The following is a 144179-nucleotide window of genomic DNA, read 5'->3' on the forward strand; positions in this document are numbered from 1 at the left end:
TTTAAACGGAGGACAGGGGTAGACAGAAACGTCTTGAAAGTTGCTATGAGCAGTGGATCCTCGCTCCTGGAGGAAGTGCATCTTTGCTTAACCACCGCAGGGGGAATCAGCTGACATTGAATTCTTAGTCCCCATAGCACATCTTTTATTAAAGAGCTCTTGGTTCTAGTCATCAAGGCAAAGACAGAAAAAGTGAAAAACCTACCTTCTGAATTTGCCATCTTAATGATTTTAAGTATTCTTCTCATTGCCTTATTTTAATTTATACTTTCGATTTTTATTTTTACAAAATCCTATTCTTTAAACCTCTAATTCGCATTAAAACAGTTCAGCCACATGATTTTTTTAAAAAAGTCATAGTACAGAAGGGCATCTAATAAAAGGAATACTTTTATGTCACATCTCCTTTACTCCCAAAGGCAACCATTTGAAACCATTTTATTTCTAGTTCTTCTAGTGATTACTACCACATAATTTGCTAATTTTTCTTCATTCCCTTTATATAGACATTTTTTTCTCATCTTGAGGCATAAAAAGAAATGCACACATTCAAGTAGAACATGGCCTTAAATTTTTTAAGAATATCATTTCCATAATATCAGCAAAATTCTCTGATCACTTAAAATTTAAAGGCACACAAGAAAGTAACTTTAGTTATCCTTTCTTTTGATTTTAAAGTAAAATATTTAAAAGGCAGCATTCGGGCACTCAAAATATATTTTCCTATGTTCCCAGTGGCAGAGTAACTACCTGTCCAATATCCATTCTCCCCTCCTCCCTTCGTTTGTTTTAGCTCACCATATGGCCACCTGCCCCAGGACTATTATCTCCCAGCATCTCTTGCAGTTTTATGTAGTCATGTGACTTTCTGTCAAATGTGAAGGGAAATTCTGTATGCCAATGCAAATCAGATTTTTAAAATATATGAATGAAGCTTTCATAGTCATTTCCTTCTTCCTGTTGGTTAGGATGCAGATGAGATGGCAGGAGCAAGAGCAGCCATTCTGAATTATAGACAGAAAAGTATAGTAAGTGTGATGGAGCCTCCCTACTTGCCCTGAGACACCCAGAGACTGCCCCTTGAAAGACAAACTTTCTCCTGTTTAGGCCTCTTTGATATGATAACTTAAACACAGCCTAGCGGACATTCTCAAATTAAAACCAAAATAAAAGCGCTCAGATCCTCTTCATCCATTAGCAGTTATCTGGGTGCCTACTATGTGGCAAACCTTGTTCTAGGTAGTTGGGATGAGAGAGAAAGAGAAAGAGGCAGCGGGTGGTGGAGAGAGGGAGAGAATAGGAATCCTTGCCCCAAGGTAGGAGATAGTTTGCGGGGTGGGGTGGGCGTAAGTCAGCCAGGGCCGCCATAACAAACATCACAGATTGCGAGGCTTAAACAACAGAATATCTCCCCCACAGTTCTGAAGGCTGGAATTCAAGATCACAGTGTCAGCCACATTGATTTCTTCAGAAGCCTCTCTCATTGGTTTACAGATAGCCACCTTCTCACTGTGCCCTCCCACTACCACCACCTGGGGTAATCGCATCTTCTTTCAAGGGCCCCACTCACAGGGGATGAAGGCCCTCCCTAATGACCTCATTTTACTTCAGTTATCTCTTTAAAGGCCCTCTCTGGAAATACAAACACATTCTGAGGTACTGGGGGTTAGGGCTTCCACACGGGAATTGGGGGTACGCACAATTCAGCCCCTAACGGGACAACGGGGAGGAGCAGCAGACAAATGGACAGGGCTGATTTAAAATAGAGAAACGTCATACCCTGGGAAATCTACTAAAGTTGCCAGTAGAAAATCAGTAAGCCTCAGTATGGTAAGAAACTATAAAAACAAAAACCAGGATTAAAAAGCAAAAAGCCAACTCGGAAAGCAATGCTTACAAGTTCTGTTACCAACAAAGTCTGCGCTCTTTCACGTGGTGAGAGCCTTTGAAATCAATTAAAAGGCCAAAGACCTTGTAAGAAAATGCTAGAAGAGTTGAACAGGCCAATCCAGAAGAATACAAAAGACAAACATCATAGTGCATAATCACGGATTATTAAAGACACACAAATTCATACAAAGTGTATCACTTATCAGACCGACATGTGTTAAAAAGACTGGTCTGTACGGCGGGATTATGGACGATAGGCAGAAAACACAGAGATGATCACACAACTTGGTTCGAACAGATAAACCAGCATTACCCACTGCTGAATGTGTAGAATCTATTAGCCGGCAATTCCGCTTCCAGTGCACATGTAAATTCATCGCAGAATTGCTCATACTCGCCCCGAATTTGAAACCACTTAAATACTTATTGTTACGGACTACATTGGGTCCTCTGCACTAAGTTAACATGCTGAAGCCTAACCCCCTCCCCCATGTGACTATTTGGAGACAGAGCCTCTCCCCTGTCCCAGGGGTTTTGGTTTTTGTTTGTGGGTATTGATTTAGTTCCTGCCAAATGCAGTTTACAAAGGGAAAGTACAAGTATCTTTGTAGAGACATCAGATCGGGGGGCCCAGGGAGGGGTGGAGGAGGGGACACATTTCCATGGGAACAGCTGCTCTTATCTCAGGAATGGTGGCAGAAGGCTGGGCAGCCAGAAGCATCCTCCTCCAGTGCCAGTCTCCACCACTGTTTCTGCTAGGTTCCCATTATCTCTGCCTCCTCCTTCTCCCAGCTCCTTACACGGAGCCCCAGGAGTGAGGGCTGTGTTGAGGACCATGCTCCTTGGGGCGTGTGCCCCAAATCTGGGAAAACAAATACGCACCATTGAACACCAAGCTCGTGACAGAGGGAGAGGCAGGCACCCCAAGAATGGATGAGCCGAGCCCCCCAGCCAGCCCTAAGGAGCCACTGCTTCCAGATGTTCTTTTAAGAAGGAGAAAACCATACAACCAAAGGGGAAGGGGTAAGATGGAGGCCAGGGAGTTGTCCCATTTATACAGAAAAAGGTAAAAATGTTAAGTGATGTCACAAGAGTGGTCATAAGAGGTCAATCCTACAGGCTGGCTTCCTTAGAGGGAGATAAAGAGACACCAGAGATCTCTCCCTCCACCTAAGCACAGAGGAAAGGCCATGAGAGGACCCTAAGAAGGCAGCCGTTCACAAGCCAGGGGGAGAATCCTCACCAGAAAATCAACCTGCCAGCCCCTTGATCTTGGACTTCCAGAACTCTGAGAAAATAAACGTCAGCTGTTTACCACCCAGTCCTAATACCTGGCCAACTAAAACACCAATCAAAACTTGGTTTCATAAATTACAGCATATTCACCCAAATGGAGTACTATACAGCCTTTAAGAAGACACAGAAGCAGATTCACAAGTGAAAGATGCCCCACCCCACCTTTATTGTGCCGAGGCATTAAACACCCCGAGTCTGCCTATAAAACAGGACTTTGGTGCTAAAACTTATTCTATTCCTAGAGGCTTGGCTTCATCTGAGTGAGAATCATACATGATAGAATCCTCTCCTTTTCCCCTCCTATATGTATATTTCCCCTCCTATAATATAATAACATTTTATTATAAAAATTTTCATACATGCACAGACGTTGAATTTTACAGGGAATTTCTCCATGCCCACCACGAAGATTCTACAATTAATATATTAGTATCTTGCTTTCTCAGATATCTATCCACTGTTTTACCCATCCATCAATCCATCTTATTTTATGGATTTCAAAGTAAGTTGCAGATATGAGTGCACTTTCCCCTAAATATTTCCATATGCATGGCATGTAGACTGCTGTTAGATACATAAATAAATACATAAATATATTAAAAATGTTACATGCCAGAAGAGTCCACAGACCACACAATGTTAGACCATCAAAGGGAGGGGCTTGGAGACAAATAGAGCGGCGGGGGGGCTACTTCAAAAGAACTAATTAGATTTTGTTTGCTACCCTGGTCCAGCCTTCACTGAGAGCAGAGAAGCACCCACACCCCATAAGCCAAACATCAATATGTTTGTCATTAATCAAAACTCCAGTTAAAAAAAAAAATCAAAGGGAAAATAAGGGTCTGGATATATTTGTTGCTGTGTGCATTTTCCAAGAGGAGTTGGTGTCTCAGACTAGGGGGTTCTGCCTTGATTGGCTCTAAGCCTTTACCTTCTGGGAAGACACCACCAGCCAAACATCCTCTTAAGTCCTTGAAGATATGGTCTGTTGCTGTTTTCCTACAAATATTTGCATGTTGATATCACTGAATGTTCTCGATTTTTTCCAAGGGTTGTTTTCGCTACAGAAACATCAAACTCCAAACAGCTCTCCATGACTTTCATGTAACATACAGTGTATCGACTTTTCCACCCTGACCTAAGAGGTTTATTTATTCATTTTCAAGGTAGTTCCAGGTCTCTTAATTTCTAATTAGCAAGAAATCCAGTAAGATTAAAAAGCCATGTGAACCACCTTCCCTTTGAGAGATGGGTCTTCCCCACCAGCCTCGTTCACAGTAAAGCAAAGTCAAGCCATTTTTTTCCTAAACCAGAGATAACGTTTCCTCGTGCTTTGACGAAGGTACCCAGCACGGCATGGCCCATAAACGTACTTAGGCACTCATAACACAATTCAGAATCTTTGCTAGAGTGATGCCATGCCAGGGTTCCCACCAGAATTAGAATTGCCCAACGTCCCAGCCCCACTCAGGAGCGTGACACTTACATGAAATGGCGCAGACCTTTTTGCACAGCAGGGGATGTCTCCTAGCATCATGAGAACACCCAAAATTCCAAAGCTTAAGAATGCCAAAAAAATTCTGGGATAAAGTACTATTTAGTAGAATAAAAATACCACTGGAACATCTGCCATGGAGATTAGAAAATCATTAGATTTAATTATTCCCCTGCTATCGACGGTACATAGAAGCACAGTCACGCAGGATTCTGGGGCACCCGTATGGCACGCTCGGGCAACAGAGATGAGAACCAACGGGCGAAAAGCAGCTTATATGCCTTTTAAAACATATCCGTTCTAACTTACACTCTCATTTTTTCCCCCTATTTAAGAATTCAAGAATAAATTAAAAAGCTAAACCCACTAAGACTTTCAATGGCCTTCATGGAGAGGAATAAATGACATTACGTTTATCTGTTGAGAACATCAATGGAAAACTAATTTGAAAAAGAAAAGACTAATTAATAAAAGCAGAAATGACTACTTCACTTCCTTTGATCTTAGAAATTATTAAATAGTAAAATAAGCACTGCGTTGTATTAGGCACAATAAAATGGAGAAGGCAAAGGGGAGAGAACAAATAAAGGTACTAACCTTTAAACACACGGGCAAGTTCTCTGCCGTAGGAAATCCACCCCACTGGGGTTTCCGAGTAGAACTCAGGGCCCCTGGTGCAGCTGAACAACTTTGGGGGAATCCATTTCCAGGCTTCTCTCTCAGTAAGAAGGTATGGAAGCCGTGTGCTCTGAGAATCCTAGCTGGCCCCAGGAATCGGTCCAGCTGTGAAGGGATTGCACATAAAACACTGGCCTAAGACCTGTGTGCAGATCCTACAAGCAGCCATCATCCCTGATCTCAGATCCCTTATAATCAGGTGGAAAGACGAAATACACTCACATATAAACCAAAGACGCACTCTTGGAAAACAGGAGTGCAGGACAGAGGGAAGCAGTGAGAAAGCCAGGAAGTCGTAGAACTCTATGGAAGAGGGAATCTTTGTCTCTGGACTCTCAGAAGACTGAGAAATTCAGGGTCCAGGTCAAGCTCAGAGAGCCAAGGATCTCCCGGTCAACATCTGGATTGCACATACAACGGGCCCGCTGACTCAAAATCAGTTTACCTATCCTTATATAAATGAGACCAAACAAAAGAATCACAGCATCAGACTATCCACATTTCTACCCCCAAAGAGCATGTTATTTGCATACTATACAGCTGCTTTGTAAAGAGAAGGGCATGCATACAATGTCTTAACCATTTGTTGTTGTTGTTTTGGTTTTTGTACCCAAATCTTAAGAAAATGCCTGGTACTTGGTAAGTGTCAAATTAAGAAGGCCTAAATCATTGCTTTTTAGACGGTAAAAGCTGTCTATAATTGACTTACTATCACAGAAAGGAACCAACGATTTTATATACTTTAGTTATATTTCTACGGTTATTTCGTTTTGTTGATTTAAAAAGAAAAGAAAGAAAAACTGTACAAGAGATATTTTACTGAACTGAAATTGCTTTGGCCCTTAGAGAATTAGCTACATGGAGTTTCCATAACTCAAAATAACAAGAAGAGGAACAGCGGGAATCAGGCGCTATATCATTATCCCCACTTTAGAGACACACTTCCAAGTCCGTGCTTTAAACGCTCACACTACATTACCTATAACCTTGTCCCATGCAAACCCTCACCTGTAACTTGAACCGCAGCATGTTTTCCAAGTCTGGCCTTAAAAAGGTCCTTTCTGAGAATTATAATTCTCCTGTTCTTATATTAGGTGGGATTCCATTCAGCTGAGAGATCAAATCCAAAATAACAGTGGCTAATTCACATAAATGAAGTCCAGAGGTGGTCAGTGCAGGGCTGGTAAGGCAGCTTTAGAAAAGTACTCAGGGTCCCTCTTCTAGCTGTGCTACCAATTTCACAGCCTAAGATGGCTGCTGAACTCCAGTCATCACACCCACAGTCCCTCAGCAGGAAGACAGTAATATGATAATCCCGGGAAATCACAAATGCCTCCATTTGTATCCATCATATGACCATGCCTAGGTGCCAGGGAACCTGGGAAACGTAGCCTTTACTATAGGTTGCCATGTGTCCATGTAAAAACTGGAGACTCTACTGCTAAGTGATAAGGGAAGAAACACTTCAGAGAAATAGCTAACATTTTCGTTCACGGGCATATGATTAACTTAGTGGCTGTGAGGACAATGGGGCTAACAAAGCTTGGTACTCCGTCCAGCAACTGAATTGAAATAAATATGCAGGATTGTCATTTTGGTCTTGATAGCTTGTTCTGCTGGTAAAAGTAAAAAAAATTTTGTGAATCCAATCAATAGATTTCTTTGAAGTTTTGTCTTTCTTTATCTTTGGATCAAGGCCCAATAAAATTATTTAGAAGGATGTGTCTGCTGGTAGCGTGCACATCCGTCCACATACGTACTGAGTGCTCCTAACGTACCACGCGCAGGCCCAGCCCTGAGCACCACTAAGGGCCACAGAGTCCCAGGCCTGCCCCTCCCCAAGCTTCCGTCCCAACGTTAAGCAGGGATGAGTCAGCACGGGGGCCCTAGGAACAGAGACAAGTGGCCCAGATTCACTCCTCCGGAGTAGTGTGAGAGGGATTCCCCGAGGCCAGGTTTCCAGGTCAAGCTCTGGATAATAAGGAGGCTTCACTAGGCCCAGAGTCACCAAGAAGGTTCATCTGGAACGTTTCCTCAAACTGGATTCCAGGGCAAAAAGCACACACAAATGCACACGTCTCCCTCCACCGATGGTCTTCACACTGCCAAGCACTCCGGAGTCCATTCCCCTTAAAAGGTCTCTGACAAAACCGATGTCATCTCCATTTCCCAGGCTGAAAAAAATGCAGGAAGAAGAGTTCCATCATCAGACATGAGTGCATAACCGAGCAAGCACAACCCCACCTCAGGGCAATATCTGGAGCCCCCATTAAGCTTCATCCTGGGAGAAGTTCAAGCATCTGCATAAAGCCACGGAGAGGGAAAACCTGTATCAGAACCGACATCTTTGAAGTGGGTGACTTGATTCACAGGCTACACACTGACATCAATTTAAAAGGCAGGACCCTTAAGCAACATTTTCAGGCAGACTCTTTTCCCCTTAATGACAAAATAAAGCAGAGGTGGTCTCTGCTCTCCTGAGGCTCCCCCTGAACTGCGGGAAGTTGGCTGTTTCCCACTCGATGCGAACCCCACCGCACCAGATCAATAGGCCCTTTGGTGAGTGATGTAATTGTCTGCCTTCCTCCACCGCAGAGCCGGGCCTCCCTGCCGGGGGTCTCAGGCTTCCTTCACCTACAAAAATAAAATAAACTCAGAGGACTCCTGAGTCAGTGGTATGACACTCAGCTTGGGCAGACCATGCCACAGACCTCAGTTCCACTGACATAGAGACTCTCCGGTGGAGAGTCTCAGGCCCGGGTCCAGACCCACTGAATCAGAATCTGCATTTTAACAAGATCCCCAAGGGATTCATGAGCATGTTGAAGTTTGAGGAATGTTGTGCTAGAAGATGGGCTATAAAGAAAAAGTTTCACAAACTGAGGGTTGCTGGAGGGGAGGTGGGTGGGGGGATGGGACGGCTGGGTGCTGGGCATTAAGGAGGGCACATGATGTAATGAGCACCGGGTATTATATAAGACAGATGAAGCACTGACCTCTACCTCAAAAATCAATAATATATGTTAACTAATTGAATTTAAATTTTAAAAATGAAAAAAACATAAAAAAAGAAAAAGTTTCAGCAGCAACAAGTTCATAGTTAGAAATGACTATTGATCTGGTTTGGAAGAAGCCCTTGATTAAAATAGGAAATTGCCTATATTCACTGGCTTATCACAGTTAAACAGGATCAAACGTGAGTAAGCCATCAGTGAGGTGATGGTGTTGGCGTTGTGATTATCACCTTGGGGAACATGTTAAAAGTCTGATTCCGTGGGGCGCCTAGGTGGCTCAGTCGTTAAGTGTCTGCCTTTGGCTCAGGGCGTGATCCTGGCGTTCTGGGCTCGAGCCCTGCATCAGGCTCCCTGCTCCACTGGGACCCTGTTTCTTCCTCTCCCACTCTCCCTGCTTGTGTTCCCTCTCTCGCTGGCTGTCTCTCTCTGTCAAATAAATAAATAAAATCTTAACAAAAAAAAAAAAAAGTCTGATTCCATGGCCTTGCGACCACTCGAAAACCTGCACATCTTAACAAGCTCACCAGCTGATTCTGATGCAGAGGGTCCCAAAATACACTGTAATACACACTGCACAGTTTAACCATCATGCCGTGAAATCAAGGAAAATGATGCTGACGTTAGAAATGCTGGTCCCGGGACACCTGGGTGGCTCAGTCGGTTAGGTGATGGACTCTTGGTTTCGGCTCAGGTCATGATCTCTGGGTCTGAGACTGAGCCCTGTATCAGGCTCCGTGCGGAGTCTACTTGAGATTCTTTCCCTCTCCCTCTGCTCCTCCCCCTGCTCACACAGTCTCTATCTCAAATAAATAAAAAAATCCTTAAAAAAAGAAAGAAAGAAATGCTGGTCCCTATCAGCTGGAAGGAACATCGGTACTATCAGGATGAAAGTGAATAAGAAGTACATCTTGTTGGCTCCTAAGTACATTACACGCACACACATGCACGCACACGCACGCACATGTAGGTATGTGTCAAGTTGTGCAGCAAGCTGCAAGCAATGTGGGATTCCCAGGTCAGGGAGGGGGTTAATAAGGTGCGTCATTTGGAATAGAGCTGTTCCTAATGAGAACAGGGGCGGGGGTGTCTGAATCACAGCTGGTGCACTTAATTGGTGGGAAAGTTTGGGGTTCTGTGGTTCATGGTTTAGAAAGTTCTGTTTAGTCTAAGATGATGTTTTATCTGGTGTAGATTCAGCCTGAAGGTGGGTAGTCAAATCTATGTTAACTCTTAGTGGTCAAGGTAAGACAGCTCTTAGACGCATTGCTGAAACCATGTCAATGTCCAGTTGGCAATGCTTTAGAAAGCTTCCGGTCCACGCATGGACAGCCAGCCTCAGAATCACCTGAGGGCTTGTGGACCATACGCTTTTCTAGACGACGCCCCCCCCCCCCCCCCCCCCAGCAGGACTACCGGAGTTCCTGGCTTTTGAGAAGCCCCATGCAGTTCTGGTAATCATCAGGTTTGAGAAACCACGAGGTTTCACCTTCTAGAGGAGAAAAAGCGACAGGCCCCCAGCCCAGACCCCCAGAGGAGTGCTCAGCTGGCAGGTGCGTTAACCACCCAGAGACCACCTCTGCCCCTGGGCCTTGCCGAGAACCAGAAAAGCGGAACCACCAGCTTGAGGGGACTTTGTGCCAATCGTGAATCAGATGAGATCGGGAGCGTTCGGGGTGGCGTGGCCGTAGAAATCCCAGTCCTTCCTTTTATTCTATATAACCTGCCACTGAGTGTTTGGATACTTAAAACGCAGCTTCACAGGTACCACGTTTTTTACAAAGTGGAGGCTTGTGGCAAGTCTGCATGAGGCAAGTTTACTGGCACCGTTTTCCCAATGGCATTTGCTTACACGGTGTCTCTGTGTCCCATTTTGGTCATTCTCACCTCATGTCAAACTTTTTCATCATTGTTACATTTGTGATGGTGATCTTTGATGTCACTACTGTAATTGTTTGGGGTACCACAAACCACGCCTTTATAAGACAGTGACTTCATCAATAAAGGTTGACTGTGTGCGTGCGCACGCGCTCTGACCGCTCCACCAACCAGCCTTGCCCATCTCTGTCTCCTTCTCCCCAGGCCTCCCTACTCCCTGAGATGCAACAACATTGGAATTAGGCCCATTCCTAACCCTACAATGGCCTCCACGTGTTCAAGTGAAAAGCAGAGTCAATCAGGCATCATTGTTGTCCCATTTTTTCAAATTGCCACAGCCGCCCTCACTTCCTGCAGTCACCACCCCGATCGGTCAGTGCCACCATCACCAGGGCAAGCCCCTCCACCTGCAAAGGATTAGGACTCACTGAAAGCCCAGAAGATGGTTTGCATTTTGTAGTAATAAAGTATTTTTTAATCAAGGTACATACGTTGTCCTTTTGGACATAATACTATTGCACACTTAATACACTACTCTTGAGCGTAAATACAAGTTTTATATGCACTGGGGAACCAAAAAATTCATTTGACTCTCTTCATGGCAATATTCACTTCATGGTGGCGGTCTGGAACCGAACCCGCAGCATCTCTGAGGTACGCCTGTACTAGCCGATCAATGTCTCTGGCCTCCCCCCAGAGCGCGGCTCCAAATCGTAAGACTCAGCCCTCGGGACACGAGCTGATGTTTGTACCCACTCAGCATCTGTTTCAGATTACACACAATGTTCAGTATAAGAGAAGCAACAATAACATTTACCCACGTGGGATCACATTCCCTTCCTAAATTCTGCTCCAGAGAAGAATACAACATGAATGTTAAAACTTACAAAAAACAACGTGTTTCATACACCACCAACTGTGTTAAAATTAAAAGGATAATTACATATACATACATATCTGCTTTCCTCTACAGAAGAGTTCTCCCAAGTTCGTCAAGTAACTAGAGGCCTGAAAGGAGCGGGCTTTGCCTGGAGTCTTTGATGCTCTTCCATCGTCAGCCACGCGACGGGATTGCCAGCCTGAACTACTCAATTCCCTTTTACTTTTGTTTCTAAGAAAAGACTACATTAAGTGTTTCGAAGTCTGCAGTCAGTCTGCAGCAAAAGCTGGTCCCAGTCCAGCGGGACCCTGTGACGCAGGAAGGCCAGTCCAACCCTCCTGTGGGTCGCCCTTGCGGGCACCTCCCAGGAGGGGGGGTGAGTCATGTGATCCGGTCCCCACGCTGGGCGTGGCAGAAAGCCCTCCATCCCGCGTGATGCGCCAGCCCCTATTCACCGTCCCCCAGCTTCAGCTGCACAGGATTTCGTTTTCCTAAATACCTTCAGAACTACAGCCATATAAAAACACCTGCACAGCAAGGAAAAGGGCCGATCAGAACACCGCAGCCCGCACACCTGGCCCCATCTCTCACAACCAGATACCAGCCAAAAGCCACCAAATAATCACAAAAACCCTCAGCTCAGAGGCTGCATAAACCCTGGAGGACCATAAAAAGGTCTTGCACGGGAACCACATGAAACCTGGACATTTCTCTGCTTAATTTTTCTTCCAGGTGAAAATGCTTACCCACCCCCACATAAATACATACACACACACTATAGATGGATGGATGGATGGATGGATGGATGGATGGATGGATAGATAGATAGATAGATAGATAGATAGATAGAAGCGAAAGTTCTTAATATCAGGCCATAAAATCCAGATACCTTCAGCCAAATATTTTATTCATTCATTCATTCTGAGAAGATTCTTTTTTTTTTTAAGATTTTATTTATTTATTAGACAGAGATAGAGACAGCCAGCGAGAGAGGGAACACAAGCAGGGGGAGTGGGAGAGGAAGNCATTCATTCATTCTGAGAAGATTCTTTTTTTTTTTAAGATTTTATTTATTTATTAGACAGAGATAGAGACAGCCAGCGAGAGAGGGAACACAAGCAGGGGGAGTGGGAGAGGAAGAAGCAGGCTCATAGTGGAGGAGCCTGATGTGGGGCTCGATCCCATAACGCCAGGATCACGCCCTGAGCCGAAGGCAGACGCTTAACGACTGCGCCACCCAGGCACCCCCTTCTGAGAAGATTCTAAAGGACATTTCTGACCCTCCAAAATTAAAGCATCACTGTTCTGGAATATGTATTTCGATGTGCGGTCCTAAGGCCTCCCATATTAGGGCCATCAGGAACACTTCTTAAAAACGCCTATTTCTAAAGTCCACCACCCTCTCGCATCAGAATATCTGCAGGTAGTGCCTAGGAATCCAGAGCTCAAACAAGCGTGTCTCCAGCTTGCCCACATCTGAGAGTCAGTGATATAAGAAATACTCAAGTCCTTATCTTGGCTATTGTGGATAATGCTGCAATGAACTTGGCAGGAAAAGAGCCTGAAGTGTTTGTCACCAGATGAAGGAATAAAGAAAATGTGATATATACATACAGTGGAATAGTATTTGATTTTAAACAAAGGAGGAGTTTCGACCACTGGAGACAACAAGGATGAAGCTTGAGGACATTATGCTAAGTAAAAGAAGCCAGACACAGAAAGATAAATACTGTACGATCTTGTTTATATGTGGAATATGAGAAAAGCCCAACTCATAGAAGCAGAGAGTAGAACCGTACCTGCCAGGGTCCGAGCCCAGGGTGGGGGTGGATGGAGAAATGAGGATGAAAGTGCACAAAGGTTCAGTTTTTCAGGATGATTAGGTTCTGGAAATCGAACGTACAGCACAGTGACTAAATACTCTCTTCCACGCTTGAAATCGGCTAAGAGAGTAAATCTTAACTGTTACCACCACACACGTAAAAATAGTAACCAGGTGAGTGAAAGCCGTGTTAATCAGCTTGATTGTGGTAATCATTGCACGATGCATACGGCCATCAAACCATCACACTGCACACCTGAAACATACACAAATTCTACTTCTCAAGTACACCTCAATAATGCTATTAAAAAATAAAATTAAAGGGAAAAAAAGCCACAGCATTTCCTGCAAGTAAAGAATTTATATTCTCTCTAGAGAACTCTGCAGGATCAGGTGGGCTTGAATAAAACAAAAACTCCCCAAGAAGGAAAAATTAGCTATTTGATTTTTTCCCTAAAAAATCAGTGTGTGAGAGTTGAATTCAAGTAACACCACAATTGTAATAGCTTTTTAAATGCCATATTCAAAGGGCTGACTCTCTAACTTTATTAAAACTTCTTTGAAAAACATGCCTTAGAGATGAAAAGTCTGATTAGTTTATTTGATCATTCACTTAATCACCAAATACAACACTTTGCATTCTCAATGTGTGATTTATTAAGTCTGTAAGCCTCATATTAACTCATGCCCAACCTGATACAATGACAGATAGCCTAATACTTGGAATTCCAAACATGCTACTCTGTTTTTACAGCCTTCTAAGGCTTAACGCCATCATATCTCTTGATTGAAAACCTCCCCATCCGATCCAGAGGGTTTTTCCCCCAAGTTCTCTTCTTAGGAGTCAAGATCTAGCCATGTAAAATTCCTTTTATGTCGGTATTTTAATTGAACACTAAAAAATAATAGTTCATGGAATACAAGATTTAGTGGAGCGCATAAAAAAAATAAAATGACAATAATAAAAAAAAATCTATCTTACTCACATAAATTAACACAAAGCCCTAAAAACTCAACCTATGAATATCGTATATTCTGCAGCTGATTTTCCATTTTCACCCCCAAAATGCAATAAATTACAAAGTATTAGCATGTAGCAGGGCACCTCGGGTTCTCACCAGACACAGAATTCTCCCCTAAAACATCTCGGCCATTCCTCACCCGTAGTTGTCTTTCCAAATCTTTATTAACTCCACCAAAAAGCTTATTGAAGGCGTACCTTCATTTTGACCTCAGGGGCTTTCAGCCAGTAAAAACAAAACAAATTAGAACTCTGATATTCACATGCATAGGGGGGAAATCAATAGTTTTAATTTTCACATTGAGGCCTACAATTTTCAACTGACGGCCTCAGCAGGTTTTAATGGACACAAACAATTTACTTTTACTGTTTTAATTGTTTTTCGTCAATCACTTTTTATTGCCCCTCTACATCTGACTAAACAAATTAATCGAGCTGTATTCATAAATGATGACTCGGTAAAACGGCCGGTTATGTATATTTTACTATTTGAGTCTCAATTACAGGCGGTCCTGGGAAAGAGCTAGCCGAAAGCTAGCCTTGGTCATGAAAGCGGAAAGCGGAGCAAGTCCAGAGGAAAATGCCAGAACGGTGACCCTCTGCGGGTGAGGCCATGCCGGGGCAGTTCCCTTTCTCCTGTGTGAATGCAAAGTGGCTAGCCAGTTGTCCCTGGGGATGCAAGTGGCAGAGTTTCGGGTGACTGGGATGGCAGAGGCCATGAGAGCCTGAAGGCAGGGGAGGTGTGTTTGTGTCAAGTTAATTAGGAGACTCCGCGGCCACAAGCCCGCAAGGAGTCAGACAGGCGGACTGCGGTGCACCACCCCCTTTCCCTGCAATCACAGAAACGCTCTCCAGGCCGCCAAAGCCTGTCATCTCCTGGAGCAGCAAGCTCTCCCCTCTGAACAGTTTCCTGTGGGCACCTTTACAGCTAATAGGGCAAGCCTGAGGAAAGCCTCCTTGTCCATGAAAAAGCTTCAACACAACACGATGCTTCATAAAAGATAATATTCCTAAAGTTGATCTTGAGAGCCTCACCAAAGACAAATAAAGGTCTACACAACCAAAACACTGTTACATTTTAACTCCTCCATCTGCTTGGATCACATGGTCCAGCCCTGGGCTTCACTGGAATCATTAGTGAAAGGTAATCAATCCCAGCTGTCATCATGGTTTACAGGACAGAATTTTCCAGAACTGCCACCCAAGCACTTTCTAACTTTGAGAAGTCACGTCTTTTGGGTATCTCACCAGAGTATGGCTGTATCGTGGTGGGTTTGATTTTTGCAAATTCAATCACATGCACTGGCTAGACCAAAAAAAAAAAAAAAAAAAAAATGAAAGAAAGAAAAGAGAAAAGGGAAATAATTGAAATAGCGCTAATGACTCTGCCCTCCATGCACTTGCTGAGCCCATGTCCTAGCGGGAACAGAGATTGGAAATATGGCTCCGCTGTCCCCACAGTCACTCTCAGCCCGGACTCACTCTGAACCACGTCTCGTGCTCAACTGAAGAAACCATGATGAATTCCAACTTGAGAGGGGGCGGTGGAGAGTTCACTCTGCTGGACTTACTGACAGATGGGATCGTGGTTTCCAGAAAGGGGCCTCTCCACAAGATTCTCAAGAAATATTTGGCTGCCCCCAATGTGAACCCCATGCACTGCCTTTAAAACCCACCCTGGTGTAGGAATCAGCTCTGCTGAGCACCTACCAGCTTCCCAACTGGAAAATCGTGCTGTGCCAAACTGAAACCCAAGAAGACTCTTCTCTAGCTTGATTTATGTGCGTGTTGCAACAGTCAAACCCTCGAAATCTCTGACATGACCCAAAGGGCAAATAATTATTCCTTTTAATTGTGATAAATCACTCCAGAGTAGGCAAATATTTGATTCCCAATTAATTTCTTTGGCACTCCCAACAGTGGCGGTGCAGCTGCTCCGTGACTCCTTCCGCTGCCCGATTAGGACAGAGTACAGAGCTGATTGAAGGGGCAGGTGGCTGACAGTGACTTATAGGGGACAGCCTGTGCTCTCAGAGTATGTGATAAAAGCCTTGTGATAAAAGCAAAAAATATGAGGAAATTAATATGCGGCTCTAAATTGGCATTTAGATAGATCAAATAAATCAGAGGCCATGCTCAGATCCTGAAAAACTGCTAGAGGAGACACAATGCTGAGTCTGGGATCAGCCTGGGTCCCCGGTGCCAATCAGAGAATTCTGATGCCTGTTATATGCACCTCTCCAAAGACCACGGTTCTGCAGAGCAGCAGGGAACTGGGGGCATTTTGTAGGCCCCTCTCCTCACTAGCGATGAGCCAGTATTTAAGTTACTTAAATTCTCTGTGCCGCGGCAGTAAACTGGGAATAGTCACAGCACCACTTCTTGGGGTGGTTATTAGGATGTTATAAGGTTATATAAATATTTGTTGCACGAATGAATAAGTAAATATAAGTTGACATAAGTATTACTCATATCCATACTATCTTCATTACTAGGAAAATTTAACATGCAGGGAACAATAAAAGACACTCATACGTGCTGTGCTTCTACGTGCCTGGCCCAAGTACATGGCATACTGTCCTCCATCTACATTCTCTTTTCACAGACACAACCCAGTTTAGGAGGGTCACTGTGTGTTGGGAGACCGTGTCACAGTCCTCTTCTGTCCTCCTTCTATGCTCTGCCGAGAGAGAGAGAGCTGTAAAATCCAACTCCAAGGTACTGGCGAGATCACACAGAGTCAAGGCTCACAGCCTTCCTCGGTCTGGGTCCAAACAACCTCAGAGAAATGGAGAGCTCCATGGGTAGGAGCCCAGCTTCTCAGTTTCAGAAGTTCTTACCAGACTTCTCAGCACTGAGGTTTGGGGTCTGTGGTAGCTGTCTTAACAGAAAGTTCAAGGGCTGCTTGCAACTCACTCAACTATAATCTGTAGTATAAAAACATAAATCCAATTACAATTACTTCATGGTCCCTGAAATATGGCTGCATGGGAGATCTGGCTCCAAGTTAGGGCTTAGCGAACCCCCAGCCACGGTGACTATGTGTCCTAAAAGAGGTGATAGATGCCCCCCACCGATGCTATTCAATTCAACACTCACGGCTGAATCGTCCTCCCTGGACACAGACGACATAGCAGCTAACTGGGTGCACATGGTCCCAACCCCCATGAGACTCAAAACCCACAGACAGATCAAGTTGTTACTAAAGCATGGGATACAAAACTGCATCATCTAGGTTCTTGGCTTCCAAGCAAGGGAAACCAACTCCAACTAAGGAAAAAGAGGCTGTAAATAGAAGGACAACTGAGGTTACTTGCAAAGATGACCCTAATTTCTCACCCCTCCCAATCTCCATGACCTTTGCATGGAAGCAGGCAGTGCCCGCCCAGCATGGCTGGACTGACGTGCCCCTCCCCTTGACACTAGGCTCAACTGTGTGATTTGCTTTAGCCAATGGAATGTTAGCAGGGCAACATCAGCAGAGGCTACAAATGGCCTTGGGGGTACCAAGGTGGCATAGACTCATTTTACTCTGTATCTGCCCTCTAAATACAATGAAACACCCTGAAAATAATCCAACAACCATAGACGGTGGAGAGAGGAAGGTAGAGTGGCCAGGGACCTCAGGACTTGGAGAACAAAACCATGGTAAGTTCCCTGGATTTTCTTTTTCACTCACATATATTCCGGACTGGATATCAGCAAGCCTTCAACCCAGAATCACCAAGAGGCATAAAAAAAAAAAAGTCTTGCTCTGTCCAAAGTCCCCATCAGGCACATAGCAGGAAGACCCAGAACCAGGATCTGCAGTAGCCTGATCTACTTACAGCACTGGCACCTGAGCTCCAGGGAACAACCCACTCTCATCTTCCCACAACATCCACAAAAGAGAAACCTGAGCAGGTGGAATCATCCCACATTCCAGACCTGGTTGCACCAGCAGAACCTGCATCTCTGGACCCTCCACCCAAAAGGCAACCAAGGTCTGGAATCCCCAGCTCCCCACCCAGCCACAGAAGGTAAACAAGGCCCTGGGTCTCCTGATTCCCCACCCAGTGGCAGAGAACCACCAGAGCCTGTGACTCTTGGTCCTCTGCCCAGCTACAGAAAGTGGTATAAGTAAGCACTTTCCTTCCCCCAAGACACCAGAGAGTGAGAAGCCCACCTGCAACAGGTGGCTGAAAAACAGACCAGCAGAAACAGTCTCTGTCCTACAGAACCAGAAACCATCGGGTCCCACCTAACAATACCAGGTGCACAGGAAAGTGCCCACTCTTGAATCCCCCAAACCCTGAGCAGCACCAGGAGGGATCTGGCAGGGGCTCCAGGAAATCAGAAGAACAAAGAGCAGAATAACATTGCAAGGGCTCAAAAACCTACATTGCCATTGGAAGTGCAGTCCACAAAAGTAGGCCAGAACCCACACACTAAACAAGAATGACTTCCTGCTAAAATTAAAGGACGAAATAGGATCAAGAACCAGGAAAATCTCAACTTGAACAAGAAAAGACAGTCAACTGATACCAATCCTGAAATAAATCAGATGTTGCACTATCTGACAAAAATTTTTAAAGCAGTTCTCATAAAATTGTTTCAACAAGTAATTATTAATTCTCTTGAGCAAATTTAAAGACACAAATCTTGGGCAAATAAGTAAAACATATTAAAAACCAGAAATTATAGAACTGAAAATACGGTAACTGAAAAAAATTCAGTGGATAAGCTCAAGAGTAGAGTGGAAATGACAGAAGGATAATCCAGAAACTTGAGGACAGATCAGTAGAACTTGCTCAATTTGAACAAAAGGGAAAAACAGACTGAAAAAATGAACAGCCACTCAGGGACCTATGGGCCAATACACATCTGTATCTTTGGAAAGAAATAATGGCTGAAAATCTCCTAAATTTGGCAAAAAATATAAACCTACGGATTCAAGAAACTGTGTGAACCCCAAATAGGATAAACCTAAGTAATCAATACAAAGGCACATCATAACTATATTCCCAAAAACTAAAGACCAAGAAAATCTTAAGAAGCAACTAGAGAGAAACTGGTTACTTACTAGTACTTACCAGGGATCACCAATTCAAATGAGTTCTTTCTCATCGGAAACCATGGAGGCCAGAAGGAAGAGGCCCAACCTTTTTCCAAGGGATGAAAAACGAGTTCTGGATCTGATGAAAGGATTGTTCAAGAATGAAGGAGAAATAAAGACATTTCCAGATGAAAGAAAAGTAAGAGAATTTGTTGCCAGGAGACCTACCCTTACAGAAGGGCTGAAGGAATCTCTCAGACGACCATGAGAAGGGGAACAGAAGAAGTAGCATAACTTCACAACGGGAAGAACAACAGTGAAATAGGTAACAAGTTAAAAAATAAACTCCATCATCCTGAGTCGCTTAAATCATATGTTATGGTTGCAGCAAAAATGATAACGTTTTTTGTGGTACTTAATGCGTAATGAGGAAACACTTGAGACAATCACATTTAAACAGTAGAGAGGATAAAGGAACCTAAATAGAAGATTGTAATATTCCATTAAATGTACTAAAGCATCAATACAAGTAGGCTGTGATAAATTATGTACATGGATTGTAAAACCTAAGGCAATCGCTAAAAGAAAAAAACACTATATAAATACAATTCAAGAAATAATATAAAGATATACTAAAAATAGCACGAATAAAGGAAAGAAGCCTTAAAAATATTCAAATAACCACAGGAAGGCAAGACAAGTGGACCAGAGAAATGAGAAACAGAGGAAACAAACAGAAAATAAATAATAAAATGGTAGACCTAAACCCTAATCTATCAGTAGTCACTGTAAATGTAAGTAGTCTAAATATACCAACTAAAGGACAGGGATCAGCAGGGTGAACAGACACATGGCTCAACCATACACTGTCCACAAGAAACTCACTTCAAACACAGTGACAACATTTGAAAATAAAAGGATGGAAAAGGACATATCAGGCTAAGATTAATAATTTGTAAAGGCATGAAAGGCTATATTCAAATAGACTTCAGAGCAATGAAAATTACAAGAGACATAAGAAGGACATTGCTTAACCATAAAATAATTCACTAAGAAGTTATAACGATCCTACATGTGTATGTACCAACCCACAGAGCTTCAAGACATATGAAACAAAAACTGATAAAGCTGAAAGGAGAAATGGATACATTTACAATGATGACTGGAGACTGTCAGCACAAGATATGTCTACTAGAAAGAAAACAGGCCAAACTATGCAATAGTCGAACAATCCCATCAACCAGAAGGAACCAACATTTACAGAACATTAAACAACAGAATACATACTGTATTCAAGTGTCCGTAGAACTTTCACCAAGATAAACCATATCTAGGACCTTAAAACAAACCCCAACAAATTTTTGAAAATTAAAGTTTCGGAATTTGTTTTCTAACCAAAAGGGAATCAAACAAGAAATCAGTAACAGAAAGGCAAAAGGAAAATCTTCAAACACTTGGAAATTAAATGATACACTTTTAAATAATGCATGGGTCAAAGGGAAAGCCTCAAAAGAAATTTTTAAAGTACATACAACTGAATGAAAATGAAAATATAGTGTTTAAAAATATGTGACACCGGGGTGCCTGGGTGACTCAGTTTGTTGAACATACACTCTTGATTTCTACTCAGGTCATGATCTCAGGGTCCTGGGATGGAGCCCAGCACCCATCTCCATGCTCAAGGGGGAGTCTGCTTGAGATTCTCTGTCCCCCTCCCTCTGCCCCTCCTGCTTGTGCTCTCTCTCTCTCTCTCTCTCAAATAAATAATCTTTTTAAAAAAATAAGAAAGCAAATAAACTCCTTTAAAAAATAATACATACATAAAATAAAAATATGTGACTCAGCAATGCTGAGACTGAAATCTATAACACCAACTGCTTACATTAGAAAAGAGAAAAGATTTGGGGCACCTAAGTGGCTCAGTCGGTTAAGTGTCTGACTTCAGCTCAGGTCATGATGTCAGCATCCTTGGATTGAGCCCAGAGTCAGTCTCCCTGCTCAACAGTCTGCTTGTCCCTCTCCCTCAGCCCCTCCCCCTGCTCATGCTCGCTCTCTCTCTTGCTCTCGCTCTCTCTCAAATAAATAAATCATTTAAAACAGAGAGACAGAAAAGATCTCAAATCAATAACCTAAGTTTCTACATCCAAAAAAAAAACACAAAAAGAAAATAAAAGTACAAAGCAGAAAAAAGAAATAATAATAGCAATATTAGTAGTAATTATAATAAGCACAGAAATCATTGAAAGTGAAAATGGAGAAAATCAGTGAAACCAAAACTGTTTGGGGGGGTGGGGAAATCAATAAAATTAATAAACCTCTAGCAAGACGGAGAAAAGTAAAAAGAGAGAAGACACAAGTCACCCTTGTCAGCAGGGGAACAAGAGAGATCACTACAGATCCTGGACGCAGACAAAGAAAGAGAGTGAGTGAGTAAGCACTAAAAACAACTTTACACTAATAAATCCAACACCTCAGAGGAAACGGACAAATTCTTATGGCCCCCAACCAACAAAACTAATATAGAATGGATAAGCTGAACACGATAACCATCAAAGAAACTAAATATTTAAATGACAACTACAAAAGAAATTCTCCAGACCAGATGGTTTCACTAAAGAATTTAACCAAAACTTAAAGAATAATTAACACCAACTTCACAAAATCTCTTCTTCCTGAAAACAGAGGAGGAGGGAATGCTTGTCAATTCATTTTATGAGGTCAGTGTTACCGATACCAAAAACAGAGAGACTGTACTAAAAAAAAAAAGAAAAAAAAAAAAAACTACAGACTAATCTCTCTCATGCTACCTGAATATTCCTTAACAAAATATTCCTTGAAATATTCCTGAAAATTCCGTAACAAAATATTACCAGTAGAATCTTAACAATGTTAAAAAAAAAAAAAGAATTACACACTATTACTCTCTCTCTCTGGCAAATAAATCTTGGGGGAAGAAAACGGAGAAAAGATTAGTGATTTCCTGGGATTGGGGCAGCGGACGAGAGAGGTGGGCATGGTTGTGCAAAGTTATCTCTGTGGTTTTGGAACGGCACCGTATCCTAACTGTAATAGATACACAAATCTACCCTTGTGATAAAACGGCACAGAACTAAATATGCACTGCACCCAAGTGAGTACAAGTCAACTGAGAAAATCTGAACGAGATCAGTGGGTTGCATCAATGTCAATGTTCTGGGTGTAACACTGCACTATATAGAATTTCTGCAAGATCTCAGTGTTGAGGGAAAGTACAAAAAGGGTACACAGGATCTTGTTGTATTTCTTACAACTCCACGTGAACCGATAATCATGTCAAAATACATTTTTTAAAGGGGAAAAGGTGGAATTTCAGTTTTTTAATGGGCTTGCGTATTTGCGCTTTCTCGTGCCTCTGCCACGGCCACAAAAACATGCCACGATTAGCCTGCCGGAAGGTAAGAGACACGTGGAGCAGAGGCAGCTGTCCCAGATGCACCAACCTCCCCACACCGGTCCCCAGTCCTGTGAGCAACCCAGCAAGGCAGCAGAACCAAACGCCAGCTGACCCCAAACCTGTGACCGGGGCTTATTTTTGAATGTCACTGACAGTTTTGTGGCCGTTTGTCATGAAGCATTATCACAGCGCTGGGTAACTCATACAACAGCCACGTGTCAGAAAAGACACAAGCAAGGGAACTCTGGAGAGGCAGGCAGGACACCTACATCGGGCTCCCCGGGAAAAATGCAGCAGCTCCCACCACACTTTGTGCTGGAGTTTTTTTGGTTCAAATATGAAAGATTCACAGTCGCAGGAAAGCATCTGCTGGACTTAGCTTGGACGCCTTGACTGCACGCGATGAGAGTGTGTGGGACCCCCCAAGGAAAACCGGAATGCAATAAAAAGGAGGGAGCGCAGACGCTAGGCTAGCCCAGCAGAAACGACAGATGTCCTGTACCAAGACAAACAGGTTGTATTACTAACATTGCAGCTCTGATCAGCTTCTAACATAGACTTAAAATCCACAAGTGCCGTTTTGATCATTTGAGGGAAAAACAGCTTTGGGAGAGTGGGCCGCGTTGAGAGGCAGTGTGACAGGATGGTTAATATCCGGATCCTGGATCCAGATTGCATGGATTTGAATTCAAGCTCTTCTGCAAAATGACAGATGTCCTGATTGGGGGCATTAATTTGAAAAATGTCATATCCTCTATCCAGCTATTAAAGATGTATAATGCTGATTATCATAGTAAAAGTTCTGGAAGCCCTGAAGTCGAGAGAGCTACTGAAATGGGATTAACCCAGCAGGTGGCTCAGAGTCAGTATAGCAGAATTAAAGTGCAGGCTCCGTTTGTATCCTGGCTGTACCACCCATTGCCTGTGTGACCTTGGGTAGGTCACTTAACCTCTCTGTGCCTCAGCAACCTCATCTGTAAAATGGGGACAATAATAGCACCCATCTAATAAGGCTGTTGTGCAGAATTAATGAACTTATCAGTAAAGCATTTAGAACAGTGCCTGTTCTAAATAACAGCGTTAATTTAAAACCTAACTTCTCAATACGTACTGCCTATTATTAATTCTTCGCTTAAATAAGGAAGTCCCTTGCTTCATCCTTTCTCCTGGAAGAAGACAGAATTTATCACATTTGACCTGGGAGTTTTCACAACAGGAAAGGCCATGTGGCAAATATCATCCCTTAACAATTGGGGGAAATCACTAAAGAGCGGCCATAAATCCCTAAACCTTTCTTTAATGGCTGCAGTGACCGCTCCTTTGATACCCGACATCCCACTTCACTATTGTCAATGTCCTAGTCCTTTCAAGGTTTCAAAAGGATGTTTTATGGCCGTTCCTTCATTGATCCCATGGCTTATTGACACGCCACAGCTGGGCCAACTGAGTCCTGGCAGCAGCACTGAGCCACGCCCCCACATTTGCAGGCACTGCGATTAATCGTCAAGGCCGCGGTGGCTCGATGGTCAGCTTGCATGAGGCCACACTGGGATCGGATTAAGGGAAGGTTCTCGCATAGTGGGTTCAAGAAGTAATATTTCATCTCTAGAGACCTGGGTTCTAACCTCACTGAAGCCCCGGGAGATAACATGTTTTGTGGCTTCAATCCATCCCACAATTTGCCAACATCCAGCAGGAGTAAAATCCTTCTTAAAGGCCGTTAATCAAAGAAAGTGGAGTCATCATAGCCAAGGACTGATGGGATACGGGGGCTGCAGTCGACACCGTCAGCCTCGTGCATTATTTCCAATAGCATGCCATCCACTTTTCAGTGCCTTTTGTGCTCTCATGGGAGGTATTCTTTTCCTTACTTTACAAGTGAGGAAATTAAGTCCAATGTAAATTAGTTAACTTATCCAAGGTCCCCAAATGAACAAGTGGCTTTACTTCCACTCTGGATAACTCAAAAGTCCTTGCTTGTCCCCATTCCATACTGGTTTTTGTTTGTTTGTTTTATTTTGGTTTTTTGTTTGGGTGTGTGTTTGGTTTTCATTCTGGGGTGGCAAAGGTTTGGAAAGTGCCGGGGAATCCATCAAGGACAATGCTGAGCTCCACCCCCCAGAAACCCAGCCCCTCACATAGAGCAGGTCCCTACAGACTTGGGATTGCAAACAGATTTCATCTTGCCTGTCAGGCCTGACTCATTCGGACTGGCCTAGAACAATGTCGAGAGAAGCTTTGAGAGGCTGCCTCAGGTTCAAAAGGAAAACAATTCTGTAGGGATTAGCAAACTCCTCCACAGGCAAAGGGTAGGAAACTTACCTTAAGAGTCTACATGCTTGTTAATTTGACCCCAAAATCCTACTACAAGACTGCAAGACTACAGCAACTTCGCCGCACTTTTTAAAGTTTTATTAAGTAATCTCTACACCCAACATGGGGCTCGACCTCCTGACTCCAAGATCAAGAGTCATATGCTCCTCTAAGCCAGCCAGGCGCCCCAACCCTGACGCTTTTGACTTCCAGCCTATTTTTTACCTCCTATCTCTCTCCAACTTCCCTTTGAACATACTTTCCTAGCAGCCTTCTTCCTACGACCCCGAGTTCCTGGGACACGGTCTTGGTTGAAACATCACTTATTAACATCCCCCATCACTATACACTGGACTTTAGCGTCAGGATCTCGTGGCTACTGTCTTTTTTAATCCAAGCAGGGGTGTTACATGATTCTTTGCACAGCTACACCCGCAAAGCTCAAAGTGTGACTGCAGACTACAGTCTCTTTCTTATTCATCAAGGCTCTCTAGAAAGAATAAGCCTGCATCATCCTCACCAGCACAACTTCTTCATAACCCATGCAATATATATCATATATAAGTAATTCATACACAAGACAATTCCACTGCCATGAAATACACGCACGGCTGTAGAGATCCTGTGAGCACGTGTACATAGGCTTTTCTTAACCCTACAGAGAAGTGCAGTAAGAGTGTGTGTGTGTGTGTGTGTGTGTGTGTGTGTGGAGAGAGAGAGGTAGACAAACTGCGTTTCCAAATTTGTACGTTCTGCTCCAGTCCATCAGTGAGAAATAGATGGAAAAAAAATGGTGATGTATCCATATGATGGGATACCACGTGGCCATGGTCATGAAACAAAGGAAGCAGGGAAGCAGTGGGTCTTTAAGTCCCAATATGGAAAAATCTCCATGACAGATTATTAAGCAAACAAAGCAGACCGACGTGGAAAACTGGCACAGTGCAACGGGGGTATCCACACATATCAGACAGCCACAAAAACATCCACCAACAGGGAGCGAAGTCAAGATGTATGAACAGCTCTGTTTCTGTTAAAGGAATAATATGTTAGTTTGTGCATTAAAAATAAATTTGGAAGAGGGGCACCTGGGTGGCTCAGTCGGTGAAGCATCCGACTCTTGATTTCAGCTCAGGTCATGATCTCGGAGTTGTGGGATCGAGCCCATCTCGGGTCCCATCTCTCTCCCTCTCTCTCTCTCCACCCCCTCCCTCACCCCCTCTCTAAAAAAAAAAAAAAATTAAAAAATTAAAAATAAAAAAACCATTTTGAATGAAAATACACCCAGCCATGCAAAGTCATCCTCCTTGGGAAATAGGACTATGAGACATGGCTTTAGAGGTTATATCGTCCATGACAGCATTCTTACGAACAGGCTGTATTAGGGTTTCTTTAATCTACTTCAAAAAATTTTAGCTGTCCTTGAGAATTACGAATTCCACTGAGGACCCCTCTCAGAAAGAGCAGAAGAAAGGGGGAGCAGAGATGGGAACAGAGAGAAACGAAGCTCCCTTTAAATGCAGAATCCTGAGCACTTTGAGCCCTAGAAGGATATTCTCCACTACCTGCATGAATTAGGACTCTCAAAGGCTAACCATTTAAAGTTGGAAATGAAACACAGCAATGCCCCCAATATAAACAGCTCTAAAGCCAGATGCAGCATCTGTCTCCCTAAACACCCAGGGGAACTGCATCCCTGGAGCCTCTCAACTCTCCATCCCTGAGGCTGGTTGGCATGGCCCCCAGGACAGACCCCTGAGAGCTCAGATCTGAGCCCTTCAGTTCCCCGGGGACCAGGACCACGGGGAGCCCTCTGTCTCCGGCCCTGGCACCCTTAATCACTAGGTCTCCAATGAGACAGGCAGCCTACTTGGCCCAAACATTATTGCTCACATGGACATGTCCTTCTTGACATTTTTTTCTCCAAATGATTTCTCCTTTAATTGCTCTTTTGGCCACTGGATGCCATCAGCCCTGTGATGATGCCTGGATCTTCCCGTGAGCTGCCACGGGGGACACCCCACGGCCAGCTGCCCGTGGCCGTTTGTCTTGAGGCAGAAGTTGTCATATCTTGGGACCTTCATTCCCCCCGCAAATTAACTCCGCACTCCCTTCATCCAGGTTCCCGCTGTGTTACTGCTGCCACACGAACGCATCCTTCTGGTTGGGGTGATGCTTCATGGTTTTCTTAGAAACCTTGGTTTGCTACAATTTATGCCTTGATTAAAAATGTGCTGTCGGGTGAGACATGCCATTCAGGGGAGGGTGCTTTGTTAATTAGTAAAACAAATCAGGTCAAATGTTCCTCATAAGGATTTTGCATGTCTGCAATTCTGAAATGCCTTACATTCGGTTTAATTTTGTTTTATAAAAAACAGAGAAAAAAGGAAATCTGCATGTTTTAAGCAAGTTCGACAATTAAGAGCAAGAGAGACATATCTCGGTTTGTTTGTTTTACAAAATCATATATTATGAAAATAATTGTTTTTTTAAAGATTTTATTTATTTATTTGACATAGAGGGAGAGCACACGCAAGCAGGGGGAACATCAGGCAGAGGGGGACGCAGACTCCCCACTGCGCAGGGAGCCCGATTCGGGCCTTTATTCCAGGACCCTGGGGTCATGACCTGAGCTGAAGGCAGACGCTTAACTGACTGAGCCACCCAGGCATCCTGCAAACAATTATTTTTAAGTACTGACTATTTCAAGGACAGTTTCTGTGTGTGTGTGTGTGTGTGTGTGTGTGTGTGTGTAATCTGAACCACACATTTATTTTAGTGCTAATATATTCAGTGCTCAGGTTGGTCTCTTTTCTTTCTTTTTTTTAGTCTTGCTACTTTTTTAATTTTTTTAAATTCCAAGCTGTTGGTTTTTTTTTTTTTTTAATTTAAAAGTAGCAGCTACCTGCCTGACAGGGCCATCGGCCCCTCCAGTTCTTTGGGAAGCCTTTTCTTTTGTGACATCCATCCAATATCAGTAAAACTTAGATCCTTTCTGGACAAATCGCCTTCAAACACAGGGTTAAGGCCATTTATATAATACCCTTTCCCCTGTTCCTAAAATCATATGGGCACGTTGCCTACCCATCTCGTTGCGTCCCCATGAGAAGAGCTTCCCTGACTATTCGCAGCCGCTCCGCTGACGCAGTGTGGCCGTGAAGTACGTACGGAAAACCTGTGTTGCCTTCAGGAACTGCTTTTTTGTTATTTCAGGTATGTTCTCGCTTTGCTCTTGATTGGCCTTCGACCAGGCGATGGCTCTCACTAGCCTCGAAGGACCCGAGGGGACAGACTGGGTCTTACAGAGATCCTTAACATATTTACAAACGTTTCAGCCTCCAACTGTAGCCCGGGCATCGTGGAAGATACAAAGATAAATACGACAGAGCTGCTCTCCGTGATAACCTGGCCACTTACTCATAGAAGTGGACCAAATCACTAACGTTGGATTATTTAAAATGGAACTCTATGGACTCTGGGAAACAAACAGGGTTTTAGAGGGGAGGGGAGTGGGGGGATGGGCTAGCCCAGTGACGGGTATTAAGGAGGGCAGGTATTGCATGGAGCCCTGGGTGTTACACGCAAACAATGAATCATGGAACACGACATCAAGACCTAATGATGTACTGTATGGTGACTAACATAATAAAAAAATAAAAAATAAAAAAATAAAATGGAACTCTGTTAATGCTTCACAGGCATGTCCTCACAGCGGGCTTTCATTCCCACCTTACGAACAAGGAAACTGAGGCTCTAAGAAGTCGCGGAACTCACGCTGGTCGTAACTCACGCAGCGAAGAGCGGGCGGGGCAAGGAAGTTAACCCAGTGCTGTCAGGACTCGTGGGCAAGCCCGGGCAGTCAGTGTCGAGCTTCGCGCTAAGGACCGTGGGGAGGCAGAGGGAACGGACTCAACTGAAAATCAGAAGGGCAGAGACAGCCACGGTTTCAACAAAAATCCTATGGTTCTAAGAGACAGAGACAGAAGTTCAACTCCATGTGGCTTTAAAAAGAGAACAAGGACATTTACTGGATCTTAAATGGAAAAGTCCAGGGATAGGAACACGGCTGGATCCCAGGAGCTGAAACAATGTCAGGAAGGATGGCCTCTAAGTGTGGGTTCTGCTTGCCTCCAGGGTCCCTGCCAAGCAGGCTTCTGGGCTGATGATGGCACAGATGTCGTCAGGCAAACACCCATCAGCTTAGCACCCCCAGCCAAAAGACAGGGCATCATGCCCAAGAAAGCTCCAGCGACGTCCTGAGCCCAATGCCTATCCCTAAACCATCTCTCATCACCGTATCGGTTTATGTACTCGCGCAGCATGATACAATAAAATAATATAAAAACCAAACTGAATATAAAATTTAATTAGATTAGTAAAAATTAGATTACAAGTAAAATAATGAAAATAGATTAAATTCAAAAGTAAATACAAATTTAAATTTTAAATAAATACTTTTTTAAAGATTATTTGAGAGAGAGAGAGAGAGAGAGAGAGAGAGAAAGAGAGTGAGGGGGGAAGCAGAGGGAGAGAGAGAAGCAGACTCTCTGCTGAGCAGGGAGCCCAACGCAGGGCTCAATCCCAGGACCCCAGGATCATGACCTGAGCTGAAGGCAGAGGCTTAATCAACTGAGCCACCCAAGCGCCCCTAAATAATAAATTTTTTAAAAGTAAACTTTTAAAGCCCCAAGCAGCTCTACAGTAGGGTAGCTATGAGATATAGACTAAAAAGGGAGAGAAAGTTGTTTGCAAAGTATTTCTTTTTCCATATCAGCAAGGCAAGCTACGTAAGTGAGCACCCCAAGTGCACTAGAAACACCCACGTCTTTCTTGGAAGGCTGGTAGTTGGTGAGCTAATCAAGTGTCTGTCCAAGTGAGGATACCAAAAGAAAAATAATTCATAATGCCTACACAGCATTTTTTAATAAACTTTTTTTTTAAAGGGATGGCTGTTTTATTTATTTTTTATTATTATTATTTTTAGAGGGAGGCAGTGGGGAGGCACAGGGAGAGAGAGAATATTAAGCAGGCTCCACACCCAGCATAGAGCCCGACACAGGGCTCGTTCTCATAACCCTGAGATCATCACCTGAGCGGAAATCAAGAGTCAGACACATAACCAACTACGCCACCCAGGTGCCCTTTAACTAACCTTTTTATTTTGGAATGACTTCAGATTTACAGTAGAAGTTTGCACCAACAGGACACCAAGTTCCCATCACTTAGTTTCTCCCATTATTAACATCTGATATTATCAGGTTACATTTGTCAAAACTAAACTCACATTGGCACGTTACTATTAATGAAATTTTGACTGGACTTGGGTTCACCAGTTTCTCCACTAATGTCCTCTTTCTGTTCCAGGATCCAGGGCAGGCTACCACGTTGCGTTTAGGGGCATGTCTCCCCGGACTCCTTGAGCTGTGATAGTTTCTCAGTTTCCTTTCATGGTCATGACAGTCTTGAGGACTATTAGTCAATGTCCTCTAGAATGTCTCCCATTGGGAGTTTGACTGCTGTCCTTCTCATGATTAGATTCGGGTTACCTACATAACATTTTAACTTAAAACATATAGATACGCCATTATTAGCCAACAGTTTGATAAATGATCAATCCCTGTGTGGATGGGTCACCTGACTGAAGTTGCATACCATCTCTCTTGGATAAGCCACACCCAGAATGCACCACCCATGAATTTTGGGTTCAAGTTCTTTGAAGAAGCTGTATCAATTAGGAATGCTTTGGGCTACAACTAACAACGAATTAAGTAATACAAACTTTTAATTATCTAATATATGAAAGTCTAAACAGTCCTACATTGGTGCTGTGGCTCTAGAATGTCATAAAGGACTTTCCACTTTACTGACTTTTGGTGTTGGGTTGGAGCCTCATTGTCACAAAATGGTTGCTGCACCTCCAAATACTCTATCTACATTTAATGCAGAAAGAAGATGAAAACATAGACCTAACACACCTGTTCCTGATTTCGGGAAAGCAATGTTTCTCAGAACCACACCCTCCCCCAGCACAGTTTGATGTATTCGTTAGTCAGAACTGGGTCACTGACACACCAGAATCCAAAGAAAGCTGGAAATTCAGGGCCTTGGCTTCCAGCCTCTGTAGTAGAGGCCGAATGGGAAGAAAGGGGATCGAAACAGGCACTGAGTTACCTAGTCAAGAGTGTCTGCCAAAGCAGAGAGAACCTAAAACCATTCCAAAGCCATATGAACGAAGAATTCTTCCAAACTTAAACAACTACTTTTCAATGTTTCTTGCCCCTAATTCAACAGCAATTTTTTTCAGCAAATTATGCCTCCAAAGCATTCATCTTAGTTTTCATAGAAATGTTAAATGTTACACTTTTATCTAATTGGATTACACGATATTCAATTTATTTATTATTTAATCCGTGTCATTGAATTTATTCTAAATTACAACACAACTAATGCGAACAGGTTTGGGAGCTAACTCAGTCTGCTCGGGGTGCAGTCAGCTCAGTCAGCAGCAGAGAAGCGCCTGGGGCAGGGGGGCTGGGTAAGGCAAGCCAACAGCTCTGGAGAGGGCTTCACTGTGGGGATACATGTCATCAGCTGCCCGGGGGTCGATGGTGAGAGTGTCTATAGAACCAGCACCAGGCTAGGCTTCGAGAAAAATTCGGACCAAAATTTAGAGTCTCCAAATAGCCAACTAGCTATCATTCAAACCCATTCATCTCATAGTGAGGATGGAGCACACAGAGATGGGCTGGAATGACAGACGTGTTAAGCACTGGCACAAAAACAGAGCTGTCCTGGTGGAAGGGCACAGCGGCTGCTGCGGAGACCAGCCCGCCTCCTCTCGGCCTGCCGCTTCAGGGCACACAGTGGGACTGCCAGCAGCCAGCACCTGCAGCTGCTTCCCCGGGGCTTTCTCTCCCGCACCTCTCTCGAGCCCGGAGGGCCGCAGAATTCACCCCTGGATCAACCTGGCAGGCAGAAGCAGGGATAGCAATATCCCTCCCCCCACCCCCACCCCACAGTAGGACAACTCTAGGGAATGTGCTCTACACCATTTCCCAGAGTTTCCAGCAAGATTTAGCTGCGTGAACCGCTTGGGAGGTGGGTGAGGGGATGGGTGAAAGAGATTTTTAAAACATTAAAAAATAGAAAGACTTCGCTCTAGGTGTGGGCTACGACAGCTGGCTTGATAACACAATCTAGTCTGGCTCTTTCCACGCCCTGTCTCCCTTCTCAACTCCCCTCAAGATGACTCTTAGGATTACCTCCCAAATAAGCTACTTGGGACTCAAATCCTTATCACAGGATCTACATCCGAGAAATACTAAGTTAAGTTGAAGAGTAATTGTAACAGCTTCCATTTAGTGAGGCATTAAATATGTGCCTGGAATAGTGTCAGGGAGCTAACGCGTGTGTTCTCACTCATTTTCACAATTCCACAAGGAAGAAACTACTGTTATTATGGTCAGATAAAAGGCTGGGGTTCAGAGAGGTTAAGTAACTTGAGCAACAACACACAGCTAAGAAGTGGCAAACTTCAATGGATGAATGGATAAACAGATTGTAGCTATCCACATACAATGGAATATTCAGCCATAAAAAGGAGTATTGATACATTTAACAACATGGGTCAATCTCAAAAACATCATGCTAAGTGGAAAGAAAAAAAAAAAAAAACCAAATGAGAAGTCACATGTACTGTGGTTCTATTTATACAAAATATCCAGAACGGATAAATCCGCAGAGACAGAACTCCAATAGGAGGGGAGGGAGGGAATGGAGAGAAACTTCCTAGCGGGTATGAGGTTTTGCTTCAAAATGATGGAAATGCTCTGAAACTACACCGAGACAGTGTTTGCGAACCACTGTGAATAAACTGAACGTCACTGAATTATTCACTTTCAAATGGTTCATTTTATACTATGCAAGTTTCCCATGAATATTTTTTGTTAGTGGCACAGCTGGGAGTTTAAACCAAGGAACTCAGACCGAGAAGCTCTTCCTTCACTCATTCTCAAAGTGTGCTCCACGGACCATTGGTGGCGGCGGCACCCAGACACTTGCGAGAAAGGCACATTCCCGGGCCCGGACCCAGAACCCCTGAAGCAGCAGCTCCAGGAGCGGGCCCAGCCATCTGACTTTTGAGGTGGTGCAGTCGAGGACCAGTAGCTTATGCCCAGAGCTTAAAACAAGCCTTGTTCTTAGCAACGCTGAGTCGATCTCAGTCGGAACCCTTGACGTGAAAATGAAGTATTGGCTGGATACGCTGACATCGGGATGTCAAGGGCTCGTGCAGGCACGAGGTGTCCCGGCCAGGTCGGGCTCAGGGTGCTCTTTCCTTCAAGGTATGCGGATGTTCCCCAAAACACAAACCCGATCGGGGCCGTGCCGCCAGAGTGGGGAAGTGGCCTCAGCTGGCCTGGCACGACCATCCTCAACTGTCTGTCTGTCCGGAGGCCCAGGGCGCGCTGGGGCGTGGGCTCACCAGACCAGCTGAGACCAAACTGGCAAACGTTTCTCCAAGATAAAACAGAGGACGTTCTTGGGACATGCCAGAACGAATTCTCATAAATACCCCCAGGCTCCAAGGAGTCCCAAAAATCTGGATTTTTTTTCTTCGGTTACCAGAAAAACAGACCCAGTGAATTTACTGACAAAAGCTGTTAGGTATAAAACCAAAATTCTTTCCTTTTTAACCTAGGTTTACCATTTTAGTTCAATGCTGGTTGAAGCCCTTCACCGATGGGCCCCTTCTTCGCGTTTTCCGTACTAGTCCTCTGGATGGAGGTTCTCTTTGGAATGGTCCCCCCGATGCAGAAACGGAGGCAAAAGACAAGAAATGAAGAGCAAGACTTTCAATCAAGCTCTTGAATCTAATTCATTAAACCACAGAGAATGAGACAAGGAGCATCTCTGAATGTTGTCCACAGCCAACGTGAGCAAATGAACTTCCAGAATCTGGCCGCGACATGGCAGCAAGGGTGGCCCCTTGGCCGTGGGCGATCGAAGAGGCCAAGAAGAAAAGCTCCAGCCGAGCAAGGCTCCCTCTCCAGCGGCCAGACTGAACCGCATCATTTCCGGCCACCAAGCCAGGGCCGGTCATAGTCTCGTCACCGAGGGCTGCTGCTCCCCGAAGCCGAAGGCCAAAGTATCCGTCTCTGCCTGCGCGGGTTTGACCTCTGAGGACTGCTGCTTGCAAGACAAGCCAAGGTGAGAAACAAGAGGGGCTCCCCCCGTCTGTGGCCCACGACCAAGGAGTACTGCTGACCAAGCCTCTCAGAAGGCACGAGAACATCTTCACGTTGACTCAAGCTACGCTGGAGCACTGCTGTGAGTGAGGCGCCGGCGGGATCGGAGCAGGGCCGGGATGCGGACGCGGCCCACGGCGAAGAGCGAGCACTCGCTCCGGAGCCCGAGCTGAGCGCTCGACGTGCGCGGCCTCACCTCGCCCTCACCACAGGCAGAAATTAGTCTGCTCCGGAAATGTGACTCACGGGGCCCCCTGGGTGGCTCGGCCGGTGAAGCGTCTGCCCTCGGCTCAGGTCATGATCCCCGGGTCCTGGGATCGAGTCCCACCTCGGGCACCCTGCTCGGCGGGGAGCCTGCTTCTCCCTCTGCCTCTGTCTCACACTCTGCCTGCTTGTGCTCCTCCTCCCTCCTTCTCTGTCAAATCAATCAATCAATCATTTAAAAGAAATGTGACTGGAGAATCAGAGAAGTATAGCCACTTGCCCAAGTTCACACAGCTAGCTGGTCAAGACTGGTGCGGGAGGGTGGTAGACTGTAGGCAGTCTGACAAAGCCCACTCTACCACACCACAGCCTTCAAGGAAGGAAGAGATCCGGAAACGTCTTATTTTTGCTTCAACCCTTTTTCTCCCATGAGAAGAGATCTAGTGTTCTGAACCCAAAAATGATGTCAACAGAGGTAATTAACATTCTCCGAATTATTTTACATTCTTGCCATGATCATGTCATGCCAGAAAGAATATTTTTGTTATTCTTTTTTCTCCAAGGAAAGTCAAATGCTAGTGAGGAAAAGGCAGGCCGTACAGGAAGGCTTCTGTGTCATTCGTTGGACAGAGCTCGGAGCGGCTGTGGCGTGCGTGGGTCACGCAGCAGGCCCACGAATGAGGTGGACGCCACTCCCACCTTCGTGGAATTGGTACTCTGCGGGGAAGGGGAATGACCGGGCACTTCTCTCAGCTGGGGTGCAGGTAGGGGAGGGCCCTAGCAGAGCCGTTCAGGGACAGGGCAGCCTGGCAGTCCCCCTGGAGTCCGTGGGGGAGGGGGTCCCTTGGAAGTGAAGACTGAGCCCACACAGGAAGGACAGGCAGCAAAGGCAAAGTGGCTGGGGTGTGCCATCGGGGAAGAAGATTCCCGACGAAGGGAAGAGCCTGAGCAAAGGCATCAAGAGAGAAAGGGACAAGAATTGTTGGAGAAAAGGAGGGCCCATGGGCCCTAAGTAAAAGCAGACAGATCAGGTTGCCGAGGCGGGGATGAGTCAGACAGCAGACGGCCTCGTGAGTGAGCATGTCCCAAGACAAGTGTGGAAAACATCATCTTTAGAACAGTGGGCAACACTGAAGGGTTTTAAGCAAGAGAGTGAATATAAACAATCACCCAAATCCCACCAGACAGGACAACAGTTAATATTTTGCTGTGAATCCTCCGAAACTTGTTCCTGGCACCCGTCTTCACAAGCATGGAGCTGTATATAACTTCTTCAAATGCGGGGCCAGGCTGTGGTCTGTTTTCCAGACTGTGGTCTGTTTTCCAGTCTGCTTTTTTCTCTTCCTACAAGGTGGTCCACCTCCAATGTCCATCATTTTAGGTCATGAACATGCTCTAGGTCTTTCTTTTAATGGCCACCTGGTATTCCATGATATGAAGAGATCAAATTTTAGTTAACCAGCTTCTGCGGACGGACAGCTCACCTGTTTCCAGTTTCCCACCCCGGTGGACAAAGCACAGTGACCATCCTGACACACACATCGCCCTAGAGGTTTCCTTCAAACTCGGCGGGTCGTCTTTTCCTGCACCCTCTGGTCATCCCGAAGGCCTGGCTTGCCCTCGATCTGAAGGCTTGGTGTCTGCCTGCCAGTTAGGTTAACAGAGATGTAGGGCTTCATTTGGCAGGCGTGACGATGACAGTTTCCACCCTGATCCAAAGCAGATGGAGGGACCCGGAGAGATATTAAAATAAAGAGGGAATTGGCAGCTGGGTCTTCCTTTGGGAATCAGGGAGGCCAGTAAGGATGAATTAAGTGTTTAAAAAAAAAAAAGGGGGGGGGTGAAATGAGCTGGAATCCAGCCACAGGCTCATCTTGCATCTGACAGTGGCACATACGTCTGGGAGCTGGACTCTCACGTGGCGACTGTTGAGGGGAGTGTGGTGTGACAATGAGGGGCGCAGGATCCACAGGCCCAGCCCCGTCACCTCTCCTGTCCCGTGTCCCTCATCCTCTCTCACTGAGCTCCAGCCTCGTCGGTCTCCTGTCTCTTACCTGCTGAGCCTGTCCCCTGTCAAAGCTTCTGCGTAGGCTGAGCCCTCCTTCCAGAACGGTCCTCCCCAGGTCCTGCCATGGATGGAGACGTCTCATCACTCACTCCTGTGCCCCTTTCCAGGAAGGCTTTCCCAAGCGCTCTCTCCATCATGCACCTCCATCACCACAAAATCGCCCTTTATTTTCTGTCCAGTACCCACCCAAAGTATCTTGATTTTATGGGTTTATTTAGAGTCTGCCGTCCCTTACTAGAACGTAAGCTCTATCAGGACAGGGCTCTCATCTTCCTTCTTTCTTACTGTATCCCGATCACCTAGCACACAGCCTTGAACTAAGGACACAAACTCTATGTCCGATGAATGAATGAATGAATGTCATACCGACCTGGGTTCAGATTCCAGCTCTGCCACTATAGGGCCCAGGGTAAATATTTAAGTATTCTGGGCCAGTTCCTTATTTTTTCAGTGGGTGTGATAAAAGCTCCCACCTCCCTAAAGTATGAAATGAGCGAGATGATACCCACGAAAACACCACGAAGCCCAGCGCCCAGCTCCCCCACCACAGCAAGCGTCCAGGGCCAGGTAGGTGGACGCGAGCCTTTTCAGAGGAAAGCCAGCTCTGTCAGCCACTGTTGCTACCCCCTTCCGTTGTTCCCTGGGCTTTCAAACCCATAACTGTACCTGGACCAGGTGCAGCACGGGTCTCTTTATGGCTGCAGCAGTCGCTGAAGCTAATTTTCAAGCAGGTTCTGGGAACCCAAATGTTATTGTCACTTGTTCACCACCTTGCTCAAAGATCAGTTTTTAACAATGACCAGGGCCTCCGAGGCAGGTTCTGACTTCCTCATTAAGGCAGGAAATAAGCCTGCGTGCACTGTCCACTCGGAGCTGTAAATGCCAATGATTACAGCCAACCTGGTCTACACTCATGAGATAACAATGGTATTAATTATTGGCAGAATTTAATATTTGCTTTACTGGACATGTCTCTCCTTGAATTCTCCAATTCCCAGCAAGAAGCTGCTCGCTTTATCGCATTAGCTGTTCCATGTGTGGAGGGGAGATGATGACTCCTACATTACGCAAGGTTGGTTCTCTTATGTTACTGACAGGCCTCTCTTTCTAGAATGGAGAAGAGGAACCAGGTAGTTCCCAAGTATAGTGCGCTCTCTGGTGGTCATTATTCAAACTGCACTACTAGCATTCACACCACCCCCTTCCCCAGGGCCTGCTCCCAGTCTAAGGCAAAGCGACCTTTGGGACTTCGAGATGACCTTTTACTCCAGATGAATGCAGGATAATCCCCTCTCACACATGGCTTTTATTAAATTACATGTGGGAGGGAAAGGGTAATGGGTACAGTCTTTTAAGATAATGGGAATTAAGGCTTTTGCCAAGATGAGGCCACACCTCGAATCCTTTGCTGTGGATTTCAAAGCAAACTTGAACCTTGAGGGTAGGGGGATGTGGGGGGAGTGCTGGGGTTTGTTTATGCTGAGCAAGAAAGGGCTTCCTGTTGCCAAGAAGACCGGATCTAAAGCGCTCAAAGCCCCAGTGGGCTGCCAACATTTCTTATGCAATCCTCTTTGATGACTCTGGTGCAAATTTTTGGAAATATGTGGAGGTGATTTCCCGGGAAATCCACCCAAGACAGGGGAGGAGGGAGAAGAAAAGGCAAGGTTTGGGGCAGAACTTGGGGCTGGATCCTGCCAAACCTAAGACAGTTGGCAGCTGCAGGATGTCTGCCTGGGCTCCAAGAATAAATCCCACGTCCTCCGAGCATCAGGGTGCAGTGAGGAGGAGTACCAGCACTGCTGGAAATCCTATCACTGGAGGGACTCCATCAAGTTCATTCCTCTTAACTTTTTTATTTGGGGATTTCCCAAAGAAAAACCAGTATCTCCCCACTTTCTTGATACAAGGGTTTTCTGCTGCTGAAGTTGAAAAATGCCCAACTTTCTTACCCTGTTCTGAACAGCTAGACTCCTTCCAGCTCCCCGTTGTCCCAACACACCAAAATAACCTCTTGATCATCATAAGTGGTCCTAAACCAGACACTATGCCCACCAAGAGAGACCAGGTGAATAAATCACGGGTTCCGCACTAGGGGATACTACACACCATTAGAACAAGCATAAACCAGTGGATATTGTTGAGTGAGACAAACTGTAGAGCTCTGTGGTAAGATAGAAGTGGGCATCTGTGTCCGTAACCTATCTGTATAAACAAGAGAAGGATACACTCCAAATAGCTGACACTGGCTTTTTGAAGGGGGCAAGGTGACGAGGGAGGAGACACATTTTCTTTCTACTCTAGATGTCGTTCCTTCCATGAGGAAGGCGAAAATCCAACCCTTCCCATATCAGGTGATCCCAAAGGCCCCTCCAAGAAGCCTTTCCCTGTTTCCCATAATTAGGTACCATCCCTCCTACCTTTATTGCCCCCATAAAGCTTTTTTTTGCCGGTTTTTTTCGGCGCTCATGGTGGCATTGACACAGGGTCTTATCTGGCCCCTAGCTGTTGAGCGTTTCCAAGACTAGGAGGGAGCATCAGCTGTAGAGCCCCATATGTAGCCCTGGCATCCAACAGGTGCTCAATAACTGTTTCCAAAACTCATAAATAGAAAATTTAATGATTTGGGGATTGATTCCTAACAACTGGGGGGAAATGTAGGGTTTCGAATCACACCACAAATCCAACTCCAGGTGAATTAACTCAATTTACAGAACCAAATATTCAGTCTGTTGCAGTGGTTCTCAAACTTCAGGGAGAATCAGAATCATCTGAAGGTCTTGTTAAAACACCGACGTGGGGTCCCAGCCCCAGAGCTTCTGATTCGGTAGCGCTGCGATAGGACCTAGCGTTTGCATATCTAACGAGGTACCAGGTGATGCTGATGGTCCCAAGACCACAGAGCCTCACACTGGGAACAGCTGGTCTCTGATCTTACAGTCATTACTCCACTCTAGGCAAAGGAAGAAATTACAAACAGCAAAGTAGAACCGAGCAGTGGTTCACGGGCTTGGTGGCCCATCAGAATTATGCCTCCACCCTCTTCAGCTTGACACCGTCCCTTCACCTTCAGATGGCCCAACAGTCGGCACTTTTCAAGACACATCCTTCCAGGTGAATCTAAGGCACAGCCAGTCCGGGGAACTACTGGATTTACTTATCTGTAATTTAGAACCTGATAGAATAAACACTAGAATAGGGGGGAAAGCATGCATGATACGTGGGGAAAGGCTGGGGGCCTTTGCTGTATCAAGAGCTTGTTCAAATAATTAAGAAAAATTTTGAATCCCCGGTAGTAAAATAGGAAAAGGCAAAAAGACTTGGCAGCCACAACCGCAATTACCACCAGCTCCCTCTGGAACTCTCTAGAGCACTCTGCAGGTGACTTCTCTGATCAAAGGATTCCTCGAACTCCCTCCTGTGGACTTCTCGCCCCAGAAGGAAGGTTTGAGAAGCAAAGGGCCCTTCCCGTGCTTGCTTCCATACGCCTGTCTCTGCACTTCTAGAAGGTCGCAGGACTCCCCAGGGCACTGGAGACACAGAGACGCATCAACGGTGACCCTAACAGCGTCAGGGACAGCTTCCTTAGCTGGTGCCTGCTCTCAGTCAGGATGAACCAAAAACAACCCTTGGGTGCACTCTTATTTAGCTCCCGTGAGGAAGTATTTTTTACTTCACATGAGAAAACGGAGGCCCAGAAAGGTTTTCAATACCACCAAGGGTAGCAGAGCCAAAGCTGGGGGCTCCTGAAATCCTCATGAGCAACTCGCCCCACTGCCGTTAAGAATGGCATCTTCTAGCCTATGTGAAGAGCAACGCAGGTGCAGCTTCCAGAACTACCCCCCCCCCAGAGAGCTCCTCTCTAAGACCCCGAAAGGATGCCATGTATTGGACCCCAGGCAGGGTCTCACTGCCCACACACAGCTTTTCACTCAATTCTCGTGATGAATCGTGAGATGGTACAGTTATCCCCATCGTACGGACGAGGAAACCATAGAAAATCGTGCACCCTACCTGAGGTCATGCTGGACACGCTTGGTTTCTCCAAAGAGTCCAGGCTGCGCTGTCTTCTGCTTGTTTTCCAAAATACAAGGTAGGCTTTCAGCCCCAGGTGAATGTAGTTCCAGATCCGGGGTCCTCCCCGCTTCGCCACGCTCCAGTGACGACATCCTGAGCCGTCCCCACAGTCTGGGCTCTAGGCTCCCAGCAGGAGCAGCTACAAGCTGCCCCAAGCTTGGGGGGTGGACGGCAGGAGGCTGTGAGGTCCCAGGGATCTGCGCAGGGGGCCGTCCCAGGTTCCCGGTCCTGGTGTGGAGCATGCCGGGAAGGCCAGCCCCTCAGACTGCTGGGAAGGCGAGTTCCCGCTGCCCAGGTGCACCTCCTTGAGAGCCGTGAAACAGGGCAGGGCTGGGCGGAAGCAGAAGGAAGGCCCCAGAAGACAGCCCACCCTCCACAGACCCTAGAGGCTGCCTGGGGCAGATGAGACTCTGCTCTACCTTCCCTCACGCCACCCCTGCGGTGTCCTGCTAGGATGACCGTACTGAAATTACACACACACACACACAGGCTCAATCTGAATTTCAAATACACAACAAGGTTTTTTGAGCATAAGTACAATCACAAATATTGCATAGAGGAGAAATTCTTCCTCTAGGTCTTTCAGCTGGACTAAGAATCAAACTGACATGAAACAGATTAACAGGAGGAAAAAAACCCCAAAGTTTTAGTGCACGTGCACGGAAACCTAAATATGAGGTTGAGACCTAAAGAAATGACCAGGACAGGCAGTTTTTATACATTTTAGACAAAAAGACAATAAATCCGTGAGGAATGGATAGAACAAAGAAGACTTGATGAGCTTCAATTCGTAAGGAACTCTCAACAGAATTTGGGCTGGGGTCGTAACGTAATACAAAGTCACAAGAGTTGTTTCTACGGGCTTCGGGGCTCTAAACGCCCCGTCTCTGATGATAAGGTTGTCTCTTTACCTCCTGCTACGGCACCTTTCACGCGGGGGCGTGTTTCCTGCTCTCAGGGGCGGGGCAGGGGCTGAGCGTCCTTCTTGCACAGGTGGTCTCCTAAGAAGCTTCTGTGTAAATAATTGGAACCAGACCAAAGATTCTGTCCAGCTGATGCACAGTAAGTCAGAAAAAACGAACCCCGAGCTTTTGCAGTGAAGAGAGACAGGCTATTATTGGTGAGGCGCCACCCAAGACAATGGGGAGCTGGGGCTCCAGAAGCCCCCAGTCCCAGATGAGTTGCCAGTGAGGGGTTTGAAGGACAAAAGTTGGGGCGGGGTCTCCTGAGAAGGTGGAGGCCCTTGATGGGAGGCCCGCAGGGCCCTGCTAGCCGGCGTTCTGGGGCGGCTCCGTCTGCCCTCGCCCCCCCATGGTCTTACCCACCTCAACAGACTTGGATTCTGAAAAACTGTCTTTACTCTTCATCAGGTGCATCTGGCGATTGCGTCTCTAGGGTGGAGCTCGTTAACCACGCGCCCTACAGGCTCCTTCGAAGGATACGAAAGCATCCCCGTCCCTTGAGCCTGGGCTGGTGCAGCCACGCTGGGGCTGGGGGACCTGTACTGTTCATGCTGACAAGGTGGGTGCCAGCTTTATTATCAGCCGAAGCCGCACATTGGCTTACTCTTGGCCCCTACAAGTTCATGGGACATGCGTATTATAAAAAGTTACTTATGGGGGCGCCTGGGTGGCTCAGGCGGTTGAGCGTCTGCCTTCAGCCCAGGTCATGATCTCAGAGTCTTGGGATGGAGTCCCCCATCAGGCTCCTTGCTCAGTGGGGAGCCTGCTTCTCTCGCTGCCTGCCGCTCCCCTTGCTTGTGCTCTCTTGCTCTCTCTGACAAATAAATAAAACCTTTCTAAAAAATAAATAAATAAAAATAATAAAAAGTTACTTATTGTGTATCTGAAATTCAAATTGAACTGGGCATCCTGTTTAACCTGCCTCCTCAAGCCTCAGGGGACTGGAGCTGGTCTCTTATGTGACTGCGGTGGGGGGGGGGGTTCCCTTAGCCTCCCCTGGCAGCCACCCCCTGGCCCCTCAGTGTATATGCAGATTTGCTCTGGGTCAAGCCAAGCATTGCGCTAAGCACCTTAAATTTCCATTATGATTAATTTGTTAACCCCCTAAGTTACTCAAGAAATAGTTTGACATTTCCAAACACTTGAGGGCATTTCCATTTTTTTAAATTATCAACTGCTAAAGTAACTGCCTGGTGGAGAACGCACCGCTCTGCCTCCACTCCCGCCACACTGGCCTCCTGGCTCTCCCACATCTGGCCGCTCCCATCTCAGGGCCTTTGCACCGGCTGTGCCCTCCTCCGAGGATGCTCTTCCCGCAGATATCTGCAAGACTCTCTCCTTTGCCTCCTGCCTCCGTCTACTCAAATGTCCCCCCTGAGAGGGCTGTCCAGACCACCACATAGATCATGACAGCCCCCCTGCCAAGCAGTCCCTGTCTGCTCGGCTCTGCTCTATTTCTGCCTCCATAAAAAAGTTATCACCACATGACATATTAGGTATTTGCCAAAATTTGTGCTTATTGTTCGTCTCTCCCTCCGGAATGAAGATGGCAAGACTCCTCTCCCCTTGGTTCACTGCTGTATCTTAGCGCCTGGCCTGGAGCAACTCTCAGTACGTGTGTTGAATGGCAGGTGAGCTATGTTAGCAGTAATTTTAGATGTGTGGAGACTTATTTTATGACAAGATAATGGTCAATTTTTATACCTATTTCCTGAGTATTCATAAGGATGTGTCTTCTCTAATTGAGAGCAGAATTTTACAAACACCCCTCACATACCTACCACACCTTTATATGCTCGTCCACGTCAAAATTCCCCCTGTGAACAATTAAGCACATTACGTACAATATCTTATTAGCTCTCATGGCAACCATTCCAGCTATTGTGGCTACGGAGGACATCGCCACCCAAAATTAACAGCAAAAGAAAACCATTTTGTCATGCTCACAGGTTTTGTGGGTCAGTCATTCGTGTTGGGCAGGGTGTCTATTCTGGTGTGTGGGGCCGGAGCTTGGGGTGATGGAGAGCTGGGCACTGGGACCTTCTGGAGGCATCTTTATTCACAGGTCCAGTGGCTGAAGCTGCCCACGTGGATATCCCTGAGACCATCCACCTATGGCCCCTCGTGTGGCCCTTTGCCTCTGCTAGGTTGGGCTTCCTCACAGCATGGTGGCTGTGTTCCAAGAGGAGGGTGGTGTTTTTATAATCGAGCCTCAGAAGTGCCACGGTACCCACTCCTGCCATACCACAGCCCCGACCGGATTCAAAGAGACCAAGCCAGGGCCCCACGTCTTGCCGGAAAGATTGTGGAGCTCACATGAGATGAAGAGCACGCGGGGTGGGAGGTCATGCTGCTGCGAGAGCTGGAAAACACCATCTGCCACGGCAACCCTCAGAAGCAGATTTTATTTTTCTCAATTTTAAAATGAGGAGAACTAAGACACAGGGAGGTGAAATCATCTGTCCAGGCTCACTCGGCTAGTTAATGGCAAGGCGAAGACTTAGTCTGGGTCTGCCCAACTCGAAGTCACAGGAAAGGGAGATAAATGTTCATTTACGCTCAAGCTTATTTTTAAAAATAATTTAAAGAAGATAAACGCAGGGCACCAGGTGGCTCAATCCGTTAAGCATCTGACTCTTGGTTTTGGCTCAGGTTGTGATCTCAGGGTCCTGAGATCAAGCCCCAAGTCAGGCTCCACACTCAGCTGGGATTCTGCTTGAGATTCTCTCCCTCTCCCCCTGCCCCTCCCCCCACTTAAATAAATAAAGAAATAAACAAACATCTAAGGTAGATAAATGCAAAATCATGTTGCATATTCAGGAAGCAATTTCCATAATTCATTCATTCACTACTAGTATTTGAGGGACCTTAAAAAGCAACACTCTTCAGTTTCATTTCCCGTGGAAGAAGCTGGGGTTTTTTGTTTGTTTAATGAAGTCACTAGAAAGAAATGAACTAAACAAGATTCAATCAACTTTCCAGGGTCCCTTTGGTTCCTCCCCTATTTTTGGACTGTCATTATGGGGGCAGGGGTGGGACGAAAGCTCTCCCCTCTGCTGCCTGCTCGGCCCAGATGGCTGCACTGGGGAACTGCAGGCTGCACCTCACACCCAGCCTTTGGGTCTGGAAACTACCCAAGGTCACGGACTCAGATCCCAGACAGGCCAGGTGTGCCTACCATTCCCCTTCTCTCCCCTCCCCCAACCCAAAGAACCGAAATAACAACCCCTTCCCATCCCCATGCGGTGGGCACCCCAAGCACAGAAGGTCACATCACCAAGCTCCTTCCAGAGCCCGAGCATGGTTCATTTCCAAGAGTGCCCTCAATTGCTGTATAGGAAAGCCAGGGGGCGCCCCAGAGACACCCTGGTCTTGTGGTGCTCTGGCTTTTTGGGGCATCAGAACACGTGGGACCCCTCATTTGTAACTCAGACTCCCACGATGCCCCACCAGAGCCTCCAGACCCCCAGTTGGGGACTGGGCACATGTATTCAAAGCTCTCTAAGTGGGTGTGATGCACGCGGGGTAAAAACCTCTGCTCTCACCCCACAGCATACGGCTGGGAAACCGAGACGCAGGGGGAGCAAGGGACTTGCACGCAGTGACCAAGCAGGTTAGCAACAGGGTTGGAGCTGAGACTCAAGGATGGAGCCACGCACCCTGCAGCCTCCCTAGGATTTTCTGGAAGTGCCTGTGTCCGCTTGTCCTCTGACATAGTCAATATATCAGGCTGAGCTGTTTGAAATAAATGAACAGCAAAGACAAACTGCCAGGTTGGGATCAAAAAGGTCACCGGATCTTGGGGCAGATTGAACTGTCCCAATAACACACGTTTCATCTTTCCAATGAGGACAAAAAGTAAAATTACCATCGTGCCCATTTCGCAGACCAGGAAAAAGAGACTTGGAGAGGACACCTGATTTGGCTGCTGCCCCCAAGGCCCTGAGAGCTAAGGCCACGGGGGGCTAAGGCACTGGTGTTAGTCCTCCAGAGAGACCAACCCACTGAAGTATCAGGTCAGCCCTGGGAGGGAGGAGCTTCTGCTGCTCCTACTCAGCGGATGATCCGCGGACAGTAGCACGTACTGGGGTCTGCTATGGAGCGGGTACCCGGCCAGGGGCCCAGTGCCTGCTCATTCAATTCCGTCAACGGTAAGCCCTGTTTCATACCCATTTGAGCAGTCGGGAAGCTGAGGCGCGGAGAAGGGGGGAGGCTATTCGCGTTTGCACGGCTACTGAATGGCACGGGGGCCTATGCTTTGACGCTCTGCATCTGGAAAACGTAAACTCCCTGAGGCCTGGCTCTGGCTTCGCACACCAGTCTTCCTCAGGCCCACGCACAGTGGTGAGCACACAGTAGGTCTTCAATTAATCCACTCCGGTGCCATTAACTCGAAGGCGATGGGACAAAGACTGAAATGATTAACCTGTCCTGGAAACCAATAGTAGCTGCCATCCACACCAAGTAGGAGCCCAGAGGTAACCAGTGAACGGAGACCGTGCTCTTGCCTCCGGCGTGTCCTCGGAGGGGGTGTGCAGAGAGGCCTCTGTTCCTGATAGAAACATTTGGAAAAATAGTTTTCAGGATCCTACAGGATTCTCAAGTTAGAATTCGGCATCCTCACCTTGTCTTCTCCAAAAACAGAAGGAGGTCGGCCACAGTTTCCATCCTGATTTGACCAAGAACCCAAATCTTAAATATTCTCCATGCTCCTTACGCCCCTTCCCCAAATGTCCCAGCGCAGGACCCCAGCGCCCACTTCCAGGAAGGAGGAAGGAAGGAGAAAGAGAGAAACAAGAGAGAGAAAGAGACAGACAGACAGACAAAGGTGCAGGGAGGGGGAGGGGTGGAGGAGAAAAAGGAAATCATTTAGGTTATTTCAAAAGCAAATAGCACATACACTCTGAACCAGAATTCCTGCTTCTAGGATTTTATCTAACAAATATAGTCTCCTACTTGTGAAATGATACAAATGCAAGATTATTCATTGAAGGGCTCTCTGTACTAGCAAAAACGAAAAGCAAAAAAAAAAAAAAACAATGTTAAGAGCCTAAAAGTCCATTGAAAGGGGATGAATTACATATATTATGAATTAAAATCATAATATGGTAGGTAAACTCATGATGGAATACTCAGCAGCTGTAAAAAGAATAAAGTAGCTCTTTAGCAACTGTTGTGGGAAAATCAAGATACACTATTGGGTGTAATAAAAAAAAAATCACAGTCCACAACAATTCTATCAAATGCTTCTATTGGTATGTGCAAGAATGAAGTAGAAAGCCAGGAGCTCTGTTCCGGTACTTGATTATATTTGCATACAATGTATCTGGAAGGATACAGAAGTCACTGGTAGTCTTTACAGAATGGCTCAGGGATGATATCGTTTTTTGTGTCTTGAAAATCTTAAATCATGTAATCGCATTAGCCTTTCAGTATGAAGATTAAGATATATTTTTAAAATTGTAACAGCAGGGCGCCCGGATGGCTCAGTGGGCTGGGCGTCAGACTCTTGATTTCTGCTCAGGTCATGATACCAGAGTCATGAGATCCAGCCCTGATTCAGGCTCTGTGCTGGGCCTGGAGCCTGCTTGAGATTTTCTCTCTCTCTCTCTCCCTCTGCCCCTCCTCCCCACTCTCTCTCTGTCTCAAGTATTAATTAATTAATTAATTAATTAATTAAAAATGACTTTTAAAAAATAAATAAATAAATGAGTAAATAAAAAAATCATAAAGGCAAATGAAATTCAGGATCACTTTGTGGCAGGAGTTGGAAAAATTCATAAAGGACCCAGATAGTGAATACTTTGGACTCTGCTGCCCTTGTGGCCTCTGGCACAAGCCCTCAGCCTGTCTTTGAAGGGCAAGCACCCTGTAAGGGTGATACAGCTGGTGGCTGTGTTCCAATAAAACTCTATTTGCAGACAGTCATTTCATAGAACTTCCATACACTATGAAACAATTTCCTTTTGATTTCTTTTTTTTGATTATTTGAAAATGCAAGCCCTTTCTTCGCTCCCTGGCTGTCATTTGCCAACCCTGCTCCCCACGGGGGAAGTGGTGGCCGGCTGTCCACTCCTGCAGTGACATCACTCTGCTCAGATCGCTGTGTCTAGCCAAGGGGCAGGGGAGGAACCTAAGCAGCTCCCCGGACTTTGTGCGGGACAGGAGGAGCATTTAAGAAACTGCAGCCACTGATCCCCACAATGCCCCAGAATAAGGGTGAATGCCACCCTCAAACTTGTGCTGGGCTGCAGGAGGGGCTCCAGGAAGGAAGATGTGGGGTTTCACCGGAAGGACGGTGACTGGAGTCAGCCGGGACCAAAGTGAAATCCCCGGGGACAAGGCAACACTGGAGCAGCAGCTGGGGGGCACCGCCGGGTGAGATGTCACAGATTCCCCCCACCCAGCCCCACCACTTCAGGGCACCCCCAGCCTCCTCGGCCACCCACAGGCAGGCCAGAGGCCCCCGGGAGGCAGCTCTTCACTGTTGGTGGAAACACCCCACATGCCCTTTTGGGAGGATACCTGCCGTTTGTGCTCTGTCCCCCAGGACTCCCAGCAGGGCCAGGACTCTGGGGAAGCAGGAGAGGGACTCTCAGGGCCATGCAAAGATTGAAAGCTTAACAATGGCACAGGTTTATGACCCAGCGCGTGGAAATCATAGCCTGACCCTACGACCCCATCCCGCCTGGAAGAAGACAGCTTAACCTCATCACCGGCAGATTTTCTCCAGATCCCTAGGGCTTTCGCCCTCTCTTTGGGTTTAAAACCCAGCCATCCCAAAGGTTTCTCTGGGTCCCCTGCTCTCTTGTGGGAACTGACCGGATACCCCAGGGGCGCCCAGGTTCAGGGCCCCCCATCCAGGCTGGCAGGCCCCCTCCTCCCTCTTCACTCAGCCGCCTTCAGAGCCAAGTGTCCCCCGTGCTGGGAGTTTGCGTCTCCTCTCCCGGGACCCTGGCCCTCGGCCCCTTGCCCCCGGGGCCCACCTAGCCCCGTGCACCCGTGTAGCGAGTCAGCAAGCCCCACGGCAGCCCTGGGTACCCGCGTCCACGCGCCGGCCGCTCGGGTGTCGGGGGTGCTGCCTGCTCGTCGTCCCCAAGAGCCGACCGCCCAAGGTGGCCCCTCGGCAGGCTCCGCAGCTCCAAGCTCTTGACGTCCTCAGCCCGGCTCCTTTCTCCCCACGGTCGCCCAGTCTGTCGAGAGGTCAGGGTCACCTCCACGATGTGTCGGGAATGTGACCCCTTCTTCCTTCCCGGCGTCGCTCCCTCTCCCTTCCCGCTTCTCCTCCAGTTCTGTCTCCATCTCATCCTGCTGGTTTATTTTCTCCGGGACTTTCACTTCTTCGAGTTTTCTTGTTGCCTTGTCTGTGTTCTGCCTCCCTCACTACAACGTCCGCTCCGTGGAGACAGGACACGGTCTTGTTCGTGCCTGGATGGACAGTATGGGAAGGGACCTCAGAGCTCCCAGCGTTCTTGAGATTTCATTTATTTATTTATTTATTTAGGCGGGGCGGGGGGCAGAGGGAGAGGGACAAGCAGACTTGGGCGCTGAGCACAGAACTTCCCACATTCTTAACAAAATGGGCAGTAGACTCAGCTTCCCGCTGCAGAAAGTGGGAAAGTGAAGCTCTGCTCGGCCTTGGCATCACGGCTCTGCCTCTGCGTCTCGGCGGGTCTGCTCTTGGGTCCCCGTCGAGCTGCCACACACCTGAGTGTAGCGGACCCCACTTCCCTTTCAGGGCTTACGGTTTGTCCTTCAAAATGGTCTTGGCACGTTTTTCAGCGGGGCTCTGTCACGAGGCTCCAAAATGTGCCTGCATATCTTCTGTTGTGGCTCCTTTGAAGTTTGTTGAATTGTTTTGTTTTGACAGGACTGTCACATCTCAAAACTTCTTGCTGACTAAAAACATATGCAGGACCTTTTTTCCTTCTCTTTTTCTTTATTCATATTTGCAGAGAAGAGCTCCTGCACCGTCTTGCAACTAAACACATGACCACAGGAGGGCACCATGAGGCCGCACTTGTGCTCCATGTAGCGTGCAAGGAAATTCAGACCCGGAGAAGGAAGGAGGTGGAAAACGGTGGATAGACTCATCTCTTTCTTCAAGATCTTCATCCCCCACTGGTGGTGACACACCCGCTGCCCGTTGCCCTTTGGGAGCAGGCTCGGAAAGCTAAATACTGGTACAATTTTGGTAAGTAACAATAACAAGCTGCAGAACTTCTAGTTAATAGAAAATTTGAAGTCCTATATTTATTCAGATATGCTTGAAAGTTCTTGTTATCAGTGTTGGAAGTATATAGATCAACAACTATAAGCATAAGAAGGAGAAATCTGAGACTCCTGTAAACTACAGCCTTCACAAAGGATTTCCCCTGCAACAGAAACTCCAGGCAAGACAGAGTAGTTGAAAGCAATGAAGAACCCTTAGGGACTCTTACAACAAAGGGGGTCATTCAGACTCCATCACCATCCTAGAGAGTGGCAACCTCAGAGGAAACTTTTGCCCTTGTGTAATCCTGTAAATGGGATGGTTGGGGGGATTGGAAGTGGGGGGGGCGGGCAGGGAGGAATAGGAAAATGTTTTAAACATGCAGGTGAATGTTAAAAGTTGCCTTTACCTAGGGTTAAGACAGAGGAAAACTCTGACATCAGAGAACCCCTTTCAAAACTTAACTCGCTGTGTGTCATTAGAGACAATTTAGGGGCGCCTGGGTGGCTCAGTCGTTAAGCGTCTGCCTTCGGCTCAGGGTGTGATCCCAGAGTCCTGGGATCGAGCCCCACATCAGGCTCTTCTGCTGGGAGCCTGCTTCTTCCTCTCCCACTCCCCCTGCTTGTGTTCCCTCTCTCACTGGCTGTCTCGCTCTCTGTCAAATAAATAAATAAAATCTTTAAAAAAAAAAAAAAGAGAGAGAGAGACATTAATTTACCTGAGAAACTTTTTTAAAAAAAATCTCTTTAAGAGCAAGAATAACCTACTTCCAGGTTTTGAGGACCAGGAGAATTACATCTAAATCACTTGATGCATAGCAGATGCCAAGATGGCTACACTAATGACCATTTGTTTCGTATACCCGGGCTGGACAGGTGGCGTGACTTGAGAAATGCCACTTCTGGGTGTCAGTGTAAAAAGAAATGTCTCTATGTTGCTATTAATTATTGGGTCCTTTTTCAAATTCCTCAAGTGCCAGGAAATGCCAGGAAAGATTTCAGGAGTTTTCAACTCAAATACATTCATGAAAATTACAACCCCTTGACAATTGCCATTTGCTTTAGACGCCACTCCCACAGTGGATCAAGATGTATTTAAGGATCTACTTTCAGATGTTGTGGAGGGTGGAGGGTGAAGAAGGTTTGCAAAAAGCCACCCCCTGCTCTGAAGGAGTCTCTCTATAAAGAAGACAGGATTTTCAACAACAGATTTTCAAAAATTCACTGAAAGACCACGTCAGCGAAATTTCATTTCAGGTTTCTAGCAATCACAAGATTTTGTGGCCAAGGCTGCTAAGACGCTCCTTGGCCATTTCAATCACTGATACACCAAGGTGTGGTTTCCTCACTTGTGGATTTCATTAACTAACACCTTTCTGATTTCGGCTCTGCCAAGCCTCCTGTGTTGGTCTTCACTGTCTTGTTAGTCTCCTCCCAAGAGGAAGTTGGCTTCAAGACTTGGGTCTGTTACTGTAGAACGGGAAGTCAGGGAAGGAAGAGAAGGGGCAAAAGAAAAAGGACAAAGAGTACAGAGGCGACGAACAAAGCACTTTCTCCTAGCAAGGCAACATGCCTGTATCTCACGGGCCTGAGCTGTGTGACACAGCTGCTCCTTGGTGGCTGGGGACCAGTGGGTCACCTTTCCAGCCTTTACGGTACAGGCGCACAAGAGGAAAGTAAACGATCACAGCTTTGGGATAGTGATCAATCATCGGCCCAGGGGCCCAACCAAGAGTTTGCAGTGTCTTACCAAATAGACCCAAACACACCAGCAGCTCTCCCCTCCACCAGCGTTTTCTAAAAAGTGTAACACTGCAAAGCATGAAGAACGGTCTCAGCATAACGTGTTCTATTCGTTGCATCCATTGAATTATATGAAAAATTCTCCACATTGTCCATTTCTGCACAACCCAGTCCTGGGAACAGCGTGAGGAATGGCTGCCCCACATGTCTGCAGTGAGAGATGAGAACATGCAGGTACCTGAAGGGCCTACTAGGGCTTTCAGAGCCTCAACGCAAACCATTTTTTTCTGCCACATTCCTATCCATGACCACGGAACTCATTCTAGTGGAATTAAGTCTTTTGACAGACTTTTACAAGGTGTCATCAGTGCAGGTGTGTATCATTAGGCATCTGTTTCTGCTCCAGATCGTCATTAATATTCTATTAATAGAAACCAGGTTGGGACCCAGGTTCCACTCCTGAATGAGAAGTAGGAGCGGAAGTGGGATGAGGGGAGATGTTTTTGGGATGGACAGGACCCGTGAGCAGCCAGTATCCGAACGCCTCTGCAAGGAAATGGCAGATTGGGAGGAGTCTTGACAGAAACCAAAGACACAGCTGGTCCTCACTGCTAGGCAACCCCTGACGTCAAGCCTCTGGCTGCTGGCTCGACCTCCACAGGGCCGCAGCTGACAACGCACAGCGTGACAGAGTGGTAGTTCCGAGGGGGCGGTTGTCATTTTTCTTCTGAAAAGGAGGCTACCTGGCTGGACAGTCTCTTTCCTGTCTTTCCCCAAAGAAGATTCTATACCTTTCAAAAAAAATTATCCCATTTAATGGGAAAAAGCACACATCACCTGGAAGAGGAAACAGACTTTAAATCTTTTTTAATGGTATTATAGGTATTATAATTATTGTATTATGTATATATTATCTATTTTTTATTATTATTTTCTTCTCCACTGGGTCAATTCTAGATGTTTCAGTTATTGGTAGCAGCCCTTAATGACAGTCTTCCTGCTAATTTTCCCTCAACCTCGGTGAAGTTCTGAGTTGGCTTACATGTAGGACCAGGCTACTCGAGGGATACACATTCAGAGGAAGTCGTATGCGTTAAAACGACGACGACTGGGCGGCGCCTGGGGGCTCAGTTGGCTGAGCCTCAGACTCGATTTTGTCTCAGGTCATGATCTCTCAGGGTCAAGAGGTCAAGCCCCAAGTCCAGGTCTGCGCTCAGTGCAGTCTGCTTGGGACTCTCTCTCTCTCCCTCTGGTCTTCCCTGACCCTTGCCTGTTCTCTCTAAAATAAATAAATCTTTAGGGGCGCCTGGGTGGCACAGCGGTTGGGCGTCTGCCTTCGGCTCAGGGCATGATCCCGGCGTTCTGGGATCGAGCCCCGCATCAGGCTCCTCTGCTATGAGCCTGCTTCTTCCTCTCCCACTCCCCCTGCTTGTGTTCCCTCTCTTGCCGGCTGTCTCTATCTCTGTTGAATGAATAAATAATCTTTAAAATAAAATAAAATAAATCTTTAAAAAAAATAAAACGACCCCTAAGACAGAAGTTCGCAGACTCTCTGCAGTGAGTCAAATCGTAAATACTTCAGGCTTTGTGGGCCAGATGGTCTTTGTCGCAGCTACTCCCCTCTGCCTTCGTGGTGGGAAAGGAGCTGTAGAAAATACAGAAAACGGATGGGAGCAGCTGCATTCCAGGAAAACCTTATTACAGACACTGCATTTCAAATCATTTTTCATGTTTTACACACTATTGTTCTTTTTAATTTTTTTTAACCATTAAAAATGTAAAAAACTATTTTTACCTCCTGGGTCACACAAGGACAGGCAGTGGGCCTGTAGCTGGCCCACCCTTGAGTTAGAAAAATAAAATAGATAATACATTCAGGAGCAAACTTAACAAGAAAAACGCGCAAACCTACATGAAGGAATTAAAAGATTCTTTCAAGTCATAAGAGTAAACTTAGAAAGATGCACCATGTGTGTTTTTTTAAATCGTTTTATTTTCTTTTTCATCACGATAAGTGTACTCTTTTATCCCCATCATCTATTTCCCCCATCCCCCCACCCACCTCCCACTGGTAACCATCAGTTCATTGTCTATAGTTAAGAGTCTGTTTCTTGGTTTGTCACTTTTTTTTTTATTTGCTCATTTGTTTCTTAAATGCTACATATGAGTGAAAGCATATGATATTTGTCTTTCTCTGACTTATTTCACTTAGCATTATACCCTCTAGATCCATCCATGTCATTGCAAATGGCAAGATTCCATTCTTTTTTATGGCTGAGTAATATTCCATTATATATATAATATAATATTTTATAGTTTTATAAATGTAAATATTTTATATTTATATAAAATATAATATATATATATATATATATATACACCACATCTTCTTTATCCATTCATCTACTGATAGACACTTGGGCTGCTTCATAGCTTGGCTGTTAAAATGCTACCAGAAACATAGGGGTGTATGTATCCCTTTGGGTTAGTGTTTTTGTACTGTGGGAGTAAATATACAGTAGTGCGATTCCTGAATCATATGGTAGTTCTACTTTTAATATTTGAGGAACCTCCATACTGTTTTCCACGGTGGCTGCACCAATTTGCATTCCTACCAGCAGTGCCTGAAGGTCCATTTTCTCCACATCCTCACCAACATTTGTTGCTTCTTGTGTTTTTGATGTTAGCCATTCTGACAAGTGTGAGGTGATCTCTCATTGTAGTTTTGATTTGCATGTCCCTGATGATGAGTGATGTTGACATCTTTTCAGGTGTCTGTTGGCCATCTGGATGTCTTCTTTGGAGAAATGACTGTTCATACCTTCTGCCCATTTTTAATTGAATTATTTGGTTTTGGGGTACTGAGTTGTATCAGTTCTTTATATATTTTGGATATTAACCCTTTATCAGATGTCATTTGCAAATATCTTCTCCCATTCCATAGGCTGCCTTTTAGTTTTGTTGATTATTTCCTTCACTGGGCAGAAGCTTTTAATTCTGATGTAGTCCCATCGCTTCTCGGCCTTTTGGCTAAGATCAAGTGTAATTCTGATGTAGTCCCAATAGTTTATTTTTGCTTTTGTTTCCCTTGCCTCGGGAGACATATCTAGAAAAATGTTGCTACAGCTGATGTCAGAAAAATTACTGACTGTGCTCTTTTCAGGGGTTTTTATGGTTTCAGGTGTCACATTTAGGTCTTTAATCCATTTTGAGTTTATTTTTGCATATGGTAAATGAAAGTGGTCCAGTTTCATTCTTTTGCATGTTGCTGTCCAGTTTTCCGAATACCGTTTGTTGAAGAGACTGTCTTTTTCCCACTGGATATTCATTCTCTTTTGTTGAAGATTTTTGATCATATAATCATGGGTTTATTTCTGGGTTTTCTATTCTATTCCACTGATCTAAGTGTCTGTTTGTATGCCGGTACCATACTGTTTTAATTACTACCTCTTTGTGATATAACTCGAAATCTGAGATTGTGATGCATCCAGTTTTTTCCTTTTCAAGGTTGCTTTGGCTATTCAAGGTCTTTTGTGGTTCCATACAAATTTTAGAATTGTTTGTTCTAGTTCTGTGAAACACGCTGTTGGTATTTTAATAGGGATTGCATTAAATGTGTAGATTGTTTTGAGTAGTATAGATATTTTAACAATATTTGTTCTTCCAAACCAGGAGTATGAAATGTCTTTCCATTTCTTTGCAGCATCTTGAATTTCTTTCATCAGTGTTTTATAGTTTTCAGAATACACCTCTTTGGTTAAGTTTATTCCTAGATATTTCATTGTTTGTAGTGCAATTGTAAATGGATTATTTTCTTAATTGCACTTTTTGTTGTTTATTAGTGTATAGGAATGCAACATACTTCTGTTGCCTGCAACATACTGATTTTGTATCCTGTGACTTTACTGAATTCATTTACCAGCCCTACATCCTATTTGTTTGTTTGTTTGTTTGTTAAGATTTTATTTATTCGACAAAGAGAGAGAGAGAGCACAAGCAGGGGGAGCAGCAGAGGAAGAGGGAGAAGCAGGCCCCCTGCTGAGCAAGGAGCCCGATGGACTTGATTCCAGGACCCTGGGATCATGACCTGAGCCGAAGGCAGATGCTTAACCAACTAAGCCACCCAGGGGTCCCCATACACCATGTTCTTAATTGGAAAGATTCAACATCACAAAGATGCCCATCATTCCACAGTTAATTTTAAAATGTATTATGATCAAAGTACCAACAGTATTATGATCAAAGTACCAACAGATCATTTCTCTGGAATCACACAAGCTAATTCTAAAGTTCATATGATATGGCTAATAATATTGATCTTACATATATTTCCACTTACCTTGTTTCTCTGTCTTAATCGCTGTGCCCCCAGGCCCAGGCTCAGAAGCAGTCTCTTAATAAACACATACGGATGAACCAACAAGCAGGAGATCGCTGGCTGGGTTGATGGATGGCTGTTTCTCAGATGGTTGATTCCAGCATGCTCTTCTCTTCTCAGAGCTCTGGATGAACCTCTCAAGAGCCGTGGGTCAGCAGAGGTTGTGGCAGTGGCCATTGAGAGAGCATATGCAAAGTGGCCATCACTGTTCCTACTGTTGTCACTCCAATCGAGCTATGTGCATTGCTGGTACAACGATATGGGTTGAAATTAATTGCCACTGGAAATATCTTTAAAAGACTTTACATTGTGATTCTGCATTAAGACAAAAAGTTACCATGTCCTTCAAAAAACCAAATGTTACCATGTCAGGAAAGTCACAACAATAGAACAGCAAGTAATTAGTAAATTAGAACAATTAGTAAGACAAGTACTTGTCATTGTGGGAATGACAAATTCCATACTTTCTTGCCAAGTAACAACCAAGAGCCTAGGAAATGAAAACACCCACAAAGAGACGAAGCTGTTTTGCTTCCTTGCAGGCTGCCCAGCAGAACCCAAGCAGTGCAAACAATGGAGAGATTACAAAATTCATCAGAGAGATGAAATTGGCAAGCCAGGAGAGACTGTTGTGACCACCCGTGTTTGACGCAGGAATATATCACTAAGCATTTGTCAGATTTCAATGGGCGACTTATTTTCCTACTTCACATAAAGTAACAGTGTCTCTCACTATTTTAGACAGCTGGAAATACAGCATGTGGTTTGCCTAACAGAAAATTCCCCATCCTCTCTTCCACCACATCCCAGGGGTCAAGGAATCTATTTCCCACATTACTAATTTTTTAAGGAATAAAGTTCAATAACTTGTTTGTTGTTTCTTCCCAGGGTGGAGGGAAGAGAGGAGAGGCTGATTTCATATGTCCCCGTGTCAAACTGCTTGAACTGAGTGAACGGTGGCCACAAATCAAAATTCGTGAGGTCTCTCAAAGGGAAGCTGGTTAAATCAAGTATGGTTCATCTATGCACTAAAATACTATGCAGCTGTTAAAATGACTGGGTGACTGTAGGTACTGATGCGGACATATTACAAAAATATATTAAATAGGGCAGGAAAGGTAAGGTGCCTCCCACTGCAATGTGCACATTCACTATGGAAAGGAAGTCAGGGGAGACCACTAGCAAGTCAGGCTTTCTTCCGATGGTCAAGCCCTAAGGTTGGGACCTCATCCTCATCTTAAGAGATATGCTAGTGATCACACGGCCAGCAAATGCCAGAGCTGGGATTCAAATCTACTGAGAGCGTTTCCATCAGATTAAGGGGGAGGATATGGAAGCAAAACCACCCAGTGCATATTATTTTATTGAATTTTTGCCAGGTGTGCATTACTAATTCTAAAGATAAATTTTTAAAATAGTATTTAAAAATTATGTACTGATAATTGTCTTCTTGGGAAACCATGGGTCATGGAAAGAATAAGTTGAAGCTAGACAGTGAAGTAAATGGGGTGTGAAAACAAGGGCTCAGGTTTGTGGCTGGCCAAGCTCTTGGCTGTACCTGAACTTGGGCGGGCTGAGTGGCTCTGAGAACCTTCGGGTACCTGGAATGGCTTCCTCTCTTCTGGCCTCACTCTAATTTGACAGCCTTCCAAGACTAGACAGGACCTGAGCATGAGGAGAGTAAAAAACATCAGGTTTTGGAGTCAAGAGCCCTATTGTCATTCTGACCCTCCCCTTTCAAAGGGTCCCAAGGCAAGTTGCCTTCCTGTACCTCAAATGTCTGTAAAATGGGGATGTTACACATCTCACAGGGTTGATGGGAAGTTTAAAAGAGGTGACATGTGCTGAGGATAAGGAGGGGCATAAAGCGCATGCCCGGTCGGTGCTTGCTATTATCCTGTTATTGGCCAGGATCCAGACCTCAAACTTGATTCTGGTAACAACTGTTGTCTTCCCCAGGAACAATACGTATTTTCCTCTCCACGTTTCTCCTTAAAAGAAACGTCAGCTTAGAGGTGCCTGGGTGGCTCAGTTGGTTAAGCATCTGACTTGGTTTTGGCTCAGGTCATTATCTCAAGGCCCTGGGATCGAGACCCGTGTCAGACCCTGCTCTCAGCAGAGAGTCTGCCTGAGAATTCTCTGTCTCCCTCTGCCCCTTCCCTAACTCATGCTTTCTTTCAAATAAGTAAAATTAAAAAAAAAAAAAAAAGTCAGATCCTGAACTAGATCCAGCTTCATTCCCATAATTACACTGAATGCCCAAAGAGTCCTGCCAGGTAGACACTATTATTTCCCAACTTCAAAAATGAGGACACTAAGGCTCAAAAAAATACTGTACCTTGCCCAAGGTGCCCCAGCTGGGGAAGGCAAACCAGACTTAACCCATATCACTGCAACTCCTATGCCCTTCTATTCTGCCCATCACACCCTGCTACCTCCCTGTTCATCTCTCAAGGCCAGATCTGAGCAGCTTTCCTAGACAGCCACAATTGCACTAACCTGCTGTCTCTAGTGCATCTCTTCAAGTCACAGACCATCTTTAGTTCAAAACTTGGACCTACTGTTCTCCAAAGGTCACTGAATTCCTAAAACGTAGGAAATGGACTGAGTCTACTCTTTTAGCCCCCCAGATACACAACTCCTACAAGTTGCCCCCCAACTTAAATTTAGGTACCTAGACAAGCTGAAAAGTGGGAGACTGTGTGCATTCCTAAATGCACATGGCAATTGTTAGTCATCAACTAAGCTTACCCTTCCATGCTGCAGCATCACAAGAAATGCAAAGAAAAATATCCAAAATGAAGATAGCCCATTACCGGCCACATATTTAACACTCAAATTTTCAGCAAAAAATACGCAGCATTAACACTTGCAAGCCTACTCAACTGCATTTCTTGATGCAAGCATTAGTAAGCAAGTATCAAGTCCCATCATACCACATTAAAGCAGACTTGACTGGTTTGACTCTATGTCCAACTTAGAGAAACACCTGTCCACTATCAGGTGAAGATGTGTTGTGCTTTTCTATAGGCCTGGGGAGGCTGTCTTACGGACCTAACTCTTCTGTGACAGGGATGCTTATTTCCTGGTGATTCAGTCCAACTGCCCATGGATTTCCTGTCAAGAGCACCCAACTGTGTGGGTTGCTCTTAACTCCATAAACCTAGCAGCAAAGAAAATCTTCAAGGATGAACTCAGAACCCTTCAAGTAGGCAGAACGTAATTGTAGGATTAGTAAATTTAGCAATCCCAAAATGGATTGTGCAGACAGCATCCACAAAGCCCACCTGATTTCAACTGTTAACCACTTGCCAAGCACGAGGCAAGTATAAACATCAGTAAAACAGTGGAGTGTGCAGACTGGGAAACAGGGAATTCCTGGCATTTCTGTGTCATTACTTTTAGTTAAAAAACCCACTGCCTTTTGAAGAAAAAGCCTGGAAGTATAAATCCTAAACCACAAACTCTAATGCCAAATTTTGGGGAGGGAAAAAAGTCTGTTGCTCTAAAACCATTAGAATAAAATAGGAGATAAAATTCTAGAAAGGCAAGTGGCCAGAGATGGTGCATCGTCATCCTATTTAGTGCAAGTCTTTTTATCATTACCCCAAAAACTCTGTACTACCAATTCCGCTTACCAAATAAAGCTGACTGCAGATAAGTTAGAGACCAAATAGGAAGAAGCTGAAATTTAAAAATATTTAAATTCAGGCATATGCTAATTAGTAGTCTTCTGAATCCAAAAGCCCAAGTGTTACTATCATCTACTACGCAACATATAAAAGAAGGAAGAACCCAGAATTTTCAGAAAACGGAATCCATTCTCACCAGTTAGGGCAATTCTACGCTTCTAATCATGTAGTTGTCTGAAGGAGACCTTTCTGAAACGACTCCAATACAGATGTTGTGGATCCATGCATGCAAATTAGTGCCAAATTATGCCAAAAGAGAACTTTTTTATAAGGTAAATCAGGATTTTTGTCAGATACCAGATTTGAGCTGTCCATTCAAGTCAGCGGCACCCTCCATGCGGAAATACCATTATCACTTAAGAAACAGAGCTACAATAAAATCATGCATTAAGCTTTTTCCCTTATAGAACAGGAAATGCTTATGGATCCTAAACCATCTGAAGTGACTGGGGATGAGGAGTTGGGAGGGAAGTGTGAACTATTATGGCAAATAAAGTAATTCCACACATGAAGATATTCTTCTAATTTATATTTTATTGCATTATGAAAATAATACATTTGGCAAAGTAATCTAGGCTCCAAATTGAAATAAAAGAAAATTCTGAAGAAAGTGTACTGATTATTTTTTAAATGTGAAATATTAGATGTATCCTAACCAATACATACTAGCATTCTTATTAGGCCAATAATCCAATAAACCTAATTATAATAATTCCACATAAAATTACAAGGTGTTTTTTGCATTCATCCATTTTATGATTAGCACAAATCTCGAGAGAACTGAGCCTCATTTGATCAAAACCAATGTAATTAAGAAACTCCTGTTCAGAAGACAATTTGAAACACTATCCAAAATTTTTATTTCCTTTGGTTCTACAAGTTGCATTTTCATCCTTATCACGTTACATTTCTCATAATCAAACATTGTAGCAGCTATAGATTCTGCCCAGTACCGTTATAAGTAAACTAGTATATTACATTTACATTATTTGAAAAATTACTGATTTTACAAATGCAAAAATGCATAAATACATGCCTATCTACACCGCAAAACAAAGTACTCTGAACCTCCATGCTTTAAGAGACTACACCTTCTGGTGCAGGATTTCTGGGATGCCTTTCCAAGCCAAAGGATTATAGCTCTCTGACAGGGAATTCCACTGCTCTGTCCACACTGCTGAAAGGTGTAGTTAAAATAAACCCTAATTGGATTAAATTTATCTAATGATCAACATTTAAAATATGACATTTTCCACTACTCATTTCTGTTTTGCTACATTTTCAGAACTGAAAAGATGTATTTTTTTAAAATGTACTAGGATAATATTTTCACTTTTTTAAAAGGGGAAAGTGCTAAAAACATTACACATATATTCTGTATCCTCATCAGATTTCAAGTTCTTTTTACATGTTGGGTTCAGAGTCTAGATTCTAACAGGTAAACAAACTGCTCAAGGCCAAAAAAAAAAAAAAAAAAAGGAAATAAAAGAAAATAATATTTTTAATCACTGAGGTCTTGCTTCTTCATTTAGATCTTTTAAATGACTTTGCTGATGTGTGTTAAGAAAATGTGCCTAAAATTAACCTTTAAAAAAATTCACATCTGAATCAGTTACTATTAGAACTGACATTCTCATCAAGCAAAGTCTGTGTAAGTGCACCTATGCATACTTGCGGAAATCTACTTCCAAGTGGGCATCAGTATCTTAAACCAGCTGAACAAGGTTTCCCAGTTTAACTACAGAAGTATTCCACCTACCCTAAAGGAGATATTCCATGAGCATTCTACAATTATCTGTATAAACAGGAACAAGTTTGATCTATGATCAACATATGAATATCTAATAAATATTAAAACTATTAAACTATAGATTAAAATGCAGATCTCTCATAGAGTTAAGTGATGGCATTTTGGTACATTCACCATTATTGTACTTTATTTAATAAAGAAATACATTTGCCCTTGCAAAAATAGCAATTGCAAGTTTACAAATAAAACCACAGACCTCAAAAGTCATGACGCTTAATCTTCAACTTATAACCAACAAAAGTAAATTGATTTGTTTACAAATGGTCCATGGCACAATTAAAACAAAAAATATCAAAAGGTCACAGGATCTTAAAGAATACGTTTATTGACAATAATTTCATAAATATTCTAAAGAAAATTTCAAAATTTCTAAACTTAAAATGTTTAAAATCTGTTCTCATTGGCAAAATATCCCTCAACAAAATAATAGGTCAATAGGTCACTACAAATGAATGTCACATTTAAAATTGGCTTCACCATTTTTGCAAAAAAATTTTTAAAAATTTACAATGTATGATTTTTCTCCCCTCCTAGGTACAGTAAATCAAAATGCAGTTTTTATTTCAACTACTAGACATATTCTTAAATATATCATCTAGCTGCTGTGAACCTGACAGTCAAGTCAGTCAGTAGTATATTTACCCTATCAACATAAACGGAGCCAAATCATTTTGGTAATTTTTCTCATAGCAATTTAAGTAGTCAAAATGCAAAAGTTGTGGTCGCCACCCACATCACCCCAAAGATTATGATACAGTGTCAGAAATTGTTTGCATCAGTTTTATAAGTTCATCTGTGTATTTTCAGGTATCTGAAACTAAAAAAGGGATTCTTTTGTATTTTGATAAAAATGTACTCGAATATTTCATAACATTAATATTTATTGCTTTATATGAATACTGTATTGAAAGCCCAAGCATTCAGTTTACACACAGAAATTATACAATTATATACCGCTTCACAAAGGCAGTGAACACATTACATTCTACAAAATCTACTTTACAGAAATTTAAAAATTCTAAATATCAAAAGGTACAGCTGAAGAAACAGGTATAAATTTGGCAGCCAGTAATTTTGACAGGGAAGTTGCAGCTTGCATGACTTTTAAATATGTGAATTTGAAAATATTGAGTTTAGAGTAATCATTGTGCTTTGTGTTAATCTGAAAAATATAACACTGGCTGTCGAAGAAGCATGTTCAAAAATATTTAATTCACTTCAAAATGTCATACAAATTATGGTGGTTTCTATGCACCCCTAAAGCTTCAGTCATTTAGCTCCAGTACATTACTATAGTAATATATTAATTCTTCCAGTACAGTGGGGTTTCATACCATTGACATTTGCATACTCTAGAATAATTTAGAAAGAAATGTGTAATATTCACAATGTTCAGAAAAGCAAGCAAAAGGTCAAGGAACCTGCCGGGTTCTTCTGAGATGGTCTCATGTCAGCATTCTACAAAATAGTAAGCTAATGTTTGAACACAGTTTCCAAGATAAAGCATATTTTCTCATAAATAATGAAGTCTTTTTCTCAGGCACCTCAGAAGTATACAAAAGAATTTTAGTTTGAACAGATCTCTTGGAATGTGTTTAACCTGGTATTTTAACAGACTTATTTCCAGGGTTTCACAAGGGCCAGATTTTATTTGAATTACTCAGAAGAGAAACTGAAAACTATCTTCTGAAAGAGGTGAACTCAATCATTACCAATAGAAAAAGTATCCACCGTATTCATCTCTTATAGAAACAGAAAAATATAACATTTCCCCCCTTAGAATAATATATATATATATGTATATATGACTTAAAGTTCCATTGTACATAGTCAAACAATAAAATCTGGAAACCAGCATGAAACCCTATAATTCACATGTTAAAATGTTGAAACTATGACCAAAATATGAAAACTGCTAGAGTTGTCAGAAAGAGACAAGACAAAAAGATTTCTTGCATATGTATAAACTAAATGTGATAATCTCCAAAAGGTTTTCAAAATTATAATTATTACCTTCCAGTTTAAAAACTTTAATTCTTTAAAAAAAAAAAAAAAAATCTATACACAAACCACTGATTTGACCAGACCGAAAAAAAGTCAGCGGTACGCAGGACCCAGAGGAGCTGATATTCACAGTTCTTACATGTACAACTCTTTCAGGATTTATCCCATAAAGTACTTTATTTTACAACCTGCTTCTCTTGTAAAACTAAAGGTCCACTTTATTACATAAAAGTTTTATACAGTGTAAAACCAGAACTGTATGTAAAATACTGCATCTACATGTTTCTGAACAGTTAGTCTTGTTCCATTGGTTCATCTGTGACTTCTGTGGTTTCATCGTCATTTTCCATGGATGACTCTGAGAGAATCGCTCCAGTTTTACTGGAGTTGGATCCCACTAATTCTTCTGTCTCATGGCAATCAGAACCACTACTTACAGGGCCTGTATTTTCACTACCTTCAGAATGTAAATCTTTCTCAGCTTGAGTCAGATCAGATTCCTCCATTTGATTATTTTCCTCAGAAGTCTCTTCATTCACAGTTAAGGCATCATCAGATTCTTTTTCTTGATTTTTTCTTTCTGGGATCATTTCTCTTGATGTCATAAAAGACTCTAAAAATAAGCAAATGTTGTTGTAGTTAAATTTTATTTTCAAAATACCTCCACAGTTAAGTTTCATGAATTCTGATATTCTACAGTTCAAATCATATCCCCTGAAACTCAGCAGCAACTACATACAGGTGGGAGAAAAGCCCAACATCAGCATTATAAGGAGTTCCATTATGTTATATTCTTTCACGCAAAATGAAGTACAAGAATTTGAGGATCTCCTTACTCCACCCTTTTACAGATGGTCTCTAAATACCTTCTTCTTCCTCTTCATCCTCTTCTTCATCCTCTTCTGTACAGTGCTGCCTGGTACAACTACTTTCCTTGTCTTTATCCTGAGATGATGACGATGCTTCTGTTTCTTCTACCATAACCGAAGCAATTTCACTGGAAGATGTTTGGCTGGCTGTCTCTCTGACTTCACTTTCTTTGTCAAACCTGAGTCTTTTTACCTCATGGCCCTCGGCCTCCACAGCATCTTCATCTGGATGTTTATTTTTTATAGGGCTCACTGAGGAACCTTCTGACTCAGATGTCGAAGAGTCACTGTAAATGTTTTTTTAAAGTGTCATTAATAAGACTGTTTTCTTCATCTTCCACATTCTCATTTTTAAGGTCTAATAATTTTTAAAATTGTATTTCAGTGTCAAAGTTAAATTATAACATCTGGGCAAAGAAAAACACAAGAGAATAATTTCAAGGGAACCTAAACTGTGTCATGAATATTTCCCACTAGAACTAGTCAACAAGTTATATGACATTTCTGTTCAGTTCTCCAGTAAGTTAAACGTCTTCCCATAAGAGAACTACAAGTCTTCCAAATGGATGTACTCATTAAGACCTCTTACTCGTTTAGTCTGCTTTCTCTTAATGTGATGCAGAAAATTTGAGATAGGAGATAAATAAAAGGTTTCCTTTAACGATCTACAATGAGAAATAACTCACAAAATTTCCAACTCATTTACAAATCTTTTCTCTTTTCAGGTTACTTTCAAAAACAAGAAATAGAAAACATAACCATAACCACTTTACTTTATGAATATCCTACTGTAAATAGGATCTCCCCAAATCAGCAGTTTTAAGCCTCCCGTATGACCATCTTCATCATGTGCTAATGCTGAAATGTCCAGAGGCCATAAACCACACTAAAACTTTACTTGCTGTGCTCTTCGAAACAACAGTATATAGTAAAAATGAGTGCTGAAAATAATGGATAAATGTCAACCTATTTTGAAAACTTTGTTTTTAAATACAAATCACATACAAACCTGTGATTTTTGTCCTCATTTTGCTGTAAGTTTGACTCTTTGCTGTCTGTGCTCTCAGGCAAGCCATTTGTTGTCATGGGGACTGACAAAGAAACCTTTGGTCGATTAAGTGGCCTGGGTGCCCCAGGCCCATTTATATTAGACCTAGGGTAAGATAAATGAACATCATTTTCCCGTTTTGGTAAGAAGTCACCCTCCCAAGGTTTGCTTATGTGAACACATCATAGAAGTATTTACTTTGATTTTAGGGTTACCAAATTAATTGTTTAGTGTATCCTATATCTTCCATAAAATGCCCAACTTTATTTAAGAAAGTATATTGAACGTGCTTCTCAAAATTAGAAAAATGCAATCAATCTCACCGTTCAGTATAACTTGGTGAATTTCCAGGAAACATAACACCATTCATTCGATTTAAACTACTGGAATTGTTTTTTCTATGAGAAAAGAAAAAAACACTATTATAGATTGCTTAGTTCTTTAATTCTGATAAGAGCCATAGTCTAAAAGATCTTTTGCACGATCTCATAGTCACAGAACCAAACAGACTTCTGTGAGAAATAGAAGTATGGGATTACCTTAATATCTCATTTAACGCAGGTATATTCTTGTGAGAGTTCTAAAAACAAACTGTTATTGTCTATGAAATCACATTTTATAAATCCAGTGTTTCTTAACAGGAGACAACAATCTCCTCTCAACTCCCCTTCATGGAGCCCACAGTCCCAGGGGACTCTTGGCAATGTCTGAAGACATTTTTCAGGGAAAGAGGGACATTACTGGCATCCAGTAGGTAGAAGCCAGGGACAGCACTAAACTTGCTTTAATTCCCAGGATAACCACTCATAACAAAACATCAATAGTGCCAAGGGCTGTGTCTTAAACCAACACATTAATTTGCTATATAAATCTTGACAACTGGAAATACTTTTCCATCATGAGGAGGAAAGTCATCAAAGAACTATTCCAAACCTAGGAGTTATGCCCCAGAGACGCCATGGTAAGGTATCTAGGATGGGATCTCAGGGCCCTGAGTACGATGACAGTACATAAATCCACAAATCTTTAAGATTACAGTAAATCACCAATCACTTTGATACAAACCTCTTTACTAGAAAAATATAGATAATATCATTGGTAATATTTTACTTGAGGGACTGGGTGGTAGGTTCACAGTATTTATAAATGTCATCCTGCTTCATTCCATGTAAAATAAATGTAACCTAATTTAAAGACTAATGTATTAGAAATGATATAATCAGTATATACAGAAATACAAAAATCTCTATACTTACTCTGAAGAAGGATAAACGCAGCTAACAACCATCACATTCTGCAATAACAAAAATTGATGCTTTAATAGGAGGAAAAGCACTACAACATTAAGTTTAATCATTTGTTTTTAAGCTCTCAAAATCACCCTGGCAGATTAAGTTCCTATCTACTCCAATTTTACTAATAAAATTGTAGAAAACTTTTAATCAAACAACAGAAACTAAACAATAACAGGCTAAACCTAACAACCTACTAAACCATTTGCTCCTTCTGCCAGTATTATTTTAACTCTACTCTAGCTACTTTGGAGCCCTGACATCATATATCAAATGTAATCCAGTGGAATCACACTCTTATTTTAGATCGAAATCATGTCAAGATACTTAGAGATTGAACTATTTAGGCCATGTATAATGAATTTAATTAAAAAGCAGTATCCAATCAAAGGTCTGATGTGCAGTAGCATCATACACACACAAAAAGAGCTTCAGACCTTTTTAATATAATCTTCCCAGTAATACTGACTTTACTAATAGTCAAGATTCATTAAAAGTGTAGTATGAGCCAAAGTGTTTTTCATTTGATCCCCTCCACAGCCCTCTTATTATCCATACTTCACAGATCAGAAAATGAGACTTGGGTTAGGTAACTGGTCCATGGTCACCCAAGTATGAAACACTGCAGTTCTGATTTGGTGACAGGGCCACTCCTGGTACGACTACTCTGACTGCCTCTTCATTCAAAGATTGTCAAAATCTAATTATTAAAAGTCCAATAAGCTGAAAATAAGTACTGAAGAATCACCTCAGTTTCCTGCCCTTCAGGAATCTTATTAAATCAAGGGCCTGGAAGCTCAACAAAACAAATTAATCCAGTAAGGCTCTAAGATCTACTGTAAACACTAAGTAATGGGCTTAGTCCTGCTCCAAGGTAGAATAAACTGAATTTGAATTAGAACCATAAAATGAACATTGGACTACGTTTTAGGATCAGAGAGGGAATTAGCAACCTACTGGTCCAATCAATCTTGGTTCCCACAGGGCTCCTTCACTGGTTCTTCACTCTAAACAAGTCAATTTCCTACTTTTCATTCCCTCAAACACCTTGATGTCTTTGTTCATCACATTGTTTACTGGATCCAAAATCCCCTTCCCTTACAACATCCCTTACCCACAAAAAACACCAATGCTTTCTTCATTCTTAACTCTGATCTACATCTTTCTCAATATCTAAGTTAAATTTTTCTATCAGATTTTCCAAAGTTGTGCACTTCTGAAATCCCAAAATGAATTCCATGGGTAAACAAGTGTGCAAAACACAACTGAAGTTCAAAATATCAATTCCAGAACTTTGCAGAGCCTTTAATGTTAATGTATACTAGGAATTTTGAAGATACTGTAAGCTGCTTTCCCCAAACTTAACTGATCACAAGTCCTCTCTCTGTGCTCCTCCTATTAAATCTCACTCCAAAACTTAGTTTTTCCCAAATTAGGAAAAGAATCTGGAAAAACTTCAGGTAGGTTTCAGGAAACCTATTCGAAGAAAAGGTGCCTGAAACAGAACTTACTCAGTGCTCTCTTCTGAAATAGATTAAAGTTTAATATAATCCCAATGATAAAATAAATACCTTCTCTACGCCTCTGAGAAATTTGTCTGTTCCTGTATAGTTTCTCCTTGGATCTGTTAGCAATTCACATAGTCGCTGAATAGTAAAAGGGATACTGCAAAAGAATATAATTTTATAGTTTGAGGTCATTAATTACCAAGAGAATTAGAAACATTTCACTCTTGCTATTTAAAGATTTATCTAGTCACCCATGTATTAAGCAACAAAAGAAAATGCTACCACAGGGGGATGAATAGATGAGTGACTTAAAAAATAGGCAAGACAATAAGCATACCTGTCTTTTTAACAAGAAAATCCCTTGCCTTAAAAAGCAATTTAAAAAAGAACACAAAATTTTAAGTTTCAAAACTAATGGAGAAATATATTTTAACATTCTGAGTATGATTATTTAAAGTTTACAAGAGAGGCAACACAAATAATAATCAAATTACAGTTTATTAAATACAGGAACTTCTCAAGGATTCCTTTGCACACAAAGATTTCTTTACAGTGTCTCCAAATAAAACTACAAATGCTTTGTTATCAGACAGAACAAGGCAAATGATTTCAATGAAAAAGTATTATAAATAGGGTTCTGCTCCAAGGGCACCTGGGTGGCTCAGTCGGGTAAGCATCTGCCTTCGGCTCAAGTCATGATCCAGAAGTCCTGGGATCAAGCCCCAGATTGGGCTGCCTGCTCAGCGGGGAGTTTGCCTCTCCCTCTAAACCCTCCCCCCTTTCATGTTCTCTCTCTCAAATAAAGAAAATCTTAAAAAAAAAGGGGGGGGTTCTGCTCCATAGTCAGTTTTACATACAATCTATGTTTCATCAGATATAAAATACACACAAACACAATCAATATTTTGATAAGTGCCTTACCATAATCAAATTTTCAACTGATCATACCAAATACAAAACTGATATAAGTTGGAACTAAAATCATTTATAAATATTAAAAATAATTTATCTCACACACTATTAGCATTCCTCACAATTACAGTCTGAACAGCAAACATAAAAGCATTTGATAGGACAAACACAGCTAAAAAGTATAAACATAAACTTCAGACTTCATTATATGCCATTCAAATCTATTTATTTTCCTTATAAAGAGAATTACAAAACCTCAAATTAAGAGTTAATATTCACAAAGTTCTTTACTATGTATAGGCATTTTGACACAATACTCTCCCACAAAGGAAAGCCACTAGTGCATAATAGTGCCAAGACTCAAACCCAGTGTCTCTAACTTCAAATCCCTTGTCCTCCTCTCCATTATTCCTACTTAAAATCTTGTTTATTTTCTAATGGGACAGACTATATTTAAGTTCTTATATTCTTTGCATCAATATTATTCTTATGTTCTTACAAAAAGTCAGTGTCAGGTTTATAACAAATTTTGAAAAGGTATAAAGTGTACGTTATTCATACAAAAATAAACATTTTACTTGTGAGAGGCCAAGAATAAACCTTTTCTCAAGTAGCATCAAAACCTAAAAATCACAAAACTATCTCTCGGTCAACAAAAGACTGAGTGCTAACTAAAAGACAGAATGTGTGTCTCATATCACAAATACTCAGAAGCAACTAGAAATTACAGAACTCTGATGCTCACCATAACTGCTAAAGGAAAGTCCTTTGGGTTTCTGAGAAAGCATATGGTTTCTTCCTTTTGAAAATATGGTCAAAGTGGAGTACACACACAAGTCAAAACTAAGAATCTTAGTTTTGCACACCAACATTACTAATAATGAAACAGCTTACTGTTCTATTCATTCCTATAAAGATACCACTAAGGGAAAACCTATAGCTAATACACAAAACTGTTAACTGCATTAAAAAATTTAGGAAAATATTTTCCCAAGCTACGTACATAATAAACAACATGAGTTTACAAATTGAAAACTCAGATTTGATTGAAAGCTGAAGGGAAGGATCTCCTCCTTTATATTAGGTTCAATATACAAGTTATGTGTACACATATACATCTGAAATGCAGTACCACCTTGATTTCTGAGTATTAATGGTATACCTGCACCTCTGCCCCTTCTACAAGTTCACTACTTTCCAAACCTCAATCACACAAACTCCACCTATGCTATTCCCTCATTAACTAACTCATAGTGATACTACAATTAAAAGTGTATAATTATTCAAAAATAAGCAAAATAGCACCCAGTGTTAACAATATTCAAATAATACTTAACTGACAAATACTTCAACAGATATTATCTATGTCTTTTCCTCCAACTAAATTTCTTTCAAATACCAAAAACCAGTATTTTCCCTTAAGTTAAAAACAGCTTTAAAACATAAGTATCTTTAAACTTTCTGTTTAATAATGTTTACATGTTTTGGCTAATTTTCTTCAGGAAGATAAGTAAAAGTGTAGCCAATTATTAACAATGCACGTGTTGGTAAATAATACTGTCTTTAGGGGGAAAATGTATTATGTCTGCACAGCACTGTTAGCAATAAAAGCCTATGGTAAAATCTGTTTACTCCTTAAAGACACTTTCAGGAACTTTTGAGGTATTTTACGAAGTGTCCAACAGATGGCACTAAAATGTCATATAATACCCACCCCCTTGCGTATGCAGGCTAAAATACAAGTATTACTTGTAAATAAAAGTATCCTTTGGAAACATTAATATGACCCTAACAATTGCACTGAAGGTCCCTTTACACAGTTGTACTTTTTAACCTTTTAGGTAAATATCAAAGTCTACCACAAGCTAGAAATCAGAGCATGTAAATAGCTACAATAAATGTTAATAAAATTTTGTACACAATGTTATCAAGACACAATAAACTGTATGCCAAGGAAGCAAGCCTGAACCTGGAACATTTAATCTAAGATCTTTAAAAGGAGGTATAAGAATAAACCAGATAAACAATTCCAAAATGAATGGATGGTACAAAAACTATATGCCAGGTTTGCTCTCTGTCAGTCTTTAGACATAGCATACAAAAGTTTATTCTAACTCCTGAAAATATTAAAACTTTCTCCAGTAAAAATCACTAACTAAATTAAGACCCTATGTGCTAAAAAGAAAAAAAGGAAAAATGCACACAATGAAAAATCTGAACCAGAGTCCCTAAATGTGGAGAAATGGGGTAAGGATGTTCATTGGAACTGTACACTGTAAAATAAGTAACTTAACAGAAAAATATCCGGGGTTATTTCAAATAGAATATATTCAGTTTACTCTGCAATATAATACCTATTTGCCTGCCACCCTGAGATAAAAACTAAGATTACATAAGGAACTGGGCAGGTAGGGGGGCGCTTTTAAAAGGAACATGACTAGCTAGCATTTTCAACTTTAAAAAAAAAAAAAGTGTGTCTACAAAATCCAATTAAAGTTGGGGGGGAAAAAACCTACATTAAGGATCCAAAAGTGACTGGTCCTTTCAAATGGTATTTACTCAGAAACACAACAGAACACTGATGTCCAGTCTACCTCTGATGTACAAATTATAAGGTAGTGTCGTTAAAAAGGTATACTTGCTAGCCCACTGAGAGACTGTGTCCAAGTTGAATTTATCACAAAGTTTCATGTTCACATCTAGGAAACAGGGATTCTGAAAGTATACTTCTCACTACTGATTATCATTAAGACTAAATAAAATATAATGTATATAAACCACGTGAAAGTGCCTGAAATATTTTATAAGATGTTCATTAAATCTTAGTTCCTATCATCATCCTGATCTCACCCACTAATTAATGGAGGCTGTAGAAAGCTGTTTACAAACACTCCACAGACCAACTACAGAGGAACAAAACCAAAAGTTTATCTCTGTCTTTTAAAATACTCATTTTAATTCGAAGGAGAGCAACTAACACATTTTACATTAATTATAGAGTATATCTGAATTTGACTGCAATGTGTACCCATTCACTGAATTTAAAAAAAGTATCAGGGCACCTGGGTGGCACAGTCAGTTAAGCATCGATTCTTGATTTCAGCTCAGGTCATGATCTCAGGGTTGTGAGACAGAGCCCTGGATCAGGCTCCCCATTAGGTGTGGAGCCTGCTTGAGATTCTCTCTCCCCCTTTCCACACCCAAGCCCTTAATACTCGTTAAGTCTTACATACCTGAAGGCTATGAGAATTCAAATAACAGGAAAGGGGCTGAACATCAGAGAAAGACATCTAAGCATGAATTAGCACTTCAATGCTATTTTTAACAGAAAGAAATTTTAAACAATAAGGCCAACACCTAAAGGAAGAATTTCCAATCTTATATTTTAAACTGCGAAATTACAGTTTGACTAAAATTTATCTTAGTCTATTTAAATGTTTCATCAAGATGTACAAATATTCTGAATGTATACAAGGTATTCAGTTGGAAAGAAGACATTCAGAAAAGGAAAATGCATTTAATTCAGAAATCTAAGATAAAAATCAGATAATTGATTACTCCTTTGTAACACAAGCCACTTTCCTCATGAAAAAAAAATAAAGGAATATAAAATATAACACAGAGACCATCTGAGTCTAAAAACTAAGAGAGGGGTGCCTGGGTGGCTCAGTCGTTAAGCGTCTGCCTTCGGCTCAGGGCATGATCCCGGAACTCTGGGATCGAGCCCCACATCGGGCTCCTCCGCTGGGAGCCTGCCTCTTCCTCTCCCGCTCCCCCTGCTCGTGTTCCCTCTCTCGCTGGCTGTCTCTCTGTCAAGTAAATAAATAAAATCTTTAAAAAAAAAAAAGTGTTTTCTCTTGATTTAAAAAAATAAATAAAAATAAAATAAAAACTAAGAACCATAAAATCAGACATGTTATGAAAAATGTTAAAATAGACAGCTCACTTAAGTTTTATGCATAAAGATGTCATTTCTCTTATGTCCTTATTTTCTATGAACAGCTACATTTATACTATGCCTTAGTTAACAGAATTACTTAAATCCGACTTGAACTATTCAGGTAAAAACTAGCTTAAATGTATCTCAGTTATCACCAAGAATATAAAATAAATAAAAAATATCTATATATCTATCTCAATTATCCAAGGTTGAACAGGTTCAGTTTTGTTTACTCTTAAGTCCTACAAAAATCAGAAATATCACTGGAATCATGAGATATTATCTATCTTTATCTTAATTATCTATGCAATATGCTCTATCTGTACTCAGGTTTTAGATTTGTATAAATATACACATAGTTAGATATTCTTATATATGTATTTTCTACCTCAAATCAAATGTCAGAAATTAAGATTTACTGAAAACACCAATATAAAATGACAAGTACAAACAATTAAGAAAATGAATCAGCCTCTTTAAATAATGCTAAGTAATTTGTAAACTAACTGTGCCATTCCCCATCCCAAAATAAATGTGTAGCAACTGTCAACACTTTCAATCAAGTTAATCATCTTTTGTAGTGCCTATAGTAGTCTGAATTGTCACTGTCCTGGCATCAAATCAAAAATGTCAAGAAAAAATTAAACTTCTGCTATATCCTACCTTTCAATTTAAAACATTTTATTAGAACATCAAATCAAACCAAATGACCAAAGGACAAGACAAGGCAGGGGTAAAACGAGGAGGGAAGGCTACTAAATAATTCCAATTCTCAACTAGTTATGCTAAGTGAAAGAGAGAGAAGAAAACAGAAATAAACACATTTAGCTAAAAGATTTAATATGCTCAACAAATACTGACACAAAAACTCTTTTTCCCAACCAACTGAAGAGAATTCAGGAAGCAGCAATAAAATAGGTCAAAGGAAGTAAGAGAACAAAGTAACAAAAAGCTAGAACCTATTCTCTCATCCCTGAATAATCTCAAATTAACTGCAAAGCAAACAATACAAAATCAAAAAAGGATTATGCTTTAAATTTATGATCCAGATTTAAGAGTATAAAAATCTCATATACGACCTTTTAAAAAAGTATTAAGAGGCACACTGTCAGGTGCAGAAATTTGGTATCTGTGTGTGTGCAACACACATACAAAACAATGTGAAAGTTTTTAGGAGTAAGAAAAATCTGGTCAATCATGTACGTTAAAGTAACTTTAGAGAAGAAATTCAATATTCAGAAAGACTATCATGCCAAAAGATGAAAAGCGCCCTTCAGTTGTAACCAACTATACCTGCCTTAGAAAGAGGATGTGACAATTAAAAAGATTTTTAGGTATCAAATGGTTATGTACTTTTTCCAGACCTGCTCATAAATACATAGCCACACTACTTTAGTCAACCGCCCACAGTAACTGAAATTTACTGCTTATTTTAGAAAGGTCTTAGGCTTAACAACATTGACAAAGGAGAAGCAAAGACACACAGTTAATTTATATTCATTATTCTTCAATGTCAGCAATTTAGAGGATGTATCAGTATATTTTAAAAAACTACTCGCAATGTAAATTACATTCTTTCTACCCCTTGAAGTCCCTCTTTGTGTACTAGTAGGAATGAACTACTGGAAATAAAATATAAATATAAAAACATGCTCTTATTCCCTTTCATTTATTTATTCAGTACTTGTTTGAAAACCTACTGTTCAGGCATTCACTGTTGTAGGCCTTGTTTGGAAAAGACAGTTAACCCTGTTTTCCAGATTCTTACAGTTCAAAAACTCAAGCCAACAAGTGAATGGACAATTTCCACTTCAAGAGGGAAAATTTAAATGCTGACAATATACTACAATAATTTTAGAAAAGGGATAATCTTTTTCAGGACTAAATACTGTGAAGCATTTAATAACAGAGCTTTTTACTAATTAAAAGCAAAAACAAAACAATAAACTAACCAATAAGAAAATCACCCCAAAATATGAAACAAGAAAGGGTATGAAACCACCATGTGTAAGAGCCAATAAGCACTTGATAAAATGTCCAATTTCACTTGCAGTCAAAGACACACAAAATATTAAAGAATTACAATATCTGCACTTATATACACACAAAATGATACACATTTTGCAAGGTCAACTTGGCAGTTCAACAGAAATTTTAAGCATGCGCACACTGTGTGTAACAATTCTATTTCTACAAATTAAAAGCAATCTACACATACATTCAATGTGTGACATTCATCAACACAAGAAGGTATGTACAAGGATGCTACAAGCACTATTTATAATAGCCAAAAAATAAACACCCACCACCAATGGAAACAATGCAAACTTGTTCGTATAATAAAAAATAATGCAGTCATTTCAAATACATAGACGAACAGAAGTGATACCTCTATAAATGTGCTGATACAGAGATTTCAAAGCTCTTCGAAAAGGAAAATACAACTAGCATATGACATGATCCCACTTTCTTTTATGTACTACTCCTATGACATTTAAGGATCTTTTCAAAAGCATGAACAAATATTTCTCTAACTTAAAAGGTGACCTATTATAAACAGTGGGAAAGGTATACTAAAAAGGATAAATTCTCAATCTGGCTGAAAAAGACCAAAATGCTACTTATAGCCACCACTCTTAGCAAAATTTTTAAAACACCAATTAATTGATTTATATTCAAACATAAAAATAAAATTGAAAAAAATCATAAACATGTTTCAATATATAACATAATAAATCATATAAATATATTACTATAAATATAATAAAGACCAAAAAGGTTAATTAAAAACTGAAAAATATTTATCACTGATTAAGACTTCAATCCTGCCTGATTAGGGAAAAGGATTCATAAACTGCTATTCTGAAAAATCAAAAACAATATAAGTTCAAAATACTTATGGTTCAAAGATAAAAAATATTTTAAAAGCAATTACATGTCTTAGGCATGCATTTAACGACCATTCAAATCATTTTCAGAAGTAGGTGAATAACCTGTTTTACAGACTAAGAAATCCTAAATATTCAGTTTTATTTATTCTACGTATCTGTCTAGTGCATCCTAATTTTGAAAGAACTGAAAATAGTATTACTAATTCAGAATCACCAGTCTATTAGCTTAACATTCACAAAGCAGTAGCATAATATGACCTGCTTTACCTTAACTCTTAGTTTTTAATGGTAGCCATAACTTATTGAAATGAGAAGACGAGCTATGATGTCTAGGTACTACCTATGTACTATTTATAAATATCCCAAAGAAGTATTCTTATAATGATTAATTCAGTTCAAGAGTAAATCTTATGCAACATATTTCTAATATAAAGTATGTGGCTTTGGGTATGTACCTTTAAAAAATACTATTATTGACAAAGCAATATGTGCATGCAGATAAATAATTTTCAGTACAGTGTAAAAAAGTACAATAGGGTAAAAGTCAAAATAAGTCTCCCTCCCATCCCAAACCCCCAAAGGCAGCTCAAAGATAAAGCTGTAAATTCTACCCCCAAAAAAGTATTTTAGTAACATACCTAAAACCAAAGCCTAAGAATTTGTTATTTTAAGCAAAACTCAAAACTTAAAAGCACAGAAACATGATATAAAACAAAGGATTAACTGAATTACACTACCTTGTTGCAAATCCCATGTGTTTAAATATCTGAAAAGAATGAGACTGTTTATGCTACCTAAAAATACTCACAAATAAAACCTTTTCAAATAAAACCTATCCCAAATATGAATTCATGGTTAACATATCCACAATTCATTAAATTCGGTACTGTCACCCCACACTCCAAATTGCTAACGTCAATCTAAATACTGAACAATTCAACTTCACAAATACTTCTTCCCTTCAGTAAAGAAAACCCTATAAATACAAAGTCCTAAAAAGAAAAATATTTAAAATGACACAATATGACGCGCAACATTTTTTAAAATTGCAGTTTATTTTAATGCAGTGTATCTTTTAACGCAATGTTTTACAAAGGGCTAAAAATGGTTACTTGTTACTTGGGAGTAAAAGGGGAACTCTAAAAAAAATTTTAAATAGAAAGTCCTAAGTAGAATACGTTCAGAAATTATTTTTCATTTAAAAAAAATGTTACTCATCTCAATGATATGCAGGTTCTAGGCAAACTATAAAGATTTATAATATCACATATAAAATGGAAAGAAAAAACTAACATATTTCCTGAATGTTTCCACCATCAAACCCATTTAAAGTCCAAACGCCACTGATACCCATAAAGGTGATTCAAGTTCAATAAATAAATTACATAAATAAATACGTTGTAATTATTTTAAATACTTGTAAGCTAAAAATCACTAACTACTAAATGTCACCAGAGACACAGAACTTATTTAATGGATAGTCAATAATCAATGCTTAAATAAAAATCCATAATGTTCTGCTAAAAATTAAACCTTTAAAATAGTATTAAGTGCATACCCATTAAATCCAGTGACAATTTTCAGTATTCTTTCCTTCATTTCATCAAAGGGAATATATTCGACATTAGGGTTGGGAGGACCTCTCGGTTCAGGAGCTGAAGTTCTGAAATCATCCATCACTTTCTCCAGTTTGAAAATAAAATAGCCTTTAAATTGGGACCACTGAATCCTATAAGCAAAAAAAACAAAAACAAAAACAAAAAAACCAAAAAAACACAGTAACATGTAGCTTTACAATTCCTGAACACAAAGCACAAATACAGAGTATACCATAACACTGATGCTAATAAAATTAAGATCTAAGTAAGAGGCAGTGAGAATGTCTTTGTTCAGTAGCACGTACCAGGCCTGATGAATCTGACTCACAAGCTCCACACTGGTTACAGCCAATTCTCCCCACTCCTGACCCAAATGAAACCCCAATCTCTGATAAAAATCTTTAAAATGAAAGGCTATTATGTATTATGTCTCATTTTTAAAACATTATTTTGACGCTATTGCTCCTAACAAACCAGCCAGGGGGGTGTAACTGTAGCATCTTAAAAAGGTTATTAGAAATTGGCCCCAAGTTCACATTTTAAATAGACAAGTCAGAATGACTCCAGACCCGAAGCTCTTAGTATCCAAGCTACAATGCTTACATAGACTAATAAAGGTTTCTTGTCTTCTACCTATGTTAAATACCAAAATAAACTGCAATTTTCCCTTTTTCTTTCAGCTAATATTTTCAGGATCTTATGTCTCTTAAAAGATACATATCACAGGTTCTATCCAACATGTATCTGCAAAGTAAAAATATATAATTTATGTGCTTTTAATATCTATTCATTTACTAAGTTAATAGAAACATCTTTTATCCCTGTCCTCTTGTATTTTACCACTAATATAAAAAAAAAAAAAATTCGTGACGATACCTGCCTAAATAGCCTAATTTCCAGAAGATCCAAGAAATCAGGAACACCAACCATTTCCCCAAATAGAAAGGACAAACATTAATGGCAGCAGATAAATCTTACACAGGTGACTGCTTAACCAAAATAAGGGAAGTGGTAATCTGCACTCTCCTCTCCCTCCCACAATCCTACAAAAAACGGCAGCAGTTCTCAAAGTGCAGTGTAAGAGGCCAAAGCCATTTTTCTAAGAATAAGAGTTGACATTTTTACTGTTAATATTTGTCCTGACAGCGCAAGAAGAGCAACGAGGAAAATGAAGACACTTAGCAGAAATCAAGGCAAAAGTTCCAACTCCTATCTACTAGTAGCAGTCATCACCTTCCTCACCCACCACAAATTCACAGTAAAACAAAAAACCATTTCATTTAAAGTTTAATAAAACAAAAAAATTACTAATTTTATTAGTTTTCAACCTCTGAATATGCATCTTCTTAATATTCTGTGTAACAAAATGAGATGAATACATGAAAAACGTATCAAAATACTATACACATCTCAAGGAACAACAGTGGAATACTGTTGCCAGCTGAACTAGCTGCTATCTTAGAAGGCCATTTTGACTTGAAAGGACTGTCAAACAAGACTTTTACAGACCAAGAGAATTTGGTAGACATTTTCTCAAAAACAAAGGACTTCAAGAGAAATAACTAAAATACTTGTGGCCAACGATAAAATCTGAACTTCGAAACAGAAAGTGAAAATTCTAGAAAATGTTTTTCAGTATGAGCCTAGAAGGCTCCTGATACATTCCCAAGACATTTCAGAAATCAGTCATTGTCTACATAAACAGTATTGGGTGACACCAAAAAAAAAAAAAAAAAGAAAGAAAAAAAAAAAAAGACTGACTACATCAAAATCAAAAACTTTGTGTCTCAAAGGTCATTATCAACAAGTGAAAAGGAAATCCACAGAATGGAAGAAATACTTGCAAATCATCGGTCTGATAAGGTGTTAATAACCAGAAGATAAAAAGAACTCCTACAAGTAAGCAAGGACAGAGGAGGGCACAGGACACAACCCAATAAAAAAATGGGCAAAGTAGCTGAATAGACATTTCTCCAAAGATATACAAATGACTAATAAGCACATAGAAAGATGCTCAACATCACTGACCATTACGATAACATACATCAAAACAACAACGTGATGGAACTTCACATCCATTAGGTTGGCTGCTATCAAAAAAAAAAAAAAAATCAGGAAATAACAAGTAACTGGTGGCCAAAGATGTAGAGAAATTGGAACTCTGTGCACTGGCTGGTGAGCATGCAAAATGATGCAGCCACTATGGAAAAGTGTGGTGGTTCCTCAAAAAAACAAAACAAAAACAAAGAATTACCAGATGATCCAGCGATTCCATTTCTAGGTAAATACCTAAAACATGTGAAAGCAAGGACTCAATCAGACACGTGTACACCAATTCACAAAGCAGTATTACTCACAATAGCCAAGAGGTGGAAAATATCATCAATCAACAGATGCATAGATAAATAATGTGGTAGCTATACATGCAATGGGATATTGTTAGGGCTTAAAATGGAAATTCTGGCAGATGCTACAACTCTGAATAATCCTGAACACAATATGCTAAGTGAAATAAGCCACACACAAAAGAACAAATTTTATGATTTCACTTACATGAGGTATCTAAAGGTATCTAAAATAGAATCAGAGGCAAGGAGCAGAAAGGCACCAGCCAGGGCCTGGGGGGAAGGGAAGGATGAGGTGTTACTTTTTAATGGGTTCAGAGTTTCAGTTTGGGAAGATGAAAAAAGGCCTGGAGATGGATAGTGATGATGGTGGCACAAGACTGTGAATGTACTTAATGTCATGGAGTTACACTTAAAATATCAGGATTTGTTATGTATATTTTACCCCAACAGAAAAGTGTTGAAAATTGGACAAAAGATTCAAATAGGCATTTCTCCAAAGAAGATAAAGGGCCAATGGACACATTAAAAGACGCTTACCATTATTATCCATTAAGGAAACACAAATCAAAACCAGATTTCACAGGATACCATTTCACATCCACTAAGGTGGCTATAATCAAAAAGATGCGACAATAACAAGTGTTGGGGAGGATGCAGGGAAACTGGAAATCTTACACACTGTTGATGGGAATGCAAAATGGTGTAGCCACTGTGGGAAAATAGTCTGGCAGTACCTCTAAGTTAAACACAGAGTTAACATGTGACTTGACAATTCCATTCTATTAAATGAATAAATTATATGGTATATAAATTTTATTAATATCAAAAAATTTTAGAGAGGATGATTATCAAAAGCTATTTGCATGATCACCTCTTCCTTCCATTCCCTGGTTTATTTTGGGAAGGTTTTGTGAGCAGAGGCAGCACATTATAACTTCTGACAGGCCTCTTACTAATTTCTGGTTAACATACAATTGCCAATGGTTACTAAAATTTATCTCTAAATTTCACTGGACTCCCCAAAGGCATTCAACTAAAACACACCACTAAGTAATAATCTGTTTTACAACTTAGGATTTCTACACACATAGAAGCTTTTCCCTATCTTTCCATTAACTACTTTCTAATCCACCCACGCTATCAAAAACAAAAAACCCACAAACACACACACACACACACACACACACAACAGCCACACACATTAACAGGAATTAGCTAGAGAAGAAAAGATAGAGCCTAGGTAAGCAAACAGGGAGCTTCAAAGACTATATTAACTTGTCAGACAGGAATTAAGTCGCATAAACTAAAATGAATTTTGTACACATTGTATTTTAAGTTTCAAAGGTATCAAAAGCAGAGTAACTCTGATCCAAGAGATGCAATTCAGAAGTCACTACACCATACATAGATAAAAAACCACTTCTACAAAAATATGAAAGATGAAGCTTTTTGTTACACTACCACTATGTGATAAAACCAAAAACAGAAAATGCTTCCCTGAATATTATATAATTTGAACACAAGAACAGGCCATGAGCAAATCAACTAAGAATTTGGCAACAAAAAAATATTTTCTTAGGAATGTACTCATTGGTTGAGTAGAAACTAAAAATGAACCAAAAACCCTTATTTTTCAAATAAAATTATTCCACAAAGATGCTCATAAAACATAATTTTCAACTTTAGAATCAAATCAATTCCTCCACATAAAACTTTTCAAAAAATACTTTTAATTTAATCTGCTTTAAAATTAACTCACGAATTTACCGAAATTGTTCATTTTTTTAAAAATAACTTCACCTTCCTCCACTTTTTCTTCTCTTTCCTGTCCATCTTTCCTTTTATGCAGTTTCTCCTTTAGAAAGGCACAACTTATATCACTAATAAAGATATCCTATGAAATATCACACAATGACCTTTGTATCTCCACAGGAATTTACAAGTCTATACTAAAACAACCATGTTTCCCTCACAGTTCACAGGTTAAAGGTATTTTTTAGAGGCTCAAGAGCAGAAAATCTAGCCCTTATTTTCTCAGCTGGGTCTAGAACACTTTAGGGGCCAGTGACCACCATCTTAACTTACTGCCTCTTACAGTTCCAAATTCTATTAAGATTACTTCTCTCAGCCTCAATGGCTTCCACACAAAATCTGTGTGGGAAGCTAACACAAGAGAGCACAGGAGAGCCCTATTATCTCCAGGGGATAGCAAATACTACACCATTTGCAAATATCAAAGGGGAATATGTGAAGAATGAATGAATAAAAACAAAAAGAAATTTAAGGGGGCCGGATGACAAGTTTATAAAGTCCTCAAAAGGTAGCTATTCGAATCAGGCAATTTAAAGTGTCAGACTTTGGGGTGCCTGGGTGGTTCAGTCAGTTGGGTGTCTGCCTCCAGCTCAGGTCATGAACCCAGGGTCTTGGGATCAAGTCCCACATCAGTATCCCTGCTCAGCAGGGAGTCTGCTTCTGCCTCTGCCCCTCCCCCCTGCTTGTGATCTCTTTCTCTCCCCCAAATAAATACAATCTTAAAAAAAATAGTGTCAGAATTTTTACATGACAAGACAGAGTAAAACCAAGTAAATTTAATCTGAATATTGAATTACATGAGCAAAAACACGTGGCAAAGTAAGAACACACTCTGAACTGCTTACACAACACAATGATAGCATTTTTAAGAACTTTAAAACACAAATTACTAATTCAGAAAACTTCTGTAAGCAGGGTCCCAATCAAGAGAATATTCCTTTTTCATCATGATTATACCATACCATATTTTATCAATTAAATGAGCAAATAAAATATATCATAGAGAGCCCAGAAATAGACCCAACACAAAAGGAAACTTGGTATATTGGAAAGGACCAATTACTCAGAAAATACCCTAAGAAATATTAGGACTACTACAAAATTTTACCAAAGTGTAAAAAATAATTTTTCTGATTATATTAATAGTACAGTCATAAAAAATTAGAAAATACAGATAGAAACAAAATGAAAACTGCCTAAGAACTACCTGGTAATTATCATCAAAATACATTTTAGTGTATTTTTCACTAAACTTTATTCTATTCTACTCATTTATTAAAATATGGCATTCTATTTTGATATCCCTTTTCTTTCCCTCCTTATTCACTATGGGTACTGTCACATGATCAGTAGTCTCTGAGAGTAGGATTTTTAATTTGTATCACATATAGTTGTACCGTTATTTAATACCCGCCATTTAAAAAAGAGATTTTCTTCCAGCTGATTACAATTAAAAATAACTGTGGTTAAAATCCTAATAAACTTTTGATGCATCTGTTTATTGCTTCAAGACAGATTCATTCCTTAAGTGGAATTACTAAGTCTAAAATATAAATATCAACTTCTGATATGTACTTTCAAAAGCCTCTCAGAAATACTGTACCACTTTAGAGTGTCATCAGTATAGAAACACCTATTTCATTCAAGTATTAAATTCTTTCAAAACTCCTGTCACAATTTAATAGTAGAAAAACACTTTAATTTGCATTTCATTCACTGCTAGTAAAATTGAATATTTTAACCTATGTTCACTGGTCACAAGACATTTCTTTTGTGTCTGAAAAGGTCCTCTACAATCCTGTCATCCTGGGGTTCCTCAACTTTGGCACCACTGACATTGTGAGCCTGGTAATTCTTTCTAACAGGGGAATGTCCTGTCTGGGGCAGGATGTTGAGCAATCCCTGCTTGAAGTCAGTAGTGCCCAATCCCCACTCTCTCAAAAGTTGTAACAACCATAAACATCTACAAACACTGCCAAATGTTACACAGCAGACAAAAACAGTCCCCAATTAAGAACCGCTACCCCATCCCCACTCCCTTTAAAATTGTCTTTTTCTTACTCTTATGGTATCATAGAAAAAGTAAATTATTATCTGACACAAATATGAACTTAACTTTTGAATTCCCATTTTGTACTGATTGTTTAAAAATACAGCAATTGTTTTTACAAAAATGTTGAAGTGACACTAAAATTTTTATCTAATTTCTCCGATTTTGAAATTCCCTGGAAAGGTTAACACATTTTCTTGCTCAGAAACTCGTATCTGAGGATGGCATGGTATTTATCTGCTTCAAAGCAATAAAGTTCTCATACAAATACTGAGAGTGAATTTTTCAAAGTAAGAGTACTAAAATATCTCCTGATAGTTGTACATATCAAGGATCCAATCCGATGGAAAAGAAAAGCTTCAAGAGGTAACACAAACGTTCAGATAATACCTCAGCATGAACTTGGGTTTCTTCTTTGGCAACTTATATATTCACGGTAAGGATTCTAACACGGCTGAAGAGTCAAGTTACTTTTCTCTACTCACCCACTTCTCCCTACCAATTAAAGCAAAAAGTTGAAGAAACAGTGTGAGCCTGATTTATGCTTAAGTCTTAGCTAAACTTTGGCCCCTTACTGAAACTCTTTCTAAAATTAATATACCAACATGAGCTCTTCTGTCCCCCATAAACAGCTGAACCAAAGATACATCTCCTCTAACACTAAGGCTCAGGTTGAAGGCAAACAACCAGTTCAGAACTCAGAGGGTACCGGAGTTTTTTAATAGCACTAGCTTAATGGCTGAGGTGGATCTATTCTGCCGAACAGCTCTTCTTACCACTTTCACCACTACTGCTATCACTTTCCCCACAATCCATATGATACCAATTCCAAATTTCCATCAACAGGCATCGGTCCATTCCTTCATTGTCACGTTTACCAGAGCCTGGGTAGGCCCTGGGCCCTTTTTGCATTCTACCAACTCACCCTACACATCAGGGTCAACAGCAGTTAGAAAACTCAGAAGAAATACAACACTGATCCTCCTCCACTAATAAAATTAGTTTAGAAAACAAGATACGAAGACAATAAACAAACAAATAAAACATCTTAAACCATGAGTTGTAGAGATTTAGTGATGGTACAACAGAACCTAGAGAAAGGAAATATGAAATGTAGGCTTAGAGCAATCTAGGAAAGGCTTCAGGACAAAGCAGGACTGCAAGCTGGACCTGTAGAAGAATGAGTAGAATATGGAAAAACAAAGTGGAAAAGTACAGGACCTAAAAGTAGAAGCTTAAAAGGGACAAATTTCCCAACCATTATTGACATTTTCGGCTACAGAGTTCTATGTTATGATGGAATGTCCTGTACATTGTGGGATGTTTAGCAAAGTCCCTGGCCTCTACAACTTGATGCCAGTAGCCCTCCCATCCAGAGTGGTGACAACCAAAAATATCTCCAGAAAGTAACAAATGAACCCTTGGGGGAAAACTGCTGCCCCCCATACACATCGAGTACCACGGCAATACACAATACCTTTTGTTGAGGATTACACTGGTTCCTGAAAATTAGCAAGGTTGGGAAAATGACAACTGCCAGATCAAAGTCTCACAAAATTTGAAGAATAAAATAATATGCATATACATTTTTTAATGGCAGAAAAATTCTAAAATGCAGAAGATTCATTAAAAAATAAATAAAACACTCATTCACATTAAAGTCTATCTCACAAATCATCTTCAACTGTACAGGAAAATGTGTTGTGGAGATGTAACCTTAAATTTTTTTCTCAGGTGTAATCTTGTGTACTGAGAAAGGTGGAGGTAAAAACAACAAAAGTCTTTCCACACTGACCCAGAGGCAAACTCATGTGGTGCAAAGCAAAGAAATCAGCAATTGTTGGGGTGTTTTTTTCTTTTTCTTTTAGTAGGTTCTATGCCCAGGTTGAAGTCCAATGTGGGGCTTAAACTCATGACCTTGAAATCAGTACCTGAGCTGAGATCAACAGTCCGATGCTTAACTGACTGAGGCACCCAGGCACCCCGGGTTTTCTTTTTAAGGAGACTGAAAGGTTTGTATGTAAATGATGAAGGCTTTACAGTTTCTGTTATTGAAATATAAAAATGAGTTTACACATTCACAGGTGATGGGAGATTACTGTACACTTTAGTACACAGGGTTCATCGTGGAGAATCCTGAGTTTGAAAACAAGGCTCAAAGAGTCTAATAGTATTTGCAATAATGGCTTTTAGTAGACTAGTATATGTCTGTTTTCTGCTATGTCATATACAGATTGTTTTTATTCATATTTTGAAGTATGCCCCAGAGTTACATGCTACTCTAAAATTACTAATTAAAGACATAATTACTTAAGAAGCATTTTTCTGTATCTACACTCTCAAAAGGAAGAAAAACGTATCATTAAAAGCACAGCATCTACTACAAGGAAAATTTATACTCTGGTTCATGAACTGTCTGAACGTGTGGAAAACAAACACATGAACAATGAAATGGAGAGCCCTTCCTGAGAATGTCCCTCTATATGTGATGAAACCAAGAAAATAAACTGGAAGCTTGGCTGAGTTCAAATTTCAGCTCAGCCACTTTTTCATTTCTCATCTAAGATTATCTAAAATAGTCCCTCCTTTGTTTCCCCATCTATAAAATGGAAATAACTGTACCTACTTCACAGAATTGTGAGGATTAACATTAGTATAAGCAGAGTGCTTGTTAGCAAAGTAACTCACACTAAGAAAGCACTCAATGGTTGTTTTTCCTCAAGAAACTCAGGACAGGGAGAACATCTGAGAATATTACAGTAGAACTAACTATGCAGACAGCTTTCCAGGTGGCATTACCAAGAAAAGAATTAGAACAGTGAGCAAGACCTCTGTTAGACCATACTAAAATGCTTGGGCTGATCTTCTGTACTGTCACACCACAGACTGTAAGAATTTCAGGCTATCTCTCTGGTCTAAGAGTACTTCTTTAACTATTCCCCTCATTAGAGAGGAGAAAATCTTTTACCCAATATTCCTCCCTCCACCACTAACAAAACTATTACCTTCAAAAAAAAAAAAATACATGAGGTATTGCAGCTAACAGATAAGAAGAGAGACTAGGAAAAGACACCTATTTATCACCTAGTTTTGTCAAACCTTAGTTATATTTTTTACAGTTCTTGATGAAGTAGAAAATATATTATTGCACTTGCTCCAAAAATTCTTTGACTCCACCAGGATCTCCAATGCATTGATACTCCTACCTTTTTACAGTGCCTCATCTCCTTTGATATCCACTCTCTTCATTATCCAGCTTAAATTAAAATTCATAATCATTATAATCACCCCCATGCATACAGTTGACTCTCTAGTCCCTCTTTGCCTTCACTGTACTCACAAAATCAACTACACTGGTTAAATATAATCCCCACCAAATCTGTGCCCAGGAAGAGGAACACTAAAGTTATGGAAAAATGCACCACCATGCCAACTGGACTCAAGTACACTATTAATCTGACAGGTAATAAATTCCCCCAGTTTATTCACTCTCAAGCTCTTGAAGATAACTATTTTGTGTCATCCTCGTCAACCTGTTCAACATCATGTTCTTCCTCAACATCACACTCAATGACTCTGCTTCCTGCTTCACTTACAAAACTGAAGCAGTGAAGAATCTCCACAGTTGCACCACATTTACCCATCTACTAGCAGGATCGCGTACACACCCGGAATTCCCACTGGTAATCACAGATGAACTATTCATTTTCTCATCCCTTCACATACCAGATTCTCTCCTTCTGTGCACCTACTCAGGAGCATCACTTGTGTAATTCTCCCCTTTCTCCTGTCAACTACATCTACATCTACTTTTTAATCTCTAATGGATCATTTCCATTACCACGCAAGTATGTCCATATTTCTCTCATCTCAAAAATTTCCACTTGCCCTCCTATCCCCTACATTATTTATTTGCTGTCGTTGGCAGGAAAATTCCTTAAAAGAGTTGTCTCCCTCCTGTTATCTCTCAAACACACTCCAAACAAGCTTTCAGCCCCACCACTGAAATTAATCTGCTCTTAACAAAGTCATCAATGACTTCCATATTGTTAAATCCAAAGACCAATTTTCACACTTCATCCTTAATTAGCCTATAAAGAGTATTTCACACAGATGACCATTCTTCCTTAATTATTTTCTTTTAAATCAGCGGCCTTTGTTGCTCATTTTTCTTTATAGGTTTCCCAAACTTCTCACCTCTAGAGCGATCCAAAGCTCAGAATATCTCTTCTCTGCCCACACTTGGGGATCTCATCCAGTCTGGAGATTTTAAATTCCATCTCCACATTCATCATCCATCCAACCACCTGCTCCACATCAATATAAAATTCAGCATGTCCAAAACTGAACTCCTGATCTTTCCTATGAAGTGCCCCTGCCACAACCTTTCCCACTGCATACGTGATGAAATTCCATCTTCTAGCTGCTCAGGCAAAACCCTTGAGTCATTCTTGACTCCATTCTCTCTCTCATACACCACAGCCTATTTACAGGAAATCCTGTCAGTTGTACCTTCAAAATATATAAAGAATATGACTAATCCTCACCACCTCCAGCTACCTGAGCCACTATCATTCTTCAATAATATCATTACCTTCATCTTCAACAACCTGCTTCTAGCTTATTTTACGTAAAGCACATTTTCAGCACAGCTATTTCTAAAACACCCTCTTAACACTTAAGTCAGATAATGTCACTTCCCTACTCCAAACTCCATACTGGCTCCCAACTTCAATCAGAGTAAAGCCCTTAAAGTCCTTACAATGGTCCACAATGCCTTACAAAAGCTAACTCCAATCCCCTTTACCTCTCTGACCTCCTCTCCATGGTCAGTCTACTGCAGCCACAGTGACCTCCTTGTTTGTTAGTCTGTGAAAAGGCAGGACACATTCTTACTTAAGTACTTCTGTGCAGGAAGATTCCTCTACCTGAAATGCTCTTCTACTATGTAAGGCTTAATATGACCACAGTATTTAAAATCACAAGTTCCTCTCCAACTTTAACACTCACTTTCCCTACCCTTCATATTTTTCCATTGCCCTTACAATCAAGAAACATAATATATAATTTATTACATTTACTACCTGCCCACATATTTGTCCACACACACACACACACACACGTGTATCACAACTACCATGAATATGTCTGACAAACACGAAGTGCTCATTAATTATTTGGTGAATATCTTGAAGCCTGATTTGGTGGAATAATACAACCCAACTACAGTAGAAAAAAAAAATCAGGAATATACCACTTTATAAACAGATTTAGGAAGTACTATATGTGCAACTTTTTGCAAAAGGAATACAGATTCATATTTAAACTGCAATGCATAACAGAAATAGGAGCAAACACATAACCACTAATGTAAGACACTAGTCTCAGCCCTTTGGACATATTAATTCAACCCTCACAACCACCCTATGAGTTAGGCAGCATTATTTCACCAATCTTATCAGTAAGCAACTAAGAAACAGAGGTTAAATAACCTGCCCATGGTTGCGCAACTAGTAAGTGGCAGAGCCAGGATTTTAACCTAAGCATTGTGGATTCAGAATCCATACTCTTAGAAAGTCATGACATCTAGTTAAGGCAGGGAGGGAGGGAAGGAAGAAGGAAGGAAGGAAGGGCGGGCAAACATGCATCTCCTAAGCTACTCCGTAATAGGAAAAGATCCAAGAGTCTACCTGCCTTCAGGGAATTCACAATCTAAACAAAAAAGAGTAACAAAATCTACACATAAACGATGGAAGCAATCATAAAGTACTCTACTTATTGGGCTAAGACTTGCCTACATGCAGACTTCTGTATGTATCTTAAAAAGATGAGCGCAAAGGAAAAGAGAGGTCCCTGTTCCAGGCAGAGGGGAACAGTATGTGCAAAGTCACTGAGATGAGAGCAGGATCCACCACAGAACTTTTGAGTAGTTAGGAAGGCAGAAAAAAACAAAGGGAGCAAATTGGGGAATAGCAAGTTAAGCAGAGACACAATCATATACATCTTAAAACATCTTGATAAAGATTTTAAATTTTAAATTAAGCAAGGAGGAGGGTGCATAAAAATTTTAATTGCGGGGCGCCTGGGTGGCACAGCAGTTAAGCATGTGCCTTCGGCTCAGGGCGTGATCCCAGCGTTATGGGATCGAGCCCCACATCAGGCTCCTCCGCTATGAGCCTGCTTCTTCCTCTCCCACTCCCCCTGCTTGTGTTCCCTCTCTCGCTGGCTGTCTCTATCTGTGTTAAATAAATAAATAAAATCTTTTAAAAAAAATTTTAATCGGGGAATAACATGACAGTTACATTGTAGCAGGAGCACTGCTAATAACAGATCAGAGACTAAACAGAAAAAGTAAACTGCAGTTTAGGAACTAATTCAGAAAAGCCTACAAAGAAACTCGGGCAAGATGAGAATGACTGATAATGTCTACAGAACGGTAACCCCAACGTTTGAGAATCTTCATGTCCATTTCCACTAATACTGTCATATTTCAAGTTCTCATTTCTTCCATCCTAAACTCCCATTATAGCCTCCTAAGTGATTTCCCTAGCTCACCTAAATTAGACACCAGTTCCCCAAAGCAAAGCTCTGCTGTATCTCTCTACTAACAACAAACTTTCAATAACTTGTAAAATCTTTCTAAACGCAAAATTCTATGTATCAGCAAGACACTGATTTATCCCAAATACACCTTCATAACCACACACCTTCTCCTGACTTTCCAGCTCACTGTTCCCTCTAGCTGGATTAAGCGAAACAGCCTCCTGTCTCAGGAAGCTTTCCCTAATCCTCAGCAATTAACTTCTTCTCTTACGCTCCCGAAGCAGTTTATTACTCCCTTAAAGCAACTACTATATTCTGCCCAGATCATAGTCGCTAGGTTCTAGATTTTTTTTTCCCCCTTGTGAGGTTCCATGAAGCTAAGCATCATGCAACAGATTTTTTTCTTTGGTGAAGGAACTGTCTTTTGCTATGGAAACACTTTGACAGGAACTTAAGCAAAAGCTATGCTTCAAATTGTAAGCATTTCAACAATTCAGAGATGTTAAGAACAATGAATTTCTCAATAAAAGAACTGGGATTCTTTCTTGCAAATCACAGTTATAACCATAACAGTTTTAAGATAACAATTTTAATACTTTACCTGTATGAACTGGGGATGCTGTATATGCATGCATATATGCCGGCTACAGCATATACCAATGAGGTTGGCTCCCCAGCTCCTGGTTCCCACTTTCTTAGAAGGGATGTAATACACAAAGATGGTCCTCCAGGAATCAATTCTTTCCTGTCCATATTACTTGCCCCCTCCCCTGCAAAAAGTGGATTAATCCTGGGGTCAGCCAATTGGACATTTCACCCCTGAAATGTGAAATATGGAGAGAACATAGATCGGAAGTTACTGGACTAAATCACCCCTTTAAAGGAAACATCCAGCAACTTCCAGTCCAGCCCCTGAGGTACCCCATTCTCATATTCTTGGCTTGGTAGTTTAACTCAACCTGTGATTCTAAGTTCTACCTCAATATCCTTCCAATAAATCTGTCTCTTCTCTCATTTTTGAGGGGGCTTACGAGAATCAAAATCAGTCTGTTCTGCTTACAAGCAAAAAAGCCTTAAATTAACTTGATCCTTTCAAAAAGTCATATATTCTTTGAGGATTACATATTTAATGCTCTATCTTTAAATAGAAATCTGAGCTGAGAAAAAAGCCTCTTCTGGATTTTCAAATTACAACGTAAAAGTTCACTTCCTATATTTTAATATTTAAAATGCTATGACACTATTAAATTAATTCAAGTCTAAGTGGACATTCCCAAATGAGCCTACTGAACATTCAGTCTAGCAGACTACCCACTGTATTCAGAGATTCTGGGTTTTAGTTTTGTTCTCTGCATGTAATTCTCCAGAATGTCAAAGACCCTATACATTGTTATATGCGCTGACAATCTCTTTATGACAGATCACTACTATAAAGTAACTTTATTGCTATTTTCTTCTTTATTAGCACCTTCTCCCTTGACTACAGTTTTATCTTTTTCCAATACAAATATCCAAGGTCTTCAAAAACCTTGATTTTCCTAGATCAGAAATTAGATCTGAATTTATAAATGTATATATTTATGAATTGATAAGAAGGTTGTATATTTCAGCCAATAATATCTATGAAGTTCTTTTCAATGGGAATATAAAAAATAGAAAATATTTAAAAAGGTAACTGCTTAAAAGTCAGAGAAATTATAAATTAAGAAAAATGAAGTTACTGATGGTGAAATTCTCTTATAGATAAATAAAAATATTAAACTGAATACTAGAAAGCAACGCTGATCCAAATAGTATTTTTAAAGGGCTACTGGCATTTCTTTTTCAACTATTCCTGAAAAATATGAATTTGATTCCTTAGAACACAAAGGTTTGCTCGAGTATGTTTTAGTCTTTCCTGGTGGCTTTTTTTTTTTTTTAAGCTACTAACTAAATTCTCACTTCCACTTTGTATTCTACTGAATGAATATGAAATTTCAGCAAATTCTGGGGCATACAAATGGAGAAACTGTCATTTCTTTCTTCTATGAAAAACTACATTGTTCAAATAGTTTTACATAGGTATCCTACTTTTATAATAAAAAATAATTTTAAATACCCGGCCACACGTCAGTAAGAAATTCAGTAATTTAAAAAATGAGCACACTTAGAAAACTTCATCCCATTAACATGATTCTGTAACTTCAAGTTTTGTACTGTTCAACTATAACTTTTTAAAAAGCAAAATCTTTAAGAATCACAAGGATACGATTTTTTATCCACAATTCTTGTAATGATCTGAACAACTTTTGAAGACTACTAACTAAATATAAAAATATACTTATGTTTCTTAAAACTTTTGATCTGAAATATGCCAATAATTAAGTCAATCTTACACTGAATACTCAGAAGCCTTTCCTTCAAGAATGAACAATATTTCCAAACTGTACTAGCCATCTAATACTTAAATATGTGCTAAAACTTCAAAGAGCTAATAGCACCATATTCATCAAATCTAAATCAGGATCAACTGTAAGACTCTCCAATATTTTAAGAATTCTAGACCACTACTGATATTTGAAAGACATTCTTCAGAGCTATTAAAACATAGGAAAAACATATGCCAACGAAGAAAATTTATCTTAATTTTAATTTAAAAATGTCTTTTTTTAACTCGGGGGTTAAACTTTTCTCTTTTTTCTTTTTTTAAAGATTTTATTTAGTTATTTCAGGCGGGGGGGAGCAAGGGCAGGAGAGCATGCAAACAGGGGGAGGGGCAGAAGGTGAGGAAGAGAATCCTAAACAGACTCTGTGCTGAGTGCTGAGCCTGAAGTGTAGCTTCTGATGCAGGGCTCCACCTCAGAACCCCTGAGATCATGACCTGAGCTAAAATCAAGAGTCAGACACTCAACCGACTGAATCATCCAGGCGCCGCAAACCTTAATTTTAATAAAATTTGTGATGTCAAAATTTTTAGAAATATCTGGAATTTATACACACACACACACACACACAGCAGAAAAAATCTGAAAAGCAGAAATGTAAAGCAATTTCAATTTTATTCCCATCTAATCTAGCCAAACTCTATAGCACTTGATACATTATAAGGCTATTATCTCCTGAAACTAAAGCTTTTCTCTCCCTACCCAAAATCTAAAATCAGAACTCTATGACAAAAACTATTATTATTATTGGTTTACCCCTTCTATACCTGATTAGTCTTAGGCTCATAGCATATGATAATTTAAGGGTCAAGTGAAAAAAAATTACTCTCTAAAGGAACTACACTTAAAGTTCCCCCCACCCTAATTTTAAAAATGAAGATAACATATTTGATACAGGTGAATACTGAAAAAAGCAGAAAGCAAAATATCATATGAAATATAATACTGTAATGCTAAAATAATAAATACTATAAGCAACTATGGTTTGTTTCCTCACCACTGCATTCCCAGCAGCTAGCACAGAACCTGGCACAGAATATATGCTTAACAAATATCTGCTGACTTAAGTAACATCTTAAGAGGTGTGAAGGAATGAAGGAACATAAGCAAACAATGCACAATCAAAAATTACACAAAAATTAAGCGGTAAGAAGAAGGTAACAAAAGGAACTTCGACATTCAGAAAATTTCACACCAGCACATCTTATGTAGAATATAATATGAATTACCATGTAGTAAGCTTTCAATAAATCCCAGCCCCTTTTCTTCCCTGTTTTCCTTTAAACAGAGTACACCTAAAATATTTACTTCACAAAACTCAATGAAATTCAAAAATTTCAAGAATATATCTGCATACCTGAATCTAATCAGTAATATAAAAAGAAAGATGTACTAATTGCACAAATCAGTTGCAAATGTGATGGACTGAATGTGTTCTCCCAAAATTTTTATGTTGAAGCTCTAACACATAAAATTACAGTATTTGGAGATGAGGTCTTTGGGAGGCAATTAGGTATAGATGAGATCATGGGGGTGGGGCCCTAATGATGGAATTAATGTCCTTATTAGAGACACCAGAAACAGAGGTTGCTTGATGTTTCTCTATTTCACCTCCCTCACACACCCACCCTCTTCTCTCCTTTCCCCTTGCCATGTGAGGACAGAGCAAGAAGGTGGCCTTCTGCAAACCAGGAAGAGAGTCCTCACCATAGCCCAAACATGCTGGCACCCTGATTTCAGACATCTGGCCTCCATAACTATGAGAAAATAATTTCTGTTGTTGAAGCCATCCAATCTATGGTATTTTGTTATTGTGACGTAAGATAAGACAGCAAATCAACTACTGAAGAAACAGTGACATATACTACAGAAGTATATAAAGATCAAAAACCAAATTATGACCTCTAAAGAGCCCAGCTTGGTAGAGAAATAATTGTTGTATTAAAATACCCATAACACAGAACAGAAAACAATAAATGGAAATTTATGAAGGTAAAGTTACTATATTGTTTGAACATCTGGAAAGGCTTAGACACAAGCAGAGTCACCAAAGGATAAACAGAATCTAGACATAGGGAAACTGAAAGAGAAGAGAAACCAAGTTCCTCTCTCTCTCCCTCCCTTCCTCCCTCTCTCTCACATACACATCTCGAGATTTGGACACAGTAGTTTCTATTATTTTCTAAAGTTAGAAAGAATACTTCTTTAACAGATGAAGACAAGATTTTACTTTTTCTTCCATTTACATATTTAATCCAGCTTTCTACTTCACGTCACATTCTCAGCAAGGCAATTTCAGCCCCCTCAACGCTTGGGAAACCACAAGCAGAAACAGATTAGTAAGCAAACAGCTGCAATAAAAGATGCGATCAATGCATGTCAGAAATATGGTGGTTTCTATTAAGAAAAGGGGATCTGAGAAAGCTTTTCAGCAGATTACTATGTATTTGAATAGAGCTATCTGAACAATCTTAAAAGACAAGGGGAGGTTATGCCATGAGGAAGACTATCAGAGGCAACCAACAGAAAGATGCTATTAGAATTTAATACTAGCAAAATAGAGCACTGCATATTCAGTGAAATGCAAATAATTTGGGCAAGTTAGAAAGGTGCCAAAAGAAAAGACTGGATACGTAAGAAGAACCCAAATCAAGAAAGAATTTTAATGAGTAAGACAGTATTTGCCTCACTGGAAGAATAAAAATGTAAGAAGGAATGATATTAACTAGTAATGTTAACAAGGGAGACTTCAAAGGGAACAGAGTGACCACACATCCTAGTTAGAATAGTCCTGGTCTACATCTGTTCACCTGGTGTTCCACCCAGTTTACCACCTGTACCATATTTAATGAAGTGTTATTAGTAACTGCATTAAAATATGCAGGTTTGGTAGGCCTCTCCACTTTATACTTCCAACTTCTGCCATGATCCTATCAGCTTGTTTATGAAATGCATGGATAATGAAGAGAGTCCTCACTTTAATGTGCAGTTAAATCTGAAAGACAGAAATAACAAATTTATCTTTCTCTCACCATTTCCAGACTCAATGTATCTAACCCTTCCCTTTCAAGGGTTAGTCTGCAGAAGACTTCTCCAGAGGCTAGGGCAGTTAGCTCCTTTGGAGGTAGAAGAAGTGGTCAACACTGCCACCACTAATGTCCCACTGATGTATCAGCCAAGTTTCGGCCTGTGATTTTGCCCCTGAAATACAGAGTTGCCAAGCTACCTATGAGCAGAAGTCATGGGAAATTACAGGTTATGTATATGTAGAGTAGCTAATATTAACACACAAAGCCACTCTTACTGAAATGAAGAAATGAAGAATTAAAGCTTCTCTCTCCCCTATGTATATTAAGACTTGTCCAACAAAGCTAGCTAATGGATATAGTTGTGAATAATTATTCACAAATTATATATTACCATATATACCTATACATATACATATATATCTGTCCCTGGTTCCTAACACAGAGCTCCTAAAAGCCTTGAAAACAGGGGTGCTAGGACAAACTTTTGTTCTATTTAGTCTTTGGCCCCAGTTCCTGACAGAGAGCTCTTAAAACCTTTGGAATTTCCTGAGTGATAGAAACAGCTTCTATTCTAATGAGGCGACTCTTGATGGGCTATTCGATGGGGGCTGGTAACCACAAAGACCAAGTGAGGTTAGTAGTTTGGAACTTTCAGCACAGCCTTCCCCATTCTCCAGAGAAAGGAGAGGGGCCAGAAGTGGAGTGAATAATTAATCGTGCCTACATGATGAAGCCTCCATAAAAATCTATAAACTATGGAATTCAGAGAGCTTCCAAAATCATAAACGAGAATGCATCCACATGCTGGGAGGGTGGTGCACCCCAAACTCGCCATGGACAAAAGCTTCTATGCTCAGGATCCTACCAGGTTTCGCCCTATGTTCTCTCTTCATCTGGCTATTCTATTCATTTGTATCCTTCAATATCCAGTGTAATAAACCAGTAATCTAGTTAAGTAAACAGTTTTTCTGAGTGCTGTGAGCCACTCTAGCAAATTAACGGAACCCAAGGAGCAAGTTATGGAAACCTCTGATTTTTAACCTGCTGATCCAAACCACAGGTAACAACCCAGATGTGTGACTGGCATCTGAAGGGGTAGACGTCAATCTTGTAAGATTAAGCCCTTAATTCATGAGATCTGATATTAACCCCACGTAGACAGTGTCTGAAGTGAATTGAATTGTAGGACATTCAGCTGGTGTCATAGAATTACTCGGTATAGGGAAGAAAGCCCACACATGTAGTGTCAGAAGTGTTCTGAGTGTGAGAATAAAGGAGCAACAGAATTTTCCAGGAAATATCTGATTAGATAAGAGGAAAATATCTGAGACTTTTACTTCTACTGAAAATCAAGAACAACAACACTTATAATAAGACTCTGAATCTTCGACAAATAATCATTTATTTCTCAAAATTAAACTTTATTAAGTTTCTCAAATAGGATTCCAAAAGATAAAACTAGAAGACCTGGTTAAAGATCTTGATCATACCCATCACCGTTTTTATTTCACAGGTGAAAGAACAAACTATGAGACACATTTTAAAGCTTGATGCATGCTTTTTCTTATGAAGCAGAATTTTTCAATCTTGGCACCACTGACATTTTGGGTCTGATAATACTTTGTTGTTGGGAGTTATCCTGTGCAATGCGCAGCATCCCTGGCCACTACCCATTCTCAGCAGCATTCCCCCACTAGTAACACCCAAAAATGTCTCTAGTCATTGTCATTTCTGGTCAAGAACCACTGCTGTAAATTTTTGAAAAGGAAAATGAAAACAAATATTACAGATTTAAATGCAAACTTGCAGAAAAAGCCCACATCTCAAAATTGCAAACATCTTCAATTAGTTTTACTGTTAATTATTGCAAAGTCCTACAAGTTTACATAAACACCATAGGTAAGATTAAATATTTTACTTACATTTAAATTAAGAATGTATTTATTCAAAACTAAATTTAGGGGCGCCTGGGTGGCGCAGTCGTTAAGCGTCTGCCTTCGGCTCAGGGCGTGATCCCGGCGTTACGGGATCGAGCCCCACATCAGGCTCCTCCACTATGAACCTGCTTCTTCCTCTCCCACTCCCCCTGCTTGTGTTCCCTCTCTCGCTGGCTGTCTCTATCTCTGTCAAATAAATAAATAAAATCTTTAAAAAAAAATCTGATAGTGTCTTAAAAAAAAAACAACTAAATTTAAAACAGTAGGAACAATCTTAAGGTAAATCCGTTTTGTGGATTGGATTTTTATTCTTCTTGCTTGAGTATCAGGACTCTAGGACATTTCTGCAATCTCAGAGTGCTCTCAGTATTCAGTCAACCGAAGAGCAAAACGTAGTTTTTTCCCCTCAAAATAACTGGTTTGTTTTGGCCTATTTACAAAGAAACAGGCCAGAACCAGACTGCGAAAAAAAAAATTTACAAGGACAAAATTTCAAATACAGTCATTAAAAAAAAAGACACAGCTCATACTTTGTATCTGAAGTCTCTTTTACTGTTAAGTATGACTACTTGTCTATGGAATGTGACTAAAAAGACAGATATATGCCAGAAATAACAATTCATTCCAATCATTAAAAAGACTATTCTTTGCTATATAGTCATGACCATCTTTTTTAAACAACTTGCTGCTTGAAACTGTCTTAAGCTCAAATTATTCCTAACACATCTTATTATTTAGAAGTAACTTCATCAGGCTACTTTATTTTTTTATCAATAATAATCTAGCAAAAACCATGAAAAACAAATCATAACTTCATAAATGAGGGAGGAAGAAACTATAATTGGTAATAAACAAAATGAAAGATGCAGGCACAAAATAGAAGCAAATTAAAATGAGATACTATTTTTCATCTATCAGATTTTCAGATTTAAAGCTAATAATGCTCAGTGCTTACAGTGGTAGAGAAATAACTTTCATATCGTGCTGGTATATATGCGTATGTTGAAAAAACTTTTTGGAAGGCCAGATGGCAATACCTGACAAAATAATAATGCACAGAAACGGCAACCTATACGTCTCATTCTTGCATCTGTGTCAATGTAAATATGTCACTTTAGCACTTTTTGAATTGTTTTGTAACTGTAAACAACCTAAAAACCATCAAAGGACAGGTTAAGTAAGTTACAGTACACCCCAAACAATGGAATACTATGCAACCCCTAAAAACAATGAGGCAAACTTTTGTGTTTTGATAAAGATATCCAAATACAACAGGTAACAAAAAACAAACTGCAGGAGTTTGATACTTTGTTTAAAAGAATTAACACACATTTACATAGAAAAATTCTGTTAATATATAAGAAACAGGTTAAAAGTATAGTTTGATTTTTTGTTGGTACTTCCGTAATAAAAAAAATTTTTAATGAGACAAGCTTATCTAAGCAGTACTGATTTCCATAATCTTTGTACATGAGTTTTTTCACAGTATGGGCACAATAATTATTTAATTCATGTGATCCATTAAACTAAATATGAAGTTATTCTCACCAAATTTCTCCTTAACCAAAATAAGGATGTAAACAGAAAATGTATGTATCATAGTCTCCATATTCAAGATACTTAAAATATTTAAGACTGAAAGTTTTAAGTATTTAAAATTTTCCACCTGTTCACTCACCTAGTATTTTCTCAGAAAATAATTTTTAAAGTGACCACATCCTGACTGTGACATTGATTTCTGTCATATCCTACAGCAGCTAAGACAGCAGAATCAAATGTCACCGACGATATTTACAAAAAAACTGGATAAAGTGACAAGTATCCCCATGAACCTTCTAAAATAAACAGGACAAGACTGGAGAGCTATCAATATCTATACAGGAGGGAGAAAAAGACTACTTGTCTTACAATAGCTCATGAACAGGAAAACCCTGAATTCACTAACAGTACTTACTGAGGAAAAAAGAAAACCAGGCCACATTCTACCCACATTCAAGATTACTCGTTGCAGAAATAACTCTGCTGTGCAAAGTCCCTAGAAAAGGTGGACTTGTCTCCAGATACAGAACTACTTTGAGACAAAATAGCCATAATCTCAAAAATCACCCTGCAGTCACCATGGACAATATCCCTAAAATAAGACCAGAATAAAACAATCTCGAAAAATATCAAATTCACTTTAGTACACAAAAACAGTTCTGAATAGAAATATTTCATCAGTTAAGAAGCTATCTCACCCTCCCTCTTAGAGATATACAATAGTGCAAAAACTATAAATGTACTCCTAATAGCTTATACTTCTCGAATTTCAAACCCTTCTATAGCATATTTTTCTCCAGTTTCAACCCCTGTAAATGGAAATATTACCACCTACCTCCCAATACTGACAGGTTAAGATTTTTGGTTGATTAAGAATAACAAATCCAAAACACATATATTAAAAAGAAAGCTAGGCTCATAGTTCCAACTAAAATATACATCAGTCTCATCACATATAATGCTTCAAATTTACACCTCTGCAAAATTATAATTATTAAAATTTTCAGCCTTTGAGGTTACTGGAAAATAGTCTAAATCACAAATGTTAAGGGTTTATCAAGTAATTTACCTTACTGACTCTTCCAATAAAATATCTCCTGACACATTTTTTCTTAAATCACAAATTACCACAACCCAGCCTCCCCATACTTGCCACAATCCCCAGGAAACTATCTATGGGACGTGTCAGGGCTTAGAAGGTCATATCATGGTATGCCACAAGGAAAGGAAAGACGGGCAGGTACATGAGGTCAGGATTAGATAAGCAGCAAGGAAATCTCAGAAATAACTAGTAACAAACTCCTGTCAAAAGCATAATTTCAAATTCTAAAGATTTTAAAAGAATTCTCAGAGTGCTTCAGTAAAGAGGAAAAATGTGAGAAGACAACAAGGGACAACGGGTATATAAGTACAGGTTATGAGAGGACCTAAAGTCAGAAGTCCTGAGTTTAAATTCCAATTCTCTCACTCACCAGATGCACTGTCCTAAAACTTTTTCTTTTTTAAGATTTTATTTATTTATTCGACAGAGATAGAGACAGCCAGCGAGAGAGGGAACACAAGCAGGGGGAGTGGGAGAGGAAGAAGCAGGCTCATAGCAGAGGAGCCTGATGTGGGGCTCGATTCCATAACGCCGGGATCACGCCCTGAGCCGAAGGCAGACCCTTAACTGCTGTGCCACCCAGGCGCCCCAAAACTTTTAAGTTCTGTAAGTCTCAGTATGCACAAAAACCACTTTAATTCTAACACTAAAGTCTTCTTTTTTTTTTTTTTTTAAGATTTTATTTATTTATTTGACAGAGACAGCCAACCAGCGAGAAAGAGAACATAAGCAGGGGGAGTGGGAGAGGAAGAAGCAGGCTCCCAGCAGAGGAGCCTGATGTGGGGCTCCATCCCAGAACGTTGGGATCACGCCTTGAGCCAAAGGCAGACGCTTAACGACTGCGCCACCCAGGCGCCCCTAAAGTCTTATTCTTAACACTAAAATTCTAGTCCCTTAAAGATAAATCTCAATTTCAGGTTCACAATTTAAAAATCAATCTAAGACTCTATGAAGGAGTACTGAGAAGCACCACATACAATAAGTAACATTAGGCGAATAAAATTTTAAAAGGGTCAAAAATACTCAGGAGATACCGAGAACCTGCAAGGAGCCTCGACAAATCACAGGGAGACAGGAAAAGAAAGTACAACGTACTGTACGTCTGAAAAAATTCTAAGTCAGATCTAGTTATAGCAAAGAAGGAAAATAAAAAAGACAAAGCAAAGTTTTGGAAAGCAAACTGACTAACTAGCTCAGTCACAAGTATAAAGAGGCTTAATAAGATTTAGGAAAGTCTTGGGCCTAAAGAAAGATCACTGTACCTGGTCAATGTTTTCATTCATAGGACTTCATTTTAGTAAGCTGCAAACCTTTTAAGTATCAAAATTGGTATTAAATGTTATGAAAATAAAAATTAGTAGTACTAAAATATCAGCGTACAAACAAAATAAGAAATCTAAGATTTACTGAATACCTGCTATTTCAAAAAACTCTGTGAAGTAAGTGTTGTTCACATTTTCAGCTGGGGAGTGAAAGACATAGAAGGCTTAGGTAACTAACTTGTTCCATCATATCATTCACATAGATTATAATGAAACTAGAATTTTCACCAAGACTGTCTTCTAAGCTAGGGTCAAACAGATTATAACCACAGAGACAAGAGAGATACCCTGACAAATACACCTCCAAGAGCATCTTCACTGTACCATGGAGCCTCTCAATAAAGCTTTTCTCCCGCCCCCCCACCAAGTCACATCCGTAAGTAGTAACAAAAAAGCCCTACTTAAACTATCACATATATGGCACATTTTGAAAAAGCACTAGGGGCACTATTACTATATTTTACATCATTACTAATTTTTTTAAAAGATTTTTATTTATTTGACAGAGATAGAGACAGCCAGCGAGAGAGGGAACACAAGCAGGGAGAGTGGGAGAGGAAGAAGCAGGCTCATAGCAGAGGAGCCTGATGTGGGGCTGGATCCCACAACGCCGGGATTACGCCCTGAGCCAAAGGCAGACGCTTAACCTCTGTGCCACCCAGGCGCCCCACATCATTACTAATTTGACACTTAACTATTTATCACATTCAGTCAATGATGTAATCTCTCAATAATATTCAATGTATTTGCTAGGAATGGACTTTGAGCTTGGGTTACAGAAATGCCTATTACACAAGGTAGATAGATTCTACACAAGCAGTGCCAAACCCAGGCAGCCTGATAATACAAACAGGACTGCTGTAGGTGAAACCAGAGAAAGCAAAGACGAGCAATGTAAAGGCCTAGCAAAAATGAAGGTCTAAAATATATTCCTCAGATTCACTGGGTATTTTTAAAGTAAAATGCTTTCACAGACATATGTATTAAATAACAGCCAACATTCTCCTCTTCAACTGTCTATACTGTTTTAGTCACTGAATACATTTAAGGGTTCTGTGTTTTGTTTTGTTTTTGCTATTGATACCGAAACTTGATTTTGGTATAGAAAGACAGATATAGGCAGAAGGATGCAGACAGACACACACACACTTTCGCTCACAAACTCCCATATCATTAAAATAAAAGAGCTACAGTCTACAAAACAGAAGGAAAGCACAGTAAATTCTGGATCATGAAACCCTAACTTTTTACTAATAAGATGTTTTGAAGCAACATGAAGTTTTCGACAGACTTCCAGTAACAGTCCATAAGCATTATGAACTGATGCATTCATCAATCAGCAGGCACAAAGAGATCTCTGGATGTAGATAAAAACCACAGGTGTGTATACAGCTGACACTAAGAATGGCATTCTGTGAACCTCTTTGTGGCTCTGATGAATAAAGTGGTAACAATGACTGGTCTTTCTTACCCAAGTATACACAATGCGATTCTCCATTTTCTTTTCTTTTTTGGTCTCCAAACCAGTCACCTCTACAACATACTCCCAACAGTTAACATCTTTCACCATCAGCATTTTAACATCAACCACTATCACTGCACCCCATTCTCCACTCTTTATCACTATTGCTGCAATACCACCCCCAGGTAACTACTGCCACAACAGACTCCTGTAAGCTTTTCAAGCTGGAGGAACCTTGGAGATTATCTACTACAAGCTCCTCATTTAGTATCTGAGCATCTAGTAAACTGAGCATTTAAGTGATTTTAAACAATGCGAAATACGGGGCACCTGGGTGGCTCACTCGTTAAGCGGCTGCCTTCAGCCCAGGGTGTGATCCTAGGGTCCTGGGATCAAGCCCCACATCAGGCTCCTCCACTGGGAGCCTGCTTCTTCCTCTCCCACTCCCCCTGCTTATGTTCCCTCTCTCGCTGGATGTCTGTCTGTCAAATAAATAAATAAAATCTTAAAAAAAAAAAAGGCGAAATAAAATAAGTAGTTATAGCAGCTTCCATTTAGGGGGTGGGGATGAGAGGGGGTTGTCAATGTGTGCCAGTCACTGTATTAAGCACTTTAGATGTATAAGGAGGAAATTAAAGCACAGAAAACTCAGCCTTGGTCACAGAGTAAGTGGTAAAGGTAGGAATTCAAACCCAGGTCTTGTGTTCTCCTGCCTCAAACCAGAGCTCTTTCCCACATAAAGTATATTTCAGACTTGTTTCTTAAACCAAATTCACTGTTTATACCCAACATATAGACAATTCTAATTTTCACTCCAAATTGTAATATTTATAACTACATCCTTCCATTTACTTGAGTCCTCAGAAAAGCTGAGGCAACTATATGTATAAACCCCATTTTTCAGTGAAGAAACAAGCTCACAAATAATGTGCCCAAATTCACACAGAGAAGTCGCCAAGCTAAATTCAAAATTCAAGCCATGCTCCTTCCAAGAATGATATTACCACATGCTAACTCTCATGAAATTATGGGACTAGCCAACTACTAGTAAAAATCTGGACTGAACATAGAAAATATGAGCTCACCTGCACACCAAAGAGATTAAAAATTTGAACTCTACTCAGAAAACAAAGTTAGCAAAGTTTCCAATGCATTAATCAATAGATTTTCTGCAGTATACATGACATATCAGGTTTATACCATGATATGAAGAAACAAATGAAAACGACTACAATTTTCTTCGTGTTCATACCTTAATCACTGCAGTTACTGGAACATTTGAAACAAAAGTGCATCCACATAACTAATATTTAATGAAAATCTACCGTGCTTTCTCCGCATACCACTGTGATGGTCATACAGGACAGGACTTTAGGTGGCACACAGAAAATTCGTATTAAGTACATATTTTAGTATTTATAGATTTTAAAGTGACTTAGAAAGATGTAGCTAATGCAACAAATCTCTGGTTTCAGATCTTCTTTCTCACAAGGAGAAAAAATTAACATAGTGACTATATTTCTGTGGAGGGGTAAAATGAAGGCTTAACTTCTACAATATTTTTCTATTTTGGGGAGCCTGGGTGGCACAGTGGTTAAGCGTCTGCCTTCGGCTCAGGGCATGATCCCGGCGTTCTGGGATCGAGCCCCACATCAGGCTCTTTCGTTGTGAGCCTGCTTCTTCCTCTCCCACTCCCCCTGCTTGTGTTCCTTCTCTCGCTGGCTGTCTCGATCTCTGTCAAATAAATAAATAAAATCTTTAAAAAAATTTTTTTTTCTATTTTGAAAAAATTTGAAAAAAAAGCCAAACTAGGGAAGAGTATTAAATAATTATATTGATGTTACAAGGATGTGGCAAATATTATGATGGCAGTATAGGAGACTTGATTTTTTTTTTTTTTTTAATTTTGGGGGGAGAGAGAGAGAGAGAGAATGGTTGAGTGAGCACACATAAGCAGGAGGGGCAGAGGGAGGGAATCCCAAGCAGAGCCCCAACTCAGATCATGATCTGAGCAGAAACCAAGAGACAGCTGCTCAAACAACTGCGCCACCCAGGAGTCCCGGGAGACTGACATTTTAGAAACCATGTTCAGTAAATACTACTTTGACACAACAAAATTCCCTCAAGAAACCCACAGAAGAAGGATCTAACAGCCTCATTCACTTAAGGAGATTTTATTTACAACAATGAGGTCTCAGCTGTTGATAACTACTTTTAAGTAACCTAACTTTTATTTTCTTACTGTTATGTCAAAATTGTTCAACACAAAGAACTTGAAACTGCAGGGGGCGGGTAGGGGGGTGGGGACAAAGCTGACTCAATATAAACACTGTCAACACAATAACTACTATTTATTGAGCATTTACTGTTTACCAAGCGATGTGCTAAGTTTTCCATGTACTAAGTACTTATACTATGAGATACTATTATTTCTATTTTATAGATGAGGAAATTAACAAGTTTTCATAAGAAGTATAATTATGAGAGGGTGACAGTGGTACTATAGCTTTCTTTCTCTCCAAAACCCCAAATATCAGACATAACTAGACAGCAAAACAAAAAACCAATGAACAAAAACATTTACAATAAAACTACCTGAAAAAACAAAACACCACAAAAACCAGCTGAGAAGGTAGCGAACCTCACAAATCCCAAAGAATAGAAGGTTAAGAAAAGTGACAGTCAGATGACCTGTGTACCTTATCAGGTTCTAAACAACAGAAAGTAGAAGTTATTGTGCACCTGAAGGGCCTTGGAATCAAAGAACCACGAAACCGTGAACAAGCATTCACTAGAAATCATGACGGGTCAATCTGAGAACAGCAACTGGAACTGAACGGGTTTTGCCCACTCCACTAGTGAGTGAACAAAAGGAACCCAGTGTGAAAGCTGAAGGAGAGCAGCAGTCTTGCTCCAATAGGATCCTGAAAGTGACCCACCAGGGCTCCCATCCAGAGATGACCCCAGTATGTGGAGAAGGACAATAAAGATGAAGGAAAGATAGGGTCCAAATAAGAGTAGGAGTGAAAAAGAGAACCTGGAAATTTCAGAAAGCAAATTCCATGTTCTTAAACACTTTACAAAAAACAATGAGAGAGCTCTGTGAAATTAGAAAAGCTACTCTGAACCCTATTTCCTCCTCAAAGGTCAGGAAAACTAATTTCATGTAAAAATGTACAAGACAAAAACATCAAGGTCAAAACCCGTACAAAGTAATTATAAGCGAAAAAAGGGGAACAAATATCCCTACAGACCATGAACGGAACCTAGAAAGACTTGTCCAAAACAAATCAAAACTGTATGATACTATTTCAAAATGAGATAAAGACACTGAGAAAAATGATATAAGTTAAAATTAGAGAAACTCAGAAAATGAGTTTTAAAACAGAATTTGGCAAATGATTAGAAATTTTAAGAATTACTTCAGGAAATAAACTAAACTAGTATATGAGAATGAAAGAACATAACAGATAGCACAGTAAGAGTTCTTTAAGGAAATAAATTTTTAAAAATCAAAACAAAATTTAAAATTTCACCTTGAAGACACTTATCAAGAGAATGAAAAGAAAAGCCATGAAGTTGTAGCAAGGACTTGTAAATCCTATGTCAGATAAAGGTCTTGTATCTGTAACATATAAAGAACTCTCAAAAACCAATAAGAAAACAACTCAATTTTTAAATGGACAAAGACTCGAAGAACCAGTTTACCAAAGATACAGGAATAGCAAATAAACACATGAAAAGATGCTCAACATGATTAGTCATTAGGGAAATACAAATTAAAACCACTTTGCAATATGTGCCTAATAGAATGACTATAGCAAAAAAGAAGGACCATACTAAATGTTGAAAAGGATGTGGAGAACCTTAACTCACTTCCCATTAATACTGGTGGGAATGCAAACTGGTGCAATCACTCTAGAAAACAGTCTGGCAGTTTCTCAGGAAGTAAAACATACACCTACCATATGATCCAGCCACTCCACCCCTAGGTTTTTATACAAGAAAAAAGAATGTATATGTCCATACAAAGATTTGTACACAAATGTTCATAGCAGCTTTTTTGATAACAGAAAAAAACGAAAATAATCCAATTGTCCATCAACAGGTGAATGTATAAAAAAAACCTGTAGGATGTCCATATAATGAATACTACTCAGAAATAAAAAGGAATGAACTGCTGATATCCAAACATGGATCTCAATTATGTTGAGTAAAAGAAGCCAAAGAATACAAACTGTATGATTCCATTTATATAAAATTCTAGAACAAGCAAACTAAAGTGATGAAAAGAGTTATCTTTAGTTGCCTGAGGGGAGAGGAGCACACCCAGAGAAGGAAGATTACAAAAGGGCATGGGGAAACTTCTGGGAATAATGAATGGATATGTTCACAATCCTGAGTGTGGTCAAAGTTTGAGTACAGATGTCAATTTAGCAAATTACGTATTTTCAATAAATGAAGTTTACTGTACCTCAACAAAGCTGTTTTTTTAAAAAACAGGAATAAGGAAAAAGAATTCAGGACAAAATAAATACTGAAGATGCACAAAGATGGTTGACATAGGAATACAAGGAGTCCCTGAAAAAGAAAACCAAAGGAAATAATTTTATTTCCTGAAATTAAAAAAAAGATAAGAGGGGCGCCTGGGTGGTACAGCAGTTAAGCGGCTGCCTTCGGCTCAGGGCGTGATCCCGGCATTATGGGATCGAGCCCCACATCAGGCTCCTCTGCTATGAGCCTGCTTCCTCCTCTCCCACTCCCCCTGCTTGTGTTCCCTCTCTCGCTGGCTGTCTCTATCTCTGTCGAATAAATAAATAAAATCTTAAAAAAAAAAAAAGATAAGAAAAATCTGAAAATACATATTGAAAAAGCACACCACATACCTGAGTATACTGACCCAAAATGCCCAACACTAAAACAAAAGTCCAGAAAAATTACTGCACTCAACAGAAAAAAATTCCTTGGGAATCTAGGCAAGAAGAGTATGTGGCTTTTAAAAAGGTAAAGAAAATTAGATTATCATCTGATTTGTGACAGGAACTCTGAGTTTGGGGAAACAATGGAATTAACATATTTAAGCTACTCAAGGGCAAAAACTGAGAATCAAAGATTTCCAAAATGACCTACAAGAATAAAGGACACTAACTGTTAATAATATATAAAAACTCAGGAAATGTTCCCATGAGCTCTGCCAAAAGACTCTAGTAGAAAATGAACTTCAGACAACCAACCTGATTAGAGATACTGACCTAAGGACTAGCGGTGAGCATTTGACACAGAGCTACTATAAAAGTAAGAGTAAATGATGGTTAAAAGAGACTTCTGAGCTATATGCTCAGATAACTTAGTACAACTACTTTTCTTAAATGGGGACTACAAATTGGGAGAGTATATGAACAATTCTGATGTTCTTAGTAATTACATTGGTGATGTTGGTATTATTAGACTTTTCCCATGTCCTTGAGAACCAGAATTGTTGGGGTGGAAGAAGTAAAACACTGTAGTCCTGATTTTGAATTGGAAGCATCAGTATGAATCACTTAGTATTTTATTAGTTCTGTCCACTGAAGAGGTTAGAAACAATTACTAACTCAGTAATATAAGCATCTTTAGTCTCCAGGTTGTAGTCTTTAAACACCACTTCCCACTAAAAGACACAGCTTCTTGAGATATGTCTGATTCTAGGTCTGAGCAGGACTGAGCTTAGACCATATTCTAATACCACAAACTATGGATACTATCAAAGGCTACTAAGAATCAAGTCAAAAGGACTCTGGAATCAAATGAAAGAGGCTCCCACAGACCAAACGTGGGACAGTACGACCATCAAAAAGAGTAACTGCAACTAAAACTTACCAAATGTTTAAATCCACAACTGAAACCTATCAAATGTTCAAAATCATGACTGAAATTCACCCCATGTTTCTTTTTATTCAGCACATAATATACACTTGGCATTAAGTTACAAACTGTTACCTTCAGTAAAGCATCCTTTAAGGAAATGTCCCATTTTCAGGACAAAGTAACATTTTCAACATAAAAATAATTTTTTGAAGCAGCCAAAACCAACAAATTTGGGGATTGTTTTAGACAGATAATCTCTGTCTTCATTACGGTTTAGTATGCCAGGTCTTAGCATTTTTCCCAACTTCCTACATTAGATGTTTACAGGTAATTTTTAAAAGACCAAAAAGGAAAACTGCTCCAGTACTCTTTAAAATTTTCCTACAACCTCCTGCTCAGTAAAAACCTATACTATAATTTTAAAATCTCTCTAAAGCTAAAAACACAAGTGTCAAATTGGGCTTTTTTAATGAAAAATAAATAGCCTAGGCTGTCACTGATTTTCATCCATAAACAAAGTCCATATAGCTCTTCTGTAAATGATTTCCTGCTATAATGTATCAATGAAAACAAAAACTATGGAATTCTTATCTCAAGAAATCCATCCATCCTAAAACACCAAAGAGATCTGATCTGCTGTTCTTTTCATTTTATTAAAATCTCAGAAGTTAGACAAAGCTCAGTTTAACCATAAATGGATGACAGAAACTTTGCAAATTTCAGAATCAAAAGGCATGCTCATGTCGATTAAAAAAAAAAGATTAAAGCTAAATGTGTAAATGACAAATTTAAAAATACTTTCCAAATTTTATAAAGAATCTAACACCACCATTTTAATACAAAATACTTGAATAAATGTAAAAAAACGTGGGGGGGGGGGCTGGAAAGGGGATGGCAGAACTTAAGTCCTCTATCAAGACAAAGTAATTGTCCACAAAAATCAGGTTAAATTTCCCTAGCCACATGGTGATCCAGTCTGACAGGATATTAAGAAGTTTTCAACTATTTACAGCCAACGTAGTTTATCAAGAGAGAAGACACTTTGTACAGACCTGATAAGGAGAAGAGGTTTTAAGTATTTATCTCCAAATAGTTTGATATAATCTTGTGTATCAAAACTCTGAAAGTAAAAGCTTCTCCTCTTGATATTGTAGAGAGAGAAGTTTGGACCAACTAACAATTTGAAAGAAATAGAGGCAATCTAAGAATTTATGATTTAGGGATAATTTATTTTTGAAAGCTGGCAACTAGTCATTTTTAAGCTTATCTACATAAATACCAGTTAGTTATGTTGCATCAATTTTTAATATCAAGATGTTCTAAGAGAGACTATAATTCAGAGGCAAATAGAGCTTTTTCTCCTAAAGGGTTCCACTTTTTAAGTGGAATAAATAAAAATATCACAGACACATTCTTAAGTTGACTGGTAATTTTAATAAAGCACTACGGAGACTCAGCTTATCTACGTGACTACTAAATCAGAGGGTCTTTTTTCCTTTCTAAAATTAGCCTAGTTATTAGAAGGCTACATATATTACAACCACAAGAGAATCTTGTGAGAAATGAACATCTGCTAATAAAGCCCAAGAAAGTATACATCACTTGCTGAAGCTTACACTCATAGTAGGCCTCAAAAAGAATTTTAAAAATAGACAGACCTAGGGGAGCCAAAAGAAAGCTTATTTAGTAACACTGCACCCAAAGAACCCTTTCTCCTTCTACTCCCCACCCCCTACAAAAAAAAAAAAAGAGTACAAAGGAAGTCACCAAATCTGCACTGCTTTCTACAAATTAACTTAGTGATGACAAAAACAACTCCTGCAACACAAACTACACACACAATGAACTGGAACGGTACTTACAAAAACAGTCCTAACTTCACAGTGTAAGTTTCACATTCACAACATTTGGAAACAAGCCTAATAAAATCCTGAGCATATGTAACAAGTTAGCTATCCTAGAAAGTTTACAGGACAGTCCAAACTGTAGCATCTGGAATTTGTCAGATAATCACCCTAAGTCCTCAGGAGAATAAATATAAGTGACACTTCAAACACCCACATATATAAATATGACAACAAAGGTTGGATACAGAACAATATGAGAAAATACCACCAACAAAAAAAAAATTAAGACATAATCAAAGCCACAAAATTCTGGAAATAAGCCTGCTAGGGCCAAAAGGGTCATAACGGGATAGCCATTCTTTTCTCTAGCTCTTCAGACTAATAAATTCTAAATCTACAAAAGCACAGATATAAAGAAAACTTTAACAAACTTTTAACGCTCATTACAGAGTATGCATAAGGGAAATAAAGCATATGTGCTCAGTAAATGCTTCAAATAAGTGGAGCTTGTACAGCTGTACAAAGATTATTCAATTCTTCTGAAATACACTTCTTTCCCTCTCCTAAGCAATTCTGAATGATACCTGGGAACATAACAAGGAATACATGTTTTCAACTCACATTGTCTCTCCAGTCTTGGCTACATGACAAAGAAACTGATCCAGGACAGGACAGACTTCCTTTTTTCCCCTCTTCTCAAAATCTAAGTAAGGGAAGAAAGAAAAATTATCAGTATTTTCAAAGTCCATCAACCATTTCCAGCGCACTATAAAAACAGACTTTTCTCCCAGTTCTTCCTCAAATATTAAGCAGTTTAAAAAAAAAAAAAGCCTCTTAACCAAATATCCACCTCCGACTCTCAAAGTTCTACTTCCAACACTGGTCTCTTCACGTTGTAACAAGAATCCTCCTGAAGGGGGCACTCAACTTCTCCACAAATCATCCTTAATGCAGTGTTTCTCAAAGTGTGGTCCGGGGGAACACCAACATCAGATTTATCTGGGACACCAGTTAAAATACAAATCCCAGGCCTCAACCCCCGTAAATTGCTTATCTAGCGAAAGTTCGTAAATCTGCGTGTTAAGAAACTGAAGCTACCTCACGTAGCCGTTTCCAAATAATTTTGGATGTCAATGCATAATTGTGAAAACGCTGAAATCACACGCTATTCTGAGTTTGAGAACCACCGTTCTCAAGCCTGTTGCGTGGAAGGAGACCACCTTAGAATTAGGGCGCGTGGAGGAATGACTTCAGAAGCTCTGTAAAAGACTTCCTGAGACACTTTAAAGTTGCTCTGCCGCCCTCTCCCCCACCCCCACCCCCCCACCTTCTACTTTTTCTTTCACCCCGACGCCTGGCGTGCGGGGGCCTGACGGAAAACGTAGCCTACCCGTAAGGGGGCTGCGGGCCCACGACCTCTCCCTGGAGAGGTGGGCGAGAGGCTGGGGCCCCTACCAGAGCTTCCCCGGCTCCCCTCCCCCAGCCCAGACGCCGGCGGCCGACACAAAGCCCAGAGCGGGCGGGAGGGAGCTGCCCACAGGGCTCCCCGCCCCTGGGGAGGTGGGAGGGGGATGGGAGCCGGGGAAGCGCCCCCCCACCCCCGCTCCAGCCCGGCCCGGCCCTTCGGAGCCCCCTTCCCAGAAAGAGAGGAGAGGGGGCAGCGGAGGGTGAGGAGGAAGGGAGAGGGGGCAGCTACCCCCACCTTTCAGCGCCTCCTGCAGCCTCTCGACGTCCATGGCTTCCCGGAGTCCCTCGCAGCCTCCGCCTCCCTCCGCGGGTCTCCCGGGGACCGGAACGCCTCCCCCCACCCCCCCGACGCCCTCCCCCTCCCTCGCACACACTCCGGCACGCAGGCGACCGGGGGGGGCACCGAAGGGAGCCGGGGGAAGCGAGCGAGAGAGCGAGACCGAGAGAGCGAGCACCTCCCCGAGCCGCTACCACCAGCCCTCCAACATGGCGCCCGGCACGTCACCGCGCGCACGCTCCCCGCCGCCGTCCTCGCGCCCGCCGCGCGCCCCGACCCGGAGCCCGAGAGCGCGTGCGCGGCAGAGGCGTGCCCCCTGGGCAGTGCCGGAGACCCGGCAGGCGCCGGTCGCCCCGCCTTCTTGTTGGCGTTGGCCCCCGGCTTGCCTGAGCTGTACTGCAAGCGGAATGGACGCGGCCGGGGGTGGGGGTGGGGGTGGGGGTGGGGGTGGGGGGGGCGGCAGCAAGCCTACTCCCCAGATTGAGTCCTTGCCATTTGCTAGCTGTGTGATGTTGATCAATTTACTGAGCCTCTCTCTGAGCCTTACTTTCCCTGTCCGTGCAATGAAGGCACTAGTATCGACCACCCTGTACAGTTGCTGGGAGAATTAAGTGAGTGTGTACACACAGCCACAGAGTACGCATAAAAAACCCACTCAGTGTGATTAATAATCCTACCAAGAATACCTCCGTGCCTGAACCCAACACTCATCACTGACCTAGCTTGAAGAGAAGCGATACATACAAGAAAGATTAAAAATTTAGGGATTGGAACCACCTGGATTCAAAGCGCAATTCGACTACTCCTGTGTGACCCTGGACTAGTTATTTAAACTGACAGAGCTTCGGTTTCTTCACCTACAAAATGAGGGATTGTAAAACGCCCCCGAGGCTTGACTGAAATGCTGAATATGAAGCATTTAGCACGGTGCCTAGAACCTGTAAACACTCGGTTAACGTGGCTGCTGTTTTTATCGTCATCATGATTTGGATTGTGTTACATAAGCACCCAGGAAGTTAGGGCGGGACCTCAGAAGTCCTCTCCAACCTTGACATTCGCAAATGGGAAAGCTGAGGTGTGGAAAGTTAGTCTGGCAAAACGGCACCAGAACCCAGAACATCTGGCTTCCAGCCAGCGTGCTCATTCTTATTATCTTCTCTTGTCCCTGAGCTTTTCAGGGAAAAGATAGCGAATTGTTCCACCTTGTCTTCTGAAAGCCTAGCACAAAGCCAGGAAAGGAAGGAAGGAGAAGAGGGAAGGAGGGCGGGAGGAAAGAAGGCTATTTTTGACTTGCGTTAGAAGGTGCGAATTTGGACACAGCGCTTCCAACCGCTGACCCTCTTAAAGATAATGGCTCTGACCCTGACCCTGGGTGGCAGATGTAGGCAAAAGCTCCCCAAACCCAAAATGCTTCCCATTTTGCCATCAGAGAACCAGTCCCTAGTATCTTTAGACCCTTTCATTGTTCAGAGCATCCAGTTAAATAGCCTTGCAGAGGGACGCATGATAAACACTTACCATGCACTGCTTTTAGTTTATCATGGTCCCTTCTAGTCTGCAGGGGCCTATTCTGTAGATAGCAAAGCCGAGCCCTTCTCTCTGCCACTCTGTCCTCTGTTTAGGCGGGTCTGTTTTTTGTAAGACCTGTGTGAGACCGTATAGTTACTACTAGCCATGTGTGGGTATTTACGTTTTAATTAATTTTTTTTTTAATTTAAAATTTGGTTCTCGAGTTTTTCAATAAAATTCATTTCTCAGTCACACTAGCCACATTTCAAGAGCTCAAGAGACACATGTGACTATTGTACTGTCAGACACAGATCAAGAAAATCCCATTATCAAGGTGCCTGGGTGGCTCAGTCAGTTAAGCGGCTGACTCTTGATTTTGGCTCAGGGCATGATCTCGGGGTGGTGAGATAGAGCCCTGGGTGGTAGGGCTCTGCGCTCAGCAGGGAGTCTGCTTGAGATGCTATCCCTCTCCCTCTGTGCCTCCCCCTGAGCACATGCGGGTGTGCTCTCTTTCTCTCTCCTTCCCTCTCTCTCTCTCTCTCCCTCTCTCTCTCTCAAATAAATAAATAAATACATAAATAAATTAATTAATCTTTTTAAAAAAATAAAAGAAAATCCCATTATCACAAAAAGTTCTCTTGGTTAGAGAACATACCATGCTAATTTCTTCCATCTTGCTTTGCCCGTTTTCATCAGCTGTTCCCCTCACTTGGAATGCCTTGACTTCAAAATGCTGGAGAAAGTCTATGATAGGAGGCAGAGTACACAAAACAGTGACAGGCTAAGGGAATCAGGGTAAGTGTCCCAGGAGAAATTAGTGTTTAAGTTGAGACCTGAATCATGAGAGGAAGGTAGCTAAGTGAAGTGGAGACGAAAAGCTTGAAAACAGAAGCCATTGTTGCACAGGCTTTGAAACGAGAAAGAACTAGATGGTTTCTGAAGAGTCATAGGAAATTCAGTCTGCCCCAAATTGAGAGTGCAAGGGCAGAAGAGGCAAGACACGAGGTTGAAGCATTACTTCCTTTGGTTCATTCCTTCCTTCTTCCTTGGAATTCTCCTCTTGCCAATGTGCATCCCAGTCTCCGTGATTGCTAGAGGTTCCTACGAATACTAATTCCACTGGAGGAAAACAGAACACAAATGTGACAGTCATTTGCCCCCGGTAATCCTTGCCTCCTGGAATTGATGCCCTCCTGTAGTCTCCTCCCACACTGAATCAGAGTTGGTCAGGGTGACCAACAAAAGCACAGTGGAAGGGATGGCATTTGACTTCTGAAGCCAGGCGTTAGGAAGTGCTGTGGTTTCTGCCTCACTGTAGTGGAAGCCAGCTTCCATGTCAGAGCACTGGAGCAGCCCTGTGAAGAGGCCCCAAAGTAGAACTGAGGCCTTCAATGTGGGTACACCAGCCCCAGGAAACCCTTCGAATGACAGCAGCCCTAGCTGGCATCCGGACCACAGCCTTATGAGGGATCCCAAGCCAGAGCTACGGATCTAAGTCGCTTCTCAATTCCTGATCCACAGAAACTACGGAAGATGAAAAATGTCTATAATTGTTCTCAGCTTCTAAATTCTGAGATAATTGTTACACAGCAATAGATAACTAATGTAAGAAATGAAAATATTAATAGTAATAGCTAACATTTATTCAGTATTTTCTATGTGTCTAGTATTCTTCTAAGCACTTTACAAAAATGTCTAATTTCATCCTTGCAAATATCCTATGAGGCTAGTGATATTACCCCCACATATAGGAGAGAAAACAGGTATAAGAGGTGAACCAACTTGCCCAAGTTCACACAACTAACTACACAGGCAGGTGACTGACCCATGATTCAAATCAAGAGTCACTGCAGAGCCTTTGAAATTTTTCTTGTCCTCAAGAAGGTTGCAAACTACCTAGAGAGATAAGATGTGGGCACAGACTCTGAGGCAAAGTAGAAGGCAAGTATGCAAATCAGGTGGTCAAAGGCCTGTGAAATTTCCTCCAGGCAAGGATGGAAGTTGACTTTTAGAAGGGCCTCACTTAAAGGTTGTAAAAGATTAGCACCAATAGGGAAGAAGCCTCCAGGCAGAGGGAGTGGTATTAACCAAGCCAACAGTCCTGAAGGGCCTCCTAGGTACTGGGGGAAATGATGGACCTTGAACAAACAAGAACCTGCAGAAGACTGGCCCATTGCTCTGAGCGCATCCAGGAGAGAAAAAGCTGAGCTTAAGAAGACAGATACACAGTAGGAAGTGGAAGAAGGAGAGAGAGAAATGGGAGAGAGAAAACACCTGTAACTATATCAGAGAAAATGTGCAAGGATGTTCTTATAACCCCAGAGAGAATTACTGGAGTTTGTCCATCCCTCTGAGATGAGTCTGTGGGAAGGGAGGAGAACAGGGGATTGAAGAAAATTCTAGAAAAACCACACCACATCTACAAGGGCTGGAGAACAGGGAATAGGCAAAGTTAAAATACCACAGTTAAAAGCCGTGGAGGCTTTTTGCTTTTCATGGCCTTTTATTCACGCTTTTTAGTCCTTATTTATATATCACGGTGGATACCAAGATGAAGCTGAGGCAGGAAAGCGGACAAATGAAGGTGAATACAATTTTCTAAATAGGTAAGAGGGTAGCTTCACATATCATCAGGGTTAACTTTTTTCCAGACATTTTCAAGAGCTAACAGTTTTTTATTGGTCTGCTCAGAAAGACCCTTGGTTGTTTTCTCCAGCACCAAGACGAGTGTGATTGCTGACCCCAGCCATGTTGGTCTGAAGAGTGCCGGGAGGAGAGGAGTAAGGACTGCCTAGGTGGATGACTTAATTAAGGAGGGTTGTGATAACGAGAGTTCGCCTCAAATTGTGTGAAAGAAAAGGGGAATTTATTAGGAGAGAAGGGTATTCCATGGGATCCAGGACTCTCATCAAACCCATTAGCCATTCTCTTCTTAAGCTCTACACATCTTTCTTTCTCCCTCTCTCTCTGAATCAGTGTTTACTGTTCACAAAAAGATGCCCTCATTTCCAAGGACTTGCTGAGATAACTGACCAGTATCTCTCAGTCACAACCCAACTTGGACCAAGTGCCCACTCAGCTGTGGCCTGGAACGCAGGGTCTCCCGGTGTAAACCTGAAGGCTTTGACCATGAATGTGGGGCAGCAGGACCAGGGAATGGAGAATTCCCAGAGAAGTAGGGGGTGTGGTGACCAGAGACCCCCAGAGATGACTACAACAAGGGGCCCGATTGTCCCTAACCTAATTTACACAGGAGGCAGGATGGTGCCCTCTGGAGCCCAAGCCAATGAATAATCTGAAAGTTCATCCTGATTGTGGGTGTTGTTTAAAAACACAATCGTGGGGCGCCTGGGTGGCACAGCGGTTAAGTGTCTGCCTTCGGCTCAGGGCGTGATCCCGGCGTTATTGGATCGAGCCCCACATCAGGCTCCTCTGCTGGGAGCCTGCTTCTTCCTCTCCCACTCCCCCTGCTTGTGTTCCTTCTCTCACTGGCTGTCTATCTCTGTCAAATAAATAAAATCTTTAAAAAAAAACAACAATCGCATCATCCTTTATGAGAGTACAGTCTTCCAGTGCCGGCAAGAAATTGCATGTCTCTCTCTCCCTCAGGCAGGGCTAGATAGGTACTAATCAATTCTTGCTATCGAAGTCCACTTTTTAGCCTAGTCTCTCCCTCCCCCTCTCTCTCATACATTATATGTATATATACTGTGATGATTAATTTTGCATGTCAACTTGTCTGAGCCACAGAGTGCCCAGGTACCCAGTCAAACATTATTCTGGGTGTTTCTGGATGAGAGTAACATTTAAACTGGTAGACTAAGTAGAGCAGACTGCCCTCCCTAATGTGAGTGGGACTCATCCAATCAGTTGAAAGTCTGAATAGAACAAAAAGCTAACACCTCCCTCCCACCCACCCCACCAAGAGAAAACTCTTCATGCCCAGTGGCTTTTTAACTGGGTCATTGGCTTTCTTCCTGCCTTTGGATTCAAGCTGAAACGCTGACTCTTCCTGGGTCTCAGGTCTACTGGCCTTTGGACTAGAACTACACCACTGGCTCTCCTGGACCTTCAGACTAGACTCACACTGGAATTAAACTATTGGCTCTCCTGGGTCTCCAGCTTGCAGACTGACCCTGCAGATCTTGGTGCTTTCCGACCTCCAGAATCACCAATTATTGTAAACCAACTCCTTATAATAAATGAACACACACACACACACACACACACACACACGCACGCACCCCCTATTGGTTTTGTTTCTCCACAGAACCTTGACTAATGCATATACACATACAATATTCAATAACTGAACATGATAAAATTGAATGGTATACTGCTTCAAAGTAAAGGGTCTAACATCAAACAGATCTGGGTTTAACTTCTGGCTTATCACTTCCTAGCTGAGGGAACTCTGGTAAATGATTAATATCAAAATGCCCCACCTTCCTCATCTGCAAATCGGAGATGGTGGTAATACCTCGCTCAGAGCTCTGCCGTGAGATTTAAGCAAGTGATCTGACTCAGTCAACATGAGCTAATGTTGTTACTTAGGGTAAGAATGACAAAAATAGTACTTCTGACTTTGTTTCCTTTTTAAAAAAATCATTTCAAACTCCACAAATAAGTTGCAAATACAACAGAAAGAACATTTTCTTAAAAACACTTGAGAGTAAGTTGTCAAACACATTCTTCCAAGCTCCTGAAATGCGGGTCCTGCAAGGGCCTTCTGCCGCCTAACCACAGTCAAGATCAAGAGGTTAGCGTTGATAGATGATCTCCATTCGATCCCCAGACCCTATGTAAGTTGTACCAATTGGCCCACTATGTCTTTTCTGGGAGAAGGATCCAGTCCTGGAGCACATGTTACATTCAGTGGGTAGGTCTCTTTAGCCTCCTTCAGCCTGAGGGAGTTCCTCAGTCTTTCCTTGGCTTCCATTACCTTGACCCTGTTGAAGATTATAATTGTGGACTGTCCCGCATTTGGGGTTTGTGTGATATTTCCTCATGATTCGGTTCAGGTGATGCATCTGGGGCAGGAATGTCACAGAAGGGATGTCGTTCTTCTCGTTCCATCCTAGTAGGTGGCCCACAATTTCAATTTGTCTCCTTACTGATGAGGTTCACTTGGGTCATGTGATTCAGGTAGTACCCGCCAGATTTCTCCTCTGTGAGGTGAACCCGCCAGATTTCTCCTCTGTGAGGTGAACCCACCAGATTTCTCCTCTTTTCCCCTTTGCGACTGTGTTAGTTTACTATGGCTGCTGTAAGAAGTTACCACAAACTGGGTAGCTTATAATAGCAGAAATATATTTCCTCACATTTTGAAGGCCAGGAACCTGCGATCAAGGTGTCAGTGAGATTGCACCCCCCCTGGAGGCTCTCTGGGAGAAACCACTCTTTACCTCTTCGGGCCTCTGCTGACTGTTGGCACTCCCTGACACGTGGCTGCCTGCATCAGTCCAAACTTTGCCTCCGTGGTCACTTGCTTCTTCATCGTTCTGGCAAATCTCCCTTGACGTTACTCTTGAAAGGACACTAGTTATTGGGTATCGGGCCCACCTAGCTAATCCAGGATGATGTCCTCCGCTCCAGATTCTTAAGTTACATCTTCGAAGACCCTTTTCCCCAATAAGGTAACAATCACAGGTTCCAGAGATTAGGACATGATGTTGGGGGCTACCATTCAGCCCACTATAGTAATTTAAAGTGCTTTGTGGCAAGGGACTTTGAAACTTGGTAAATATCCCATATCTCATCAAACTTTCACTCTTCAGTTTTCATATCCATTGATGTTTCTTGGTTGAATTAAATATTACTATGATCGTTGCCAAATGGTGGTTTTCTAACTCCATCATTCCTTTTACATTTCTAAGTTGGCAATATAACCTAAGGAAAGCATCATCTCACATTTATTCATTTTTTAAATTTATATTAGTTTGGACTCATGGATTCCTATTCAGTGGGTCATGATTCATTACTATCATTATTTATTTTAATACCTGAATTGTTCTAGACTTGGCCATTAGGGCCTTCATCCAGCTGGCTTCTGCCTCCTTTTGACATGGGCCTATCAACCTTGGAGCACATCTTCATTTTCTGGTACAAGACATCATTCCAGGCTCATCTGGCATCTTCCCTTCCTCAGCCCTGGAATTAGTCATTTCTTCAAGTCCTAATTTCCTTTAGTGGAGAATGCTATGTAGGAGTTTGGATGGGATTGCTAAGGTGTTCCTTGCCATTAATATGTTATTGCTCCCAGACCCTATTGGCAGACAGAGCTAGAGAATATAGGCATGTATTCATACACATAAACACCCACGAATACATTTATTTCTATATCTATCTATATAAACATATATTTGGAACCAAGAGTTCACAGCTTCTAATTCCAATCCAACACTGGGGGATTCATTCTAGTTTTTTCCCTTTCCATATGTACAAGGCTCCAACAGTAAAAAACCTGCTGCCATTATCGTCAATATATTTATTTATTAGATCAATCTTCCTGGTTACCAACTTGTTACCATTGCCAGTCCCTTTAACAGTGGCCTTCTTACCTCTCTGGGCTCTGATACCCTGTACCAGGCTACCTTCTGCCACTCCCCTGTGGATTCCTGCTTTCTTTGGCCACACTTAACTGGCTTGAGAGTGAATTATTTGGGAAGGAAAGATAAAAATTATTAGTATTTATAATAAAAATAATAATAGTAACTTTTAATTCCTCAAATAGTTGATAATGTGTCATAAAGCAATTCAAAGAATCCAGGACAAGTAGAAGTCTCTCCTCCACCCCGTACCCACCACAGCTGTAGGAAGTGTAGTGAGTTTGCTGTAAGTCTTTCCAGATGTTTATTAGGTGTTTACAAGTCTCACCTGTATCATTACAGCAGCCTCCAACAGCTCTCCTGCCTTCTATCCTGATTTCAACACAGCAGCCAGGATCCCTTTAACAAGATCAGATCATGTCACACCTCTGCTCAAAGTAACCCTCACTGGACTGAAAGTAAAAGCCACCGTCCCTACAGTGGACCACTCTGCCACTCCACAGCCCTCGTCTCCTACCACTGCTCTCAAGCCCTTCTTCAAGCTGTTCCAGCCTCACTGGCCTCCAGGATATACCCTCAACCTGTGGGTACGCTCCCTACTTAGGATGATGCCTTTGCTTTTCTTGGATTTGGCTATTTTCTGGCTTGTCACAAGGTATGTCACATTTGCAATTGCCTGATCACATGTGGATTTTATAGTGTTACCACTTGCCAGGGGCGGAGTAGAGGGTGGGTAGGAGTAGGTAGACTTGCCTCTACCAGCAAGTCTATCAGACTTTACCAGCAAAGTCACAGGCTTGCAACCTAAAGCTGACCCAAGGAAATTCTCAGACCTGAATATTTCCTGAGTGTGTATGTTACACCAGGAACCCGTCTGTGGACATAGCCTTGAACAAGGAAGATGGGATCCTTGTCCTCATGAATCTTACAGTCTAGTAGGACAGACAGTTGTAAAGGAAGTAGACAACTACATAAAAGCCCAGGTGTTGCAGATTGTAGGAAGCACTATGAAGGAAATCAACAGGATAATATGGTGTGAGGGCCATGTGGGCAGGCCCGTCTGGATGGGAAATCAGAAAAGGTGTCTCTGGAGAGGTGACATTTGGGTTGAGACCTAAGCCATGTTGGGGAAGAATTGGGGAAATGAGAGACAAGGCTTTGAGAAAAGAAAGGAAATGGTGTATTTTAGAAACCTGAAAGAGGGCTGGAGCACCGTGGGTGAGTGGAGAACAGAGCACGGGCAGCAAGGGGACACTGGACACTGTGGGTCTTCCTGAGACATCCTACTCAGTTCGGTTCTTATCTTTAGGGCGATAGACAGTGGAATGTTTCAAGCAAGGAAATGTCATGATTCAGTTTATCTTTGTCAAAATCACCATGTTTTCTTGTCCAGTCTTCTTTTCTAGGAGCCCTGAGTGGCATACTCTTTTTTCAGTGGTGTCCTAGTTCCTGTCATTTCCTCTAGCATCCTAAAATCTACTACTGAAGACATGCCACCTAGACCTGTTGTTCTCGAAACTTAGAGTGAGTTAGAATTACTAGGATAGCTTGATAAAAAATAGGGACTCTGGGTCTTGAGCACAGAGGTTCTGACGTAGCAGGCCTGGGGTGGGAGTAGGAATCCCCATTTTAGCAAAATCCTAAGTCAGTGGTTCTCAAACTGCAGCCTGCAGAACTCCCTGGAGGGCTTAGTAAAAACACAGGTGTCTGGGCCTCCCTCCTGAAATTTCTGAGGCAGATCTGGAGTGGGGCCCAAGATTGATATTTCTAACAACTTCCCAGGTAATACTGATGCTACTCGTTCGGGAACGATACTATCAGAACTACTGCCCAAGTGGATTCTAATAAAAGTGATCTCTGGGACCACACTTTGAGAAACACAGGCCCAGGGACTAAAGCTAATCTTACCAGTGTGCTGTAAAGGTCTTTGGTAGTATCTGCCCAGCCGATCTTTTCAGTCTCGTCTTGTTCCACCCACTCTCTGCTCTGGGACACCCACTGGCTCTTTCCTTCTAACCACTCCTGGAATTTGCTGTGACTGTACACACTTCTAAGCCTTTGCATGTGCTGTTCTTTCTCCTTGCAACACTCTTCCCCTAATCATTCCCTTAAGACTCTGCTCAGGGGCGCCTGGGTGGCTCAGTCGATTAAGCATCCAACTCTTGGTTTTGGCTCAGGTCATGATCTCATGGTCATGGGATCTAGCCCGACGTCAGACTCTGTGCTCAGCAGAGAGTCTGCTTCAGATTCTCTCTCCCTCTCCCTCCTCCTCCTCTCTCTCTCTCTCAAATAAATAAATAAAATCTTAAAAAAAAAAAAGACTGCTCAAATGTTATCCCCTTCTGTGTTCAGTAGCCCCCCAACTCTACGTTAGATGTTAATTGCTTCTTTCATTGGCTTGCCTAGTATTTCGTATACATCTCTAACATAGAGATTTGAAAACGTTTTTGACAAAGACCTGAAGTAAAAAATTCATCTTATTTTATTTTATTCTTAAAGCTTTTATTTATTTAGGGAGAGGGAGAAGCAGGATCCTCACTGAGCAGGGAGGCTGACTTGGGGCTTAATCCCAGCACCCTGGGATCATGAGCTGAGCTGAAGGCAGACACTTAACCAACTGAGCAACCCAGGCACCCCCAAAAATTCATTTTATATTGCAACCCAATAAGCATATACTGATATAAGAAATTAAAATACGATTTTGTAAAACAATATTTATCTTAATATGTACTCTGATATTCTATTTCATTTTTAAAAAACGCTAGCTAGCTGTGACTTTAAAAATTGCTGTGATATGAACACAGAGCTCCAGTAAACTTTTCTCCTATCACATTGTAATTTCATATTTATCTCCCCAATTAAAATGTAATCTATTTGGGGGCACCTGAGTGGCTCAGTCAGTTGGGCATCTGACACTTGTTCTCAACTCAGGTCTTGAGCTCAGGTATCAATCTCAAGGGTCGTGAGTTCAGGCCCTGCGTTGGGCTCTACACTGGGCATGGAGCCAACTTAAAAAAAAAGGAATCTATTTGAAGTTTGGGGTTGTATTTTATTTATCATGTGTCTCCAAAGCCTGCTAATCACTTTAGCACTTAATAGATCTCAATAAATATTAATTGAATGAATGAATGAATGAATGAATACAAAGGCCTATTGCCTTTAATTGTCCTTATCCAATATTGATCCAATCATTAATATCTAGCTAAACACAAGTCAGTAGGATCAATTGGTGAATCAACAGAATACTATATGGGAATTAATGAATGTCAATGCTTATGTCTTGCCATATACATAAAAGTTAACTAAAAATGGATCATATATCCTCACATTGCTGAGAGAGAAATCACGTCTCTCGAGTTTTTTTGTTTTTTGTTTTTTGGGGGGGGTTTTATTTATTTATTTGACAGAGAGAGAGTACAAGAGAGCATGAGCAGGGAGAGCAGGAGAGGGAGAGGGAGAGGGAGAAGCAGGCTCTCCACTAAGCAGAGAGTCCGATGCGGGGCTCCATCCCAGGATGCCAGCATCATGACCTGAGCCCAAGGCAAACACTTAACCGACTGAGCCACTCAGGTGTCCCTGTAATTCTTTTTTTATAAGGGCATTAATCTACCCTCATGACTTAATGACCTTTCGAATGACACACCTACTAATACCATCACATTGGGGTTAGGATTGCAACATATGAATTTTGGAGGGACACAAATATTCAGTCCCTGCAGTATAAAATCTAAAACTATAAAATGTTTGGATGAAAATGCAGGAGAAAATCTTTGCAACTTGGGATAGGCAATCACTTCTTAAAACACAAAGCATAAAACAGAAAAAGTTGACATATTGGACTTGACCAATATAGAAACTTTTGCTCTTGGAAAATGCATTAATGGAGCACCATTAATACACCAAAAAGGCAAATCACAGACGAAGAAAAAATATTTGCAACATGTGTATCGAAGGACTTCTATCCAGACTATGTAAAGACTCCCCAAATTCAGTAGTAAGACATTAACAACCCATTTAAAAAAAATGGGCAAGAGGTTTAACACTGAGCCATGAAGACATATGAATGTCAAATGAACACACGAGATGACACTCAACCTCATTAGTCACTAGGAAAATGCAACTTAAAATCACAATAAGGTATCACTTCATACTCACTAAATTGGGTAATATTAAAAAGACTGTCCACACAATCCTGGCAAGGATGTGGAGCAACTGGAACTGCTAGTGGGAATGTAAAAGGTACACCAGTTTGGGAAACAGGTTAGCAATTCCTTGAAAAGTTTAACATACACCTACTGTACTACTCACCTGTATCATTCCTAATTTTTGCCCAAGAGAAATTTTAAAAATGCCCAAAAACTTGTTCATGAATGTCCATAACAGCTTTATTTGTAAAGTACAAAACTGAGGACAAGCAAATCCATCAACAGGAGAATGAACAAACATATTAGGGTTAATCCATAGAAATATTACTCAATAGTAAAAAGGAATGAACTATTGATACATGCAACAATGTGGGTTAATCTCAACTATGCTGACTGGAAGAAGTCAAGCAAAAAGAACACATATTGTATGACTTCATTTATATAAAGTCCAAGAACCTGCAAAACTCATGTACAGTAATGGGAAGGAGATCAATGGTTAGCCATAGATGGGGATAGAGGATGACAGAGATCAAAAAGGGTATGAGGAGATTATTAGACTCTCAGAGACTAGTAGAGACTATTAGAGGTGATAGAAATGTTTGTTACCTTGGTTTCAAGTGAGCATACGTAAGTTACAACCAATCAAATTGCACCTTTAAATATGAATAGTTTGTGGTATTTCTGTTATTACCAGAACAAAGTTGTTCAAAAATATTAATGACTAGCTAAATATAAGTCATAAATGCAACAAATGAAATAAAAACCCAAGTCCAAAATACAGCGTATTTAAAATGCATACCTTAGAAAAAGGAAATAAGGGATAATATAACTCAAAGTATTTGGGAATCTTTGGAGATCAATAAAATAAATCACCTAACTGTGTTTATTTATAATATAATTGAAAAAAATAGCCATGTTATACACTGGAGTGTAAATGTTATACAGCTTGAATATATAAAATAATAATAGCTAATAAAATCCGGTGATGGGAGAAAAGTCAATAGGTGGATGTCTAAGAATGCTAATTCCCAAATATTTTTTGCAGGGCCTGGGGGGTTAATTCAAATTTTCCTAAGTGCAAGCAGAGATGAAGAAGACAAAGGGGAAGAAGAAGAAAAAGAAGAAGGAGGAGGGACAGGGAAAAGGGGGGAGAGAGAGAGAGAGAGAGAGAGAGAGGGAGGGGGTGAGAGTGGGGGAAGGAGAAGAATTATTTTCATAGTAAGATCATAGATATTAAATTTGATTTTTTACTGACGTGAAAAAAATGTATCAGTTGCAGATGATGAAACAAAGATTTGAATACAAGTGGTTTATCTGGGGCTAAATCCAAGGAAACCCTGGTAGAAGAGTAGAAAGTGAGACAGTAAAGGGAAGCCAGTAAAGAATGTATTATCAAGGGAGTTACTACTCTGTGAGTGGTTTGAGCTCTCTCTCGCAGTGGAGAATTCTGGGACAGACAACCGAGAGTTATCCAGCCTAAGAGGAGAGGGAGCTGGGGTATGTATCCACCAATTCCAATCAATCCAACACATCAGCCTCTCATGTGTTCGTTTCCAACACTTCCTGCCCGCCCACAGGCGAGCAGAGCAGGCTGCAGTGGAAAAAGAGCTTTCAGCCACGAAGTCACAGGGGCTGGAAATTCGATCTCAAGCTGGCATGCGTAGAAATAATGTGTGTTAAGGGAATGGGGGGGTTATGCTGTACTGGTCATCCATTACATGCCAGACACTGTGGGATCTAAACAGACAGATGGCAACCTTGAGAAGTTGAAATTTCCACTCACTTGAACACAGTCTCTCAGTTTTATGTTAACTCTCCTCTGCACCACGATGCACATGCAAACACTAGCCAAGTTTTATAAACACCTCTCAAGTTGTAAACACTTAATATGCCAAAGCTGGTATCAGCCCTTTTATTTTTCCTTTAACTCTGTATGCTTGCAATCATTGCTAATAACAATAATTTAGATGCCGGAGAACTCAACTTCCTAGTATGATATTTAGACTCACTTTGTCACTAGATCCAAAGTAGCAATTCTAAAAGAAGGAGTGCTATTATTTTGATAAGCTCTAAATTCTCAGTAAAGAGACAGGCACAGATATTCCCAGGAGTCTCTTTATAGTCATAGCCTAAGAAGATACATCTATACTCATGATTTTGACTGTCACCTCTGAGAGTCTATGTGGACGGTGGAGCAGAGGGATGGTGATAAAACACTCTTGTTCAGCAGTTTATGAGAATGCACCCCCCACCCCATCATCCATTCCTACTAGTTGGTGAATTGTTTCTGGTATGAGAGCTTTATTTGGTTAATAGTGGTTCTCAATGAGGGGGGAAAAAGATATATTAACAGTTGTTTTAAAACATACACCAGGGGAACAATTTTCTTGATGTTTTGACCCAGGTTGACAATACCATTTTTCAGTTGGACGTGGAGACAATGTATTTTTCCAAAGATGGAATGATTCTATTGGAATGACATGAAAATTTTATGGCTGGAATCCTAGAAGGATGTGTGGTTTTCAATAAAATATTAATGAAAAAAAGCACTGTTAAAATGATACATTTCCCTTGGCATCATTTATGCCTTGAATTCAGAGCTATTTCTGGACTTTTCACTTACATGAGCCAATGCATTCTTTCTCTCTGTCTCCCTCTCTTTGTGTCTCTTTCTCTGTATTGAGTTGTATTTGCTGTCCCTTGCAATTTAAAGAGTTTTAACTAATGCAGAAATTGGTACCAGGCGTGGTGTGGTTTCCAGGCAGCCAAAATCCCACAAATGTCCACAACAGAGCCATCAAAAAGAGATTATGGAAACACAGAGCATTTAGGTAGAAAGGAAGTTAAACATTATGTAACCCAACCATGTCACTTTTTGGACAAGTAAGTAAATCTCCAAGAAATTCAATGACTCAATATACTTTCAATGAATGAGACTTTAGAGGATAGGGTATTATATCCCAGAACAATCAAGATTTATAAGAAAAATAGTTTTTGAGAACAACATTCAAAGTCAATACAGCGTGTCGGGAAGGTTTGTGGATAGGAACTGGTCCCAGTTCATGATACAGCAGAATCACTTCATTCTCAATAAATATATTGTGAGCACCAGAAATGTATTAGTCATTGAGTTAGGCAATGGACATAGAACAAGGAATATCAGCAAGGACTACCCATTCTCAAGGAACATTGTGTCTAGTGGGGAAGACAGTCAATAAACAGTCAATAAACGAAATGTTTTACCCCAATAACTGTTGTTACTATTATAATATACCCTGAAAAGAGAAAGTACAGGTTGATATGGGTAAGTGTAAGAGGAGGACCTGCCCTTATGGGGGGATCCAAGAGGGCTTCTGTGAGAAAATGGTATTTAAATCAAGACCTGAAAGATACTAGACATTTGCCAGGTGAATTTTCAGGTTGGAGGATTCCAAGCACGTGCAGAGCCCTTTTATGGGTAAGAGCTTGGTTTCTTAAAAGAAGAGAAAACAAACCAGCAAAAGTGACAATTAGCAGAGTGCGGAAGAAAAACTCAAACAAGGCCAGAGAGATAGGCAGAAGGTAGATCACACAGGGACTTTCTGAGCAATTTGGAAAGAAATGTGGATGTTACCAGAGGAGCAAAGGGGAACCACTGAATGGCTTCACACAGTAGGGTGGGTTATGGTTTGGTGGGGATGAGAGTGAATGCAGGCATTAGAACAACAATCCAGGCTAGAGATCACAAGACCCAAGACAGGAATGGTTTGAATAGAGGCAACAGTGAAGAGAAACACAGGAAGCTAACTCAGTTAATATTCTGGAGGTAGAAGCAATACACCCTCTGCCTTTCCTTACTAGCTTAAGTTGTATACGGTCACTTAGGATGTGAAGGGTTTTTGCTGCTGCAGGTACCAGTACCAGGAGGGGGCTGTTTTAGTAGGGGAAGCGATGATTCAGAGGGTGGGGTGCAAGGAGGGAGAGGAAGCAGACAAGAGTAACGGCCAGGTTTCTGGCATGAGGCAGCAGATGGATGTTGGTGACATTTACCAGCTTATAAAACAAAGGAAGAGAAGGACAAATCGGTTGCCATTCCTTCGATCTAATACTCTTTAAAAATCAGTTAGCCGGGGCGCCTGGGTGGCACAGCGGTTAAGCGTCTGCCTTCGGCTCAGGGCGTGATCCCGGTGTTATGGTATGGGATCGAGCCCCACATCGGGCTCCTCCGCTATGAGTCTGCTTCTTCCTCTCCCACTCCCCCTGCTTGTGTTCCCTCTCTCGCTGGCTGTCTCTGTCTCTGTCTCTGTCGAATAAATAAATAAAATCTTTAAAAAAAAATCAGTTAGCCATTTACTTAGTGGAGTTAGAGGACCACAAACAGGAATTTTTAAAATTTTGAAATTCCATGTTGATTCCTTACCACAATCTAGGAAGAGGGTCATCCTCAGCCCTGTCCTAGGGGGTGGGAAGTCTGAAGTGGAACGAGGGTCAGTAAGGATTGAGAGTGGTGGGGCTAGGACTTAGATTCAATATTGTCTACATGTAGTTCCTGAAGCTTCTATGTCACATAATAATTGGATGAGGGTTCTCGGTTATTCCAGAAAACCATATCCATGTATCTTAGCATTTTAAAATGTTTTAAAATTAAGGAGGGAACTCAGTAGATGCATGGAGTACCTTATGCTGATTTTAAAAAGAGAATAGGGACTGGGGGAAAAACCTTTGTATAGGCTCAAAAAAGTCTTGGCACGGTTTAGTTATTTTTGATATGTGTTATTAGCTTAACAAGTCAATTCCAATTCTGCTAAATAACATGCAGGAATGGGGAGAACTGATTTTCACATTCTCCAAGTTCTCATCGTACCTCAAATATAAAGCATCATTAAAACCAGATAGCACATAATTTATAGTATGGCATTAAAAAAATTTTTTTTTAAATTTCATGGGCCTCGAACTCACAACCCCGAGGTCAGCAGTCGCGTGCTCTACCAACTGAACCAGCCAGGCACTGCTGTAGTATGGCATTTTTAAAAACAGAGCAAAATTTTAACGACTTTTAAAAATAGGCTAAGAGGCAGCCTTACTAAACCAAATATTTCTTTACCAGTTCTTAAAAGGAAGGAATTAAATATATTACTATTTAATATTATAAAATTTCAAACTTGAAATCTTAGGAAAGAAACACACTTCCGAAATAACACCCAAAGAGATGTCTTTTTTTAAAGCTTTTAATTAAAAAAAAAAAGGTAAAACAGGAGATGGCGTTCAAAAAGACAAGTAATTAAATCATAATATTTCTGTTTCTTTTAATTTGCTGTAACAATTCATTTTCTTTGAGTATCGTGTTTTTTATGCTCATTTCTTCCCAAAGAAAAATTACTAAAAAATAAGTTTTCCAACATAAAAAAAACCACGCAGGGTCTCCTTGGGAGCTATAAACCATGGCTCACTTTTCAGTGACAACACACATGTGTAAAACTAATGACACAGAAACTGCACCCGACTCTTACATGTTCCTGCAGACGGTGACACACACGCACACACAAGTGCTTTATCTGGAGGACTCAAGAGAGTATTTCCAGTTTTGACCTGTGAAGAACAGAAACCAGGATAACTTGCTCTGTTTGGCAGCAAAATCTCATCAGCTTCAAACACCCACACTGCAACTGTGAAATGAGTTGACCTAAGATGTCACTAGCTAGAATTCTTCAATTCACAGAGCACGACAGATTCACAGGGCTCTTTCTTTAAAAAGCATGTGGGTGCGTGTGTGTATCTGTTATGTATGTGTTGTGTGATTTTTTTGAAAAATTTCAAATTTTTGAAAAGTTGTTATCATGAAGATTCCATCTAAGGGTTAGAATTTCCTTCTGCCTGCACAGGGATCCCCGAGTTTTGTCACCCTGCCATTAATGCCAAGCCTCCTGGTACTACTCAGTAGCTTACATCAAAGACAGGAAGGGAAAGGCAAAAATGAAAAAAAGGAAGGTGAAAGAGTAGGACCCAAGAAACAGAAAAACCTAAGAAAGCTTGTTTACCATACCATTCATTGAGGATATAATGATTTGTACCCCCATGGCATCCAACATTTTTCAGTTATGAAATCATGTTCACGTTGGCTCATCCAACACACGCAATCTATTTTTTTTGTATAAATATCAGGCAATATTTATACATAAACCTAAATTTGTATGAACATTGTCCTCTCTTCTGAGTGGGTGGAGTGATTATTCTATTACTGGATCACTATTGTGTGACGTCAATAAGGTCTTGTATGGCTTGCTTGTTTTATGAACACCCTAAGTGTAATAAGATAAATACTCTCAGACCTTGATGTGTTCATATAAATATCCATTTCAGTAATAAATCCAGTCACAGTCACAACAGTTTGCAATGGAAACAGTCAATATGTAATAGAGATTTCAAATAAATAGTGAAGCTGGAGCGTTACGATCTAAATGCTAAATTGTCATTCAGGAAGTTGGAGGAAAACTTAAACAGATTTTCTAGCCAGTTAATTTTTTTTTAATGTTGAAATTTTCCATGTAAGTCACAATTTCTGAGATTTGTATTGGAAAACAACTCTGCAGGAAAAATATTGTAAGTATTTCCAGTGACCCTACTATAGAAAGTCTCAATCTCAATGCATACAAAAATACTGTCATGTTTTGCTATTGGCAAGTGTTCTTTCATTCTCCCATGGAATTTTGTGGCCGTACACAGTGGCCAGAATTCTGAAGGCAACAAGAAGAGTAGGTGAGAGAACCAGTCTCATGCTCTTCCCAATATAGATTCAATGGGCCATATGGAGCAACACAACTTTTGGCAAACTTCAGACCACAGACTGCATGATTTAGGAGTCCACTGAATTAAAATGAACAGTTCCCAGATTTCAAAGGTGCTAATGTCATAGTTGCCTGGAAATTATCAAAGGCAGAGAAAGTACTGCCTCATGGTAAAATACTAAATAGAAAATAATTAGCACTTTCAGGCAGCAGGGATTGGAAAAACAAATGTTCTCCAAATTCTCCACCAGACTCACCTCAAATTTCAAGGTACCATGAAGAAATTCCAAGGCAGAAAACCACACCAAATTCTAAAGTTTCACATTCTCATAATGCATCATTCTAGAATGTTCTAGAATTCTATCAGGGACCTTTGCTAGCAATCTGATTCTGGGTATTCAGAACAGAACCAGAAGTTAAACGTTGTGGGTAAACCAGACTCTCCTAAAAGAAAAGGTGTTGCGGTATTCAAAGTCTTTACAGCAGATTTTTTTGTGGGACTCACCAAAGGAGGAAGGGAACTTCTTTAGGTCTGTAAGTCACCAACAAATCTGAATGACATTTGTAGGTTTACTGGCCACGCTGAACAAGTAGAAAGACTGGAACGGAAGTCAGAGAATCATGTTTACATTCTGGCCCTTTCACTCAAACCCCATTTGTGGGTATGTAGGATGCTTTTGCTCCCATCCAAAAGACAATCCAAAAATTTCCCCAAGGCCTTTAGATATAAAATAATGAATGACATCACCTTTAGTGGTGAAATGAGGAAACATAACAGTGAAGAGTTCCACGTCATAATGGTAATTTCCTTAACAAAAATCACAAATCACAGGCCGCCCAACTGATCAAAAGGAAAGTATGGGCCATTCCTCTAACATTTTATAATTTATTACTACCGTAATGGTTCTGTATACCAATATTGATTGATATCTACATATTTCTTTGGAGTGCTGAGATTTTCATGTATTTTTTCTGAGTAAGACTTTTTCTGTGGATATAGTATCTATGATATCCTACTGTGTTCCAATATATATAACACCACATTTGCATTAACAAAATATTACTTTTCATTTTATATTTTTAGATCACTGTCTACATAGGATGAAAAGTAGTTAATACTTAAAGTTCCAAAAATTTGTCTGTAAAACAGGATGCATATTATCCATACCTGTGTTGTTACAGATCAGCAATTATGTTGGGTGTCCTTGTTTCTTGTATTATAATTTCCTTATTTGCCCAATGGAGATGATACCAGCCACTACTAAGTCCATTAGGCTATTGTGAATATCAGGATCATTTCTGCACAAGATTTTTGAGATAAAGCCTTATGCAAAATGCTCTTACCCTGATACCAGCTACATGAGCCACTAGGGATTGAGTCAGATCCCTTGGGGGAATATAGGATTTCCTCTACTGTAGCTAGGTGATAAGACCTACCTGGTTCCTTGGCTAACAGCTGGGTAACCCTAGAGAAGGAAGAAAATTTAAAGAGACCTTTCTATGGCTGGTAGGAAGTTGAATTTTCTTGTCAATGGGATCAGCTGAACTATCTATTCTGAACCCCTAAATTTGAAGTTGGCTTTTAATTCCCACCTATTGCCCAAGAGTTTAAAGAAGAGAGGAGGTCACACCTACTAAGCTAAGAGAAAATGTTTTCATCTGTGGGTAAACACGAACGAAATCACACCTCTGTTAAAGTGACCCCTTGGGTTTAACACAATTATTGAATTTCCTTTCAGAAGGTATGGTTGCATAAATATATCTTAATGATTTAGCCTTCCACTAATCTAAACAACTTTTCTTAAAAAACACCCCCAGATATGCTTCATCCTTTAACACTGCCCAATCAGCAGAAATCTGAATACTTCTGCCAGACATATTTTAAATCAAGCACTGTAAACATAATCATTTTCTCTAAATTTTCGTCTCTACAGGAAAATCTCAGCAGGGAGGCCAGCTTTTACTCAAACTACCTGTTTCACATATGTGTTACAATGGAAAAGAGAGCCAGCAAATAAATATAGAAGTGGGGAGAAAACGCTGGAAGCAACTATCCATTAAAATAATCTTTTCACCAGTTGGTGGGATTATGGCTAATCTAATTTTGATTTTGGTCCATGGACCTGTATTCCCTACAAGTTTTTAACATTTTTTTGTTTTACAACAAGCATGTATTACTTTTATAACAAGGATAAGGGGGAGTCCGTTGCATAGCAAGAGTCTCAAGAACAGGAGATTAATATACCACATTAGATGTCACTGACAAGGTCTCAGACATTTAACAGGAATTGGAAGGCTCACAAAAGTTCTTTTTCACAGCTAGCTCCACCTGCTTGAACAATGTTAAGTGAGTAGTAACACAATTTAAAAAAAAAACAGAGAGGTAAATTGCAATTTTTAAAAAATTAAAGCATATTTCCTTTTAGGGGCAACTCAATGAGCAACAGGTAATGAGGCCTTTCAAACTCAACCGTCACCGAGCACCATTAGATATTCACACGAAAGAGATGCAGGCAGCTTAAAGATGAAGGTTGCCTTGTTCTTGAGAGGCTGAATCCACTTGCGACAATAGGAAAAACATTCAGTGCATCTGGTTGGGGCCCACATGGATGATGACGTGTTTCTCATAAGCCCTTTTCATTGTTTTCTCGATTTGCTTCAAAAACACTTGTGGGATTCGTCCACATAAAGTGTGCACAGTCTCCAGAAACTTCAGCTGGAGCGGGTAATACATGGATTGAAAGAGATTGTCTTGAAAGGGAAACTGGAAAAGGATTTAAAAAAAAAAAAGTGATAGAAAACGTTTAGTGACTGAAATGCCACGTAAAATGCAAACAACATTTACTAACAAATGAAGCAGGGAATTAAGCAGGCAGGCAGTGGTTGGGATGTCCGTAGACATTTGATGGAGATTCAAAACCTGATTCAATCTTGTACAGCCCCAGGCAATTACTTACCCTCCCTGGGCCTCAGCTTCTTTATCTCTAAAAAAATGATTTATTTGGGTCCTTAAAGCTCTTAAAATCTAAGGTCAAAATATTTCTTCAAGGACAAGATATTCTCTATATAGTAGACTCTTGCTGAGGAAAAGCAAGGCCCAAGTAGAGACTTGAAATCTACTGTGATAAAACATTGAATTCTTCATATTTTTTGCATTTGTTGCAACTTATTTTAAGATTTATTTTAGAGACAGAGTGCGCGCATGTGCGCAGAGCACATTGGGGGGAGGCGGCAAAGGAAGAGGGAACAAGAGAATCTTAAGCCAACTCCCTCCTGATTGCAGAGCCGGACAGGGGGCTTGAGCTCTCAACCTTGAGATCATGACCTGAGCGGAAAGTAAGAGTCGGACGCTTAACCAGCTGAGCCACAAACAGACGCCTGGGTGGCTCAGTTGGTTAGTTGTAGGCACCTGTTCGTTGCAATCTTAATAAAGAAACCTTAGGGTATGTCTATAGTAATCTCATGAAGTCCAGAGTTTAGCCATGACTAGTAAAATTTATCGTCACTGAACTTCATTTTAATAATTCAGGTACCAAATATTGGTGGTTGTTTTTTTCCCACTTAATACAGGGCTTTTGATTTAATCTGATTTTTAATTCTCTTGTTTTCCCATGGAAGGTGTTTATGAGCAGAATTTTCCAAAATAAATCTTTCAGACCATTTAGTTACGAGCATGTTCAAATTTTTATTATAATCGGTTGAAATGGAAAAGGCCTCCAGTAGGTCAAGTCAAAGATTCATTGTTGGCGAGGATATTTTATACAAAAAGACTAGGAAGAAAAAGGAAGAAAAGAAGGGTGAAAGGTCAGTACACGCTTGCCTGGCAGCAGAGTGGATGGGTATCTGGTTTCCTAGAACAAGTTTTAATCCCTTTAAAGTTCATCAGAAATATTGCTTAAGCATGTTTATCAGAAATGTGAATTTCTTCCCAGAAGGAGATTATGCATTATGTAACAGAAGAAGGACCATGTTTGGGACAACTGTTTTCTTTCTCAGCACAATTTAGACCTCTGATCAACTCCTTTTTCGTCACAGTATCCCTAGTGACAGAAAAAGAATAGGTCAGAGCCTTGGAGTCATCCTTGATTCTCTCTTTCCCCCACATCCCTCATCCAGTCTACCAGCAAGCACTGTAAAATCTCTCTTTACCATGATGCCTGCATATGGCCACCGCTGCCCACCTTCCCGTTGCCCCCATGTCTCACCTCGATGGCTGCAGTAACTCTTCATAAGTAGCCCTTGTGTTCTCACTCGTGCCTCCTTGCATTGAGTTACCGAGGTGATGTTTTTAAAGCCTAAATCAGACTGTATCATTTTCCTGCAGGGGCTTCCCACTGCAATTAAAATAAGATTCCGACTCCTCTCTTGTCTTCAAGCTCCATGCGACCTGGAACTCTCCTTGGTGTCTCTATCCTTCTGATCACCCTGGCTTCTTCCCTGCCCTTTGGGCACACCAAACTCATCCCTGCCTCCAGAACTTCTCCTGGGTTCTTCCTTCTACTTAGCAGGATCTCCCCCCAGACTGCCCCATGGCTGCCTCCCCTGATCACTTATCAGGCTTGAGGGGGCCCCCAGGGGCCCCCAGCTCATGAAAGCTCTTCCTGCCCGCGACTCTCAGCCCATCACCCTGCTCTGGTTCCCTTCTAACACCTTTTACTACCTGGTACAATTTTTTTAAAAGATTTTATTTATTTATTTGACAGAGAGAGACAGCCAGCGAGAGAGGGAACACGAGCAGGGGGAGTGGGAGAGGAAGAAGCAGGCTCATAGCGGAGGAGCCTGATATGGGGATCGATCCCATAACGCCGGGATCACACCCTGAGCCGAAGGCAGACGCTTAACAACTGTGCCACCCAGGAGCCCCTACCTGGTACAATTTTTATTTCTTTCTTTGTTCATGTGAGTATTTTCTGGCTTCCTCCACTCACAATATATGCTTCATGACAACCGAGCTTTGTCAGTCTTGTTAACCTCTGAGTGCCTAGAACCTAGAATTGTTCCTGCATAAAATTGGTTCTTCGTAGATGACGGTTGGAAGAATTACTGACAGAATGCCTACCTGATAGATGACATCCTTGGATCACAATGGAGGAGACTGCACTTCCCCTTTGCACAAACACAGGTACACAGGCTTAGGGTCTGTGTGTGCAAGTGAGAGAGAGAGAGGAGAAGGGAAGAGATGGAAGAGGAAAGGGAGGGACAGGGAGAATACATTCAGAGAGAGATGAAGGGAGAAAGAACTACAGCGTGAAAGAGAGAAAACATATTTATAGACGGGGGAAGAGAGCGAGTGAGATAATGTAGGTAAGGAGGCAAGTTCACAAGGTCTAATTATTGAGCACAACCGTATGTCAGGCACTGCACTACAAGCTGAAAAAACCATCATTTTGGGGCTCCTGGGTGGCACAGTCAGTTGAGTGTCCGACTTTTGGTTTCCATTCAGGTCATGACCTCAGAGTCATGATCTCAGGGTTGTGATCTCAGGTCATGATCTCAGGGTCGTGAGATCAAGGCCCGCATGGAGCTCCACACTGGGGGTGGAGTCTGCTGAAGATTGTTTCTCCTCCCTCTCTCTCCCTCTCTGTTCCTCCCGAGCTCAAGTGCTCTCTCTCACAAATAAATAAATAAATAAAATCCAAAAACCGTCATTTTGTTGAATCCTCACAACAATTTTATGAGGTAGATAATACTATTATCTTCATTTCACAGATGAGGAAACTGAGGCCCAGTAAGGTAAGAGCACAGAGTTAATGACTCATCACCGGAAAGGGACAAAAATTGGGCCTCGTGTTGAGGTCTGTCCATCCCTGAGCCACGCCCGGAACCTGCCACATGGTGCGTGGCCCTGTGGTGAGTGGGGAAACGTGTCTTCTGAGAGGGAGCCTATGTTTGTTCCGGTCTCAGGGTGGGGTTAGCGATATTCCTGATTGAAACGCCTGAACGAGAATGGTCCTCATAGGCCCGCGTGAAGACCATCACTGAGTGTATCTGGCAGATCATTTATGACCCAGTTATTTGGCTTTCTTTCTGCTCCTCCAGAAAGCAAACAAGACGCAGGGTAACTCAAGAGCTACAGTTGCTCAATTCCAGACTAGGGCTGACAGATCATAGAAGAAACGTGAGCGCGCCTCTGATGGACTGAGGCAAACTCATTTAACTTCTGTTTGTACTCCTGAATGGCTCTGCCCCGGAGTCAGTGTTTGAATATCTCAAGTGATGATATCACTAAGGACAGAACAAATTTTCTGTGTAATTAAATCACCTGGTCTTTGAAAACGAACTGCAGGAGAAGAAAGCGGTGTTAGCTTACAGGCAGGCTAAACTCATTCCCTGCAGAGAAAGTTCTGGGAATTCCAAGGACTCTCCTTAGCAAGATACACAGTTTTCACACACACAAAAATGTGTTCCTGTGTCTCGGGATTCGCTCCCGCCAAAGCCCATTTGTGAAACCATGAAGGTTCATGGATTCTTAAGAAAAATAACCTCTGACAAAGTTTACATACTTTATGTCTGGGGTCAGCAAATTTTTTCTGTAAAGGGCTAGACAGCAAAGATCTTAGACTTTGTGGGCCACACAGTTTGTCATAAATAGTCATCGCTGCCATTGTGGCTTGAAAGCAGCCGCAGACAAACACAGAAATGAATGGGTGTCCCTGAGTCCTGATCTGACTTTATTTATGAACGGTGAAATCTGAATTGCATATCATTTTCTCATGTCATGAAATATTCTCTTTTTTCCCAATGATTTACAAAACCGTTCCCAGCCCACACGTCTTACAAACACAGGCAGCAAGGCAGATCTGGCACAAGTTTGCTGACCCCTACTCTAGGTCTTGGAATTACCACTTCAAAAGGGACATTCCCTGAATCTCTGTTGCTGGTTTCCCCCTGGCGATCTCAAGGTAAAAAGCAACGTGGAATGCATGCGGGGGCGGCGTTTCCCCAAATGTGGAATGAAAGGCAAGGGCGGGCAATATCTGGCATTTTAGGTAGTGAGCCCCAAAATAAGGTTCTTTCAACCTTCCCATTTACGGCAAGAAGATAGTTCCCAGGCATCTTCAATGGCTCAACACTTGCTAATCAATTTCTCCAAGGCTGTGGGAGGGGACCTAAGGCTGTGAGAAGTCCAGCTCCAGGCCAGAATCCTATGTGTGGTCTTTCAGACTCAACCACAGGCAATGAATGACAAGGCTGCTGGCAGGCCTCTGGAGGGATGGGGAGCTGCCCTCCTGACCCCAGACTCAGTGCTCAGGTAAGTTTACCTGAAGGAGTCGTCGTCGTCAAGAGCTCAGGCCCCTGCCTTGGGCCAGCCACGCTTAAATTCCTATCTGCATCCCCACGCAGACACCTCCATCTGGAGGCCTCCTGGGGAAGGTGGGGTATCTTTCCACTCCTCCCTCCTTCCCTTCTCCTTCCCTCTCCCCTGGCCTACAGGTCCACAAGGGTGCAGGAGCCTTGGGATGATCTCTGCCTCTGGGCTGCATTCTCTTGACCAGTACCCTTCGCAGGGTACGGACGCAACACAGGGGAGCTGGTGCCTCCTCGTGCCTCTTGCTTGCACCACTGCAGTATGTAAATAAAGACTTGCTTTTTACTTTCAGTTTGATCCCTTGTCCTAATTGACCACCTCCACACCGGATTGCTCAACAGGGTGCTGGCAACCAGGCAACACAGTCAGCTTGAGCTGAATAGTACCATTTTGTTCTTACTATGTGATCTTTACCCTAACACATTCCCCTCTGTTATGGCAAAGGGCAGAGGGCTTTTTTCTGGGTCATTTCCTCCTAAAGTGAACTTACTAACGGACACCCCCCCCCAAAATGAGTGACTTACTTGTAAAGATTAAGAGTGGCTGTAATATGAGGGAGCAAGTGGATACAGTGAAGCAGTGCCTGAGACTGGGGAAAGGGGCAGAACTCAATCCTTCTGGGCAAGTCTTTGGCCTTGCAAGGTGCTGGGGTCAAAGCGCCTGTCCTGCCTCATGTCAAGTATGCATGCGCCTGCTGCAAGGGGGGCAGGGGGGGCACACTTACATCCCGTATTGCTTCATAGAGCGCTTTGAAAGTGGGCTGCTTATCATCATGGTAGACGCCTCGGTTCCCGTGCAGCACAGACACGCCTTCCCGCTCAGCGGCTTTGCAGTTGCTTCCGTACATGCAGTGGTCGGGGCGGTAGTTCCACTGGCAGGGGAACACATAGAGACACTCTGGTGGTGACAAGAAAAAGACGTATCCGCAGTCAGTGCCCGCTCTCCTCTGCGCGCCTGGTGGTTAAACCCATGTTTCCATAACCTGCACACCACGCGCGATTTCAGGGCCGGTGAGCGTGACTGGGACTCACGGCCCAACCTTCACCATATTTTGTCCATATCTTGAGATCAGGAATTGAAGGGGACACATACTAGTGATGGTGTAGGTTTCACCCCAAAACAGGAGGGCAATGCATCAGGGACAAGAAGGCCAACAAGGTCAGCAGACAGCCTGGGTCCAAACCCCCACTCTCTCACTCACAAACACTGCAGCCTAAGTCCAGCGATTGGGCCTCCCTGTGCTTCTCCTCTGTAATACGGGTAGGACAGGAACTCCCTCTAATCACGCTGATTAGATTTTAAAAACACAGGTAAAATGCTCAGCCGAACGCCAAGCACACAGTGGTGGTCAACCGTGTTAGCACTTATAATCCACTCTTTGGGAAGGTTTTATGAAACAGACAGACTTGGAAAATTGGAATCAAGACTGAAGCAAAGGTTCTTCTTTGGATTAAAAACTAACCATCCCACAAAATCAAAATGAAGGAAAAAACAAAAAAACTACAACAGTAAAGGGGAGAACCTCCCTGTCCCCCTGCCAAAGAGCAAAGAAATAAAAAGTCCCTGTGTCAAGGTGACTATACACGTTGTGGGTGAGCATTGCACACTTGTGTACTTGTATGTGTATCTCTAATCTGGTGGTCCTTTGCCAGGGCCTCCCCTGGGGCCATTCAGCGATGTTTGGGGGGAGATATTGGTGGTCATGCATGGAGGAGGCCACTACGGGTCTCTAGTGAGTGGAGACCAGAGATACTCGAAACACTCCACAATGAACAGGACAACCCCCACAAGAGGAGTAGTGCCAAGGTGGAGAAACTTGGCTCTAATCCTGTTGGACGGCTGGGATTATAAATTAGCAACAAATTCATGACCCCTGAGCTTCCTGGTTCCTCAGCTTGATGACTTTAAGGGCTGGGGCAAGAGCAGTAGGGGTCAAAGCTCTCTGCAAGTGTGTCCCTGTTCGGGAGAACGGCTCCTGTGAGAACACAGAAGCACTGGAGCAAATCAATTACCATTGTCAGAAGAGCAACATAGAGATGCACTCGTGGGTTGGGCTGACGGCTATCCCTGCTCACGGAAACGACCACTGTTTAGAGACTACGTACAGAGAGCTTCGAAAATGAAAGCAAACAATGAAGAGATCAGCACACATCCCCTCTGGTGGACTGTGTATAATAATTCTGCCACTCGGTCTTTACGGGCCATGGTGACACCCAGGCACCCTCCAATTCCTTATCATTCACCACACCCTGCGAGATTTTCCTTTTCTCGGGAGATCCTCTTTCCACCGCGATGTTACTCTTACCTGCATTCACTTCCACACTTCCACACTTCCACATATATAAGCCACAGCTGGGAGACAGCAGTGCTCGTCCTGAAGTCACATTACCTAGATTTAAACTCCTCTTGGAGTTGTGTGACTTATCTGCAGTCTAGTGCAGGGGGTGGGCGTGAGGATTCTACAAGTGAAAATACCTGAAAGTGCTTGTGTGCCTTTAAACTGTGTCTAACCTCAGACCAATTGTGGCCTTTTGTAACCCCGTGAACCACATTGCTCATTTATGATACCTGCCTGGGTATTTGCAATTGAATCCCTGCTTAAGCACCTGCTAATATTTCCTAGAATCCATCTTCATTTTTGTAAATACGCTGATTGAATCAACAAATATTTATTGAGTGCCTGCTATGTACACAGTGGACAAAGGAAAGTCTGGTTCCTGCCTTTGTGGCATCTGAGATGCCTCCTCCCAGGTACTGTAGGACCCCACTGCAAAGGAAACCTTCCTTTTCTTTGCAGCCTCCTTAGAGGACCATGCCCAGCGAGGACACTAAGGCAGAAGATGAAATAGAAAGGCTTTGAAATCAGACAAATATATGTTCAAAGTTGGCTTCCACCACCTCCTAGCTCTATAACCTTGATGAGTTATCTGGACCTCAATTTAGAAGCAGTAAAAAGAAGCTAAATTATCTGGGGTCGAACTCCAGCTTTATTATGCTAATAGTGAAATGGCTAAGGGAGCAAACTCTGGAGTTAACCCACTGGCTTTGAAAGACAGACTGCTACTACTTGCATGAACTCAGCCAAATTACACAATTTTTCTGAGCCTGAGTTTCATCATCTATAAATGGGGGAGGACTGTAAATATCTTGTCCAGTAGGATTCTGGGGAGTGCTAGGTGAACTTACATATACAAGTATTTGGAGCCGTACATGACAAATGGAAAGCAGACAATAATTGTAAGCTGTAATAATTACTATGACCATTGTTATTGTTATAAGAAGTATTGCATTAGGTCCCTGGAAGAATAAAACAAAATAAAGGGAATGAGCCTAGCACAGTTCTTGACACACAGTACCTTGGTAATAAATGTTTTACTCCAATTGTTTCTAGATATGCAGGTGGCCAGTCATTCTTAACCTTTTATGGATCACAGATCTCTCTCAGAGTCTAATGAAAGCCTTAGATCTTATCATTGGAAAGGTACAACTGGGCATATCTAAGAACATTTGCTCATAAGTTTAGGGGTTTATCGATTTTCTAAAGACCAGCTAAAACCCAGCTGTTGAATCTCAAATATGAAACTGGATTCCAGATAGAATTCAATTCACATCTTTACAATCCCCTTCAGAATTCTTCAGAGGAGGAAACGCAAAATACATTGAGCATGTAATTGAAAGAAGAATTCATTCACACAATGCAAGACATTGGTGTCGCTGGATGATAAGGCTCTGCTCCTGCCCTTGGGGAATTTATACTCTTGGAAGGGAGACAGTATGTAGTATAGTCAAAATGAACATGCTTTTATCAGCGTTCATAGAAAGGAGGCTATTTCAGTAAAGTTTCATTTAAACTCAGACTTACAGACTAAGGATGGGATTTTGACAGCCAAAAATGGAGGCCTGGAAGAGGATTCGAGGAGGAGAAAATGGCCTGATCACGGTGAAGAGTTTGGAAATCAGAGCGTGCTTTATGAAAGATAAGCTATTTAATTTTGCTGGGATAAATTCAGTCTCTTCAAAGGGGAAAGATAACGGTAGCAAAGTTGTCATATAAATACACTGCTTTGACCCCAAATATTCAAGAAATATATATCTACATTGAATTGCAAGTAACTAACTTTGATTCCAGCTTGAAGGAAAAAAAAAAAAGAAGGAAAGGAATTTTCCCTTTGGAAAGAGAGGGAGAAGCTCATAAAGTCCAAGGTAAAGCTGAACCAGGTCAGGAAGTGGGGCAGCTCCTGGACTCTGACAGGTGGGCACTAATCAAAGTCAGCTTTTCAGGGGCGCCTGGGTGGCGCAGTCGTTAAGCGTCTGCCTTCGGCCCAGGGTGTGATCCCAGCATTCTCGGATCAAGCCCCACATCAGGCTCCTCCGCTGGGAGCCTGCTTCTTCCTCTCCCACTCCCCCTGCTTGTGTTCCCTCTCTAGCTGGCTGTCTCTGTCAAATAAATAAATAAAATCTTTAAAAAAAAAAATAAAGTCAGCTTTTCAGCACCACTGCCAACATCGCCAACACGGCCAACACCCCGGCCTTGGCTACTTTCTGCTCCCGGATCCCCAGACTGAGGTTCCGAGGACATGCTCTGACTGGGTGAGTGGGAGTCAGGAGCAGACGGGGCTCTAGGACTGCATGCAAAAGCAGAGAGAGAGAGAGAGAGAGAGAGAGAAGAGTAATTCCCCCGAGGAAACTGGGGTCCTGTTACCCAAAGAAAGGGAAAGCAAGAGTGGGCAGTTAAAAGTAATAGTTGTGTCTTTTTATTCACAAATACATTTTGCATGGGTTACACTCTGATATCTCCATTTGGTTAATGGAGGGGGGAGGAGAGGGGTCAAACTAGCATCATGGGGTGGACTAAAGAGGGAACATCTATGGAGACCAGCTGATGGACATGCAGCGTGGACTCCTGGTGGCTATTTGGCACATGGTCAGCAACCGTTCTGAAATGGATCTATTGTAGGCAAGATTATCAGGGCTGTCAAAATCTGATGGTTAAAAATGATAGCATGGGGAAATGGTCAGGTTACTTTCCACTGCTCAGGAAATAATAGGGTGAATGGTTTTAAAATTCCAAATCCCCAAAGCCTCAAACCACTGCAATTTATTTTAAAATATTTTTTCAAGCTAACCCCTCTTCAAACCCCGAGTCTTTGCTATTTTCCTCTCCATTTTACACAGATAAAGAAGCTCATTAACTGATTATCTATGGCTCTGAAATCCCTTAGTGATCGCTTCAGGAGTCTACATTTATTTCCAGAGCCTCCTAACTATTTGCAAAGTAGTATGTGAATTGATTGCTCCTTACGTTTCTGATTATTTCTTACTCTCGGGTTCCCTAAGATTATGGAACAGCTCATGCCTGCTCCTTTTCACTTCCTGGTGAAGCCGGCTTGCCACTCACTCGCTACAGAATGGAGGCGTTTGGATGCATCATTAATTTTTGTTTGTTAGGCTTGTTTCTCTAATGTGTCATTCTGCAGCTGAGCTTTCCCAGCATCCTGCTCTTCCTTCTTCCAGAATGCACCTTGTTCCAGAAGAGGGCAATGAATAGAGGGCAATGAATTCTTCCAGGAAGACTGCCCTGATCACACAACCTAACGAAGCAATCCTCTCCCTCCAGCCTCGATAGTCTCTCTCTCAGTGCCCAATTTATTCCTTTCTTTAAAAAAGATTTTATTTATTTATCTGAGAGAGAGAGAGA

At 41.3% G+C, this 144179-nt stretch overlaps 2 protein-coding genes across 7 annotated transcripts in view; both read right to left on the reverse strand.

The window, feature by feature from the left end:
* Positions 1–59848: 59848 nt before the first annotated feature.
* Positions 59849–112411, reverse strand: PPP4R2 (protein phosphatase 4 regulatory subunit 2). 6 transcript variants are annotated; one of them, XM_040628544.1, is made up of 9 exons: positions 112304–112406; positions 111084–111165; positions 77162–77332; positions 67924–68017; positions 66317–66354; positions 65384–65458; positions 65022–65165; positions 64010–64299; positions 59849–63756 (listed from the first exon to the last, which is right to left on the reverse strand). In XM_040628544.1, coding segments are annotated over exons 2-9 (1134 nt in total). In that variant the 5' UTR covers positions 111086–111165; positions 112304–112406; the 3' UTR covers positions 59849–63436. The 6 variants fall into 6 exon arrangements, with proteins under 6 accessions (XP_040484478.1, XP_040484477.1, XP_040484476.1 ...); XM_040628543.1 differs by having other exon boundaries at positions 112385–112403; XM_040628542.1 differs by having other exon boundaries at positions 112165–112378.
* Positions 112412–129599: 17188 nt separating this feature from the next.
* GXYLT2 (glucoside xylosyltransferase 2) overlaps positions 129600–144179 on the reverse strand; it is an 89866-nt gene continuing 75286 nt past the window's right edge. Inside the window, 2 exon segments of the mRNA XM_040628548.1 lie at positions 129600–133936; positions 139206–139378. Coding sequence (XP_040484482.1) covers positions 133754–133936; positions 139206–139378 — 356 coding nt within the window. The 3' untranslated portion in view covers positions 129600–133753.

The sequence above is a fragment of the Ursus maritimus genome, unplaced genomic scaffold (assembly GCF_017311325.1).
Source record: "Ursus maritimus isolate PB19 unplaced genomic scaffold, ASM1731132v1 scaffold_14, whole genome shotgun sequence".
NCBI classification, from domain to species: domain Eukaryota; kingdom Metazoa; phylum Chordata; class Mammalia; order Carnivora; family Ursidae; genus Ursus; species Ursus maritimus.

Bases quoted from the DNA above. Each gene is read 5' to 3' on its own strand.
- PPP4R2 (XM_040628542.1), bottom strand. From the start codon at position 112,198: ATGGACGTCGAGAGGCTGCAGGAGGCGCTGAAAG. The intron at 111,166-112,164 runs GTGGGGGTAGCT...TCCCTTACTTAG, and splicing joins GCTGCAGGAGGCGCTGAAAG to ATTTTGAGAAGAGGGGAAAA. The intron at 77,333-111,083 runs GTGAGTTGAAAA...TTTTGCTTATAG, and splicing joins GCCAAGACTGGAGAGACAAT to GATTCAGTGGTCCCAATTTA.